This window comes from Trichomycterus rosablanca, chromosome 10 (assembly GCF_030014385.1).
Source record: "Trichomycterus rosablanca isolate fTriRos1 chromosome 10, fTriRos1.hap1, whole genome shotgun sequence".
NCBI classification, from domain to species: domain Eukaryota; kingdom Metazoa; phylum Chordata; class Actinopteri; order Siluriformes; family Trichomycteridae; genus Trichomycterus; species Trichomycterus rosablanca.
In genome coordinates, this window is record NC_085997.1 from 7903229 (window position 1) to 8047407 (window position 144179).

Genomic DNA, 144179 nt, shown 5'->3' on the forward strand with positions numbered 1-144179 from the left:
TATTTTATCACTTATGTGACGAGTTGCTTGTTCATTTCTGTTTCTGTTGTTTAGCCTGTACAGAACCATGAGAGATCTTTGGACAGACATAAGTAGTGCCAGTTCTAAACAACAGTGATGTGCTGGGGAGTTGCACAGTCTTCTATTAAAAACATGGAAGTGTTCCTGTTGATGACCACTGGACTACAGTTTATGGGATCAGTGCCTTTATGTTGTGTTTTAAACATTTGTTGTTGAAATGTCAGAACATGTCATATGTAACATGTTTTAATAAACAAAATAAGTTTTGAAAATGCTTTTTGTTACATGACATTAGACCCTCTGGTTTAAATAAAGTACTTTAGTGATTTAGTGAGTGAAGTCTGGTTTCCTGGAATGTTGCTGGGCAAAATGTGCCAACTGTAGAGGGTAATTTTGATAATTTTTTATATCCATACGTTCTCAGCTGTACAAAACTACAGCTGCAGGAAAAGGTCATTCCAAACTTGTTTAGGATTCATGTACATTTCTGCATCAATTACTCATAAAAGGTGCTCTCCTGTGTTGTGCAAGTCATAAAGTAGGTAAAGAAAATACACACGCCAGTACAAACACAGTTTTATTCAATATTTTATTGGTTTTGTTTTATCTCTCGTCTCATACACCACCACAGAGAAGGTCAAAGTGCTTTCAGGATGACAGACGTGGTCGTTGATCTGTAGGGACACAAAACAATGTACTGACCGTTAAATTACCATCGACTGGAATCAAGGCACAATACACATGTGTTACAAGTCTGCAGGATCCATTCCCAGACACCCACCATAGATTGTTGTGGTGACTCAGTCATTTCATCTTCTGTGAGGTATCAAGGTGCTTAGGCCCAAATCTGATCTGGTTGCTTCTTCCAGTAGGTTAGACTTGTTCATTGATGGGGCTTTCTATAAGACAATTACCCAGAACACACACACCCATATCAATCATTGATGTTTAAATTATGTTAAACTCCTAACTGCCTAAACCACTTTCTCCAGCACTCACCTTTCTGACCTGGCGTGGTATGTACACGGTGCTGAGGAATGGAGGTGATCTGAACCTCAGCTAAAAACCTCTGGATGTGTTCTTGTAGCAGACCTGTGCTGTGGTGATGTAAACATAATGTGAGATTGATTTCCATCATGTGTTAAGGGGATGTTAAGCTAATAATTATCTGAGGGGGGAAACAGATGAAAAGCAGCTTGAAAAACTTCAGTATTATTCAGTCGACTGACTCGTCAAGCTGATCCACAAAATTTTGCTGATCTCCAAATCACTCCTGTTGTGTTTTCTGGTGTTCATGCTCTCAGATTACTTTTACATTACATGAAAGCAAACAGTGGACGGTTTTGTTCATACACATTTAGTCATTGCTTAGTCTCTGATATGCTCACCCATGATCTGTCTGCTACAAACCCATACAGGTGCCTGTAGAGTAAAGAAAAGGAAAAAAAAAAACAGTTTGACATGAGAAATTGTTGTTATAACTATAAAAATGTATGATTTTATTTGGTTAAAAGTTCTTTACACACCAATTACTAACCTAGTGTCTTTGATGTTATTAGCAAAATGCAACGATGATTCATTGCAACGTGTGATCTGGCCTATATGCTAACACAGACTCTTAGCTATATCCATTTAGGTCTATCCTTATTTGTTCTAACTGACCTGGTGTTACGTGGGGGGGGGGAAAGGAGGACCCAAGATGCAGAGTTAAGTAACAGAAAAGTTTATTAATAAAAGTAAACAAATAATAATCAGGGATATAACGTTTTAACAAAGGAAAATGAAACCCAGTCGCGAATCCCCATCGCGGCTTGCGAGGCCGTCGTGATCGGCATTGCAGGACAGGAGCTTCTCCATAGAGGAAATTAGAGAATAACCCGAACTTGCCGTCGCGATGTCCGGGGACAGGTGGCTCTGTCACTAGTCGCACCATGCTGTCACCAGGCAGAAGCTCACCTATAGGAAACAAGAGAATGATCCGGACCCGCGTCAGCGCAGTCCGAGGAAACCAGTGGCTCTGTCACTAGTCGCACCATGCTGTCACCAGGCAGAAGCTCACCTATAGGAAACAAGAGAATGATCCGGACCCGCGTCAGCGCAGTCCGAGGAAACCGGTGGCTCTGTCACTAGTCGCACCATGCTGTCACCAGGCAGAAGCTCACCTATAGGAAACAAGAGAATAATCCAGACCCGCGTCAGCGCAGTCCGAGGAAATCGGTGGCTCTGTCACTAGTCGCACCATGCTGTCACCAGGCAGAAGCTCACCTATAGGAAACAAGAAAAACACCAAACTCGCCGTTGCGATGTTCGGGGAAACGGATGGCTTGATCGTCAGCAACAGCTGGAATGAAACCAATCCAATTAACGCAAAGAACACACCGAACTCGCCGTCGCGTCGTTCGGAGCGATGGCTGTATTCCCAAAGACCGCTTAAGCGGCGGGGGAAAAACAGCCAACCCGGAGCGCTTGCATAACGGGTTCGCAGGCTGAATTCCCAAAGACCGCTTAAGCGGCGGGGGAGAACAGCTAACCCGTATAGTGCAAGGAACACACCCGGAGCGCTTGCATAACGGGCTCATGGGCTGAATTCCCAAAGACCGCATAAGCGGCGGGGGAAAACAGCCAACCCGTATAGTGCAAGGAACACGCTGAACTCGCCGTCGCGATGTTCGGGGATACACCGAACTCACCGTCGCGAAGTTCGGAAATCGGGTGGTTTATCACCAAGCCGAAGCTGGAATGAAACCAATCCGTATTGTGCAAGGAACACGGCGAACTCGCCGTCACGAAGTTCGGGGACAGGTGGCCATGTCACCGACCGCGCCTCAGCACGATCGGGAAGCCGCACACCTGTTTAGCACACGGGACACCCCGAAATCGCCGTCGCGAAGTTCGGGGAACCCGTGTGCTAAATCACCAGCCAATCCTTGCTGTGGCTGGGAGTAAAACAAAAACGTCGACTTAAACTAAAAGAAACCAAACCAAACGAAACAGGGAAAAAGGCGTGACAACCTGTGGCTGCACGGTGCCTGCTTAAATAAGCAGGTGCAGCTGCAGGTCGTCAGCCTTAATTAGGAGACCTCTAATTTAAGGCCTTTGTTCCAGAGGATCTGTAATTCCTGCAACGCCGGGGACCAAGGTAGGTTAGTCCCAACGCCGCAGGAAACCTTACAGTACGCCCTTCTCAAAAAGGACCACTCCTGAGGTCCTAAGCCCCGCAGCCCGAGTCCCCTCGGGTGGACTCAAGCAACTGGGGAGTTAAAGAGGACCACTCCTAAGGTCAGAAGCCCCCGCAGCCTGAGTCCCCTCGGGTGGACTCAAGCAGCCGGGGAAGTAGCCAGGGAGGGCCCCCTAAAAAAATTTTTTAGAGGGAATGGGGAGTTCTCCGCGGGTCCATTTAATGGTCACGCCTTTCTGTTACGTGGGGGGGGGAAAAGAGGACCCAAGATGCAGAGTTAAGTAACAGAAAAGTTTATTAATAAAAGTAAACAAATAATAATCAGGGATATAACGTTTTAACAAAGGAAAATGAAACCGAGTCGCGAATCCCCATCGCGGCTTGCGAGGCCGTCGCGACCGGCATTGCAGGACAGGAGCTTCTCCATAGAGGAAATTAGAGAATAACCCGAACTGGCCGTCGCGATGTCCGGGGACAGGTGGCTCTGTCACTAGTCGCACCATGCTGACACCAGGCAGAAGCTCACCTATAGGAAACAAGAGAATGATCCGGACCCGCGTCGGCGCAGTCCGAGGAAACCGGTAGCTCTGTCACTAGTCGCACCATGCTGTCACCAGGCAGAAGCTCACCTATAGGAAACAAGAGAATGATCCGGACCCGCGTCGGCGCAGTCCGAGGAAACCGGTGGCTCTGTCACTAGTCGCACCATGCTGTCACCAGGCAGAAGCTCACCTATAGGAAACAAGAGAATGATCCGGACCCGCGTCAGCGCAGTCCGAGCAAACCGTTGGCTCTGTCACTAGTCGCACCATGCTGTCACCAGGCAGAAGCTCACCTATAGGAAACAAGAGAATGATCCAGACCCGCGTCAGCGCAGTCCGAGGAAACCGGTGGCTCTGTCACTAGTCGCACCATGCTGTCACCAGGCAGAAGCTCACCTATAGGAAACAAGAGAATGATCCGGACCCGCGTCAGCGCAGTCCGAGCAAACCGGTGGCTCTGTCACTAGTCGCACCATGCTGTCACCAGGCAGAAGCTCACCTATAGGAAACAAGAGAATGATCCAGACCCGCGTCGGCGCAGTCCGAGGAAACCGGTGGCTCTGTCACTAGTCGCACCATGCTGTCACCAGGCAGAAGCTCACCTATAGGAAACAAGAGAATGATCCAGACCCGCGTCGGCGCAGTCCGAGGAAACCGGTGGCTCTGTCACTAGTCGCACCATGCTGTCACCAGGCAGAAGCTCACCTATAGGAAACAAGAGAATGATCCGGACCCGCGTCAGCGCAGTCCGAGGAAACCAGTGGCTCTGTCACTAGTCGCACCATGCTGTCACCAGGCAGAAGCTCACCTATAGGAAACAAGAGAATGATCCGGACCCGCGTCGGCGCAGTCCGAGGAAACCGGTGGCTCTGTCACTAGTCGCACCATGCTGTCACCAGGCAGAAGCTCACCTATAGGAAACAAGAGAATGATCCAGACCCGCGTCAGCGCAGTCCGAGGAAACCGGTGGCTCTGTCACTAGTCGCACCATGCTGTCACCAGGCAAAAGCTCACCTATAGGAAACAAGAGAATAATCCAGACCCGCGTCAGCGCAGTCCGAGGAAATCGGTGGCTCTGTCACTAGTTGCACCATGCTGTCACCAGGCAGAAGCTCACCTATAGGAAACAAGAAACACACCAAACTCGCCGTTGCGATGTTCGGGGAAACGGATGGCTTGATCGTCAGCAACAGCTGGAATGAAACCAATCCGTTTAACGCAAAGAACACACCGAACTCGCCGTCGCGTCGTTCGGAGCGATGGCTGTATTCCCAAAGACCGCTTAAGCGCCGGGGGAAAAACAGCCAACCCGGAGCGCTTGCATAACGGGTTCGCAGGCTGAATTCCCAAAGACCGCTTAAGCGGCAGGGGAGAACAGCTAACCCGTATAGTGCAAGGAACACACCCGGAGCGCTTGCATAACGGGCTCATGGGCTGAATTCCCAAAGACCGCATAAGCGGCGGGGGAAAACAGCCAACCCGTATAGTGCAAGGAACACGCCGAACTCGCCGTCGCGATGTTCGGGGATACACCGAACTCACCGTCGCGAAGTTCGGGAATCGGGTGGTTTATCACCAAGCCGAAGCTGGAATGAAACCAACCCGTATTGTGCAAAGAACACGCTGAACTCGCCGTCACGAAGTTCGGGGACAGGTGGCCATGTCACCGACCGCGCCTCAGCACGATCGGGAAGCCGCACACCTGTTTAGCACACGGGACACCCCGAAATCGCCGTCGCGAAGTTCGGGGAACCCGTGTGCTAAATCACCAGCCAATCCTTGCTGTGGCTGGGAGTAAAACAAAAACGTCGACTTAAACTAAAAGAAACCAAACCAAACGAAACAGGGACAAAGGCGTGACAACCTGTGGCTGCATGGTGCCTGCTTAAATAAGCAGGTGCAGCTGCAGGTCGTCAGCCTTAATTAGGAGACCTCTAATTTAAGGCCTTTGTTCCAGAGGATCTGTAATTCCTGCAACGCCGGGGACCAAGGTAGGTTAGTCCCAACGCCGCAGGAAACCTTACACCTGGACTTAGTTCCTAAGGATCTCTGAAAACCAGTTGTGCTCCAGGATCATCTCGAGGCTGGGTCGCTTATTCGGATCCTTGGCCAGGCAGCGTCTGATCAGATGACGGCAGGCTGTGTGTGCAGTGATCAGGTCGTTACAACATTGTAATAGAAACTATTTAACATCACTTAAAAAAAAAAACGAAAAGAGACATGCTTCTTATGTTTCTGCATTTTCTTACCCATAGACACACCAGCTTTGAAGATCAGGTGTCCAGCAGCGATCTCCCTCTCATTCCAGAATGGCAGCTCTCCACACACTAGAACAAACAAAAGGACGCCCAGGCTCCACACCGTTGCAGCGCAACCATGATACTTACCTTCCTCGATCCATTCAGGTGGGGCGTATAGTATGGTGCCTGAATAAAAGTGAGAGAAACGGTTCACACACACGGCTTTCCTATGCGATCGCTGTCATCTGTGTTTCATAGCTACTGACCTCCGAGGTACAATTACCTGCAAAACGTCTGTAGGGTGTCGACTTGAGCAAGTCCCCACAGCCAAAGTCTATGAGCTTGACCTCTAACGTGTCGAAACTGACCAGAAGGTTCTGCTCCTTGATATCCCGATGGAGAACGCCACCATCACGGCAATGACGGGCGGCGAGAACCACCTGCCACATGATGACCTGAGCCAGATGTTCGGGAAGTGAGCCGTTCCTGCGGTATTCGAAGAGGTCCATGCAGCAGGCGGGTCGCTCCAGGATCAAGACGTAGCACTCGGGCATGTCGAACCATTCCAGGAGCTCCAGGACACGTTCGCAGCGAGGTGGCTCGGACACCATCAGCATCAACGCCACCTCTACAGGGAGACCGTTCTTCTCACCAGGCTAATATTTGAGCAGACATGGTTAGCATGGGGTTGGAATCTATAGTAAATAGGCAGAGTGGCGGTTACATTCGATGCTATTTTGCATTTTAATGCATCATGTCATTTATAAGATAAGGTTTTTTTTATATGGCTGTTGCATCTTTGCAATATTTCACAAGTGAAACAAATGTTACTTACAATGGTGATGAATCTGTCACAGCCACTCTTCAGCACAATCTTAATAGCAACCTTATAAAACATGCAAAACAAAACGATTCAAATCAGGAACGAATATTACGGGAACGTACTTTTGGCCAACAGTAACCAAAAGGGCCGTTTGCTTTTTAACTACAAGTTTGATGACATGCGTAGTCATTGTGGATCTTAAGATCAAAGCAGCTTTGTAATGATCGACAATTCTCGTGTAACTCTGAGCAGAGCCGAGTAAATATCTCACCTGTTTTCCATCGGCCTTACGAAGTCCTGCAAACACAGAACCGCAGCCTCCTTTGCCCAGAAGCTTTCCGACTCCGTACAGGCTATCGAAGCACTCTGTAAAACAGGACGTGTTGTTATTCTGATAGAAACTCCTCAGTAAAAGTAAAAAACTCAATAAAAAACTCAAGAGCAGCATGATTTAAGCTCTAGATAATATTTGTTCTATGAAAGATGTAAGGCTGGACAGACCTTTGGAAGGAGCGCTGCCTCGCTGTCACCAGGCAGAAGCTCACCTATAGGAAACAAGAAAAACACCAAACTCGCCGTTGCGATGTTCGGGGAAACGGATGGCTTGATCGTCAGCAACAGCTGGAATGAAACCAATCCAATTAACGCAAAGAACACACCGAACTGGCCGTCGCGTCGTTCGGAGCGATGGCTGTATTCCCAAAGACCGCTTAAGCGGCGGGGGAAAAACAGCCAACTGGGAGCGCTTGCATAACGGGTTCGCAGGCTGAATTCCCAAAGACCGCTTAAGCGGCGGGGGAGAACAGCTAACCCGTATAGTGCAAGGAACACACCCGGAGCGCTTGCATAACGGGCTCATGGGCTGAATTCCCAAAGACCGCATAAGCGGCGGGGGAAAACAGCCAACCCGTATAGTGCAAGGAACACGCTGAACTCGCCGTCGCGATGTTCGGGGATACACCGAACTCACCGTCGCGAAGTTCGGAAATCGGGTGGTTTATCACCAAGCCGAAGCTGGAATGAAACCAATCCGTATTGTGCAAGGAACACGGCGAACTCGCCGTCACGAAGTTCGGGGACAGGTGGCCATGTCACCGACCGCGCCTCAGCACGATCGGTGGCTCTGTCACTAGTCGCACCATGCTGTCACCAGGCAGAAGCTCACCTATAGGAAACAAGAAACACACCAAACTCGCCGTTGCGATGTTCGGGGAAACGGATGGCTTGATCGTCAGCAACAGCTGGAATGAAACCAATCCGTTTAACGCAAAGAACACACCGAACTTGCCGTCGCGTCGTTCGGAGCGATGGCTGTATTCCCAAAGACCGCTTAAGCGCCGGGGGAAAAACAGCCAACCCGGAGCGCTTGCATAACGGGTTCGCAGGCTGAATTCCCAAAGACCGCTTAAGCGGCAGGGGAGAACAGCTAACCCGTATAGTGCAAGGAACACACCCGGAGCGCTTGCATAACGGGCTCGTGGGCTGAATTCCCAAAGACCGCATAAGCGGCGGGGGAAAACAGCCAACCCGTATAGTGCAAGGAACACGCCGAACTCGCCGTCGCGATGTTCGGGGATACACCGAACTCACCGTCGCGAAGTTCGGGAATCGGGTGGTTTATCACCAAGCCGAAGCTGGAATGAAACCAACCCGTATTGTGCAAAGAACATGCTGAACTCGCCGTCACGAAGTTCGGGTACAGGTGGCCATGTCACCGACCGCGCCTCAGCACGATCGGGAAGCCGCACACCTGTTTAGCACACGGGACACCCCGAAATCGCCGTCGCGAAGTTCGGGGAACCCGTGTGCTAAATCACCAGCCAATCCTTGCTGTGGCTGGGAGTAAAACAAAAACGTCGACTTAAACTAAAAGAAACCAAACCAAACGAAACAGGGACAAAGGCGTGACAACCTGTGGCTGCATGGTGCCTGCTTAAATAAGCAGGTGCAGCTGCAGGTCGTCAGCCTTAATTAGGAGACCTCTAATTTAAGGCCTTTGTTCCAGAGGATCTGTAATTCCTGCAACGCCGGGGACCAAGGTAGGTTAGTCCCAACGCCGCAGGAAACCTTACACCTGGACTTAGTTCCTAAGGATCTCTGAAAACCAGTTGTGCTCCAGGATCATCTCGAGGCTGGGTCGCTTATTCGGATCCTTGGCCAGGCAGCGTCTGATCAGATGACGGCAGGCTGTGTGTGCAGTGATCAGGTCGTTACAACATTGTAATAGAAACTATTTAACATCACTTAAAAAAAAAAAACGAAAAGAGACATGCTTCTTATGTTTCTGCATTTTCTTACCCATAGACACACCAGCTTTGAAGATCAGGTGTCCAGCAGCGATCTCCCTCTCATTCCAGAATGGCAGCTCTCCACACACTAGAACAAACAAAAGGACGCCCAGGCTCCACACCGTTGCAGCGCAACCATGATACTTACCTTCCTCGATCCATTCAGGTGGGGCGTATAGTATGGTGCCTGAATAAAAGTGAGAGAAACGGTTCACACACACGGCTTTCCTATGCGATCGCTGTCATCTGTGTTTCATAGCTACTGACCTCCGAGGTACAATTACCTGCAAAACGTCTGTAGGGTGTCGACTTGAGCAAGTCCCCACAGCCAAAGTCTATGAGCTTGACCTCTAACGTGTCGAAACTGACCAGAAGGTTCTGCTCCTTGATATCCCGATGGAGAACGCCACGATCACGGCAATGACGGGCGGCGAGAACCACCTGCCACATGATGACCTGAGCCAGATGTTCGGGAAGTGAGCCGTTCCTGCGGTATTCGAAGAGGTCCATGCAGCAGGCGGGTCGCTCCAGGATCAAGACGTAGCACTCGGGCATGTCGAACCATTCCAGGAGCTCCAGGACACGTTCGCAGCGAGGTGGCTCGGACACCATCAGCATCAACGCCACCTCTACAGGGAGACCGTTCTTCTCACCAGGCTAATATTTGAGCAGACATGGTTAGCATGGGGTTGGAATCTATAGTAAATAGGCAGAGTGGCGGTTACATTCGATGCTATTTTGCATTTTAATGCATCATGTCATTTATAAGATAAGGTTTTTTTTATATGGCTGTTGCATCTTTGCAATATTTCACAAGTGAAACAAATGTTACTTACAATGGTGATGAATCTGTCACAGCCACTCTTCAGCACAATCTTAATAGCAACCTTATAAAACATGCAAAACAAAACGATTCAAATCAGGAACGAATATTACGGGAACGTACTTTTGGCCAACAGTAACCAAAAGGGCCATTCGCTTTTTAACTACAAGTTTGATGACATGCGTAGTCATTGTGGATCTTAAGATCAAAGCAGCTTTGTAATGATCGACAATTCTCGTGTAACTCTGAGCAGAGCCGAGTAAATATCTCACCTGTTTTCCATCGGCCTTACGAAGTCCTGCAAACACAGAACCGCAGCCTCCTTTGCCCAGAAGCTTTCCGACTCCGTACAGGCTATCGAAGCACTCTGTAAAACAGGACGTGTTGTTATTCTGATAGAAACTCCTCAGTAAAAGTAAAAAACTCAATAAAAAACTCAAGAGCAGCATGATTTAAGCTCTAGATAATATTTGTTCTATGAAAGATGTAAGGCTGGACAGACCTTTGGAAGGAGCGCTGCCTCTCTGGACCGAGTGCTTTCCTGTAGTCGTGCTCTTCTCACCAGCTGTTGTTCACACAAATGTCATTTAATCACTGTTAGTAAATGATCTCTAACACATCAGATGTACAACAAGTGTACAGAGCTTTACAGAGTCATACGTTACAAATGTTTTATCATTAAATCTTACCAGTTCACAATATCATTGAATGGTTCAGTAAAGCTCTGGCTGACCTGTGTGGATGAAGTTGCTGGAGGAAGTGCTGGTGCTCAGTTCCACCGGGCTCTCTTCGATGTGTGAGGTCCTTCCAACTGTACCGTAAATGCTCTCGACTTAAAAGACGTGTTTTGTGTTAGTATCAGCATTTTACATCAACTGGATTCTTTTCTAAATCACTGCACTCATTCACTCAAAACCTTTCACCTAGTAAATTTAGCTCTGAATAAAAAAATGGTTTTCTAGTCGACTTGCTGTAGTGTGTACTTACCACTGCTCGCTAGAGAAGCATCAGAGAGGGAATCCAACACAGCAGCTGATTCCAGCACAATTTCACCAAGACTCAGCTCAGCTGTACAGAGGCAAGGTCAGAAGTGGATGGTCAAGGGTACGAGGTTTGGAATGGAGCAGTTATCAATCAGAAAGAGTAGGAGAGTGGAAATGGAATGTGTCTGCATCCATTCAAATGTTGATTTTGGCCATTTTAAACTGGTTTGCTTTATACTTGATGGAATCGAGTGTTCTTGTTAGACTGGAGTTTCAAACCCACCTGAGGTTCCAGAAGCGGATCGTGGACGTAGTGAGTCTCTCTCTGTGTGTTGGGATCCTCGTGATTCAGAGGAGCTACTGGATCCTTCCTGTTTTGGGCTCAAATCCACCACCTCATTTGATTGGGAAGTGATGGAGTCGTCTGTTCTGTCACCACCGGTGTTAGCAACCATGTTCTGAATGGTTCTGATCCAAGCCTCTCTATTCTCCTCTGAATCGGCCTGCAATACCCAGATCCTACACACACACACACAAACACACAAACACACACACACACACCCTGAACATGGCACGAATCTATAGCACAACAAAGTGCTTATTCCACTCCGGTTTTCATGTCATTTCTATTATAAAGAGAGTAAAATGTTCCTTTTTATATTCCTCATCTTTCTTTAGCAGAACAGTTGCACAGCCACGCCCTTCAGAGTGTCATAAATAAAGAAATCAAATTAATTTTCATGCCTGATGGTACACTGGACTTACTTTGTAGGTGAAACCACCTGGAAGCAGCAACGGCGTCCAATGCTCTTGTAGTGTTTGGCCGTGCACAGGTGTAAATCAGCTATGACCACCATGATATTCTGCTGGGGGCACAAAAGGTTTCTCAAACATTTCTTTACCTCTAATATTTCAGTTTTAAATCAAAGCACAAGCAAAGCAACTCAAACTTTAGCAAACGAGTCTTTAAAAGTGATTGTTCAGGAACAGTTTCTCCTTTTTATGTTGATTTTGATGTAAGCCACTATTGCTACTGATTTTACTTTAGACAAAGGACACGTGACTAACCCCGGATTTCTTCTTGTACATAAGGTGGTTGTTTTGAATCAGGAACCAGCGCCTGAAGGAAAGAAACAGAAACAAAAGGAATCATAGAAATAAAACAACTGCATAGTACTGAAATTCTGCAGGGTTTCACTTGTAACTAATACAATGACATAAATGAGCTTCATATTAAATCATCGTGTTGAATCGTTGTGTATTCTGATTTGACAATATTTAGGAAACGATTGCTATGATGATTAGAGCTGTTTAATTAGCCATTAATTTCAACCTAAATGATTGCTCATCATGTGTTCTAGCTCTCTACAAACCTGTTCCATGTTTTAAAGACATTACTGGCCCTCTTGAACAAGTATCCCTCCATAACTGTCTGGTTCTCTGCGTCCACACTGCCCTCCGGTTCAGTCTCGCCACCACAGACGTCCTGAAAAGACGTCTGAGAACGAACTCGACCGAACGGCCAGCACAGACATAGACTACGCAAAAAGCGTCGCATTAGAGAAGGACGGTCAGTAGCACGTCTCTCCTGTTCAGCAGCCATCATGAGAAATGATGTACAAACACTGAAGGTTCAACTAAACTGAGCTCTCATAGAACACTCAGTGTCATCACAATGATGTCACAAAGGCAGAAGGTCTCAGTGCTGCAGCGCTGCAGGTGATGGTGTACATTTAAATTTCACCATTTGTTTATTTTTAATTATTTTACTCAAATGAATTTTAACAAACCCATGCTGACCCCTGTCCACCGTAAAAGCGCCAACAATGGGCACGTGAGCATCAGAACTGGACCAAGGAGCAATGGAAGAAGCTGGCCTGGCACCAGGATGCAGGAGGCAAGCCGGCGGAGGCAGTGTGATGTTTTGGGCAATGTTCTGCTGGGAAACTTTGGGTCCTGCCCATGTGGACCCCCCCCCCCCCCCCACACACACACACACACACACACTTAATTTATTAAAAATGTCCCTCTTTGATTTTACAGTGTTTATTATTTCTTTTTTTTGTGCTGTTAGTGATAATTACTGTAACCTTACACAACATGTGTATCAAATACATTTACATGAATCATTTTTAGTAAAAAAATAAATAATGAATGGTTAGAAACAGCTGCTGAAGAAACACTTTTTAACTTTTTTAAATGCCCCAATCAGTGTTATGAAAGCGGTAGAGAGGAGATGGCTCCGTCTGGCCACACTTTAACTCTCTTTGTTTCCACACGTTTGCTGAGTGGCACACACATCTGGAACAATGAAAGGTGATCAGACGGTCTACACCTAATCATCAGATACTCTAGATTGGCAGATCAATGACTTTCAGTTACAGCTGAGTCTTTAAAACTTGATTCATTTACATGAATGCACAGACCTCCTCCTCGATTCCTACCGGAGTTTACTGCCACTCTGTCTGAATCATGATGTTACACTCCGCCATCCACCCACGTGTTATGGTCCACAGTCGCAGCTCATCCATTTTGTTTGCCAGAGGTTGTACTAAAAAGTAATTAGGGGAGACGAGACCAGACACAAGTATTGGTCACTACATGGTACTAAGTAAGTAAGTGGTAGGTGAGGAAGATGACATCTTCTGATATGCAGGTAGCAGCGTAGGGTTTGTTATAGCAGCAGAGCTATAACAGGAGTAAGATGCAAAAATGCACAAACTTGTGCAAATTCATTATTGTGCGAAGATGCAAGTAATACACTCACAGTAGTACAATACAGTAGTTGTATGTAATTAAGTTGTCAGAGTCCAGCGAACAAACTGTGTTGATCGTGTGTGTGTGTGTGTGTGTGGTCGTGTTGTGCATGTGCAAGTGCGTGTGTGAGCAAGTGCCTGTGCATGTGTACAAGTGTGTGTATCCTGTGTGCATGTGGGTGTGAGTGAGTGTATGTGCATGTGAGTGCGTGTGTGTGTGTATATACTGTATATATATATATATATATATATATATATATATACAGGGGTTGGACAAAATAACTGAAACACCTGGTTTTAGACCACAATAATTTATTAGTATGGTGTAGGGCCTCCTTTTGCGGCCAATACAGCGTCAATTCGTCTTGGAAATGACATATACAAGTCCTGCACAGTGGTCAGAGGGATTTTAAGCCATTCTTCTTGCAGGATAGTGGCCAGGTCACTACGTGATGCTGGTGGAGGAAAACGTTTCCTGACTCGCTTCTCCAAAACACCCCAAAGTGGCTCAATAATATTTAGATCTGGTGACTGTGCAGGCCATGGGAGATGTTCAACTTCACTTTCATGTTCATCAAACCAATCTTTCACCAGTCTTGCTGTGTGTATTGGTGCATTGTCATCCTGATACACGGCACCACCATTGGATGCACATGGTCCTCCAGAATGGTTTGGTAGTCCTTGGCAGTGACGCGCCCATCTAGCACAAGTATTGGGCCAAGGGAATGCCATGATATGGCAGCCCAAACCATCACTGATCCACCCCCATGCTTCACTCTGGGCATGCAACAGTCTGGGTGGTACGCTTCTTTGGGGCTTCTCCACACCGTAACTCTGCCGGATGTGGGGAAAACAGTAAAGGTGGACTCAACAGAGAACAATACATGTTTCACATTGTCCACAGCCCAAGATTTGCGCTCCTTGCACCATTGAAACCGACGTTTGGCATTGGCACGAGTGACCAACTCCACTGCTCACATCCAACTGCTGTCTTTGAAAGATAGGCGCAGGAGTGCTGTCAGCATTGCTGCAGAGATTGAAAAGGTGGGGGGTCAGCCTGTCAGTGCTCAGACCATACGCCGCACACTACATCAAATTGGTCTGCATGGCTGTCACCCCAGAAGGAAGCCTCTTCTGAAGTCTCTACACAAGAAAGCCCGCAAACAGTTTGCTGAAGACATGTCAACAAAGGACATGGATTACTGGAACCATGTCCTATGGTCTGATGAGACCAAGATTAATTTGTTTGGTTCAGATGGTCTCAAGCATGTGTGGCGGCAATCAGGTGAGGAGTACAAAGATAAGTGTGTCATGCCTACAGTCAAGCATGGTGGTGGGAATGCCATGGTCTGGGGCTGCATGAGTGCAGCAGGTGTTGGGGAGTTACATTTCATTGAGGGACAAATTAACTCCAATATGTACTGTGAAATACTGAAGCAGAGCATGATCCCCTCCCTCCGGAAACTGGGTCGCAGGGCAGTGTTCCAGCATGATAATGACCCCAAACACACCTCTAAGACGACCACTGCTTTATTGAAGAGGCTGAGGGTAAAGGTGATGGACTGGCCAAGCATGTCTCCAGACCTAAACTGTTATGATTTTCCTACGGGTGGACTCAATCGCGGAGCTTCGGCCCGGGAGAGGCGGAACCGACGCAATCTAAACTCGCCGTGAACCTAAATTAAGTAGAGTGGCTGGAAAAGAGGGCGGGGCCAGCCCAAGCCAACAGAAATAACGAACTGAAGGTTCACGTGTGAAAATAAAACCCCAATAACTAAATAAACAGTTCTGGAGTTTAGTATACGCTTGGTGCGCTAATAAATAATATATTCACGCGCTGCACTTCTGCGTGCTGTGCAGCGAGTGAGTTTCGAACCGGGAACCTCGGGCACTATGACACAGTGACTTAAACCGGAGAGCCACAGCGCCACTGGTTTGGGATATAAAGGGCAAACAAAAGAATCGCCTTCTTGCGAATTCAAACAAAAGATGAGTTCGGAAAATTAGGGAAACTTAGATTATTCTCTTTCAATTAATTAATCATTCTTTTCTGAATTATTAACATTAAAAAAAAAATAAAAGAGCAGGTTCACGCCCGGGAGCTGAGAAGTTAGTGGCGTGCTTTTGAACTTTAATCTCAGTACTCCCGAGAATGGGCGTGACCACCTCAAAAGTTACAGAGCACCGAGCGTGTCCGCTCGTGCCGGAAAAGAAAGGGTAACAACTTCGATCCCCGTAGGGAACGAGTAGAGAGCCAGGAAATGGCGAGAAACTCCCCGCTTCACTTGAAGGACGGGGAGAAGAAAGGTTTTAAGGCTCTACCTCTAGCAACGAGGCGGAGTGACAGAGAAAGAGTACTGCGGATCCTCTGGTCGAGGAGGAGGCGCATTTAAATGGAAAGAAAGGAAAAGCGTTTCTCCTAGTAAAATCAGGAGAACGCAAAGAAGTCACACACTGACTAAATCTTTCCCTATAATGCTTTTATTACCTCGGCCCCTGGGCCTACCGCAAACTCTCTATGAGACCTTGCGTTACCTGTGTCCCTGACAACTAATGTGCAAGAGAGCACGAGAGAGGGTGTGACGAGGAAGCCTGGCTGAGCGCTATCTTAAATACACGCTCAGCCAGGTGTTCCTCGTGAACGCTGATTGCCCGAGGGTGTTTTGGGAGTTGTAGTTCTCCTCCCTCGGGGCATGTTACGGGCTGTATGCCCTCTGGTGGCAACTGACGGAGTTTTGCGAAGTTGGCTCCCTCTGGTGGGCGCAAAGGGAGTCGATCGGCCTCCAGCCGCGCGGGCACCAGAAGCCGCAGGTTGAGCCACGGTCTGGCTCCCTCCAGTGGCCGCGGGGTGTGCAGGCCGACTCCTAACAGTACCCTCCCGTCTTGGAACGGCTCCCGACGTTCCCATGCCAGCTGCCCTGTTTTCTCGGAATTCCCGGATTAGTGCTGGGTCTAAAATGTGGCGCGCCGGGACCCAGGTCCTTTGCTCAGGGCCATAACCCTCCCAGTCGACCAGGTACTGAGTGGAGCCCTGGACCCGTCGTGAGTCAAGTAGACGACGGACGGTGTAGGCCGGCGCTCCATCTATGACTCTGGGAGGCGGTGGAGGTTGCTGCTGTGGGAGAGTCCGGCATAAGTAGGGCTTTAATCGTGATACGTGGAACGTAGGGTGAATCTTCATCGCTGGGGGTAGTTCCAAGCGATATGTGACAGGATTCACCCTTCTGATGACTTTAAAGGGTCCCACGTATCGAGGCGCTAATTTACCTGACTCGCCTCTGAGTGGTAGGTCACGGGTGGACAACAACACGCGTTGTCCTGGCCGAAAACAGGGGGCTGCTTGACGTCTCCTGTTCGCTGTGCGCTGCATGGTTGCGGAACTGGCCTCCAGTGCGGCTTTAGCCTTACGCCATGCCTGTCTGCACTGGAGAACAAAGTGCTGAGCCGCTGGGGACCCTACCTCTCTTTCCTGGGTTGGGAAGAGTGGGGGGGGGGAACCAAACTGGCACTCGAAGGGTGACATGCCAATAGCCGAGTGCCTGAGGGTATTGTGAGCATATTCGGCCCAGGGGAGTTTGTCGGGCCATGAGCTCGGGCAGCCGGAGGTCAGGCATCTAAGGGAGCGTGTAAGATCCTGAATGACTCTCTCAGACTGTCCATTCGACTCTGGGTGGTACCCAGACGACAGGCTAACCGAGGTCCCCATGAGGCTGCAGAAGGCCCGCCAGAACCTGCTCACGAATTGGGGTCCACGATCAGACACAATATCGGTGGGTATGCCATGGGGTCTAATGACGTGCTGAAGGAGGATCTGGGCTGTTCGCTTAGCAGAGGGGAGCCCAGAAAGGGGTATGAATTTACACGCTTTAGAAAATCGATCCACCACCACCAGTATTGCTTTCAGACCCTTAGCGGAGGGCAGACCCGTGACGAAGTCCATCGCAATATGGGACCAGGGTCTAGAGGGGACCGGTAGGGGCAAGAGAAGCCCCTGGGGTCGAGCCCTAGGTCCCTTGTTTTTGGCGCAGACATCACAGGCTGCTATAAAGGAACGAACCTCCTCTTGTATGGCCGGCCACCAGAAACGGCGTCTCAAAAAATCTAGGGTGCGTGAGACTCCTGGATGGCCGGTGAGGTTGGAGGCGTGTCCCCAGAGAAGAACCTGGCGGCGCATGCTGGACGGGACAAATAGCTTGCCCTCGGGACCCCCACCCGGATCTGGTTCCCTGCGCTGGGCAGCAATGACCTTTCTCTCAATGTCCCAGGTGAGAGGAGCTACAATCTGGGCGGCCGGAAGGATGGGCTTGGCCTCTGAGTTAGGTTCAGGGGAATCCCACTGGTGGGAGAGGGCGTCCGGTTTGGCGTTTTTTGAACCTGGGCGATAGGAGAGGGTAAACTGAAACCTCCCAAAAAACAGGGACCAGCGAGCCTGCCTTGAGTTTAGCCTTTTGGCTTGCTGAATATACGCCAGGTTTTTATGATCCGTCCAGACCAGAAACGGATGAGGGGCGCCCTCAAGCCAGTGGCGCCACTCTTCTAATGCCAATTTTACTGCAAGGAGTTCCCTGTCTCCAATAGGGTAATTGCGTTCGGCTGGGGTAAGCCGATGGGAATAGTAGGCGCAGGGATGTAATTTCTGATCCTCCCCCGAGCGTTGAGAGAGGATCGCGCCTACCCCCACATCTGATGCATCCACCTCCACTATGAATGGGAGCTCCGGGTCAGGGAGCCTGAGCACAGGAGGAGAGATCAAGAGCTCCTTGAGGGTGTCAAATGCCTTCTGGGCCGAATGGGACCACTGGAAAGAGCCTTTTGACCGTTTGGTGAGCTCAATGAGAGGAGCTGCAACTGAGCTAAAATTCCGAACAAAACGACGGAAAAAATTAGCGAAACCCAGAAAACGCTGAACTGAGCGCAATGAAGTGGGAACTGGCCAATCTTTAACCGCTTGGTTTTTGGCTGGGTCCATCCTAAGCTCACCATGCGAAACTATAAAGCCCAAGAAGGAGACTGAGGAAGCGTGAAACGTTGATTTCTCCAACTTCACAAACAAATGGTTTTGGAGGAGAAGTTGGAGGATCCTTCTTACGTGGACAATGTGGTCTTTGAGCGAGGAGCTATAAATGAGGATGTCGTCCAGATAAACAAATGCATAGCGGTCCAACGCCTCCCGAAGTACCTCGTTTATGAACCGTTGGAAGACCGCCGGAGCATTGGTTAAGCCAAAGGGCATGACCCTGTACTCGTAATGCCCAGTGGGGGTAATAAAGGCGGTCTTCCACTCATCCCCCTGTCGTATGCGTATAAGATTATAGGCACTGCGAAGGTCCAGTTTCGTGAAAATCTGAGCCTTCTGCAGTGCCTCGAACGCGGTATGCATAAGGGGGAGAGGATAACGGTCCTTAACCGTGATTACATTGAGACCTCTATAATCTATGCAGGGACGCAGGGTTCCATCTTTTTTGCCCACAAAGAAGAACCCCGCGCCCGCTGGTGAGTTAGAATGCCGGATGAAGCCCAGTGCCAGAGCTTCTTTGATATACTCTTCCATGGCCTTCCTTTCCGGGGCAGCGAGAGCAAATAGGTGACCTCTGGGAGGTGACGTACCTGGAAGCAAGTCAATAGCGCAATCAAAGGTCCGGTGAGGCGGCAATTGTTGGGCTTTGGCTTTACTGAACACCTCTGCTAGGTCGTGATAAACAGAGGGGACAGTAGTGAGGTCCGGAGAAGGGGCCAACAGCTTACCCGGCAGATCACCAGGCGGCACTGACCGTATTAGGCATGACTCCTGACATCTGGGGCTCCATGAGTAGACCGTGCCCAACTTCCAGTCAATGACTGGGTTATGGAGTCTGAGCCATGGGTAACCCAAAATAACCTGCATTTTGGGAGAGCGAGTAATAAAAAAGGACAATGTTTCCGAGTGGTTTCCTAACCGCATGGTGATGGGAGGGGTCTTAAATCGAACGGAGCCCCCCCCAAGGGGATGACCGTCAATCGCTACTATGGGAAGAGGGGCGGCCAATGGTTGTGGAGTAAGCCCAAGGTGGCTAACAAGTTGAAGATCCATGAAGTTATTGGCGGCTCCAGAATCTATCCAAACTGCCATATTATTAGACGTCCCCTTATTCCAAACGAAAGTAGCCGTTAATGCAAGACCTAAGTCGGGGGCAGTGAGCCGGCCTCGACCCGAGCCCCCACTTAGGGGCGGGCCGGCGCGTTTCCCGACCTTGACCGTCCGCGTTGGCGCTCCGAAACTTCGGGGCGTGCGCGAGAGGTGCCTATTTGCATGGGTTCCTCCCCGACTGGGGATGGAACCAAGGAGGTGGGAAGTTGGGACCATGATCCCCGTGTGGTGGTGTGCCGAGCCGTTCACGGGCTCGTTGTTTTAGACGGAGGTCGAGACGACTGACCACCTCGTATAATTGCCCTAAAGAGGAAGGAAGGTCTCGGGTGGCCAACTCATCTTTGAGCTTTTCGCTGAGACCTTTAAGAAAGATGGCTCTAAGGGCAGCCTGGTCCCAACCACACTCGGCGGCTAGGGTCTTGAACTCAATTATATAATCGATGGCTGGGCGCGACCCCTGGCTCAACTCCAACAGCCGGGGTCCTGCCTCCTTGCCTCCCCGTGGGGCATAAAAGGTGTCCATGAGTGCTTTCGAAAACTCCTCAGCTGAGCTACACTCTGGTGCTTTCTGTTCCCATAGGGCCGTGGCCCAGAGCAAGGCACGGTCCGACAAGAGTGAAATCATATATGCCACTTTTGACCGTTCAGTAGGAAAACGGGAAGCCTGTAGCTCAAAAACTAAGGAGCACTGTAGGATGAAACCCCTGCATCGTTGAACCTCCCCTGAATAACGTTCTGGAGGGGCTATCGGGGGCTCGGTGGTATGGGTATGAGGCGAAGGACTGGCCGGAGGTTGAGACACCGTAAGCGAGCTAAAGCGTTCGGCCAGTTCGTTAAGCATACTTTCGTGTCTATGAATGACTGACTCCTGCAGCTTGACGGCCTGCTGCAGGGTTGTGTGACCCGCTGAGTCCATTGTTGGTCACACCCTTCTGTTATGATTTTCCTACGGGTGGACTCAATCGCGGAGCGTCGGCCCGGGAGAGGCGGAACCGACACAATCTAAACTCGCCGTGAACCTAAATTAAGTAGAGTGGCTGGAAAAGAGGGCGGGGCCAGCCCAAGCCAACAGAAATAACGAACTGAAGGTTCACGTGTGAAAATAAAACCCCAATAACTAAATAAACAGTTCTGGAGTTTAGTATACGCTTGGTGCGGTAATAAATAATATATTCACGCGCTGCACTTATGCGTGCTGTGCAGCGAGTGAGTTTCGAACCGGGAACCTCGGGCACTATGACACAGTGCCTTAAACCGGAGAGCCACAGCGCCACTGGTGTTGATGCCGACGGTTTGGGATATAAAGGGCAAACAAAAGAATCGCCTTCTTGCGAATTCAAACAAAAGATGAGTTCGGAAAATTAGGGAAACTTAGATTATTCTCTTTCAATTAATTAATCATTCTTTTCTGAATTATTAACATTCAAAAAAAAATAAAAGAGCAGGTTCACGCCCGGGAGCTGAGAAGTTAGTGGCGTGCTTTTGAACTTTAATCTCAGTACTCCCGAGAATGGGCGTGACCACCTCAAAAGTTACAGAGCACCGAGCGTGTCCGCTCGTGCCGGAAAAGAAAGGGTAACATTTTCGATCCCCGTAGGGAACGAGTAGAGAGCCAGGAAATGGCGAGAAACTCCCCGCTTCACTTGAAGGACGGGGAGAAGAAAGGTTTCAAGGCTCTACCTCTAGCAACGAGGCGGAGTGACAGAGAAAGAGTACTGCGGATCCTCTGGTCGAGGAGGAGGCGCATTTAAATGGAAAGAAAGGAAAAGCGTTTCTCCTAGTAAAATCAGGAGAACGCAAAGAAGTCACACACTGACTAAATCTTTCCCTATAATGCTTTTATTACCTCGGCCCCTGGGCCTACCGCAAACTCTCTATGAGACCTTGCGTTACCTGTGTCCCTGACAACTAATGTGCAAGAGAGCACGAGAGAGGGTGTGACGAGGAAGCCTGGCTGAGCGCTATCTTAAATACACGCTCAGCCAGGTGTTCCTCGTGAACGCTGATTGCCCGAGGGTGTTTTGGGAGTTGTAGTTCTCCTCCCTCGGGGCATGTTACGGGCTGTATGCCCTCTGGTGGCAACTGACGGAGTTTTGCGAAGTTGGCTCCCTCTGGTGGGCGCAAAGGGAGTCGATCGGCCTCCAGCCGCGCGGGCACCAGAAGCCGCAGGTTGAGCCACGGTCTGGCTCCCTCCAGTGGCCGCGGGGTGTGCAGGCCGACTCCTAACATAAACCCAATAGAACATCTTTGGGGCATCCTCAAGCGGAAGGTGGAGGAGCGCAAAGTCTCGAATATCCGCCAGCTCCGTGATGTCGTCATGGAGGAGTGGAAAAGCATTCCAGTGGCAACCTGTGAAGCTCTGGTAAACTCCATGCCCAGGAGAGTTAAGGCAGTTCTGGGAAATAATGGTGGCCACACAAAATATTGACACTTCAGGAACTTTCACTAAGGGGTGTACTCACTTTTGTTGCCGGTGGTTTAGACATTAATGGCTGTATATTGAGTTATTTTGAGGAAAGAATAAATTTACACTGTTATATAAGCTGCACACAGACTACTTTTCATTGTGTCAAAGTGTCATTTTGTCAGTGTTGTCCCATGAAAAGATATACTTAAATATCTGCAGAAATGTGAGGGGTGTACTCACTTTTGTGATACACTGTATATAAAATGTGAGTAATTTTGTGCCAGTGTAAGTATGTGTGCAGTTAAGTGTGTGAGTGTGTATGTATGTGTGTGTGAGCATGCGCCTGTGTGTGTGAGAAGCGTGATTGTGTGTCAGAATCTAAGTGTGTTGGTGTATGTATGTCCATGTGCAAGTGTTTGTGGATTTATGTGTGTGTGTGTGTGTGTGTGTGTTTGTGAGTGTGCGTATGTTAGTGTATGTGCATGTAAGTTAGTGTATAAGTGTGTGTGTGTGTATGCAAGTAGTTACGTGTCACAGTCTAAGTGTGTGTGTATGTATGCATGCATGTTAGAGTTGAGTATTAGTTTGTGTACATGTGTGACCATGCATGCAAAGGAGTTTGTGAGTGTGCGTGAATGAGTGTGCATGCGTGCGAGTGTGTGTTTATGTGTGTGGTTCTGTTGTGTGTGTGTGTAGTGTGCGTGTGATTGTGTTGGTGCGTGTGTGTATTTGTTTGTGGTGTGCATATAATTTAGTGTTAGTGTATGTGTGTGTGCATGTGTGTGTGTTTGCATGAGTGTAACTGTGTTGGTGTGTGTATGTATGTGTGTGTGTCAAAGTCAATCCTGTGTGTGTGTGTGCCAGAGTCCATCATGTGTGTGTGTGTAACACACACAGACACAATAAAGACTCAGGAACATGAGAAATCTGCAAACCCAATTAGAATAAACCAAATTGCACAAAGACTCAGAACTAAATAGCTGAATGATTGGGAAACTGAAACTAATGTCCAGAGTAAAATGCAGTGTTATTTGGCCCTTAGCAGACACTACAGTACAGCACATTATCTGAGCACAGTATCCGACCCTAAATTAAGAAACACCCTGACGAGGTACAGACTGAGTGCACACGACCTGGCCGTGGAGACGGGGCGACACACCCGGTCCTGGCTGCCCCGGGAGGAGAGGCTGTGCCAGCACTGCACTCTCAGTACAGTAGAGATGGAGCTGCACTTCCTCACCCAATGCACCAAATACCACCACATCCGGTCCCAATTCTTCCCCAAATTTAACACCGTCATCCCCTACTTCAACTCCCTCCCAGACCCCGACAAACTGCCCCACCTTCTGGGGGAGCACAGAGAGAGCTGCACTCTTTTATCCTGGATTAGGCCATCTACCAGTAAAGCAAATGAGGGAGATGTATCAGTATCAGTTGTTTGGTTATTAAAAAGCGTGCACAATATGGCCTTGTTTTTGCCTGTTTTTCATTTATTTATGCAATTTGATAATTTGAGTTATTTGATTAGATGTGTATTGATTGTGTTAACAAAAAATATATAAGTTAAATATCCTACTGTGTTTTTTTTTTTTTTTTTTTTAATAATTTTGGTAATGGGTGCCCTTTTTTTTGCTTGAGCACCTGCCCCCAAAAATGTCTGTGCACGTGCCTGCTAATCAGCCATAACATTAAAAGCACCTCCTTGTTTCTACACTCACTGTCCATTTTATCAGCTCCATTTACCATATAGAAGCACTTTATAGTTCTACAATTACTGACTGTAGACTGCTCACTCTGTTTTTCAATGGTCAGGACCCCCACAGGACCACCACAGAGCAGGTATTATTTAGATAGTGGATGATTCTCAGAACTGAGAATCAGGGCAGTGGTTCATTATTCCTGGTTCAGTCGATTAAGACTCCCATGAAGTCATCCAAATATCAAAGCATCCCCACACAATCACACTTCCACCACCTGGTGGTATGATGGATGTTCTTATTGTTTCTTATTATGGAATACATTCATTCATTCACTGCCTGATTTATCCTGGTAATGATCACTGTGAGTCTTTTTTGTTATCAAAAAAACTTCAAAAAGTAAATAAAAAAGATAACAATAATATCATTTCAGTTATATCAATAGCAGCGATCAAAATAAGAAATAAAACTCTGATGCATTTTAATATTGTAGCATTATAAGTTCATGCGTTTCTGTCAAAACAAAACAAAAAAGGTATGTAAATAAAACTGTTTAAGAGTAAATAGGGCGTTAATGACATGGTAACATTGACAGACTGGCCTAAAGATTGATGCTGCAACGAATTTCGCCTTAATTTTATCTTTTCAGATTCTGAGTTGCTCCCAAATGATCATAATGTTTCTGCACTGGAGAATGCGGGCATCGATCCCACTACCTCTCGCATGCTAAGCGAGCGCGCTACCATTTGAGCTAATTCCCCTTACGAAGACCCCACCTTTACTAATGTACTAACAGAGCGTTGATGCTGCATTATAAAGTCAGGGTGCAAGTGTTTAAGCTCAGACTCAGCTTTATAATCATTCTATTATATAATATTACAGTTTTTCTCAATTGCTTTGGTGCATTTCTCTGATCAGAATTAAAATTCTCATAACTGTTAGTTCAGCCTCCACAAGATTTAGTCATTTGTGCACATCATAGTAGCAGTTTCTCATTCCTTCCAACAAATTGCAAATGCTTTTGGACATGCATCAATTGCTTCCATACAATTCTCTGCTGTTTTATAACATTATCATTTGCTATGTCATGTCAGTCAAAATGAACTATACTTATGAATGCTGAATAGTAATTCCTTATGAAACTAATACACTCATACCAGAGAAAACACTCTCTAACACGCTAGTGACGTTACAGTGCTAAGAACGGTCCACCCAAAAAACATTATTTGGTCAGTTGGAGATCTCATATGGGGCTCCCTTTCTATTGCTATATGGTTTACAGCCTAGTGACAAAGTGTACAGTGCAACAAATGGGTTACAGATTAAGGAGGTCGTACAAATCTTAGTACGTGGTGTGGGTGAGGATGGTATTATTCCTATCGTGGCAAGTCAGGATGGCCGAGCGGTCTAAGGCGCTGCGTTCAGGTCGCAGTCTCCCCTGGAGGCGTGGGTTCGAATCCCACTTCTGACAGCACATACTTCATACAAATTTATGTCATTAACCCTCTACCATACATAATAATGTGAAAAGATATAACAGTTCGTACAAATCTTAGTCCTAGTTTGTCTTAGTTTTCTATTACAAAAACATCCTTTACTCTTTGTAAATTTTAATGGATTAACAGAGCATTGATGCTGCATTAAGTAAGAGTGCAACGTGTTTAATCTCACGTACTCTTTTCTATATTATGTGGTGCTTTTATACCATCACAAACTCAGTTTATTTAAAACGTTCATCCCAGCTTTTAGGACAAACTGAAAAAAGATCAGCAGTTCACCAGATGAAAAACCAACAAAACGTCACGTACTTAAAAAAAAAAAAAAGTCGTTTCAGATAAAACTCCGAGACATAAATTACAAGTTATTGCGTGTTTGTCAATTTCAAAATCAAAAATGATTTTTTAAAAATCTAAAAAAAAAATTAAAAAATGATTTGAGTGAAAATTGAGCGTAAATGTCGTTGTAACATTGTAAATTTTGATGCTGTGTTTCAGTGAGCAATGACGCAACAAGTTTCATATTACGTGATGCCTTAAATGATCATAATGTTTCTGCATTGGAGAATGCGGGAATCGATCCCACTACTTCTTGCATGCTAAGCGAGCGCTCTACCATTTGAGCTAATTCCCTCTACTATGAACTCACTTTACCCTTTGCAAATTGTAATGTACTGACAGAGCAGAGCGTTAATGCTGCATAACTGTCTGTACCACTGACAGATGGACTTAAGGGTTGATGCTGCTTTATATAAGGGCCAAAATAGTGCAGGATATACCAAATGTTTAGTGCAGTTCAAAAAGTCTCAGTCAGCCGACAGTGCCAACATGCAGCCATATTTGAGGATGAGGTCTTTTATGAAGTGCATTCTCTTTGATTTTGTTGGACTTGTAGGAGATTCTTCTGTTCTTGTTGCAGTGCTGCTGAAGGGTTTTCTTTTTGATGGTTGGGGGGGGGGGTGTTTGTGATTATATGTAACTGTAATAGCTTACGTGCCTTTGCATCTTTGATCCCATTTTGAAGGTATAAAGCATGAGCTGTCAGAATGGGAATTCGAACCCACGGCTCCAGGGGAGACTGCGAGCTGAACCATCCTGACTTGCTTGCACGTTACCAATGCCAATTTTCCTCAACACCCCCACATGGCCTAAGATTTGAACTGCAAGCTGCTTGAGCCACAGCAACAAGGCGCCGAGGAACTAATAGGCAAAGTTTTGCTCGAGTCCAATCATAAAGACCAATTCCCATTCCGGGAGTCAAACCCAGGCCACCTGGGTGAAAACCAGGAATCCTGACCGTTAGACCATATGGGAAACTGCAAGGCTCAGCACCGGCTGACGCCAGCATCAGCCACTTCATTCCGCTCTGCCAAGTCTTTGTCACCTTGACAAGACCTGCATTGTTGGATCTGGGATACAGAGAGCCATACACAAGGAGTTAGAGAGAAAAAAATTGAAAGAGAATAGAAACCTTCGAAGCACGGCATACAAAAAGACAGTGCCGTGATCCGGATTCGAACCGGGGTTGCTGCGGCCACGGCTTCCCAGCGGTCTGCCACTGGTGGCTCACGTCAACTGCTTCCTGATAGACTGCAGTCATAGTTCCAACAGAACAAGCTGCTTGAGCTACAGCAACAAGGCGACGAGAAACGAACAGGCAAAGTTTTGCTCGAGTCGGGAGAAAACCAGGAATTCTGACCGCTAGACCATATGGGAACTTCTGGCACCTGTGAGTCTGCGGTGGTGACTTTCCTGAAACTCCGGCCTCATTTCTGTCTCTTGACTGAAGAGAGAATAAAAACCTTCGAAGCACGGCATACAAAAAGACAGTGCCGTGACCCGGATTTGCTGCGGCCACAACGCAGAGTACTAACCACTATACGATCACGGCTTCCCTGCAGTCTGCCAGCGGTGCCTCACGTCTGCTGCCCCCTGATAGACTGCAGTCATAGTTCCAACAGAACAATGTGCTTGAGCTACAGCAACAAGGCGCCGAGGAACTAACACGCAGAGTTTTGCTCAAGTCCAATTCCCATAGCAGGAGTCGAATCAGGGCCGCCTGGGTAAAAACCAGGAATCCTGACCATATAGGAAACTACAAGGCTCAGTATCGGCTGGTGCCAGCATCAGACACTTCCTGCTCCCTGGTAGACCGCAGTCATAGTTCCAACAGAACAAGCTGCTTGAGCTACAGCAACAAGGCACCAAGGAACTATTAGGCAAAGTTTTGCTCGAGTCCAATCATAAAGACCAATTCCCACACCAGGAGGTGAACCCGGGCCGCCTGGGTGAAAACCAGGAATCCTGACTAGACCATATGGGAAACCGCAAGGCTCTACACCGGTTGACGCCAGCATCAGCCACTTCTTTCCACTCTGACAAGCCTTTGTCACCTTGACAAGACCTGCATTATTGGATCTGGGGTACAGAGAACCACACACAAGGAGTTAGAGAGACAAAAAAAAGCCATAAGGTAACCGAGCCAGCCAGGAGTGGAACCTATAATCTTCTGATCCATAGTCAGACACGTTATCCATTGCACCACTGCTTAGACCAATTCCCATACCGGGAGTCGAACATGGGCCGTCTAGGTAAAAACCAGGAATCCTGACCGCTGGACCGTATGGGAAACTGCAAGGCACAGCACTGGCAAAGACAAAGAAAGGGAAGCGCTTCAGTACGATTTAAACACTTTTGAACCAACGGTCGCTGTGTCGCGGCGCCTGGGATTAGTTCTGCTGGCAGACAAAGCTATTTCTCCATAAATCAGGGCCTGAACAGAGAAACCGACCGACGTTGAGGTGATTCGGCTCTGGACACTCCCCTGCAGTTTTCCTTCAGCGGACAGGTACACGTTTTTCAGGTGCTCACGGTGAATTGTTGGCTTCGCTACCCTGTTTAATTCGTTTCTACTAATAATTGATAGTGTAGCACCTAAGCTTGCTAATAACAGTAACAAAAAGGCACTAACATTTAACTAGGTTCGATTAGCAGTATACCTTGAAATCATGAGAGATGTTAAGGTGAAGTTAAACAGCTAACACATTTATTGCCATACAAGCAATGAAATATCACATATAGCGCTGCAAAAAAACCTTAGAAATAAAGAAATAAATAAGCTCTTACAAATAGGAATTATGTTAAGAGATCTTCAATTCAATACCACTCCTTATATTTAAAGAGGTATAGATTCAAAAATTAAGTTCTAGTCCTTGAATGTGTGTATTAAAGGTATTTTCCTATGGCTGTTTTACCCAGGTAGAGTAAATAGTGTGAGTAGGTTCTTATCTGGTCCTGGGCAAAAACTCTGATATATCCGGAGTCTTCTGTAAACAGTCTTAACGGTAGGCCACACCGCTTCTACGACCATCAACAGTTTCACAGGGCTGGGCTCGCCATCACAATTCTCCAAGTTTTTCTGTGCGTCTAAGAAAAACCAATCTACACAGATAGTGCAGAACAATGAATGCTCCTATTCTTTTATGTTCCCTAAAATGAGATCTCTAAGTTATTTTCTTCATTTCAGAACATCTTATGACATGTACAAAAACTAAGGATGCACCTTGACTACAAATGATTAATTAACATTCATACATCACAGCAACATTGACATTTAACATGTAAGGAATTACTATACATCCCTTCAGTATTGGTATTTTAGCACTGACTAATGAATTACTACTCTTTTCCAACTTTTTAGCTGTAACATGTGCAATTATCCCTTTAACATGAATTTGAATTGAACCATCACTAAACTCCATTAATATGTACATTATGATAACCAAAATATGTTCAATCATAGCACAGTTGTGCTGTAAATAATTAAGATGTATCAATCTAACCAAACTGAATGACTTAACAGAATATGTGCACTGTGCCTTTGCGGCTCCACCACGCTATTAGTAATTCTAGCTAGCGATTAGCATAGCTATACTTTTAAATCATTTCCACAAGCATTAAAGAACATTCTCATAACTCCAATTGGTTTTTTATTCCTTCCATTTCTAATGAAAAGCGTATGAACTCAAAAGAAAGGTGGACTCTCCCTTTACAGAAGCTAGCTAGGCTATCAGAACAAACTCACGGAAGTTTCAAACACTTATTACTTGACAGAAAACCACCTCCCTCACGTTCATAGCTGGAATTCTGGTAAAAAAAAAAACATCCAGTTCATTAGCTCTAATATATGCTAAAAGTCAATATTTGAAACCATTATGTAGTATTTTGTACCGAATATTGCTCAGCTGGTCTGCAGCAACCTCTCAAGATCTCTCAAGCCAAAAAGGGAAAAACTAACGAAGGTAAAGTCTTTTTCTACCACTGCGCCCTCTTTTGGGGACGACAAGTAATTACACCTCTTAAAGGACTTTTGAGGTTTTAGCAGCTCCATATTTCATATGGGTTACAATAGCATACGCTTCAATCAGGCTCTAAATCTCTGGTTTCCACCTACCATTCAATCATACGCTAATTTTATGTTATAGTTCGCCTACAGATTTATACTTCTATCATTACCACTTAGTTATGCCATTTACTTTTTAACTGTCATTGTATCAGTGGCGATTTCTCTAAGACTAAAATGTCAAAAATTAAATGGTCAAATATGTACAGTTGTGTTAACATTTCATTGACTACAAATGCGTTAGAACACGTTCATCTCGAAGACGAGTTCGTTCAGAATCAGCTACTTATCACAAATCGACTGACTTGATTTTGTTAACTCCCGTAGCGTGAATGCATTTGCCCGTAGAAGCTGAGCGTCTCTTCACTTCAATGGGGCTGCATGGAACGGTTTTTTTTCTTTGTTTTGAAACTCGCCGGTCATTGGATAAATGCCACGATTTTGTCCCGCCCCCGGATGCTGAGCGTCTCTGGGGGTGAATGGAGCTGTGGGCAGGTCTGGACGCTGAGCTTCTGCAAGATGATTGGAGGATCAGTCGAATGGCTGAATCCCGTTTTGATTGACAGCTATTTTGAGATCGACACGTCACTTAATCACTGGGAGCTTCAGTCCCATCACGGATTTTGCGAATGAAGTCGAAAGATAAACTGCAACCCATTTCTTGGTATTTGCTTGGTGAATTTACTTGACCATTTCCGTTGTTCACTGTGTAAATAATACACACTCATAGTATTTGTTTCAGGACACTGGTCAAGTCCCTGGAAAAGACGCCTACTTGGTACGATAGGATCACAGGCCATTTTCTTGAAAAGGAACGGAGGGCAGAATTTAAGTATAAATAAATTGACAAATTTTATGATGTAAGCCGACAATGAGCTTCCCCTCTTTGAAAGACCAGCAGCCGCCACTGCATTGTATGTGTTATGTTTTGTTAGTTTAAGAAACATTACAACGATTCAAAACTTAGCGCTGTGGTTTTAATTACCTCGGTGAGAAAAATAATCGGCTTTATGTACTTACCCAACAGAAAGGGACTGATATGTTATGAATTAGGTTTTTTGAAACAATTTAGCCTAACCAAACAAGTAAATGTTGGTTGTGCCTCGTGAAGTTATTAATTATAAAAAAAAATAATTACATGCAAATCTCTCTTTTACGCTACAATAAAGACCACTTCCCATACCCATAGAGAGACCAAAAAGGCATAAGGTAACCGAGTCAGCCAGTAGTCGAACCTAGACTGACCTGATTTTTGATGCTGCGTTTCAGTGAGCAATGACGCAACGAGTTCATATTTTGTTTTGCCTTCAAGTGTTTCAGCTCATGTACTCTTTTCTATATTATGTGTTGCTTTTAAACCATCACAGACTCACTTTATTTAAAACATTCATCTCAGCCTTTAGGATGCTGTGTTTCAGTGAGCAATGACGCAACGAGTTTCATATTATGTGATGCCCTTAAATAATCATAATGTTTCTGTACTGGAGAATGCGGGCATCGATCCCGCTACCTCTCGCATGCTAAGCGAGCGCTCTACCATTTGAGCTAATTCCCCTGACGAACAAACTACCTTTACCCTTTGTAATGTACTAACAGGGCAGAGCGTTGATGCTGCATTATGTAAGGGCCAAAATAGTGCAGGATATACCAACTGTTTAGTGCAGTGCAAGAACTGAAATTATTATGTATGTAATTTAACATAAAATATGTGCCTATTAATATCTAAAACTGTCCTCTATTTACTACAGTCTGTATCTAGTTGGTGTGAAGAACATGTTACACATAGAGTGTGCTATTATTTCAAGCTGATCAAGTACATGCTATTTCACTTAGAAACATCTCACAAAGTACAAATTCTTCAACCTTCTAAACAAAACCATGTAGTATGGGACATAATGCAGTAATAAACGACTCTCCCGAACAGGGACTTGAACCCTGGACCCACAGATTAAAAGTCTGATGCTCTACCGACTGAGCTATCCGGGCTCTGCAAATAGCTTTAATCCTCTCAAGCATGTGACTTGAATTACAAACTTTAACATACGTTGTCCCGTAGAACTTCAAATAATATAAAATGTTTTATACCTGTTTCGGCTCTCTTGAAGGCGATTATATAAAGTTTTAGGTGAAGGCTGTTGCTGTTTACACACACAAAGAAAAACATCTCTGGAGGAGAATTTTGCAGGTAGATTACAAACAGATTCCTTTCTTTCACCTTTTCCCTGTATCAATTGCACGATTGTTTTTCAGTTCTTAAATGTTATGCGCCATAAAAAATCCATAAAAATCAAATTGAGTTAGCAAAGAACCTTGAATTATACTAAATAGTTCTTCAAGTAGAAACAGTTCTAGCAAAAACACAAAAAACCCTAAAGAAACACTTCTTAAGACTTCTTAGTCTTAGTTTTTTTATTATTTCAAATGCCATTCATTATTTCAAATGCCATTAATCATTTATAATCACTGATTTGTGAGATATCAGCAGTAGTAGATCATGTTTAACTGGTTTAATATTGTTTAAGCGCTGTTGGGCGGTTTTCCATGCATTTTGGTGGACTTTGAAATGCGCAATCTGGCAACCCTGGCTGAAGCGTTCATTCATATTTTGGAGCGATGTATGTTTGTATGCTAGAATATAAATAACATCTTTTACAAACTGCTGTCTATTTACATTGACATTTTCCCTTCTGTCTAAACCTTGAAATTGGGTTTGTAAAAGTAAGCGATACTGTGGATAATATATTTAATGAGCTGAACTAACTGAGAGAAGCGCGTATAACCACAATTTCTAAACAAACACAGTATCCGCTGCTGCAGTCTCTACACAAACTTTTCTGCACTGAAATCGCAAGGACACATTTTATGGATATTACGGTAATGCACTGAGAACGCGTCCTACAGTCATGCAAGCACATACAACAGTGTGTGAGTTTACACTAATCAACCATAACATTAAAACCACCTCCTTGTTTCTACACTCACTGTCTATTTTATCAGCTCCACTTACCATATAGAAGCACTTTGTAGTTCTACAATTATTGACAGGTGCACCACAGAGCAGGTATTATTTGGATGGTGGATCATTCTCAGTACTGCAGTGACACTGACATGGTGGTGGTGTGTTAGTGTGTGTTGTGCTGGCATGAGTGGATCAGACACAGCAGCGCTGCTGGAGTTTTTAAATACCGTGTCCACTCTATTAGACAGTCCTACCTAGTTGGTCCACCTTGTAGATGTAAAGTCAGAAACGATTGCTCATCTATTGCTGCTGTTTGAGTTGGTCATCTTCTAGACCTTCATCAGTGGACATAGGACGCTTCCCACTGGGTGCTGATGGCTGGATGTTTTTGGTTGGTGGACTATTCTCAGTCTAGCAGCGCTGCTGTGTCTTATCCAGTCATACCAGCACAACACACACTAACACACCACCACCTGAATTTCCTGCATAAATCTGTTCCATAAAATATTTTCTGCCTTACTCAGCCCTCTGCTTCCTTGTATAGAAATAGGCTAAAAACCGTGTGTAGTAAGTCCTGCTGTCCACAACAAAGGACATTGGATAAATGTTTTGTTTAGAAAGGGTTAAAATTGCTGTACATTTCTGTAATCTTTATAAACTGAAGTTACGACTCATATTGAACAAAACTGATCTCTTACTTTGCTTATTTCCATGAAATGTGAAATTTTTTTAAAAGAAAGTTCATGAGCTGCTTGCCACACACCCACAAATGTGACATTAATAAAAAGCTCAGGATGTACTCTATAAAACACAGTAGTACTCAAATGGATTGCATAAACGGTGCTTGAGTTAGAGATCTCGGACACATGTCAAGTCAAATTTATTTATATAGCGCTTTTTCCAATGAACATTGTCTCAAAGCAACTTTACAGAATCCAGGCCGAAGGGCGACTGTGGCAGAGAAAAACTCAGGAAGAAACCTTGAGAGGAACCAGACTCAGCAGGGACCCATCCTTCTTGGGTGGCCTGGAGGATACTTTAAATAAAAAGGATTTACACAAATCATACAAACACAAAATTAAATTGAACTGAAAGTTGTAACTAGCAAAAAAATAATGTAAGTTCTTCATTGTTCAGTCCAGTCTGTGATAAAGTCTGTTGTACGTTCTGGACATTTTTGGTGCAAACACGCCAGGTGTCCGTCACATCTAGTAGGAGCAGCATTGTTGGCACTGCAGTCTTTAACCTCAAGAGGGTGAACAGGTTTCCGTCAGAACCACCTCGGGTTAAAACAACAGAAGATGTTGTTACAATGTGAAATCGTTAGGAGTAAAATATCAGAGAGTTTTACAGGTTTAGACTCCAGCACCCCTAACTATTACAGCATAACTAGGTTTGCTTGTTTAGTTTGAAAAGACCAATCAAAAGCCTGAGTAAATAAATATGTTTTCAATCTAGACTTGAACATAGAGACTGTGTCCGAGTTCTGACAGCGGATCTCCCTAAGTTTGAAGCAGATCTGTGATGGAAATGTTGTGTTTCAATAAACAATAAAAGTTATCAGGAGCAATTTCTTGGAAAGACTCCAAAAGGGGTTACCAAAAGTACAGTTGTTTTACATCAGGGGTGCCCAATACGTCGATCACGATCTTATAGTCAATCGCACAGTGCATCCCTAAGTAAAAACTGTCATTACCTCAACATGCCATTACCAACACATAACTTCTTGTGATGGTAAAGACACTTAGTGATGGTAAAAACAGGTTATTAGTTTCACCATCACTATCTTATTAACTGTTTAATAATTAAAGCTAATTAAAGCTAAATAAGCATAATGGTTTTATTATACAAGGCAGCGCATTAATTTTCACTGATTAGTCAATATGGCCCACAAGATATCAGCAGAGATCCAGTAAAATATCAGTAATTACATGAAAAACTAAAATTAAGCTTAAAGCAATATCACAACCTTCAAAATGGGAACAAAGGTGCATCATAAGGGGAATTAGCTCAAATGGCAGAGCGCTCGCTTCGCATGCGAGAGGTAGCGGGATCGATGCCCGCATTCTCCAGTGCAGATACATTATGATTATTTAAGGGTAACGTAATATGAAACTCGTTGCGGCATCGCTTAATGAAACGCAGCATCAAAAATTAGATTTAAGTGAGTCTTTAAGGCAACAAAAAATATGTGGGTATTAATGTCTAAAACTCAGCGCATTATTAGGCTACACATAAATATAGATTTAAACTGTCCTCTATTTACTACAGTCTGTTTGAAACAACTAGTTGGTGTGGAGAACATGTTACACACACAGAGTGCTATTATTTCAAGCTTATCAAGTACATGATATTTCACTTAATAACATCTCACAAAGTACAAATTCTTCAACTTTGTGAATACAGCATGTAGTACAGGACATTACCGCTTACCTAATGCAGTAATAAACAACTTTTAGATTAAAAGTCTGATGCTCTACCGACTGAGCTATCCAGGCTCTGCAAGCTGCTTTAATCCTCACAAGGATGTGACTTGAATTACAAACTTTAACATATGTTGTCCTGTAGAACAGTTCCAGCAAGAACACCAAAAAAACCCTTAAGAAACACTTCTTAGTACTACATACATTAGTTGTATTCCACACAGGTCAGCATGCGACATCTTTAACCCTCTAAGATACATAATAATGTGAAAAGATTCAGCGCTTTGTACAAATCTTTGGCCATGTGGGGGTGTTGTTGGTAATTGGCATTACGAATTTGCAAGCATGTCAGGATGGCCGAGCGGTCTAAGGCGCTGCGTTTAGGTTGCAGTCTCCCCTGGAGGCGTGGGTTCAAATCCCACTTCTGACATCTCATGCTTTATGCAAGTTTACTTCTTTAGAGGACACAGCCATCAGGGAATACAGTTTGCATGAACTTGGTGTACATGGTCTATGACAATGCTGAGGTAGGTGGTACGTGTCAAAGTAACATCCGCATGGATGCCAGGACCCTGGTTTCTGATTTCTAAAAATGTGAGAAATTTAAACATATTCATTCTGATCATGAAGTATGTTTATTCAGCGTCTATTTACATTGTTACAGCAGTATTTTACAATTGAAATGTTCACATTATTTAAATGTATGTAAAGTACATTGTATACTAGCTGTTTACTTTTTTCCTAAGTAAAAACTGTCATTACCTCAACATGTCATTACCAACACATATCTTCTTTTGAGGGTAAAGACACTTAGTGATGGTAATAACAGGTTTTTAGTTTCACCATCACTATTTTATTAACTCTTTAATAATTAAAGCTAATTAAAGCTAAATAAGCATAATGGTTTTATTATACAAGGAAACATTAATTTTCACTGATTAGTCAATATGGCCCACAAGATATCAGCAGAGATCCAGTAAAATATCAGTAATTACATGAAAAAGAAAAGTTAAGCTTAAAGTAATATCACAACCTTCAAAATGGGAACAAAGACACAAATGCACATGAGGTAGTAAAGTTACATATAATCACAACCCCCTTCCCCTAACCACCACCACCACAAGTCCAACAAAATCAAAGAGAAAATGCACTTCAAAAAAGACCTCACATTGTTCATCCTAAATGCTAAAATCAACATTTAAATAAAGTGAGTCTTAGATCGTTTAAAAGCAACGCATAATATAAACAAGAGTACGTGAGTTTAAACACGTTGCACCCTCACTTTATAATGCAGCATCAACGCTCTGTTAGTACATTATACAGTTTGGTGGGTTCTTTGAAAGGGGAATTAGCTCAAATGGTAGAATGCTTGCTTAGCACGTGAGAGGTAGCGGGATCGATGCCCACATTCTCCAGAAACGTTATGATTATTTAAGGGTAACATGTAATATGAAACTTGTTGCGGCATTGCTTAATGAAACACAGCATCAAAAATTTGGTCAGGATTTAAGTGAGTCTTTAAGGCAACATAAAATACGTGGGTATTAATATGTAAAACTCAGTGCATTATTAGGCTGCACATAAATATAGATTTAAACTGGGTGTAAGGTAAGGCAAGGCAAGGCAAGTTTATTTGTATAGCACCTTTCATACACAGTGGCAATTCAAAGTGCTTTACATAAGGAAAAATTAAAAGCATTAAAACATTCCTGAGATCTAGAACCTCAGAAAGACTTCTTGCAAACATTTAGTTACAATTAAGACAACATGAAATTCAAACAAGAGAGATAAAAATTAAGAACATGAAAAATTAAAAGAAAATATTGTAAAATATACCCTACAATTTGGGAAATACGAAATTAAAACAAGAGAGATAAGCAATTAAAACATGAAAACTAAAAGAAAATATAGTAAAATATACACTACAATTTAGAATGTACACTACTCTATAAAAAGAATTATTAAGAGCATGAAAAACTAAAAGAAATAGGGTAATAGCAAAAATTTCGAGCTCAATCATAGGCACAAGAAAAAAGAAAAGTTTTTAACCTGGATTTAAACATTTCTACATTTGCGGAACATCTAATATCTCCTGGCAGTCTGTTCCAGTTATATGCAGCCCAACAGCTAAATGCTGCTTCACCATGTTTAGTTTGGACTCTGAGCTCAACTAGCTGACCTGAGTCCATGGATCTAAGAGATCTACTAGGTTTATATTCTCTAAACATATCTGAGATGTATTCTGGGCCGAACCCATTCAGTGATTTATAGACCAGTAGCAGCACTTTAAATTCTATTCTGTAACTAACCGGAAGCCAGTGTAGAGATTTTAGAACTGGAGTGATGTGCTCAGTTCTCTTCGTCTTAGTTAAAACTCTAGCAGCAGCGTTCTGAATGAGCTGTAACTGTTTAATTGTCTTTTTGGGAAGTCCAGTTAAGTGACTATTACAATAGTCCACCCTACTGGAGATAAAAGCATGGATCAGCTTCTCTAGGTCTTGTTGGCACACTAGACCCTTGATTTTGGCTATATTTCTAAGATGGTAGAAGGCTGTTTTGGTGATGGTTTTAATATGGCTGGTGAATGTAAGATCTGAGTCTATTAGCACGCCAAGATTTCGGACTTGGTCTTTGGTTTTTAGAGCCCGGGAACTGAGGTGCTCACTGACACTAGACCTCTTTTCTTTGCTGCCAAACACAACAATCTCTGTTTTGTCCTTATTTAACTGTAAAAAATTCTGGCTCATCCAGTTATTGATGTCCTCCAGACACTGACACAGTGAATCTATTGGGCTGTAATCATCTGGTGAGAGAGCCAGATATATCTGTGTGTCATCTGCATAACTATGGTAATCAATGTTGTTAGCCTGTAGCATTTGGCCTAATGGCAGCATATAAAGATTGAACAGAAGAGGTCCGAGAACCGATCCCTGGGGGATTCCACATGTCATAGCCACCCTGTCAGATTCACAGCTGCCAATAGTGACGAAGTAACTCCGGTCTTCTAAATAAGACTTGAACCAATTAAGGACTGTTCCGGAAAGTCCAACACAGTTTTCCAACCTATCCAGCAATATTCTATGATCTACAGTGTCAAAGGCAGCACTAAGATCCAGTAAAACCAGAACTGATATTTTACCCGAGTCAGTATTCAGCCGTAAATCATTTAACACTTTTATGAGAGCCGTTTCAGTGCTGTGGTGAGCTCGAAAGCCTGACTGAAATTTGTCAAAATAACCACTGGAATTCAAAAAACTGCTGACTTGATTGTAAACAACTTTCTCAATGATCTTAGCTATGAAAGGAAGATTTGAGATCGGCCTGTAGTTGTTTAACACAGACGCATCCAGAGTTCTCTTTTTTAGGAGTGGCTTAATGGCAGCTGTTTTCAGTGACTTTGGGAAAACGCCTGATGCTAGTGAGCCATTAACTATTTGTTGCAAATCAGTTTTTACAGAGTTAAAAATAGTTTTAAAAAATTCAGATGGCAGTATGTCGAGACAACATGTCGATGATTTAAGATGCTGAACTGTTTTCTCCAGAGTTTTTTGGTCTATTGTATTAAATTGTGACATAATAGTAATGTTATTTTTAGGTGTCTGTAGGGGCGGCATGGTAAACGTATGCACGTATGCGTACAACTAGTTGGTGTGGAGAACATGTAACACATACAGTGTGCAATTATTTCAAGCTTATCAAGTACATGATATTTCACTCAATAACATCTCACAAAGTACAAATTCTTCAACTCTCTAATTAAACCACGTAGTACGGGACATTACCGCTTACCTAATGCGGAAACAACTCGCCTGATATTCAGTAATATTCAAAATATAATTAATCCCTCCTAAGCCGGCAGTTAGGTAAATAACTAACTAACTTAAAAAAAGGGTACCCAAAATTACCGTTGCAGGCCTGATCCAACCTAATAGTCCCAATCAGCACAGATCATGAAGTATATATGGTCGGTTGTGGTGGAGCTGTCCACGTTCTTTGTTTACATGGCTGGAACAGAAAAAATCCACCAGTCTTTTTCCTTTTGATCTTGGATGAAACAATCAGAGTTTATCCGATGCTTTTAATCCACTGTAATCATCACAGCTGCTGAGGAAGCGTACTGCCTTCAATGTCCATGCGCGAAACTCAAGAGACGAAGTTCACGGCTGATACAGCATAAACAATGTCACTAATTGACTGCAAGATGTTAATATAAGACTCACTGTCTGTTTGTCTTTACGCATCAACAGAGATAAATCCTAAACAGGTGTTTTACCCACTTACATGATACTTGTTTCACATCACGCTATTTTCTCCACTTTTTTCTTCTTTTTCCACCCACTTTCTCCCGCTCTTTTCCCGACCTGTGACAGTTCATGCTGATTGTCTTAAACATAAATCAAGGGAGGGCTATACATACACTTTACTTTAAACAGCATAAAACTACCAGAACATTATTTACAGAACAAATAAGAACAACTTATTTACTAGTTATAAATTAACATAAACAAAATATTAGTAATCCCCAAATTTTCATTGGGCTACACAAACACACAATAACTTATAATTCTCCAATTTTGAAATGTCTCAAACAACATTTTTTTTTAAGTAGCGGTACGTGACTTTTTAATGTTTTTTTATCTGGTGAACTGTTTTGTAAAAGATGAACAGCTGAAACTCACGACATCCCCTTTAAAATGCAGCATCAACCCTTAAGTCAGTCTATCAGTGGTACAAAGACAGTTTTGATTGGGTTTAGATCGTCCTAAAGGCTGCGATAAACAAAGTCTGTGATGGTTTAAAAGCAAGGCATAATACAGAAAAGAGTACGTGAGCTTAAACACGTTGCACCCTCACTTTATAATGCAGCATCAACGCTCTGATAGTACATTACAATTTACAAAAGGCTAAAGGGGATTAATCGTAAGGGGAATTAGCTCAAATGGCGTTCGCTTAGCATGCGAGAGGTAGCTGGATCGATGCTCGCATTCTCCAATGCAGAAGCATTGCAAACTCTTAACCCTCTATGGTACCGGGTTGCCTCCAGGCAACATAGCCTATTTTAGCTTTTTAAAATAAAAGTAGACACCCATTTAATTGATCATTGCTATCTCAGAGGAGGGGAAATCAAAGACTAACCAATGAAAATGCAAAAAAGTGGTCGCATGACCCACAGGAGTCAATTTTGCTTCATCTTTCAGCACATGTGAGCATGACAGACAGCCCTGTATTCTCTCTAATAAAAAGTGCATTTTTCACACATTTTAATCCAGATAATCACCAACAAAAAATCTGACTCACCTTCACTGGTAAGTAAAGAAGTATTTTCAAAAACATTACATTACATACCATCAAAAATATCATAGAAAATTACAAAAAACTGCATGTTGCCTTGAGGCAGCATTGTACCATAATAGAATACCATAATTGCATAAGGCCATACCAGGTCTAAAACTGTTTACATGTACAGTATGTGCCATGAATAAGATTTTGTAATGCATTTATAAAAATATGTAATTCAAATACTACATTAACACTTATTATGATTTAATACAGAAGATGAATCTGCAAGTTTTCTATGGCACTTAAAAAGGGTATAAAGAACAGGTGGTACTTCCAGTTGATGAGAGTGAGGATGAGATGTTATATAGTGATGAGGAAGATGAGGTCATAGTGACAATCCGGCAGGGAGAGAGTGAGAGTGAGGATGGAGATGAGGATAGAGATGAGGATGAAGATGATGCAAAAACCCAGGTTGATCAGGCATTGTAAAGGTGCAGTGCTCAAAATGTGCTACTTACCTGTGTTTTCCTATTGAGCGGAATTGCTTCCTTAACTTTCGTAAGCAGTGAGGGCCATTAGTGATACAGGAGATGTTGTGTATGTACATGCAGGTCCGTGTGTGTGTATGTGCATTCTTGTAAGGATGAGGTGTATATTAGGATGAGGTTATTGTGGTTTTTAATGTTTTACCATGAAAAAACATCTGATTGTAATGTTTTGATACAATAATTTGATGATATGATGATTTGGTTATATTTGTGTTCCACGATGGTACAATGTTGCCTAAGAGCAACAGATGGATGTGAAATGTGACGTTTTATTAAATACGAAATGTGTAATACATTGAAATCTAGATAAATATGTTTGTTCAAGTGTTTGGTAAAAGAAATTGATGTTTTCAATAAATAGAGGGTTAAGTACATTTTCCCGTGATTCATTAGCTTTTAACTATTCATGCAAACGAATGACTTCTTATATTTATATATTGCTCATTGTAGTACTTGTGTCTGCATGGACTTGAACATCACATGACTAAACATTAGGTAGAACTATAGAGACTTATTTACTGTCTTGCCCAAAAACAAATTGGCATAAAGTACTCGACGAGTACAACACACTGAACAATAAAATATAGATGACATACTATAGGCCAGTGAGGTGGCTGCTGCTTCTGGGTGTGTAGTTTCTAAATGATCAAGTCAGCACAGGCACAAGCGCTACAAGTATTTATAATAAAGATCATTTTATGTTCAATATTGTGTATATACTGTATCCTTTCCCTCCGCCCAGAAATTCCCCGTGAAAAAATGACCCACCCCCGTCCAAGATAAAATGTTTGATGAAAATTAAATTAAATAAAAGAATATGCTGCACTTACACGCACCTGAGATAAATCTACTTTTGGTTTAAACTAGACTGTGCTGGTGTTTTGTTGGGTTAGTCTGTAACTGAGCAACAGTGTATGCTACAATGACAACTATAACAATGGTTATCACTGCACACTAAGCTATTCAGTTTTTTGTGATTGTCATTTTAAGATAATACTGAATCAGTCATCAATAAGAGGTCAGTCAGAACACAGAAAGAACTCATTATGTAAGGGCCAAAATAGTGCAGGATTTACCAACTGTTTAGTGCAGTGCAATAACAAAATGGCTTTGTAAGGCAAGAACTTAACAAAAAAAAAAAAGCATGTAATTCAACATAAAGTATGTGGGTATTAATATGTACAACTCAGTGCATTATTAGGCTGCACATAATTATAGTTTCAAAGGGTTCCTCTTTTTACTACAGTGTGTTTGAAACGGCTGGGGGTACAATTAGTTGGTGTGGAGAACATGCTACACATTCAGTATGCGATTGTTTCAAGCTGATCAAGTACATGCTATTTCACTTAGAAATATCTCACAAAGTACAAATTCTTTAACTTTCTAAACAAACCATGTAGTACGGGACATTACCGCTTACACAACACAGTAAGAAACAACTCTTCGGAAGAGGGACTTGAACCCTGGACCCTCAGATTAAAAGTCTGATGCTCTACCGACTGAGCTATCTGGGCTGTAAAGATCCATGCTGTCTCTCTTGGAGGAGAATTTTGCAGGTAGATTACAAACAGATTTCTTTCTTTCACCTTTTTCTTTTTTTCCTGCATCAACTGCACGATTGTTTTCCAGTCATTAAAATGTTATGTGCATTTATATGTGGCAAGAGAAAAAAAAATCCATAAAAATCAAATTGAGTTAGCAAAGAACCTTGCATTATACTAAAGGGTTCTTCAAGTAGAAACAGTTCTACCAAGAACACAAAAAGAACCCTTTCAAAAAACATTATTTGGTCAGTTGGAGATCTCATATGGGGCTCCCTTTCTATTGATATATGGTTTACAGCTTAGTGACAAAGTGTACAGTGCAGCAAATGGGTTACAGTCAGTACATTTACCATACATAATAATGTGAAAAGATTAAGCAGTTCGTACAAATATTAGTCCGTGTGGGGCGAGGGTGGTGTCGATGGTACCCAAGCTAGTGTTCAGGTCACAGCGTCCCATGGAGGCGTTTGAATCCCACTTCTGACTGCTAGTGCTTCATACAAATTTATGTCTTTAACCCTCTAACATACATAATAATGTGAAAAGATTCAGCACATGTACAAATCTTTGGCCATGTGGGGGTGTTGTTGGTAATTGGCATTGTTACCTTACAGACGAGTCAGGATGGCCGAGCGGTCTAAGGCGCTGCGTTCAGGTCGCAGTCTCCCCTGGAGGCGTGGGTTCGAATCCCACTTCTGACATCTCATGCTTCATACAAAGTTACTTCTTTAGAGTCAACAGCCATCAGGGAATACAGTTTTCATCAAAGGGTGTACATGGTCTGCAACAATGCTGAGGTAGGTGTCAAAGTAACATCCACATGGATGCCAGGACTTTGGTGTCAGAAAGACGCTGCAGTATCTCCCACTGACCAACACATTTCTTCTAACTACCTGATTTTATGTAACTGTATTTAGTGCTGGGCAATTTTCACGATTAATTCTGTTAATTAGAATGAATGTTTTCACACGATGTTAGAAATGTGACAATCGCGATTGTTTACATACTTTATATTTTAATGTCACACGTTCACGGAATATAAATCAGGGAAAGTTTAAGAACAAAAAGGGCAAAAACAGGGTACAAAATCCAAAACTAGAGCATAAACAGACAGGCAGCAAACAGAAGACAGCAAGTATCATACACGGTAATGGTTAGATTCAGAAATAAGAACCGTAAACACGAGCGGCAAAACTTCACAACAAGACTCATACAGAAGATTTTAAATAAGATGCGCATGGAACTGAGCACAGCTGAACTGAATCAAAACTCCGGAGACGATGAGCGCGATCAGGATTGGCTGACCTGGGACATGTGATAGTCACGTGAGAGTACGTGGAAACATGGGAATTGTAGTCCATATTGTTAGAAGCAGAATGTGCCCCGTCTATCCACCCCCAATCACAAGAGGACAAAATCAAAGATTAGCTGACTGCTTACTTGATGTCCCCCAGTGTAGATACTGATACAGACTCTTTAAATTATTGTTAATTATTGTTATATTGTTATTGTTATCAAGTTTGAGTTCCTTGAAAGGATAATTATAGGTGGTGCTGTTACTATTTTTGCACTTCTGCAGTCTTTTAAATTAAATACAAATTTTTCAATTGCATTATACAAAAAAAAAAAAAATCACAATCGTAATCAAGAATCGATAATACATTTGATAATAATCAAGATTTTTTTTTTGTATCACCCATGTCCTAACTGTTTTACAAATTCATGTGGACAGGTCTGTAAAAATGAAATTTGTGGCCCTCTGGTTTAGGTGTTTATGTGAAATCGGCCCTTGGTAAAAAGAAGTTGTGCACCCCTGTAGTAAAATATCAGTAATTACATGAAAAAGAAAAGTTAAGCTTAAAGCAATATCACAACCTTCAAAATGGGAACAAAGACACAAATGCACATAAGGTAGTAAAGTTACATATAATCACAACCCCCTTCCCCTCACAACCACCACCACCAGAAGTCCAACAAAATCAAAGAGAAAATGCACTTCATAAAAGACCTCACATTGTTCGTTCTAAATGCTAAGATCAATGTTTAAATAAAGTGAGTCTGTGATCGTTTAAAAGCATAATATAAATTTTAAAGCATAATATAAACAAGAGTACGTATATTTGACTTTTATATATATTACTTTTGTATATATTACTTTTTTGATATTCTTTAAGAGTAAATAACTACACACTATGTGTGCAATATTTTCACTTAGTTGTATTTCTTTCAGTTTTTCCTTTTTTAAATTAGTATACTACTGCAATGGTGTGGTAATCTATGCAAACAAAAATGTATTTAGAGTTTACCTCAGATTACAGATAAGGCATCATGTTATTTCTAATTTTGTGTTTTTAGCACTGACAATCGCGGTGGTATTGAAGCGTTTTATAACCACAGGAGTTAATTTAATGTAGGCTATTTGCTTCCACATTTGCGCTCACCTTTCTTGGGAAAGAAGTTCGTTAGCAGTTGCTTTCCCACATTTTTTTTTTTCTCTTTCCTGCCTCTCTTTTCTTTTCTGAAAACTGGATTCAGATTTATTGGGCATCAACTTCCATAGCACGGATACAACGCGCACTGCCGCTTCAGCAGAATGAATAGACCACTGAAGTCGTGTCATCATTTTGTAGGCCACGCCATGTTGTTATGCCCATATTTGGTAACCTGGGTCTAAGAGAAATTTTGAATGGGAAATATGAATGGAGATTTCGCAAATTGCCTCTCTCGCATCCTGTAGTCATAAAAAATGTTTCAAAGCTGTTACGTTTTGTTTTATGGAGATTCTTCTGTCTATTATCACTGGATCCTCTGAATTATGAAGTCGTTAAAGAGTCAAAATATGAATATTGCTACATGTAAGCTAATGCTACTGCACACTGAATTGACGTCACTAGACTGGAAGCCTCTTAATGTTTTCTTTTTTCTTTTTCTTTTATAAGCCTCTTAAATGAGCGCACGAAGCAGCGTGATTCACCAGTGTAACAGTGGAGTGATATTCACAAGTTTTACTTTATATTTTTAGTAGGTAGCTACATTAAAGTAGAAAGCAAGGATGGTTGGGTGTTACGCCTTTGATTGTACTTACCAAAAGTGAGCCGCTCGTTCCGTTGATTTGATTGGTGTAGTTCAGTGACGTCTAATTAATGTGCAGTAGCATTAGCTTTCGTGTAGCATTATTAGTATTACGACCCTTTAACAACCTCGTAATTCAGAGGATCCAGTGATGTACAGGAGAGAAATGTACACAGGACAAAACGTACAGGGTTCTGAAAATGTTTATTTAGCACAGGATGCGTTAAGAGTCGATTTTTTAAAAACCCTGTTAATTTTTCCCATAGGAAATCTGAGTTAGACCCGGGTCTCCAAATATGGGCATAACAAGGACTACAGAATGACGCACGACTTCAGCGGTCTATACTAAGTTAAATGCGCCTAGCCCGGTGAAGGTGGACTAAACCATTTTGTGCAAGGGGTGAGGGTGCCTGTCCTCAGACACTATATGTAGGCTAGGACACACAATTCAATCCATCAATCAACCGATTTATTTACCCAAAACATTAAATTTACATTAGTTAGCAACATTTATTGTGATCTTTAAATTATATTAATATTTAAAGGAAAATAAAATTCCAGACTCCTCAAGGGCCCTCCCCCGACTTGGGGCCCTGGTAACTCAGTCCCACTTTTCACCCCACTACGACGCCCCTGCCCAGGACCCTCAGATTAAAAGTCTGATGCTCTACCGACTGAGCTATCCGAGCTCTGCTACTCGCTTTAATCCTCACAAGGATGTGACTTGAATTACAAACTTTAACATACGTTGTCCTGTAGAACAGTTCCAGCAAGAGCACCAAAAAAATCCTTAAGAAACACTTCTTAGTACTACATACATTAGTTGTATTCCACACAGGTCAGCATGCAACATCGTTTTACTTTCTAACTGTATTCATATTATGCCATCTAGTGATCGATTGAATAGCCTACAACCAGCACAAACAGGGTTTGAGTTCTTAACACATAATCCAGTCAGTTAAAAACCCAACAAGAAGGCTGTACCTAATACACTCATACCAGAGAAAACACACCCTAACATGCTAGTGCCGTTACAGTGCTAAGAATGATCCATCCAAAAACATTATTTGGTCAGTTGGAGATCTCATATGGGGCTCCCTTTCTATTGCTATATGATGTGGTGTCAACGTTACCCAAGCTAGTCAGGATGCGGTCTAAGGCACTGCGTTCAGGTCACAGTCTCTCATTGAGGCGTGGGTTTGAATCCCACTTCTGACAGCTCATGCTTTATACAAATTTACATCTTTAACCCTCTACCATACATAATAATGTGAAAAGATTTGTTGCAAGATTGTTTCAAAGTTATTGCATGTTTGTCAATTAAAAAAATTAATAAAGGTCTTTAGACTAAACGATGAATGAAAATAGAGCGTAAACTGACATTATTTTTGACGCAGCGTTTCAGTGAGCAATGACGTAACGAGTCTCATATTATGTGTTGCCTTTAAATGATCATAATGTTTCTGCATTGGAGAATGCGGCCATCGATCCCGCTACCTCTCGCATGCGAAGCGAGCGCTCTACCAATTGAGCTAATTCCCCTTATAAAGAACTCTCCTTTACCCTTTGTAAATTGTAACAGGGACTTGAACCCTGGACCCTCAGATTAAAAGTCTGATGCTTTACCGATTGAGATATCTGGGCTCCTACCTTCTCTTTGACTTTCATTTACAAACCAGTCTGAAGAAGAAAGTTCATCACCAACTCATGATGTTTACCAGTTTGGTGTAGCTTGTGCTCCATCACAAGTGTGGCGATTGCACTTGCGAACTTTTCAGTCTGCAACCTCTTTGACTTCTATTGGAAAATGCATGTAGAAATTGCATACGTAGTTGCTCATTTCGATCTGCTCCTTAACCAGTGGTAGCGTGGCCGAGCGGTCTAAGGCGCTGGATTAAGGCTCCAGTCTCTTCGGGGGCGTGGGTTCGAATCCCACCGCTGCCAACTCATGTTTTTCAACGCCAGCTCCATGTTTACCCACCCAATGCATCGTATACTCAATCACAATCCCAAGTGTGGCACACGCGATTGGCCCTTTTCGACCCACAACCTTTCTTAACTTTTTTTTTTATGTAACATGAAACAGTTCGACCGCACTGTGCACACAAACCTTAACTTGGTGTACCTTTGTATCGTTGCTGTTATCTCTAGCATCACTCCGACTACATGCAACTATGATATAATAAGAAGCATAATAAAAAAAAAACTTGTACTCACCCAATAACTGTGTTTATACCTAAAATGGAACGCAGACACTGTGAAAACAGCATACGTTCTAAAGCCAAGCTCAAACACACCGATGCACCACGGAGTCTTAAATTAAGCATACAGCATGATGGTTTAGCAGAAGAAATGTTGTAAGAAAGAAAGCTCTTGAACCCTGGACCATCAGATTAAAAGTCTGATGCTCTACCGACTGAGCTACCCGAGCTCTGCAACCTGCTTTAATCCCCACAAGCATGTGACTTAAATTACAAACTTTAACATATGTTGTCCTGTAGAACTTCAATTAATATAAAATGTTTTTATTTCTGTTTCGGCTCTCTTGAAGGTGATTATATAAAGTTTTAGGTGAAGTATGTTGCTGCTTACACACACAAAAAAAAAAACATCTCAGGAGGACAATTTTGCAGGTAGATTACAAACAGATTCCTTTCTTTCACCTTTTTCCTTTTTTCCTGTATCAATTGCACGATTGTTTTCCAGTCCTTAATGTTATGTGCATTTATATGTGGCAAGAGAAAAAAATCCATAAAAATCTAATTGAGTTAGCAAAGAACCTTAAATTATACTAAAGAATTCTTCAAGTAGAAACAGTTCTAGCAAAAACACAAAAAACCCTAAAGACTTCTTAGTCTTAGTTTTTTATTATTTCAAATGCCATTAATAATTTATAATCACTGATTTGTGAGATATCAGCAGTAGTAGGTCATGTTTAACTGGTTTAATATTGTTTAAGCGCTGATTATCGGCTGTTTTCCATGCATTTTGACAGACTTTAAAATGCGCAATCTGGCAACCCTGGCTGAAGCGTTCATTCATATTTTGGAGCGATGTATGTTTGTATGCTAGAATATAAATAACATCTTTTACAAACTGCTGTTTATTTACATTGACATTTTCCCTTCTGTCTAAACCTTGAAATTGGGTTTGTAAAAGTAAGCGATACTGTGGATAATATATTTAATGAGCTAAACTAACTGAGAGAAGCGCTAACGGTGGTGGAAGAGTCTAAAAGGGTTTGGAACATAGTCGTATCATCATAGCAGTACAACACAGTTTTGTCCGTAGCATCCGAAAATATCCAGAAGCTAATATACAAAAAAAACTTTTATTTTAATAAACTTACCTTGTTAATAAAGTATGACCACAAAATCTAAACAAACACAGTATCCGCTGCTGCAGTCTCTACACAAACTTTTCTGCACTGAAATCGCAAGAACACATTTTATGGATATTACGGTAATGCACTGAAAACTCGTCCTACAGTCATGCAAGCACATACAACAGTGTGTGAGTTTACACTAATCAGCCATAACATTAAAACCACCTCCTTGTTTCTACACTCACTGTCTATTTTATCAGCTCCACTTACCATATAGGAGCACTTTGTAGTTCTACAATTATTGACATGACCACCACAGAGCAGGTATTATTTGGATGGTGGATCATTCTCAGCACTGCAGTGACACTGACATGGTGGTGGTGTGTTAGTGTGTGTTGTGCTGGTATGACTGGATCATCACAGCAGCGCTGCTGGAGTTTTTAAATACCGTGTCCACTCACTGTCCACTCTATTAGACACTCCTACCTAGTTGGTCCACCTTGTAGATGTAAAGTCAGAAACGATCGCTCATCTTTTGCTGCTGTTTGAGTTGGTCATCTTCTAGACCTTCATCAGTGGTCATAGGACACTTCCCACTGGGTGCTGATGGCTGGATGTTTTTGGTTGGTGGACTATTCTCAGTCCAGCAGCACTGCTGTGTCTTATCCAGTCATACCAGCACAACACACACTAACACAGCATCACCTGACTTTCCTGCAAAAATCTGTAATAAAATATTTTCTGCCTTACTCAGCCCTCTGCTTCCTTGTATAGAAATAGGCTAAAAACAGGGGGTAGTAAGTCCTGCTGTCCACAACAAAGGACATTGGATAAATGTTTTGTTTAGAAAGGGTTAAAATTGCTGTACATTTCTGTAATCTTTATAAACTGAAGTTACGACTCATATTGAACAAAACTGATCTCTTACTTTGCTTATTTCCATGAAATGTAAAATATGATATGACAGCCATTTATAAAAGAAAGTTCATGAGCTGCTTGCCACACACCCACAAATGTGACATTAATAAAAAGCCCAGGATGTACTCTATGAAGTAGAAGTACTTAAATGGATTGCATCAATGGTGCTTGAGTTAGAGATCTCGGACACATGTCAAGTCAAATTTATTTATTTAGCGCTTTTTACAATGAGCATTGTCTCAAAGCAACTTTATCCAGGACCAACAGACCAAAAACCCCTATTGAGCAAGCCGAGGGCGACTGTGGCAAGGAAAAACTCAGGAAGAAACCTTGAGAGAAACCAGACTCAGCAGGGACCCATCCTTCTTGGGTGGCCTGGAGGATACTTTAAATAAAAAGGATTTACACAAATCATACAAACACAAAAGTAAATTGAACTGAAAGTTGTAACTAGCAGAAAAATAATGTGAGTTCTTCATTGTTCAGTCCAGTCTGTGATAAACTCCGTTGTAAGTTCTGGACATTTTTGGTGCAAACACGGCAGGTTTCCATCACATCTAGTAGGAGCAGCAATCGTTAAGAGTAAAATATCAGAGAGTTTTACAGGTTTAGACTCCAGCACCCCTAACTATTACAGCATAACTAGGTTTGCTTGTTTAGTTTGAAAAGACCAATCAAAAGCCTGAGTAAATGAATATGTTTTCAATCTAGACTTGAACATAGAGACTGTGTCCGAGTTCTGACAGCGGATCTCCCTAAGTTTAAAGCAGATCTGTGATGGAAATGTTGTGTTTCAATAAACAATAAAAGTTATCAGGAGCAATTCCTTGGAAAGACTCCAAAGGGGTTACCAAAAGTACAGTTGTTTTACATCAGAGGTGCCCAATACATCGATCATGATCTACCACAGCGATTCTCAACTGGTGGGTCGCGACCCAAAAGTGGGTCGCGGACACGTTCTGGGCGGGTCGCGGACAGCTTGTAAAAAATAAATACATTTAAAAAAATTTTTAAATAATTAATGCTCATCTGATTTTGTACTCGTCTTTTATCTGGAAAAAAAAGAGACAGAGAGAGACACGCATCAGACGCGCGCAGCATTCTCGTTGCCATGGTAACCACCATTCGTTTGCCGGTTACCCTTCTCTTTAAATTTGTGATGATGTTCGGAGGCAAGATGGCGAAACGCAAATACAACCCGGAGTATTTGAAATGTGGATTTTCGTTCATTGAGGACAAACACGGACAGAAACTCAAGTGTGTTATTTGTAATGAAGTGCTGGCACAAGAGAGCATGAAACCATCCAAACTAATGCGACATTTACAAACGAAACATCCCGCATGTAAAGACAAGCCGGTGGAGTTTTTTCAAAGACGACTTCATGAGCTGAAGGTATCAGAGAAGTGTCTGACAGCATCTTGCTCCAAACAAGAACATGCGCTCCGGGCGTCTTATCACGTAGCTCACCGTATTGCGAAGGCCAAGAAACCCCACACAATAGCCGAAGAGCTTATTTTACCCGCTGCCATGGACATGGTAAGAGAGGTGCTGGATCAATCAGTGGCAGACAAGCTTAAAACAATACCCCTGTCCAATGATACTATAGCTCGGCGTATTGAAGACATGTCTGGTAACATAAAACAACAGACCACAGCTCGCGTCCAGGCAAGCCCTTACTACGCATTACAGATGGATGAATCCACGGATATAGCTCACCATGCCATTTTACTGCTTTATGTGAGACATGTGTGGGACGGTGATTTGCAGGAACAATTTCTCTGCAGCAGAGAACTCCCTACCACTACCAAAGCAGAGGACATTTTCAACTCCGTAGACTTGTATTTGAGCTCAGTGGGCCTAAGCTGGGAATACTGTGTTGGAATCACAACTGACGGCGCTGCCTCCATGACCGGGAAACATTCAGGTGTGGTGAAACAAATTCTGATGAGGGCACCTAATGCGACTTGGAACCACTGCTTTTTGCACCGAGAGGCACTGGCGGCTAAGAATATGGTTCCTGTGCTTGATGAAGCTTTGCAAAATGTCATCAAAGTGGTGAACCACATAAAACGGAGTGCGAAGAACAGCCGCTGCTTTTCAAATCTATGTAAAGATTTGGGTTCTGAGCATATGCAGGTTTTGTATCACTCCGAAGTGCGCTGGCTGTCGAGGGGTAAGGTCTTGTCACGCTTTTATGAACTGAAAACAGAAATCGCCACCTTCCTCTCAGAGAATAACTCCTCATATGCTGAAGTGTTTGACAACGACACCTGGCTCGCACTTGTTGCATATCTTGCTGATATTTTTGAGCACCTCAACACGTTAAACGTGTCTATGCAGGGGAAAGGACACAACATTTTTGAACAGTCAGACAAAATTGTTGCGTTCAAGAAAAAGATCACACTGTGGGTAAATCATTTATTCAAAGACAGACTGGACATGTTTCCAAACGCTTGCCAGGAAGCACAGCAGCTGCACACCACGGCCAAAAATGACTTGAAAAAAACGATCAAGGTGCATCTCAATAAACTTCAAGCTCGGTTTGACGACTACTTCCCAGAGAGACACGGAGATAACATTAATGCCTGGATACGCCCTTTCAGCGTCAACATGGAAAGCGTCATGTTGCCAAGCAACGAAGAACATCAGCTGGTGGAGCTGTCATGTGACCAGACGCTGAAAAAGAGATTCGGCGACGTACGTTTTTCCCACTTCTGGTGCAGCGATGTGATGGCTGAGTATCCATCTCTCGCCACTCTTGCAGTCAAAACGATCCTACCATTCAGCACGACCTATCTTTGTGAAAGTGGCTTTTCTACCTTGGTCCAGCTCAAGTCAAAGCAGAGAAACAGGTTGAACACTGAGCATGACCTGAGAGTAACTCTGTCTACTGTCACCCCAGACTTTGAAACTCTGATCAGAAGTAAAGTACATGCCCAACTGTCTCACTGACTTCCACAAAAGACAGGTTAGGTGAAAGCATCTTGTTTTGTAGCCTTATTTATTTTATGCAGTTTTGATATTTAAATGTATTGTAGTAACTTTTATACATGCAGTTGGCATGATCCTCCTCAGTTTCTTACTAATGTACTCTGAATGCAGAGATATGCAGAGAAGTGAAATATCAAATTTTGTGGCCTTATTTATTTTGTGCAGTTTTGATATTTAATTTTATCAGTTTTGATATTTAATTTTATTGTAGTAACTTTTATACATGCAGTTGGCATAGTCCTCCTCAGTTTCTTAAAAAAAATTGCTCTTAAATTCACTTTGCATGCATATATATGTTTAAATGTGTTTTTGAAGGCTATTTTTCAAAAATAAATTTGTTTGGTTTGTATTCTATAAAAGTGGGTCGCGACTTAATGACCATGAGAAAATGTGGGTCACGGGCTGAGACCAGTTGAGAACCCCTGATCTACCAGTTGTTCGCACAGTGCATACTGGTACGTCGCCCCTCATTCTAACAGGTCAGCGTGATTGACATGAAACGTGGCCATTGTTATTGTAAATTTGCGGTTTGCCTCCACCTAGTGGACATTTTGAGAAATGCAATTTATTACAGGTTAGAACATAACATTAAAAAAACCTCTTTGTTTCTAAACTCACTGTCCATTTTATCAGCTCCACTTACCATATAGAAGCACTTTGTAGTTCTACAATTACTGACTGTAGTCCATCTGTTTCTCTACATGAATTTAAAACCTGGAGAATGCAGGCATCGGTCCCGCTACCTCTCGCATGCTAAGCTAGCTCTCTACCATTTGAGCTAATTCCCCTGATGAAGGACCCTCCTTTACCCTTTGTAAATTGTAATGTACTACAGAGCGTTGATGCTGCATTATGAAAGGGCCAAAATAGTGCAGGATATACCAGCTGTTTAATGCAGTGCAATAACAAAGCGGCTCTGTGAAGCAAGAACTAAAATTATGATGCATGTAATTCAACATAAAACGTGGGTATTAATATCTAAAACTCAGTGCATTATTAGGCTGCACATAAATATAGATTTAAACAGTCCTCTATTTACTACAGTCTGTTTGAAACAGCTGGGCGTACAACTAGTTGGTGTGGAGAACATGTTACACACACAGTGTGCTATTATTTCAAGCTGATCAAGTACATGCTATTTCACTTAGAAATATCTCACAAAGTACAAATTCTTCACCATTCTAAATAAATCAGGGGTCCTCAAACTTTTTAACCAAAGGGCCAGATTACTGTTCTTCAGTGTTTCGGGGGGCCGGACCGCAGGTGAAATAGTAAACACACCCAAAAAAGCTATTTACTATGTATACTGGATGTATTGTCTGTGCTTTGTATAATTGTAGTTCATAATGATAATGCAGAAATGTTATTTATTTTAATAATTTTCATTATCCTACCTCATACAGTGTTTCCTTAAAAAATCAGTGTGAACTGTGAGCCTGCTTTTGCCTGACGAGAGTAAGCATCAGGTTCCATATTTGTTACTGCCAGTCATAATAGCTAATAAATGTTGATCAGTGAGTCTGGATCTGACTCAGACTCAGCTTTATTGTCATTCAAAACCATGTACATGATTAGAACGAAATGCACTTACTCAGGTCTCGGTGTGTGTAAACATAATAATATATAAAATATAAATAGCAAGAAAACCAAGTTAAGTAAAAATAAAACTTAGGACTTAAAAAGACTAGAAGAAATAACTAAGATAGGAATTTTAAATATTTACATTTACATTCAAGTATTGCACAGGAACTACAGCAGCTTTATGTGGATCTAAAGTGCATGATTCGAACTATATCAGCAGAAAAAGGCAGCACCAGGTCACAGGTGTTTAAGGTAACTGGTGAATAGACAGTACATGAGGGGTGGAGCAATTTAGCAGTCTGACTGCATCCGGTTGGAGATTTAAGGTGTTTCAACTTCAAAAAAGTCTGCTCACAGATCCAGATGCTCCCGAAAACGGTAGTTACTTTGAGTGCATGTTTTATTGAGATCGGGGAGCAATGGAAAGAGAAGCATACAAATTAAACAATGTGCTTGAGTTTTGATTTTGGATGCATAAATGCGTTGATCTCCGGGAGCAGGTCGTTAAAACATTTCAAAACTCGTCCCGACTCAGCCAGCAGATCTCAGTAAAGCCCATCTTCAGCTCAGACAAGAATTCCTGAAACTGCCTGTAGTTAAGAGCATTAGCTTTAATGAAATTAACATAGGACACGAGGATTTTCAAAACGAAATCCCACTTAACTGCTTTGCAACACAGTTCAGTGGCTGCGGTCACTCATCTCTCTATTGATGCGCCAATCACTCCCCTCATGCTTGGAGCGCCACCCGTTGGATCGCTGCCGTATAATCTACTGAGGTGGCCAATTTTGGTTTCCTCTGTTATTTTTTTCCCGTTATAATACTGTGAGTTTGAAGATGAACAGCGGCCAGACAACATGTACTGCTGCTGTGGTTAAAGGGGCCGGTCAAAGCATCTACCTAAAGTAGTTTGATGACCCCTGAAATAAACCATGTAGTACAGGACATTACCGCTTACCTAATGCAGTAAGAAAAAACTCACCTGAACAGGAACTTGAACCCTGGACCCTCAGATTAAAAGTCTGATGCTCTACCGACTGAGCTATCCAGGCTCTGCAAGCTGCTTTAATCCTCACAAGGACGTGACTTGAATTACAAACTTTAACATGAGTTGTCCTGTAAAACTTCGATTCATATGAAAAGGTTTTATAACTGTCTCGGCTCTCTTGAAGTCGATTATACACTATATTGCCAAAAGAGCTCGCTGGTCGGGATGGCCGAGTGGTCTACGGCACTGTGTTCAGTTTGCAGTCTTCCCTGGAGGTGTGGGTTCAAATTCCACTTCTGACAGCACATGCTTTATACAAACCCTCCACCATACATAACAATCTAAAAAGATATAGTTTCAGTGAGCAATGACACATTGACTTTCGTATTACGTGATGCCATTAAATGATCACAATGTTTGTACAATTTTCATATTTTGGAGCGATGTATGTTTGTATGCTAGAATATAAATCTTTTACAAACTGCTGTCTATTTACATTGACATTTTCTCTTCTGTCTAAACCTTGGAATTGGGTTTCTAAAAGTAAGCGATACAGTGGATAATATATTTAATGAGCTGAACTAACAGAGAGAAGCGCTTACGGTGGTGGAAGAGTCTAAAAGGGTTTGGAACATAGTCGTATCATCATAGCAGTACAACACAGTTTTGTCCGTAGCATCAGAAAATATGTAGAAGCTAATATACAAAAAAAAAAACGTTTATTTTAATAAACTTGCCTTGTTAATAAAGTTTGACCACAATTCTATTTCTATTGTATAGAAATAGGCTAAAAACAGGGGGTAGAAAGTCCTGCTGTCCACTACAAAGGACATTGAATAAAATTGCTGTATATTTTTTAAATCTTTTGAAACTATTTGATTATTAGGAAAAGATTGACAAGAAAGATCATGAGCTGCCACACACCCACAAATGTGACATTACTAAAAAGCCCAAGGTGTACTCTATAAAGTACAGTAGTACTCAAATGGATTGCATCAATGGTGCTTGTGTTAGAGATCTCGGACACATGTTCCCACAGGGGACAAAAATGAATTGCTCTGTCTCAGGAGGATATGTTAATTAAAGCTCATAATGTCACTCATTACAGTTTAATTTAGAAATACAAGATCTGATAACTGACCTTACAAATTTTGAAACAGATCTGTGATGGAAAATTTGTGTTTCAATAAACAATAAAAGTTATCAGGAGCAATTCCTTAGAAGGACTCCAAAGGGGTTACCAAAAGTACAGTTGTAACACATCAGGGGTGCCCAATACGTCGATCGCGATCTACCAGTCGATCGCACAGTGCATACTGGTAGATCGCCCCTCATTTTAACAGGTCAATGTGATTGACATGAAATGTGGCCACTGTTTTTGTAATTTGCGGTTTGCCTCCACCTAGCCATCCCCAAACTGTTCCCACAAAGTTGGGAGCATGAAATTGTCCAAAATCTCTTGGTGTGCTGAAGCATTAAGAGTTCCATTCACTGGAACTAAGGGGCCGAGCCCAACTCCTGAGAAACAACCCCACACCATAATCCCCCCTCCACCACACTTTACACTCGGCACAATGCAGTCAGACAAGTACCGTTCTCCTGGCAACCGCCAAACCCAGACTCGTCCATCGGATCGCCAGACGGAGAAGTGTGATTCGTCACTCACGTCTGTATTAGTTTTAGTCGGTTCCTTTGCATTAAACATTCTTCCATAACATGATGGTGGACGCTGGCGCATTTGGCTGCCGCTACCGTTACCGTATTTTATCGTATTTTATTTTATCGTTTTTCGTTTTCATCTTTTTACACACCTTGTGGATCTATTTCTTTTATGTTACTTTTGATACTTTTATTTGTTCTTTTGATACTTTTTGTTCTTTCTACTGTACATCGCGTCTGCGGCCGGTGGTGAACGGTGGATGAGTTTTCCTGGGATCGGCACGAAGTTGAACTATTCCGTTGACCAGCTGAGGAAGTTCAACAATTGCACTACTCCATCGTGTATTTCAGTCATCAAACAGCTTGGACTCTTTCGCCGGCCTCGTTATATTCACAGGGGCTCCCGGAGAAAGCTTGTTTATTTTCGAAACGGTAACGCTATTCCATCCTTCTGGTCAGCCGTGCGCACTGTCGCTCCGCAAACACGTCATCAGAGCGCTGCTGCCTTGCACACCAGTAGCGGTGTAGTCTCCATGACAACGCTGTCCACGGAGTGGGATGGGAAACGCGGAGTGGACTTTGCAAATCTCCGTTCTCTTCCTCGTTCCTCACAGCCAACTACACAACAATACCACTTGAAAATGGCATTGCTTAATGTTCGTTCACTCAACACAAAAAGTACTGTACTTAGTGAATTTATATCTGACAGTGAACTAGACTTTTTCTGTCTCACTGAAACTTGGCATAAACCCTTGGATTATTTTACGTTAAATCAGACCACGCCAATGGGATACTCGTATATTGATGAACCTCGTATGGAAGGGCGAGGTGGTGGTGTTGCTGCAGTCTATAGGGATGATATTAAAATAACCACTTTGTCTTTTCCTGCTGCTCTTTCTTTTGAACACCTGGCTTTCAAGTTGTCAGGGCCTACTCCTCTGGTCACTGCTGTGGTGTATCGTCCGCCAAAGCCAAACGCTTCCTTTCTCTCTGACTTTTCAGATTTTTTAACCCAGCTTAGTGCCCTCTCATCCTCTGTACTGCTTATGGGTGATTTTAACATCCATATTGATGACAACAACTGTAAATTTGCCAGGGAATTTTTGGAATTGTTACAGTGTTTTAATTTCACACAACATATAAATTTTCCAACTCATAAAAAAGGTCATACTCTTGACCTTGTCTGCTCTACTGGTGTCCTAGTTCATCAGCCGTCCAGCCATGACCTTACTGTCTCTGATCATTTGACAATCATCATGGACATTGAGGTCACTAAGCCCATCACTACAGCTAAACGTAAAATATCCTTCAGGAATCTTCAATATATCTCTCCCTCTGCTTTCTCAGATTCTCTTGTTAAAAAGATGTCTGTCTGTCCTGTACTGTCTAGTACTTCATCTGACCTTGTCGATTACTATAATGACATACTCGCCTCATGTCTTGATGAGCTGGCTCCTTTGAGAACCAAATTTGTTTCATTTAGTCATTCTGCACCATGGTACACAATTGAGCTTCACCAAATGAAATCCCGTAAACACCAGCTTGAAAGACTTTATAAAAAAACCGGTCTAACAGTACATTATCAGATTTATTCTGATTATCTTCAACATTACAAAGACGCTCTTACGGCAGCCCGATCCACTTACTATTCCGAACTCATACATGCTGGATCAACAAATCCTAAGACTCTCTTTTCCACAATAAATAAACTTCTCAAACCAGTTGACAATACTACCAATTCCTTTACAGTTGACAAGTGTAACTCTTACCTCTCATTTTTTCAAACAAAAGTTGAGAATATCCAAAATTTTCTGACAGTTTCCCCTGTCATCTCTGTTTCTCCGCCTATCTCACCTCAATTTATTACCCAGCCTCTGTCTCAGTTCTCACCTGTGTCTCATTTGGACCTATCTGAGATCTTAACAGGGATGCGAAGCTCCACTTGTGTTTTGGATCCTGCTCCATCAAAACTGGTTAAGGGTTGTTTTCCAGTTATCTCATCACTTATCACAGAGATAATCAATTCCTCTCTTAGTTCTGGCTCAGTCCCTCAATCACTCAAATTGGCTGCTGTTACTCCCATACTTAAAAAACCTGAACTTGACTCTAACATTATGAGTAACTTTCGGCCCATTTCCAATCTTCCATTTCTGTCGAAAATACTGGAACGTGTTGTTGCCTCACAGCTCAAAGATCACCTAAATTCCAATAATCTATTTGAATCATTTCAGTCTGGTTTCCGCCCCCAGCACAGCACTGAGTCAGCCCTCCTCAAAGTCACAAATGACCTTCTTCTTTCCTCAGACTCTGGACAAATTAATATTCTTGTCCTCCTTGATCTTACTGCAGCTTTTGACACCATTAATCACTCCATTCTTCTGTCCCGCCTTGAATCCTCTGTCAACATCACTGGTACTGCCCTTTTGTGGTTAAGGTCATATCTCGTAAACAGACAACAGTTTGTTAATATCAACAATTGTAGTTCTGCCATTGCTCCACTGTCCCAAGGCGTTCCCCAAGGCTCAGTGTTAGGTCCCCTTTTGTTTATTCTTTATATGCTCCCCCTTGGTGACATCATACGTCGGCATGGTTTACATTTCCACTGCTATGCTGATGATATTCAGCTTTACATCTCCTCCAAATCCATTAATACTGAACTTCACTCCACTCTGACAAATTGCATCACTGAAATGAAATTGTGGATGAAAGCTAATTTCCTCAAATTAAACTGTGAAAAATCTGATATGATCATCGTAGGTCCTACAACCCTGGCAAAAACCACAAAAAATTTTCAAATTACCATTGATAATGACACTTTGTCTCCGTCTTCTAACATCCGAAATCTTGGTGTAATTTTTGATAGCAACCTCTCTTTTGACCGCCATGTAAATCACATCACCAAAACTGCTTTCTTTCATCTAAAAAACATAGCACGTCTACGTCCATCACTCTCCTTTTCTGCCGCCGAAACCTTGATTCATGCTTTTATTACATCCAGAATTGATTATTGCAATAGCATCCTTTATGGTACATCTAACAAAATCCTAAAAAAACTTCAGTATATCCAGAATTCAGCTGCTCGCCTCCTTACTCATACTCGCTCCCGTGATCATATTACACCTGTTCTCCAAAAACTTCATTGGCTTCCCGTTGCTCAACGCATTCAATTCAAAATTCTTCTATTCACTCACAAAGCTCTCCATAATCAGGCCCCATCCTACCTCACCGACCTGCTCCATCAGCACATTCCCTCCCGTAGCCTTCGCTCTTCTGAGGCTAACCTACTGTCCATACCCTCTAGGACCAAGCACCGGACCTGGGGTGACAGGGCCTTTTCCATAGCTGCTCCATCTTTATGGAATGCTCTCCCCAAACACCTACGAGATTGTCCTGACCTGTCCAAATTCAAGTCACTTCTCAAAACTCATCTATTCAAAATGGCATTTAACTTGTAACAACACGAAATTTTTATTTCACACGCTTTTATTTTTGCTATTCTTTTTAATAGTTTTTATACTTAGATCACGACAGAAATGTGAAGTCCTAGATCCTAAAACTTGTAAAGTTTTCAGTTTCCTGATTGCATGTGAATCTGTCCTGTTTCTGTCTAATTTTAAGAAATTGTTCTATATTTGTTGTTCTCTCTCATAATTTAGCCAATTTTTAATGAACTGTCTTATGTTGCTCTCTTTGTTTTTATCTTAATTATTCTTGATGTTGATGTACTATTTTGATTTTGTACTATGATTTGTATGGTGTATGTACGTATTTGTTTTGATTATTTGTCTTATGTAAAGCGTCTTTGAGTATCTTGAAAAGCGCTATATAAATAAAATGTATTATTATTATTATATATTAATGCAAAGTATTATAGTAAGCAAGTATTAAAGTATGCAAGTATTCAAATTTGCAAGTATTAAAATACAATAGTATTAAGTACACATGTAATGTTGTACAACACTATGTAGTTAAATACATTGAATAAAAAGTAGTATATCGCTTTTATTGTCCTACCAGAATAACAAGATGTAAATCTACCAGCACCGACGTTAATCCTGAATATTTAACCTAGCACATGCGTTATCGGATTATATTTCTTGAGTATACAACAATAACCTTGGCTGACTTAAAAACTCACAGGTAACAGGTGTATAACACTTTTAAAATCAGACAAAATCAATTCTGTCGTTTTACATAAAGCTAATCATAACGTTATTTAGGGTTGTACGCAATAATAAATTTTTTATTCTGTTTATCTTACTTACACTTGTAAACAGAGGACATCTTTCTTCTTCTTTCTTTCTCCGCTGTGAACGCCTACCCAGCTCCAGTTGCATTATGGGATACATTAGCGGACCGAAAGTGTGCATCGCTTGCATACTCAAACATGGCTGCCAAAGAAGTAGGTCATCCGGGTACTTCTCACGTACCTCTTTGTGCATACTATGTATTCGGACATACTAACCGCTCTAGCGTACTCATTTCACGTACTATTGAGTATGGAAGTATGCGATTTCGGACGCAGCCAGACTCTTTTCTATATTATGCGTTGCTTTTAAACCATCACAGACTCAGTTTATTTGAAACGTTTATCGCAGCCTTTAGGACGAACTGAACCAAACCAAAACAGACTGACTTAAGGGTTGTCAAGGGCTTCTGTCAAGAGACAGAAATGGGGCCGGAGCTTCAGGAAAGTCACGACCACAACCCAAGAGGGGCCAGAGGTGCAATGGATAACGGGTCTGACTACGGATCAGAAGATTCTAGGTTTGACTCCTGGCTGGCTCGGTTACCTTATGCCTTTTTTTGTCTCTCTAACTCCTCATGTATGGTTCTCTGTACCCCACATCCAACAATGCACGTCTTGTCAAAACGACAAAGGCTTGTAAGAGCGAAAAGAAGTGGCTGATTCTGGCATCAGCCGGTGCTAAGCCTTGCAGTTTCCCATATGGTCTAGCTGTCAGGATTCCTGGTTTTCACCCAGGCGACCCGGGTTCTACTCCCGGTATGGGAATTGTCCTTTTTGATTGGACTCGAGTAAAACTCTGCATATTAGTTCCTTGGCGCCTTGTTGCTGTAGCTCAAGCAGCTTGTTCTGTTGGAACTATGACTGCAGTCTATCAGGGAGCAGCTGACGTGAGCCACCAGTGGCTGAGCGCTGGGAAGCCGTGATTGTATAGTGGTTAGTACTCTGCGTTGTGGCCACAGCAACAGCATGAAAGGGGACTAACAAAACATGCAGAAAAACAGATGGACTACAGTCAGTAATTGTAGAGCTACAAAGTGCTTCTATATGGTAAGTGGAGCTCATAAAATGGACAGTGAGTGTAGAAACAAGGAGGTGGTTTTAATGTTATAGCTGATCAATGTACAGTATATTAGAATAATACATTACTAAATTATATTATTCTGGGTTATCTGAGTATATTTATACAATAAAAAAAAATTTAAAATACATTCTACATGCTTTGATAACAATATTTGAAGCTTCAAGATTATCACCCAGGTACCACCATGATAAAATTACATCGACTATCTTCTCCTCAGTAACAATCAAACTGTCAAACAACTATGAAACTGACAGTCACCCCAGAAATCATGGTGGGAGTATACTAACGTCATAATAACACTGCCAAAATTCTACTCCCCCAAATAAAAACCCTCTTTTTGACCCTGCCACTTTCAAATAAAATCTGGCAACACTGGTCGTTACAACATGAATGTACATTCCTCAGGGAATTTAGAAACAACTCTTATCTTCTCCAAGCATGACACCCTGGTGCATTTCAGACCCAGCAACACCTTTAGACACAACCTGCTTTATCCCAGGGACTTTACACCAATTGGTCAGCCACCTATAAAGCATGTCCCTCCTAGTCAGTTTAACCCCAATTTACACCTGGCAAGGTGGGGCAACGACTCTCAAATGAGTCACACCTTACTTTGCTTGATTTAACTTGAATTTTTTTTTCCATTATTCATTGATAAAGATTTCAGTTTATAATATTTTATCACTTATGTGACGAGTTGCTTGTTCATTTCTGTTTCTGTTGTTTAGCCTGTACAGAACCATGAGAGATCTTTGGACAGACATAAGTAGTGCCAGTTCTAAACAACAGTGATGTGCTGGGGAGTTGCACAGTCTTCTATTAAAAACATGGAAGTGTTCCTGTTGATGACCACTGGACTACAGTTTATGGGATCAGTGCCTTTATGTTGTTTTTAAACATTTGTTGTTGAAATGTCAGAACATGTCATATGTAACATGTTTTAATAAACAAAATAAGTTTTGAAAATGCTTTTTGTTACATGACATTAGACCCTCTGGTTTAAATAAAGTGCTTTAGTGATTTAGTGAGTGAAGTCTGGTTTCCTGGAATGTTGCTGGGCAAAATGTGCCAACTGTAGAGGGTAATTTTGATAATTTTTTATATCCATACGTTCTCAGCTGTACAAAACTACAGCTGCAGGAAAAGGTCATTCCAAACTTGTTTAGGATTCATCTACATTTCTGCATCAATTACTCATAAAAGGTGCTCTCCTGTGTTGTGCAAGTCATAAAGTAGGTAAAGAAAATACACACGCCAGTACAAACACAGTTTTATTCAATATTTTATTGGTTTTGTTTCCTCTCTTGTCTCATACACCATCACAGAGAAGGTCAAAGTGCTTTCAGGATGACAGACGTGGTCGTTGATCTGTAGGGACACAAAACAATGTACTGACCGTTAAATTACCATCGACTGGAATCAAGGCACAATACACATGTGTTACAAGTCTGCAGGATCCATTCCCAGACACCCACCGTAGATTGTTGTGGTGACTCAAAGTCATTTCATCTTCTGTGAGGTATCAAGGTACTTAGGCCCAAATCTGATCTGGTTGCTTCTTCCAGTAGGTTAGACTTGTTCATTGATGGGGCTTTCTATAAGACAATTACCCAGAACACACACACCCATATCAATCATTGATGTTTAAATTATGTTAAACTCCTAACTGCCTAAACCACTTTCTCCAGCACTCACCTTTCTGACCTGGCGTGGTATGTACATGGTGCTGAGGAATGGAGGTGATCTGAACCTCAGCTAAAAACCTCTGGATGTGTTCTTGTAGCAGACCTGTGCTGTGGTGGTGAAAACATAATGTGAGATTGATTTCCATCATGTGTTAAGGGGATGTTAAGCTAATAATTATCTGAGGGGGGAAACAGATGAAAAGCAGCTTGAAAAACTTCAGTATTATTCAGTCGACTGACTCGTCAAGCTGATCCACAAAATTTTGCTGATCTCCAAATCACTCCTGTTGTGTTTTCTGGTGTTCATGCTCTCAGATTACTTTTACATTACATGAAAGCAAACAGTGGACGGTTTTGTTCATACACATTTAGTCATTGCTTAGTCTCTGATATGCTCACCCATGATCTGTCTGCTACAAACCCATACAGGTGCCTGTAGAGTAAAGAAAAGGAAAAAAAAAAACAGTTTGACATGAGAAATTGTTGTTATAACTATAAAAATGTATGATTTTATTTGGTTAAAAGTTCTTTACACACCAATTACTAACCTAGTGTCTTTGATGTTATTAGCAAAATGCAACGATGATTCATTGCAACGTGTGATCTGGCCTATATGCTAACACAGACTCTTAGCTATATCCATTTAGGTCTATCCTTATTTGTTCTAACTGACCTGGTGTTACGTGGGGGGGGAAAAGGAGGACCCAAGATGCAGAGTTAAGTAACAGAAAAGTTTATTAATAAAAGTAAACAAATAATAATCAGGGATATAACGTTTTAACAAAGGGAAATGAAACCGAGTCGCGAATCCCCATCGCGGCTTGCGAGGCCGTCGCGACCGGCATTGCAGGACAGGAGCTTCTCCATAGAGGAAATTAGAGAATAACCCGAACTCGCCGTCGCGATGTCCGGGGACAGGTGGCTCTGTCACTAGTCGCACCATGCTGACACCAGGCAGAAGCTCACCTATAGGAAACAAGAGAATGATCCGGACCCGCGTCGGCGCAGTCCGAGGAAACCGGTAGCTCTGTCACTAGTCGCACCATGCTGTCACCAGGCAGAAGCTCACCTATAGGAAACAAGAGAATGATCCGGACCCGCGTCGGCGCAGTCCGAGGAAACCGGTGGCTCTGTCACTAGTCGCACCATGCTGTCACCAGGCAGAAGCTCACCTATAGGAAACAAGAGAATGATCCGGACCCGCGTCAGCGCAGTCCGAGCAAACCGGTGGCTCTGTCACTAGTCGCACCATGCTGTCACCAGGCAGAAGCTCACCTATAGGAAACAAGAGAATGATCCAGACCCGCGTCAGCGCAGTCCGAGGAAACCGGTGGCTCTGTCACTAGTCGCACCATGCTGTCACCAGGCAGAAGCTCACCTATAGGAAACAAGAGAATGATCCGGACCCGCGTCAGCGCAGTCCGAGCAAACCGGTGGCTCTGTCACTAGTCGCACCATGCTGTCACCAGGCAGAAGCTCACCTATAGGAAACAAGAGAATGATCCAGACCCGCGTCGGCGCAGTCCGAGGAAACCGGTGGCTCTGTCACTAGTCGCACCATGCTGTCACCAGGCAGAAGCTCACCTATAGGAAACAAGAGAATGATCCGGACCCGCGTCAGCGCAGTCCGAGCAAACCGGTGGCTCTGTCACTAGTCGCACCATGCTGTCACCAGGCAGAAGCTCACCTATAGGAAACAAGAGAATGATCCAGACCCGCGTCGGCGCAGTCCGAGGAAACCGGTGGCTCTGTCACTAGTCGCACCATGCTGTCACCAGGCAGAAGCTCACCTATAGGAAACAAGAGAATGATCCGGACCCGCGTCGGCGCAGTCCGAGGAAACCGGTGGCTCTGTCACTAGTCGCACCATGCTGTCACCAGGCAGAAGCTCACCTATAGGAAACAAGAGAATGATCCGGACCCGCGTCGGCGCAGTCCGAGGAAACCGGTGGCTCTGTCACTAGTCGCACCATGCTGTCACCAGGCAGAAGCTCACCTATAGGAAACAAGAGAATGATCCGGACCCGCGTCAGCGCAGTCCGAGCAAACCGGTGGCTCTGTCACTAGTCGCACCATGCTGTCACCAGGCAGAAGCTCACCTATAGGAAACAAGAGAATGATCCGGACCCGCGTCGGCGCAGTCCGAGGAAACCGGTGGCTCTGTCACTAGTCGCACCATCCTGTCACCAGGCAGAAGCTCACCTATAGGAAACAAGAGAATGATCCGGACCCGCGTCAGCGCAGTCCGAGCAAACCGGTGGCTCTGTCACTAGTCGCACCATGCTGTCACCAGGCAGAAGCTCACCTATAGGAAACAAGAGAATGATCCGGACCCGCGTCGGCGCAGTCCGAGGAAACCGGTGGCTCTGTCACTAGTCGCACCATGCTGTCACCAGGCAGAAGCTCACCTATAGGAAACAAGAGAATGATCCGGACCCGCGTCAGCGCAGTCCGAGCAAACCGGTGGCTCTGTCACTAGTCGCACCATGCTGTCACCAGGCAGAAGCTCACCTATAGGAAACAAGAGAATGATCCGGACCCGCGTCGGCGCAGTCCGAGGAAACCGGTGGCTCTGTCACTAGTCGCACCATGCTGTCACCAGGCAGAAGCTCACCTATAGGAAACAAGAGAATAATCCAGACCCGCGTCAGCGCAGTCCGAGGAAATCGGTGGCTCTGTCACTAGTCGCACCATGCTGTCACCAGGCAGAAGCTCACCTATAGGAAACAAGAAACACACCAAACTCGCCGTTGCGATGTTCGGGGAAACGGATGGCTTGATCGTCAGCCGCAGCTGGAATGCAACCAATCCGTTTAACGCAAAGAACACACCGAACTCGCCGTCGCGTCGTTCGGAGCGATGGCTGTATTCCCAAAGACCGCTTAAGCGCCGGGGGAAAAACAGCCAACCCGGAGCGCTTGCATAACGGGTTCGCAGGCTGAATTCCCAAAGACCGCTTAAGCGGCAGGGGAGAACAGCTAACCCGTATAGTGCAAGGAACACACCCGGAGCGCTTGCATAACGGGCTCGTGGGCTGAATTCCCAAAGACCGCATAAGCGGCGGGGGAAAACAGCCAACCCGTATAGTGCAAGGAACACGCCGAACTCGCCGTCGCGATGTTCGGGGATACACCGAACTCACCGTCGCGAAGTTCGGGAATCGGGTGGTTTATCACCAAGCCGAAGCTGGAATGAAACCAACCCGTATTGTGCAAAGAACACGCTGAACTCGCCGTCACGAAGTTCGGGGACAGGTGGCCATGTCACCGACCGCGCCTCAGCACGATCGGGAAGCCGCACACCTGTTTAGCACACGGGACACCCCGAAATCGCCGTCGCGAAGTTCGGGGAACCCGTGTGCTAAATCACCAGCCAATCCTTGCTGTGGCTGGGAGTAAAACAAAAACGTCGACTTAAACTAAAAGAAACCAAACCAAACGAAACAGGGACAAAGGCGTGACAACCTGTGGCTGCATGGTGCCTGCTTAAATAAGCAGGTGCAGCTGCAGGTCGTCAGCCTTAATTAGGAGACCTCTAATTTAAGGCCTTTGTTCCAGAGGATCTGTAATTCCTGCAACGCCGGGGACCAAGGTAGGTTAGTCCCAACGCCGCAGGAAACCTTACACCTGGACTTAGTTCCTAAGGATCTCTGAAAACCAGTTGTGCTCCAGGATCATCTCGAGGCTGGGTCGCTTATTCGGATCCTTGGCCAGGCAGCGTCTGATCAGATGACGGCAGGCTGTGCGTGCAGTGATCAGGTCGTTACAACATTGTAATAGAAACTATTTAACATCACTTTAAAAAAAAAACGAAAAGAGACATGCTTCTTATGTTTCTGCATTTTCTTACCCATAGACACACCAGCTTTGAAGATCAGGTGTCCAGCAGCGATCTCCCTCTCATTCCAGAATGGCAGCTCTCCACACACTAGAACAAACAAAAGGACGCCCAGGCTCCACACCGTTGCAGCGCAACCATGATACTTACCTTCCTCGATCCATTCAGGTGGGGCGTATAGTATGGTGCCTGAATAAAAGTGAGAGAAACGGTTCACACACACGGCTTTCCTATGCGATCGCTGTCATCTGTGTTTCATAGCTACTGACCTCCGAGGTACAATTACCTGCAAAACGTCTGTAGGGTGTCGACTTGAGCAAGTCCCCACAGCCAAAGTCTATGAGCTTGACCTCTAACGTGTCGAAACTGACCAGAAGGTTCTGCTCCTTGATATCCCGATGGAGAACGCCACGATCACGGCAATGACGGGCGGCGAGAACCACCTGCCACATGATGACCTGAGCCAGATGTTCGGGAAGTGAGACGTTCCTGCGGTATTCGAAGAGGTCCATGCAGCAGGCGGGTCGCTCCAGGATCAAGACGTAGCACTCGGGCATGTCGAACCATTCCAGGAGCTCCAGGACACGTTCGCAGCGAGGTGGCTCGGACACCATCAGCATCAACGCCACCTCTACAGGGAGACCGTTCTTCTCACCAGGCTAATATTTGAGCAGACATGGTTAGCATGGGGTTGGAATCTATAGTAAATAGGCAGAGTGGCGGTTACATTCGATGCTATTTTGCATTTTAATGCATCATGTCATTTATAAGATAAGGTTTTTTTTATATGGCTGTTGCATCTTTGCAATATTTCACAAGTGAAACAAATGTTACTTACAATGGTGATGAATCTGTCACAGCCACTCTTCAGCACAATCTTAATAGCAACCTATTAAAACATGCAAAACAAAACGATTAAAATCAGGAACGAATATTACGGGAACGTACTTTTGGCCAACAGTAACCAAAAGGGCCGTTCGCTTTTTAACTACAAGTTTGATGACATGCGTAGTCATTGTGGATCTTAAGATCAAAGCAGCTTTGTAATGATCGACAATTCTCGTGTAACTCTGAGCAGAGCCGAGTAAATATCTCACCTGTTTTCCATCGGCCTTACGAAGTCCTGCAAACACAGAACCGCAGCCTCCTTTGCCCAGAAGCTTTCCGACTCCGTACAGGCTATCGAAGCACTCTGTAAAACAGGACGTGTTGTTAATCTGATAGAAACTCCTCAGTAAAAGTAAAAAACTCAATAAAAAACTCAAGAGCAGCATGATTTAAGCTCTAGATAATATTTGTTCTATGAAAGATGTAAGGCTGGACAGACCTTTGGAAGGAGCGCTGCCTCTCTGGACCGAGTGCTTTCCTGTAGTCGTGCTCTTCTCACCAGCTGTTGTTCACACAAATGTCATTTAATCACTGTTAGTAAATGATCTCTAACACATCAGATGTACAACAAGTGTATAGAGCTTTACAGAGTCATACGTTACAAATGTTTCATCATTAAATCTTACCAGTTCACAATATCATTGAATGGTTCAGTAAAGCTCTGGCTGACCTGTGTGGATGAAGTTGCTGGAGGAGGTGCTGGTGCTCAGTTCCACCGGGCTCTCTTCGATGTGTGAGGTCCCTCCAACTGTACCTTCAATGCTCTCGACTTAACAGATGTGTTTTGTGTTAGTATCAGTGTTTTACATCGACTTTCAAACAATCACAGAGTGAATCTTTCCTAGAAAATTGTTCTAAATCAAACCTGAACTGGATTCTTTTCTAAATCACTGCACTCATTCACTTAAAACCTTTCACCTAGTAAATTTAGCTCTGAATAAAAAAATGGTTTTCTAGATGACTTGCTGTAGTGTGTACTTACCACTGCTCGCTAGAGAAGCATCAGAGAGGGAATCCAACACAGCAGCCGATTCCAGCACAATTTCGCCAAGACTCAGCTCAGCTGTACAGAGGCAAGGTCAGAAGTGGATGGTCAAGGGTACGAGGTTTGGGACGGAGCAGTTATCAATCAGAAAGAGTAGGAAAGTTGAAATGGAATGTGTCTGCATCCATTTAAATGTTAATTTTGGCCATTTGAAACTGGTTTGCTTTATACTTGATGGAATCGAGTGTTCTTGTTAGACTGGAGTTTCAAACACACCTGAGGTTCCAGAAGTGGATGGTGGACGTAGCGAGTCTCTCTCTGTGTGTTGGGATCCTCGTGATTCAGAGGAGCTACTGGATCCTTCCTGTTTTGGGCTCAAATCCACCACCTCATTTGATTGGGAAGTGATGGATTCGTCTGTTCTGTCACCATCGGTGTTAGCAACCATGTTCTGAATGGTTCTGATCCAAGCCTCTCTTCTCTCCTCTGAATCGGCCTGCAATACCCAGATCCTACACACACACACACACACACACACACACACACACACACACCCTGAACATGGCACGAATCTACAGCACAACAAAGTGCTTATTCCACTCCGGTTTTCATGTCATTTCTATTAGAAAGAGAGTAAAATGTTCCTTTTTTAATTCTTCATCTTTGTATAGCAGAACTGTTGCACGTCCACGCCCTTCAGAGTGTCATAAATAAAGAAATCAAATGAATTTTCATGCCTGATGATACACTGGACTTACTTTGTAGGTGAAACCACCTGGAAGCAGCAACGGCGTCCGATGCTCTTGTAGTGTTTGGCCGTGCACAGGCGTAAATCAGCTATGACCACCATGATATTCTGCTGGGGGCACAAAAGGTTTCTCAAACATTTCTTTACCTCTAATGTTCCAGCAAAAACAACTCAAACTTTAGCAAACAAGTCCTTAAAAGTGATTGTTCAGGAACAGTTGCTCCTTTTTATGTTGATTTTGCAGTAGGCCACTATTGCTACTGATTTTACTTTAGACAAAGGACACGTGACTAACCCCGGATTTCTTCTTGTACATAAGGTGGTTGTTCTGAATCAGGAACCAGCGCCTGAAGGAAAGAAACAGAAACAAAAGGAATCATAGAAATAAAACAACTGCATAGCACTGAAATTCTGCAGGGTTTCACTTGTAAATGAGCTTTATATTAAATCATGTTGAATCGTCGTGTATTCTGATTTAACATGCCGTTGATCAGTCAGAGTCAGTAAAATGTACAATATTTAGGAAACGATTGCTATGATGATTAGAGGGGTTTAATTTGCCATTCATTTCTACCTAAATTATTGCTCATCGTGTGTTCTAGCTCTCTACAAACCTGTTCCATGTTTTAAAGACATTACTGGCCCTCTTGAACAAGTATCCCTCCATAACTGTCTGGTTCTCTGCGTCCACGCTGCCCTCCGGTTCAGTCTCGCCACCACAGACATCCTGAAAAGACGTCTGAGAACGAACTCGACCGAACGGCCAGCACAGACTACGCCAAAAGCGTCGCATTAGAGAAGGATGGTCGGTAGCACGTCTCTCCTGTTCAGCAGCCATCATGAGAAATGATGTACAAACACTGAAGGTTCAACTAAACTGAGCTCTCATAGAACACTCAGTGTCATCACAATGATGTCACAAAGGCAGAAGGTCTCAGTGCTGCAGCGCTGCAGGTGATGGTGTACATTTAAATTTCACCATTTGTTTATTTTTCATTATTTTACTCAAATGATTTTAACACCCCCCCCCCCCCCCCCCCACACACACACACACCTAATTTATGAAAAATGTCTTTCTTTGATTTTACTGTGTTAATTATTTCTTTTATTTGTGCTTTTAGTGATAATTACTGTAACCTTACACAACATGTGTATCAAATACATTTACATAAATCATTTTTAGTCAAAGAATAAATAATGAATGGTAGAAAACAGCTGCTGAAGAAACACTTTTTAACTTTTTTAAATGCCCCAATCAATGTTATGAAAGCGGTAGAGAGGAGATGGATATACTGCATATAAGGTTAGGGTATTCAACACCAGCTCAGACTGAAGAAGTCATTCGGATTGAGTGACGAAACGTATCTCTACAACAAAATTGTGTCCAGATGAACTGATTCAACTTTGTGGATAATTCAAACAGGGACTTGAACCCTGGACCCTCAGATTAAAAGTCTGATGCTCTACCGACTGAGCTATCTGGGCTCTGCAACCAACTTTAAATCCTCACAAGCATGTGACTTAAATTACAAACTTTAACATACTGTAGCGTCAGTGGGAGGAGCCGTGGTATCCAGGCTTACCGTTAGCGTGTATCCCAGTGTGGGAGACTGGGTGGCTGCGGTGAGAGCTGGATAGGTAGCTTATATGTTTGTCTGTTGTATGAATGTATGTGTGAATGAATGAGTGTACGTCCTAAACCACTGAGAGAACTGCCAAGGGCAGCTCACTCGAGGTCCAGATGCTCGCCTTCCTGCTCGCCGGCGCCACAATACGTTGTCGTGTAGAATTAATATAAAACGTTTTATTTCTGTTTTGGCTCTCTTGAAGGTGATTATATAAAGTTTTAGGTGAAGTATGTTGCTGCTTACACACACAAAGAAAAACATCTCTGGAGGAAAATTTAGCAGGTAGATTACAAACAGATTCCTTTCTTTCACCTTTTTCCTGTATCAATTGCACGATTGTTTTCCAGTCCTTAAATGTTATGTGCATTTATTTGTGGCAAAATAAAAAAGTCCATAAAAATCTAATTGAGTTAGCAAAGAACCTTGAATTATACTAAATAGTTCTTCAAGTAGAAACAGTTCTAGCAAGAACACAAAAAACCTAAAGAAACACTTCTTAAGACTTCTTAGTCTTAGTTTTTTATTATTTCAAATGCCATTCATTATTTCAAATGCCATTCATAATTTATAATCAATCACTGATTTGTGAGATATCAGCAGTAGTAGATCATGTTTAACTGGTTTAATATTGTTTAAGCGCTGATTATCGGCTGTTTTTCGTGAGTATGTTGGGCGGTTTTCCATGCATTTTGGCGGAGTTTTAAATGCGCAATCTGGCAACCCTGACTGAAGCGTTCATTCATATTTTGGAGCGATGTATGTTTGTATGCTAGAATATAAATAACATCTTTTACAAACTGCTGTCTATTTACATTGACATTTTCCCTTCTGTCTAAACCTTAAAATTGGATTTGTAAAAGTAAGCGATACTGTGGATAATATATTTAATGAGCTGAACTAACTGAGAGAAGCGCTAACGGTGGTGGAAGAGTCTAAAAGGGTTTGGAACAAAGTCGTATCATCATAGCAGTACAACACAGTTTTGTCCGTAGCATCCGAAAATATCCAGAAGCTAATATACAAAAAAACGTTTATTTTAATAAACTTACCTTGTTGAAAAAAGTATGACCACAATTTCTAAACAAACACAGTATCCGCTGCTGCAGTCTCTACACAAACTTTTCTGCACTGAAATCGCAAGGACACATTTTATGGATATTACGGTAATGCACTGAAAACTCGTCCTACAGTCATGCAAGCACATACAACAGTGTGTGAGTTTACACTAATCAGCCATAACATTAAAACCACCTCCTTGTTTCTACACTCACTGTCCATTTTATCAGCTCCACTTACCATATAGAAGCACTTTGTAGTTCTACAATTACTGACTCTAGACTGCTCACTCTGTTCTTCAATGGTCAGGACCCCCACAGGACCACCACAGAGCAGGTATTATTTAGTAAGTGGATGATTCTCAGCACTGAGAATCAGGGCAGTGGTTCATTATTCCTGGTTCAATCGATTAAGACTCCCATGAAGTCACCCAAATGTCAAAGCATCCCCACACAATCACACTTGATAGATGGCGGCGCCCATGTCGGCAGCGGCTGCATCGGCTCACGATAAAAACACCGGTAAAAACACCGTTAGGGAATCTGGCATTGTCCGAAATCGCGCAGAAAGACTGATCTATGATCGTAACAGCTTGTTGTTACTGCATAAAACGATACAAACGAGTCCTGTTGATTCAAATACTTTGGATACGTTAAAAGAGCTCGGCTTGCTACGCTCACCTGGAGAGGCCTGTACAACACCGACAACTCCTACCAACGCTGCCCGTTTTCGGAGGAGACGCAGACGGTGTACGCGGAGGCGCAAGCGGGGTACCCGCGGAGGAGCTAGCGCTAGGCTAAGAGCTAACCCATGCAGAACACCGATGCCGTCTATATTGCTGGCCAACGTCCGCTCCTTGGAGAATAAACTGGACTACCTCAGACTGGATTTAACAAGAAAACGGGAGGTGAGGGACTGTTGTGCTTTAATCTTTACCGAGACCTGGCTTAACGACGCGGTTACGGATGACGCGATTAGCATGGAGGGGCTAACCATCTTCCGAGCAGACAGATCTGGAGCTCTGAGTGGTAAAACCCGTGGCGGTGGAGTGTGCATTTATATAAATAAAAGATGGTGCAGAAACGCTGACAGGATCTATTCTTATTGCTCTCCGGACATTGAACTTTTGTCAGTTAAATGCCGTCCCTTTTATCTCCCAAGGGAATTTTCCACCATAGTCATCAGCGCTGTTTACATACCCCCCGACGCAGACGTAAAGGCAGCCCTAAACACCCTCTATGTTTTAATGAATGACTGGCAAACCACCTATCCTGAGGCAGTATTTATTGTTGCTGGAGATTTTAACCAAGCAAACATGCGGAAAGTTCTCCCTCACTTTTACCAACATGTGGACTTTGGGACAAGAGGTGACAATCTATTGGACCATGTGTACACTAACATCAAGGGAGCATTCAAAGCATCCCCCCGCCCCCACCTTGGCTCTTCTGATCACATAACTGTGATGTTAACACCCGCATACAGACCCATGCTCACCAGAACTAAACCTTCCACAAGACAGGTGAGGATCTGGCCTGAGGGAGCCACAACAGCTTTGCAGGACTGCTTTGACTGCACTGACTGGTCTGTTTTTAAAGATGCTGCCACCAAGGACCAAATCACAGATGTCAGTGAGTATGCTGAAGTAGTCTCAGATTACATACAAAAATGCATGGACGACGTCAGTGTCACAAAAAACATCACTGTCCGGGCAAACGAAAAACCATGGATGACTACTGAGGTTCGGGCTTTGCTGAAAGAAAGAAACTCAGCTTTTAAATCTGGCAACACTACTGCCCTCAGGTCTACCAGGGCCAATCTGAACAAGGCTATCAGAACGGCAAAAAGAGCCCATGGGCAAAGAATTCAAGGACACTTTCAGGACCACAGAGACACAAAGAGCTTGTGGCGGGGAATCCAGTCTGTCACAGACTACAAGTCTACTCCTCAAACCTGGGATGACAGCACTGACTTTCTAAACAACCTCAATAACTTTTTCAGTAGGTTCGAAGCTCTTAACAATACACCTGCAGTAAAAGTCACACCGCATCCTGACGACCCAGTGTTAATTCTGGACCCATCGGACGTCCGTCGAACACTAAGGAATATAAATCCTCGAAAAGCTGCAGGTCCTGACAAGATACCTGGTGGTATGCTCAAGAGATGTGCGGATCAACTGACTCTTGTCCTAACAGACATATTTAACATCTCCCTGAGTCAAGCTGTTGTTCCATCATGTTTCAAAACCTCAGCTATTATCCCAGTTCCAAAAAAATCCACAGTAACTAGTCTAAATGACTTTCGACCAGTAGCACTCACCCCCATAATAATGAAGTGTTTTGAAAGACTAGTCAAGAACCATATAACATCTGTCCTACCTCCATCACTTGATCCTTTTCAGTTTGCCTACCGCCCTTGCCGGTCTACTGATGACGCAATTTCAACTGCTCTTCATCTAAGCCTGGAGCACCTGGAGAAAAGGAACTCACATGTACGGATGCTGTTTGTCGACTTCAGTTCGGCTTTTAACACAATAATCCCCCAGCATCTGGCCAGCAAACTGGTCACACTGGGACTAAACACCACACTGTGCAATTGGATTCTGGATTTTCTCACAGACAGACATCAGTTTGTGCATGTAGGCAACAACACATCAACCACGGTCTCACTGTCTACTGGATCTCCACAAGGATGTGTGCTGAGCCCTCTACTGTTTACTCTGATGACCCATGACTGTCGTGCTAAGTCCAACACAAATCACATAATAAAGTATGCAGATGACACAACAGTTGTGGGACTCATTCTGGACAACAACGAGACTGCATACAGAAAGGAGGTGAGACTCTTTGTGGAATGGTGCAGCAATAACAACCTGGTCCTGAATGTTGATAAAACCAAAGAGATGGTGATTGACTTCAGGAAAAAACAGCCCATTCACACCCCGACCTACATCAATGGCACGCCGGTTGAAATTGTCCAGAACACGAAGTTCTTAGGGGTTCACGTTACGGACAACCTGACCTGGTCCTTGCACACCTCCTCTCTGGTCAAAAAGGCTCACCAGCGATTGCATTTCTTACGCCGATTGAGGAGGGCCCATCTCAGTCCACCCATCCTCACTACTTTCTACAGAGGCACAATAGAGAGTGTTTTAACCAGCAGCATCTCTCTCTGGTATGAGAGTTGTAACATCTCAGAAAAAAAGGCCCTCAGGAGAGTGGTTAGGACAGCAGAAAAGACCATAGGGGCCAGACTTCCACCTATTGAGGATCTGGCTCAAAAGCACCTCTTGTCAAAAGCCAGGAGCATCATTAGTGACTCCACTCACCCCTGTCACAGACTGTTCACCCTTCTGCCCTCGGGTAAAAGGTACAGTAGTCTACGCTGCAACACGGACCGGTTCAGAAGAAGTTTCTACCCAACTGCCATCAGACTTCTGAACAGAACAAATTAACCCAAATCTGATAAATATTTTCATCTATGGGTATAACATGTGCAATATCCTTAAATCTTAACAAGCAGTAACAAAATGTGCAATAACAAAATGTGCAATAATTATCATTATGTATAACCACTGTGAATTTTTCTGCATGTGCAATACTTTAACTACAATGTGCAATTTTCGTAATGTCAGTATTATTATTAGTAGTATTATTTAACTTTACTATTCTATTACTATTCTATATATATTTCTTATTTTTTAAACCTGTGGTGTTTTTAACGTGAACCAATGCACGTAATCTCGTTTTTTCTGTACACTTCGGTGTACAGTAAAATGACAATAAAGTAAATCTTGAATCTTGAATCTCTTGAACAATCACACTTCCACCACCTGGTGGTATGATGGATGTTCTTATTGTTTCTTATTATGGAATACATTAATTCATTCACTGCCTGTTTTATCCTGCTAATGATCACTGTGAGTCTTTTTTTTATAAAAAAAAAACTTCAAAAAGTAAATAAATAAGATAACAATAATATCATTTCAGTTATATAAATAGCAGCGATCAAACTAAGAAATAAAACTCTGATGCATTTTAATATTGTAGCATTATAAGTTCATGCATTTCTGTCAAAACAAAACAAAAAAGTTATGTAAATAAAACAGTTTAAGAGTAAACAGGGCGTTAATGACATTGCAACACTGACAGACTGGCCTAAAGATTAATGCTGCAACGAATTTCACCATAATTTTATCATTTCAGATTCCGAGTTGCTGCCAAATGATCATAATGTTTCTGCACTGGAGAATGCGGGCATCGATCCCACTACCTCTCGCATGCTAAGCGAGCGCTCTACAATTTGAGTTAATTCCCCTTACGAAGACCCCACCTTTACTAATGTACTAACAGAGCGTTTATGCTGCATTATAAAGTCAGGGTGCAAGTGTTTAAGCTCAGACTCAGCTTTATAGTCATTCTATTACATAATACAATATTAACTGTATTCATATTATTCAATCTTGTGGACGATTGAATAGCCTACAACAAGCACAAACCGGGTTTGAGTTCGTAACAAATAATCCAGTCAGTTAAAAAGCCAACAAGAAGGCTGTACCTAATACACTCATATACCAGAGAAAACACACCCTAACACGCTAGTGCCGTTACAGTGCTAAGAATGGTCCACCCAAAAAACATTATTTGGTCAGTTGGAGATCTCATATGGGGCTTCCTTTCTATTGATATATGGTTTACAGCCTAGTGACAAAGTGTACAGTGCAGCAAATGGGTTACAGATTAAGGAGTTTGTACAAATCTTAGTCCGTGTGGGGTGAGAGTGGTATTAATCATATCCTGGCTAGACAGGATGGCCGAGCGGTCTAAGGCGCTGCGTTCAGGTCGCAGTCTCCCCTGGAGCCGTAGGTTTGAATCCCACTTCTGACAACACATACTTGATATAAATTTATGTCATTAACCCACTACCATACATAATAATGTGAAAAGATATAACAGTTCGTACAAATCTTAGTCCTAGTTAGTCTTAGTTTTCTATTACAAAAACTATCCTTTACTCTTTGTAAATTTTAATGGATTAACAGAGCGTTGATGCTGCATTAAGTAGGAGTGCAACGTGTTTAATCTCACATACTCTTTTCTATATTATGTGGTGCTTTTATATCATCACAGACTCAGTTTATTTAAAATGTTCATCCCAGCTTTTAGGACGAACTGAAAAAAATAATAACTGTCTTTGTACCACTGACAGACTGACTTAAGGGTTGATGCTGCATTTAAAGGGGATGTCGTGAGTTTCAGCTGTTCATCTTTTACAAAGCAGTTCACCAGATGAAAAACCAACAAAATGTCACGTACCGCTGCTTTAACCAAAAACATTTCAAAATTGAAAAATTACAAGTTATTGCGTTTGTCAATTTAAAAATCAAAAATTATTTGTAAAAAATCTTTTAAAAAATTAAAAAATGATTTGAGTGAAAATAGAGCATAAATGTTATTGTTACATTGTAAATTTTGATGCTGCGTTTCAGTGAGCATTGACGCAACAAGTTTCATATTACGTGATGCCTTAAATGATCATAAAGTTTCTGCACTGGAGAATGCAGGCATCGATACCGCTACCTCTCACATTCTAAGCGAGCGCTCAGCCATTTGAGCTAATTCCCCCTACTATGAACCTCCTTTACCCTTTGCAAATTGTAATGTACTGACAGAGCAGAGTGTTAATGCTGCATAACTGTCTTTGTACCACTGACAGACGGACTTAAGGGTTGATGCCAAAATAGTGCAGTTCAAAAAGTCTCAGTCAGCCGACAGTGCCAACATGCAGCCATATTCGGGGATGAGATCTTTTATGAAGTGCATTCTCTTTGATTTTGTTGGACTTGTAGGAGATAGTTCTGTTCTTGTTGCAGTGCTGCTGGAGGGTTTTCTTTTTAATGGTGGTGGTGGGGTGTTTGTGATTATATGTAACTGTAATACCTTATGTGCATTTGCATCTTTGTTCCCATTTTGAAGGTATAAAGCATGAGCTGTCAGAAGGGGAATTCGAACCCACGGCTCCAGGGGAGACTGCGAGCTGAACGACTGCTTGGCCATCCTGACTTGCTTGCACGTTACCAATGCCAATTTTGCTCAACACCCCCACATGTCCTAAAATTTGAACTGCAAGCTGCTTGAGCTACAGCAACAAGGCGCCGAGGAACTAATACACAGAGTTTTGCTCGAGTCCAATCATAAAGGCCAATTCCCATAGCAGAAGTCGAAAACCTGGGTAAAAATCAGGAATCCTGACCGCTAGACCATATGGGAAACTGCAAGGCTCAGCACCGGCTGACGCCAGAATCAGCCACTTCATTCTGCTCTGCCAAGTCTTTGTCACCTTGACAAGACCTGCATTGTTGGATCTGGGGTACAGAGAACCATACACAAGGAGTTAGAGAGACAAAAAAAGAGTGAGAATAGGAACCTTCGAAGCACGGCATACAAAAAGACAGTGCCGTGACCCAGATTCGAACCACTATACGATCACGGCTTCCCAGCAGTCTGCCACTGGTGGCTCATGTCGGCTGCTCCCTGATAGACTGCAGTCATAGTTCCAACAGCATCAGCCACTTCTTTCCGCTCTGACAAGTATTTTTCACTTAAGACCTCCATTGTTGGATGCATTGTTTGTGCTCCATACACAAAGAGTTAGAGAGACAAAAAAAAGGCATAAGGTAACCGAGCCAGCCAGGAGTCGAACCTTTAGGTCTTTAACCCTCTAACATACATAATAATGTGAAAAGATTTAGCAGTTCGTACAAATCTTTGGCCATGTGGGGGTGTTGAGGAGAATTGGCTTTGCTAAAGCACATTCAAGTCAGGATGGCCGAGCGGTCTAAGGCGCTGCGTTCAGGTCGCAGTCTCCCCTGGAGGCGTGGGTTCGAATCCCACTTCTGACAGCTCATGCTTTATACAAATTTACATCTTTAGAGGACACAGCCATCAGGGAATACAGTTTTCATCAAAGGGTGTACATGGTCTGCAACAATGCTGAGGTAGGTGGTACGTGTCAAAGTAACATCCACATGGATGCCAGGACCCAGGCTTTTGATCACTGAAAATGTGAGAAATTTAATCATGTATTTATACTGATCTAGGGCTGGACGATATGGCTAAAATTTATATCACAATATAACTCCTAATTTCGGTCGATACGATATAATTCCGATATCGATATGAATAATACAAATGTCAGAAAAACTGCTAAAAACACCAAAATTGGATGGCTGTACCTGCAAACCTCTTTTCTGGTTTCTGGCAAGAAATACAAGCTGAATACACCACTGAATTAGTCCTTCATCTCTTATCAGCTATTTCGTCTCTGCTTCTTTTTCAACTGTAGACAGTGGCAAAGCCAGACAGTTTTCATAGGGGTGGCCAAACTGAGACCATTGATCACACAGGGGCGGCACAGAAACTGTCTGATACCTTATTTTTTGTTGTGGCTAGTGGCTGTTGATCTAGTAGCGTTTTGGTCACTCACTCGTTTACCTATGGCAGTGAGTACCATGTAGAATTACATCAAGCCTAGCATAATACGCTTTTTTTATTTTTTTCTCATTTTCCCTGACAAGTGAAAAACTAAAATACAGCCTATAACCTTAACAGAATTTCAAAGATATTCCTGTGCAATACTTGATCATTTGACTGCAAACTTGTGTGTACTGATGAGACTCATTTGAACCCCAGAACAGGCCAGTGTGAATGCATGGAAAACAAACTTTAATTTTCTTTCAGGAATATGATACAGACTGACCAACAATATTAAGCCAAATCAGCATTGAAAATTGACTTTACTTTTAATAGCCTTGTACAATGTTGGGGCTTCTTAAAACTGAATATTCTATTTTCAATAGAAGTGTTATTTAAATGCTATTAAATTGTTTTTGGAAAAAAAAAAACCCGCCCAATTAGGAGGAAAACCGCCCAATCTGGCAACAGCGGAACGCTAATATTCCGTTGGTGCCTTTACTCGTAGCGCGCCACAACTAATAAGAAGTAGTAGTAATAACTGGTATTGGTACTCAGTAGTATTAGTACTCAGTAGTACTACTTCTTCTGTAATTGTCTTGGTGGGTGACATTCATGTTAAATGTGTTACTGCACTGTTTTGGTGAAGAACTACTTGCTTGAGGTGCGCTGTTGAATTGCGTCCCTGTGGGAACACCTGCGTGCAGAAATGCTTCCGCAAAAAAGTAACACTTGTGTTGATGCTGCATTATGTAAGGTCCAGAATAGTGCAGGACAGGGCTGGACTGGGAACAAAATTCAGCCCTGGACTTTTTTCTTGACCAGCCCACTACAAGCACATCGCGCCACACATATCACCCCCTAATCAAATGTTAGATGATTGATATTAATAGTTTTCATCTTACCACTAAAGTTAATAACTCACTATAATAAAAATTAAAATAATAAAAAAATAACTACAAACAAATATATATATTTCCAAAACTTTCCTTTGGGATTAATAGTTCTATCCATCTATCACACACATAAAATTTACAATTTCTTAAATGGTTCTATTGGATTTCCCCATCCTGTCTCATTAAACCGCAAGAAATAAAAATAAACCTTTCTTTCATTTAACCTTTAACACGGGTAAATATGCTTTTTTCGCACTTTTATTCACACATGATTCACGTTTGTTCCAAATTAGTGCATTGCTCCGATGAGCAAAGAAATAAATACTTTATATGTTGACAAGGGAAATTAACCATGTGAGCTCTGCACATAATCACTCTAAAAAATGTCCTGAACAACTGCATTTTCCTTTCTGTGTTATAGAGCAGGGGTTCTCAACTGGTCTCAGCCCGGGACCCACATTTTCTCATGGTCATTAAGTCGCGACCCACTTTTATAGAATACAAACCAAACAAATGTATTTTTGAAAAATAGCCTTCAAAAACACATTTAAACATACATATGCATGCAAAGTGAATTTAAGAGCAATTTTAAGAAACTGAGGAGGACCATGCCAACTGCATGTATAAAAGTTACTACAATAAAATTAAATATCAAAACTGCACAAGTGATAGCTTGGTGGTAAAGGTACTGGACTAGTAAGCAGAAGGTTGCCGGTTCAAGCCCCGCCACCACCAAGTTGCCACTGTTGGGTCCCTGAGCAAGGCCCTTAACCCTCAATTGCTCATCGTGTTCCTCTCATTGTGTAAGTCGCTTTGGATAAAAGCGTCTGCTAAATGCTGAAAATGTAAATGCACAAAATAAATAAGGCCACAAAATTTGATATGTCACTTCTCTGCATATCTCTGCATTCAGAGTACATTAGTAAGAAACTGAAGAGGACCATGCCAACTGCATGTATAAAAGTTACTACAATAAATTTAAATATCAAAACTGCATAGAATAAATAAGGCTACAAAACAAGATGCTTTCACCTAACCTGTCTTTTGTGGAAGTCAGTGAGACAGTTGGGCATGTAGGCCTACTTTACTTTTGATCAGTCTGGGGTGACAGTAGACAGAGCTATCATGCTCAGTGTTCAACCTGTTTCTCTGCTTTGACTTGAGCTGGACCAAGGTAGAAAAGCTACTTCCACAAAGATAGGTCGTGCTGAATGGTAGGATCGTTTTGACTGCAAGAGTGGCGAGAGATGGATACTCAGCCATCACATCGCCCGGAGCGCATGTTCTTGTTTGGAGCAAGATGCTGTCAGACACTTCTGTGATACCTTCAGCTCATGAAGTCGTCTTTGAAAAAACTCCACCGGCTTGTCTTTACATGCGGGATGTTTCGTTTGTAAATGTCGCATTAGTTTGGATGGTTTCATGCTCTCGTGTGCCAGCACTTCATTACAAATAACACACTGGGGTTTCTGTCAGTGTTTGTCCTCAATGAACGAAAATCCACATTTCAAATACTCCGGGTTATGAATGGTGGTTACCATGGCAACGAGAATGCTGCGCGCGTCGGATGCGTGCCTCTCTCCGTCTCTTTTTTTCCAGGTAAAAGACGAGTACAAAATCAGATGCGCATTAATTATTTGTAAAAATTTTTTTAATGTATTTATTTTTTTACAAGCTGTCCGCGACCCGCCCAGAACGTGTCCGCGACCCACTTTTGGGTCGCGACCCACCAGTTGAAAAATCGCTGTTATAGAGGACACAATAGTGTTTACTTTTTCTGAACAGCAGAGACTAATGGTACCATGTCAAATTATATCCACCTCCCTATGTAGTGCACTATGTTGGACATGACATCATAGAACTTTTACAAAAATCGTCCTCAAAACGGCTGGTTTAAAGCCCCTGATATCCACCAGTAGCTTGTAACTACTTATTAATCATTCAGCGACTGTTAAAAGAAATGTTTTGTACTGTTAGGAAGTACACTAAGTAGGGCATAGGCGACATTTGAGATGGGCCCACAGTCTCTCCTTAAACGGCGTTACTAACGAAGCAGAGCTACTGAACTCTAACTTTTCCTTTTCTGCTCTCTGGATATGCTGTAGTTCCTCACTGCAAAACAGGTTGTCCAGTTTCCTGCACTTTTCTGCATCTGCTTGCAGCTTTTTCTGTGTTTTATCACGGGCTTTTTCTGCGCCTCCTTTACGCTTTTTCGACCCTTTCTCCATCTCGCACTCATTCATAGTTTTTGTACCGGTGGTTGTGATTACGGTTTATCCTGGGGGAGGGACATTTCTGTGATTGGCCAATGGACATGCAGTGAGGATACTGTGGTGGGCCAATGCACACTTCAGGATTATTATTCAGGAATATTTAAAACAGAATTTATTTTTCACTCCCTCAGCGGCCCAAATACAGAGCGGCCCACCGGGAAAACTCCCGACCCTCCCGATGACCAGTCCATCCCTGGTGCAGGATATACCAACTGTTTAATATAGTGCAATTACTACAGTTTGTTTGAAACGGCTGAGCGTACAACTAGTTGGTGTGGAGAACATGTTACACACACAGTGTGCTATTATTTCAAGCTGATCAAGTACATGCTATTTCACTTAGAAACATCTCACAAAGTACAAATTCTTTAACTTTCTAAATAAACCATGTAGTACGGGACATTACTGCTCTACCGACTGAGCTATTCGGGCTCTGCAACCTGCTTTAATCCCACAAGGATGTGACATAAATTACAAACTTTAACATACATACGTTGTCCTGTAAAACTTTCAAGAATTTTAACAATTAATATAAAAAGGTTTTATTGCCAAAAGTATTCACTCGTCTGCCTTCACACGCATATGAGTTCACCCTAACACGCTAGTGCCGTTACAGTGCTAAGAATGGTCCACCCAAAAAACATCATTTGGTCAGTTGGAGATCTCATATGGAGCTCCCTTTCTATTGATATATGATTTACAACCTAGTGACAAAGTGTACAGTGCAGCAAATGGGTTACAGTCAGTAAATTTACCATACATAAAAATGTGAAAAGATTCAGGAGTTTGTACAAATCTCAGTCTGTGTGGGGCGAGGGTGATGTGTGTGGTGCTCCAGCTAGTCAGGATGGCCGAGCGGTCTAAGGCGCTGCGTTCAGGTCGCAGTCTCCCCTGGAGGCGTGGGTTCGAATCCCACTTCTGACAGCTCATACTTTATACAAATTTACATCTTTACCTTTCTACCATACATAATAATGTGAAAAGAAATAACAGTTAGTACAAATCTTAGTACTAGTTAGTCTTAGTTTTTTATTATTTCAAATGCCATTATTAATTTGTAATCACTGATTTGTGAGATATCAGCAGTAGTAGGTCATGTTAAACTGGTTTAATTTTGTTTAAGCGCTGATTATCGGCTGTTTTTCTGTTTTCCATGCATTTTGGCGGGCTTTTAAATGCGCAATCTGGCAACCCTGACTGAAGCGTTCGTTCATATTTTGGAGCGATGTATGTTTGTATGCTAGAATATAAATAACATCTTTTACAAACTGCTGTCTATTTACATTGACATTTTCCCTTCTGTCTAAACATTTTTGGAATTGGGTTTGCTGAATATCAATACAGGCATTTAAAAAAGCTTTAAAGCATTCTTGAAAAATGATCAGGCCAACCTTTTTTAAACAGTAGATCCTGATGACCTGTTGACTGAAATAGTAGATCCCAAGCCACAGAAGTGTGGGCACCAGTTTTACATTGGCTACGTTTTAACAAGACGTACCAAGAATGGCCTGTAGATGGCGCCCTGTAGTCGTTTTTTAAAAGCAAGCTATGGCCAATTATGCCACCGAACTTAAATATGTACAATACTTTATAATGTATCAATTGTAACAGTATCAAATAATAAAACATTATAAAAAATTATAAGTTTATGCGTTTCTGTCAAAACAAAACAAAAAAGGTATGTAAACAAAACTGTTTTAGCGTAAATAGGGCGTTACTGACATTGTAACACGGACAGACTAGCCTTATGGTTGATGCTGCAACGAATTTGACCGTAATTTCATCTTTTCAGATTGCAAAATGATCATAATGTTTGTGAACTGGAGAATGTGGGCATCGATCCCACTACCTCTCGCATGCTAAGCGAGCGCTCTACCATTTGAGCTAATTCCCCTTACACAAAACTTTCCTTTACCCTTTGTAAATTGTAATGTACTAACAGAGTGTTAATGCTGCATTATAAAGTGAGAGTGCAACATGTTTAAGCTCACGTACTCTTTTCTATATTATGCGTTGCTTTTCATTAAAATGTTATGTGCATTTATATGTGGCAAAATGAAAAAATCCATAAAAATCAAATTGAGTTAGCAAAGAACCTTAAATTATACTAAAGAGTTCTTCAGTAGAAACAGTTCTACCAAGAACACCTAAAAAAAACCTTAAGAAACACTTCTTAGTGCTACATACATCAGTTGTATTCCACACAGGTCAGCATGCGATGAAACTTTGCTCGAAACAGACATCGTTTTACTTTCTAACTGTATTCATATTATGTCATCTAGTGGACAATTGAATAGCCTACAACCAGCACAAACAGGGTTTGAGTTCTTAATGAATAATTATTAATCTTAATAAATAATCCAGTCAGTTAAAAACCCAACAAGAAGGCCTAATACGCTCAGACTAGAGAAAACACCCTAACATGCTAGTGCCGTTACAGTGCTAAGAATGGTCCACCCAAAAACATTATTTGGTCAGTTGGAGATCTCATATGGGGCTCTCTTTCTATTGATTTTTGGTTTACAGCCTAGTGACAAAGTGTACAGTGCAGCAGATGGGTTACAGTCAGTACATTTACAATACATAATAATGTGAAAAGATTAAGCAATTTATGTGTTCAAATCCCACTTCTGACAGCTCATGATTTAAACAAATCTACTTACAGCCATCAGGGAATACAGTTTTCATCAAAGGGTGTACATGGTCTGCAACAATGCTGAGGTAGGTGGTACGTGTCAAAGTAACATCCACATGGATGCCAGGACCCAGGCTTCTGATCACTGAAAATCTGAGAAACTGAATCATGTATTCATCCTGATCTTGTTCTGTTTATTGTTGCAGCTCTGCTGGAGGGTTATTTTTTTGGTGTTTGTGGTGGTGGTGGTGGTGGAGTCTTTGTTCCCATTTTGGTTTATTTAGTATATGATGTACTTTACATCCATTTAAATATGTACTTAAATACTTAAATATCCATTTAAGTATGTTTATTCAGCGTCCATTTACATTGTTACAGCAGTATTTTACGACAAAAATGGAAATGTTCACATTATTTAAATGGTTGTAAAGTACATCATATACTAAATAAACCAAAATGGGAACAAAGACCCCACCACCACCACCACCACCACACCAAGAAAATAACCCTCCAGCAGAGCTGCAACAAGAACAGGACAATCTCCTACAGGTCCAACAAAATCAAAGAAAAAATGCACTTCATAAAAGACCTGACATTGTTCGTCCTAAAGGCTAAGATCAACGTTTTAAATAAACTGAGTCTGTGATGGTTTAAAAACAACGCATAATACAGAAAAGAGTACGTGAGCTTAAACACGTTGCACTCTCACTTTATAATGCAGCATCAACACTCTGTTAGTACATTACAATTTACAAATCCTAAAGAAAGGTTCTGTGTAAGGGGAATTAGCTCAAATGGTAGAGTGCTCGCTTAGCATGCGAGAGGTAGTGGGATAGATGCCCACATTCTCCAATGCTGAAACATTATGATCACTTAAGGCAACACATAATATAAAAGTCGTTGCTCACTGAAACGCTGCATCAAACATTAGGTCAGTCTGTAAGTTCTACAGTGACAGTTATGCTCTATTTTTGCTCAAATCGTTTGGTTTAAATTGACATTTAAAATGTAGCGCCCCCTAGCACCCCTGGCTGTATTTGGAAAGCGCTCCCTGACTTCTTTTATTTGTTTAAGAAATATCTTTCTTTGTGGTAATGTAAGGATTTAAAAGGGCCACTACTTATCAGTACTGACGATTATTTTATATTTAAGCTATACTCTTATTTAAACCAAAAAAACTACTTCAATTACCCTATATATATGTGGTACTAACCTGGCACAAAAAAACCTGCGACTAACACCATTTACAGTAGCTGTACTAACATTATCCCTGACTCACATACCAAACTTGTATACGTTAATAATACTTAAACAAATTAACTATTTACTCATTTACACAATCATTAATATGCATTTCAAACCCCAATATATTTTACAAAAATGTTATAATACAGATTCACTCAAATTACCATCAGTAATATTTAAAATATTATCAATCCCTCCTAAGCCGGCAGTTGGGTACATAACTAATTAAAAAAAAGGGTACCCAAAATTACCGTTGCAGGCCTGATCCAACCTAATAGTCCCAATCAGCACAGATCATGAAGTATATTTGGTCGGTTGTGGTGGAGCTGTCCACGTTCTTTGTTTACATGGATGAAACAGAACAAATCCACCAGTCTTTTTCCTTTTGATCTTGGATGAAACAATCAGAGTTCATCCGATGCTTTTAATCCACTGTAATCGTCACAGTTGCTGAGGAAGCGTACTGCCTTCAATGTCCATGCACGAAACTCAAGAGACGAAGTTCACGGCTGATACAGCATAAAAAATGTCACTAATCAACTGCAAGATGTTAATATAAGACTCACTGTCTGTTTGTCTTTATGCATCAACAGAGATAAATCCTAAACAGGTGTTTTACCTGCTTACATGACACTTGTTTCACATCACGCTATTTTCTCCACTTTTTTCTTCTTTTCCACCCACTTTCTCCCGCTCTTTTCCCGACCTGTGACAGTTCATGCTGATTGGCTTAAAAATAAATCAAGGGAGGGCTATACATACACTTTACTTTAAACAGCATAAAACAACCAGAACATTATTTACAGAACAAATAAGAACAACTTATTTACTAGTTATAAATTAACATAACCAAAATATTAGTAATCCCCAAATTTTAATTGGGCTACACAAACACACAATAACTTATAATTCTCCAATTTTGAAATGTATCGGAGTTTTATCTGAAATGACTTTTTTGTTAAAGTAGAGGTACGTGACTTTTTAATGGTTTTTCATCTGGTGAACTGTTTTGTAAAAGATGAACAGCTGAAACTCACGACATCCCCTTTAAAATGCAGCATCAACCCTTAAGTCAGTCTATCAGTGGTACAAAGATCGTCCTAAAGTCTGCGATAAACAGAGTCTGTGATGGTTTAAAAGCAAGGCATAATACAGAAAAGAGTACGTGAGCTTAAACACGTTGCACCCTCACTTTATGATTCAGCATCAATGCTCTGTGTTAGGGTGCCCGCGACGACTAGTGATACTACCACCAGGTCACAGCGTCGCAGGCGTTACAGATCACCCAAGAGCTCAGCCTTAAATACTAGGCCAGCTCATTAGGTGCGAACGCACGGCACCTGTGATCGCCCTATATAAGGGGGCGTCACCAGGTTGCCGGCGTCGCACCTTTTTTCCTCTGTTGTTTGGTAACGGCTGCGCCTATCGCATCTTGTGCTGCACTTAGCCAGCATTTTCTTTTCATAGGGCTTAGACGGTACCTCCAGGCGCTGTACAGCGGTTGGAGGCGTAAGGTCGGAAGGCCGAGGTATATAGGGTTAGTATTTTGCTTAGATCGGTGCGATTACGTGCAGTCACCGCGCTGCTATTTATTTGTAGCGTTTGCCAGTTTGCGTAATGCTGAACAGTTAGCATAGTGGCTAAGCTAGCCCTGCTACCTTCAGCGCATGCGCGAGTTGCTGTTCGGCGAAGCGGATCCGCTATGTCAGCCTGGCTGAGTGGGTAAAGTTACGGCTTGTTTCTCCTACTCACCCCGGGTTCGAATCCGCGCTTTCGCCGTCACTCCCGTAATCCTTTCTCATTATACCGGTTACTTCCCAGCGGCTCAGTACGTTCCGCTGGTGACCGTACCGGTGAGTTCTCGTCCCGCCCACTTGGTAGGACTTCCCTTTAACGGGCTCGACTAAGTTCGAGATCTCGCTGTCATCCGCTCTTCCTTAGGAGCGGATCCTCAGCTCTTACTAGCGCTACCAAATAGCGCTGCGAGCTGCGCGAACGCCCTGCGTCTGTGGGACCCGGGTTCGCGCCTCGCTATCTTTGTTTTTTTGTTAACGTGAATTTTTTCCCTTTCAGTTGCCCGCGGCGCCAGTGGCTCACTCGGCACTTCGCCTGAGTTGTCTTTTGTTTCTTTTTGCTTTATTTTGTGCTTATTTATTGAAAATAATAAAAATCTATTATTTGAACTCTGCATCTTTGGGTCCTGCATCATTCATTATAACACTCTGATAGTACATTACAATTTACAAAAGGCTAAAGGGGATTTATCGTGAGGGGAATTAGCTTGAATCGTAGAGCACTCGCTTAGCATGCGAGAGGTAGCTGGATCGATGCTCGTATTCTCCGAGTTTGCTGGCCAATTAAGAACAGGGATACCATGGTCCTTAAACCAGGTACTGGTAGCTTTGGCACTGTGTGCAGGTGCCAAGTCCTGTTGGAAAATGAAATCTGCATTTCCATAAAGTTGGTCAGCAGCAGGAAGCATGAAGTGCTCTAAAACTTCCTGGTAGATGGCTGCGTTGACCTTGGACCTCAGAAAACACAGTGGACAAACACCAGCAGTTGACATGGCACTCCAAACCATCACTGACTGTGGAAACTTTACACTGGACCTCAAGCAATGTGGATTCTGTGCCTCTCCTCTCTTCCTCCAGACTCTAAGACATTGATTTCCAAAGGTAATGCAAAATTTACTTTCATCAGAGAACATAACCTTGGACCACTCAGCAGTCCTTTTTATCTTTAGCCCAGGCGAGACGCTTCTGACGCTGTCTCTTCTTCAAGAGTGGCTTGACACGAGGAATGCAACAGCTGAAACCCATGTCTTGCATACATCTGTGCGTGGTGGTTCTTGAAGCACTGACTCCAGCTGCAGTCCACTCTTTGTGAATCTCCCCCACATTTTTGAATGGGTTTTGTTTCACAATCCTCTCCAGGGTGCGGTTATCCCTATTGCTTGTACACTTTTTTCTACCACATCTTTTCCTTCCCTTCGCCTCTCTATTAATGTGCTTGGACACAGAGCTCTGTGAACAGCCAGCCTCTTTAGCAATGACCTTTTGTGTCTTGCCCTCCTTGTTCAAGGTGTCAATGGTTGTCTTTTGGACAACTGTCAAGTCAGCAGTCTTCCCCATGATTGTGTAGCCTACAGAACTGGACTAAGAGACCATTTAAAGGCCTTTGCAGATGTTTTGAGTTAATTAGCTGATTAGAGTGTGGCACCAGGTGTCGTCAATATTGTACCTTGTCACAATATTCTAATTTTCTGAGATACTGAATTTGGGGTTTTCATTAGTTGTCAGTTATAATCATCAACATTAAAAGAAATAAACATTTGAAATATATCAGTCTGTGTGTAATGAATGAATATAATATACAAGTTTCACTTTTTGATCGGAATTACTGAAATAAATCAACTTTTTCATGTTATTCTAATTTTATGACCAGCACCAGTAGTACGGGACATTACCGCTTACCCAACACAGTAAGAAATAACTCGCCCGAACAGGGACTTGAACCCTGGACCCTCAGATTAAAAGTCTGATGCTCTACCGACTGAGCTATCCGGGCTGTAAAGAGCCAGGCTGTCTCTCAATGTGCATTTATATGTGGCAAGAGAAAAAAAATCCATAAAAATCAAATTGAGTTAGCAAAGAACCTTAAATTATATTAAAGAGTTCTTCAAGTATAAACAGTTCTACCAAGAACACAAAAAGAACCCTTTCAAAAAACATTATTTGGTCAGTTGGAGATCTCATATGATTGGATTGATATATGGTTTACAGCCTAGTGACAAAGTGTACAGTGCAGCAAATGGGTTACAGTCAGTAAATTTACCATACATAATAATGTGAAAAGATTAAGCAGTTTGTACAATCAGTTCGCTCGTGTGGGGCGAGGGTGATGGCGATGGTACCCAAGCTAGTCAGGATGAGGTCTAAAACGCTGAGTTCAGGTCACGGTGTCCCACTGAAGCTTGGGTTAGAATCCCACTTCTGACTGCTAGTGCTTCATACAAATGGCCATGTGGGGGTGTTGTTGGTAATTGGCTTGAGGACCTTGCAAGCGTGTCAGGATGGCCGAGCGGTCTAAGGCGCTGCGTTCAGGTCGCTGTCTCCCCTGGAGGCGTGGGTTCGAATCCCACTTCTGACATCTCAAGTTTTATACAAATTTACTTCTTTAGAGGACACAGCCATCAGGGAATACAGTTTTCATCAAAGGGTGTACATGGTCTGCAACAATGCTGAGGTAGGTGGTACGTGTCAAAGTAACATCCACATGGATGCCAGGACCCAGGCTTTTGATCTCTAAAAATGTGACAAATTTTCACTGATTAGTCAATATGGCCCACAAGATATCAGCAGAGATCCAGTAAAATATCAGTAATTACATGAAAAAGAAAAGGTAAGTTTAAAGTAATATCACAATCTTCAAAATGGGAACAAAGACACAAATGCACATGAGGTAGTAAAGTTACATATAATCACAACCCCCTTCCCCTAACCACCACCACCACAAGTCCAACAAAATCAAAGAGAAAATGCACTTCATAAAAGACCTCACATTGTTCGTTCTAAATGCTAAGATCAACGTTTAAGTTAAGTGAGTCTATGATCGTTTAAAAGCAACGCATAATATAAACAAGAGTACGTGAGTTTAAACACGTTGCACCCTCACTTTATAATGCAGCATCAACACTCTGTTAGTACATTCTTTGTAGGGGTAATTAGCTCAAATGGTAGCGCGCTCGCTTAGCATGCGAGAGGTAGTGGGATTGATGCCCACATTTTCCAGTGCAGATGCATTATGATTATTTAATGGTAACACGTAATATGAAACTCGTTGCGGCATTGCTTAACGAAACGCAGCATCAAAAATTAGATCAGGATTTAAGTGAGTCTTTAAAGCATCATAAAATATGTGGGTATTAATATCTAAAACTCAGCACATTATTAGGCTACACATAAATATAGATTTAAACGGTCCTCTATTTACTACAGTCTGTTTGTTCAACTCTGTCTGTTCAACTCCACCCCTAGTTGAACAGCTGGGCGTTAACCCGTACAAATTTTTCATCATTCTAAATAAACCATGTAGTACGGGACATTACCGCTTACCTAATGCAGAAACAACTCGCCCGAACAGGGACTTGAACCCTGGACCCTCAGATTAAAAGTCTGATGCTCTACAAGAATGTGACATAAATTACAAACTTTAACATACGTTGTTCAATTAATATAAAAAGGTTTTTTGCCAAAAGTATTTACTCATCTGCCTTCACACGCATGTGAACTTGAGTGACTCCCATTCTTAATCCAAAGGGTTTAATATGATGTCGGCCCACCCTTTGCAGCTATAACAGCTATAACTCTTCTGAGAAAGCGTTCCACAAAAACCGGGTTTGAGTTCTTAGGAAATAATCCAGTAAGTTAAAAACCCAGCAAGAAGGCTGTACCTAATACACTCATACCAGAGAAAACACACCCTAACATGCTAGTGCTGTTACAATGCTAAGAATGGTTCAACCAAAAACATTATTTGATCAGTTGGAGATCTCATATGGGGCTCCCTTTCGATTGATATGTGGTTTACAGCCTAGTGACAAAGTGTACAGTGCAGCAAATGGGTTAGAGTCAGTACATTTACCATACATAATAATGTGTAAATATTCAGGAGTTCGTACAAATATTAGTTTGTGTGGGGCGGGAGTGGCGTCAACAGTGTCCAAGTTAGACAGGATGGTTTAGCAGTCTAAGGCAGGGCTCTAGACTAACGTTTTGCACTGGTTGCACTGGTGCACCTAACTTTTTTTCTTAGGTGCACCAGCACAAAAGTTAGGTGCACCCAAATTTTCGACCGCATCGCATTTAACACCGCAGTTTTACAGGTTCACTTTTTTTTTTTTTTTTTAAATCACTGTCCATACAGGCAATATTGACTTGGAAATAACTAACAATCTGGTCAACATGGCCTCGTCTGATGATCTGTTTGCTGCTGCCTGACAATGAAGGGCAGTGGGGAGAGGGGACACTTGGGCAGTGCATTTATCGCGGCATGTAATGTGTTTTATAGATGCATTGGGCTTTTTCAGCCTTTCAATTCGAAATGTATTAGAACCAGTCACAAATATACTATTGCCGGCCACTGTCTTCTTTACAGTTAATTATAGTATTACAGACTAATTATAGCACACTTATAAAAATTATAAAAATAATAGAGTAAATGTGTATGTATGTATGTATATCTATTTATATGTGTGTGTATATTTAAAATTATATGTATATGTTTGTGTGTGTGTTAGAGTGTAATCTTAAATGCAGTGCATTATATTATCGGCTTTACTGAATCTTTTACACAGATTCCCAAAATCGCTTGCGGTGCACTCACTGTGTATTTTGACTACATGTATTGTAATATATTTTGGTCTTTTAGTTATTTTTATATTTTACTTAACGAAAATATTGTCGTGTTTTTACTTTCACTATCGCGGCACTTTACCGCTAGCATTAGCCCCTTGCTACTGTAGAGGGTCGGCTCACCTAGCCGCTGTCCGGTGGGGATGCTGCGGGTCTTTTGTTGTGCGGTGGTGGAGGTGTGGGAATAAAGGCACACGGCAGGGTAGAGTCACTTTAACTGTTTAGTCAGGACTTAAGTGAGCGTTACGACACTTTACACCGCCGAGCTCCAGAACCCGAACTTCCATTCTGGGGACATCCGGCGAGTCTCATATACAAAACTAAACTTACGGCAGAACGTCCGAACGCACGTGTATAAACCTGGTGCTGCATTCTGATTGGCTGAGCTGAATGTTGCTTACATATCGCCGCTAGAATATTGTCCCGCCCTTCACTATCTCTGATTGGTTTAGACCATGTTATTGGCCTAATGTGTGTCTGTTGTTTTTTTTTTCCCTCGGACGCCTGGTCGCACCGGTGCGACCTGAGATTTTTTTTAGTCGCACCATTGAGAAATTAGGTCGCATGTGCGACCAAATTGGTCGCACTCTAGAGCCCTGTAAGGCACAGTATGCAGTCTTCCCTGTAGGGATGGGTTCAAATCCCACTTCTGATAGCTCATGCTTTATACAAATTTACATCTTTAACCCTCTACCATACATAATAATGTGAAAAGATTTAGCAGTTTGTACAAATCTTAGTTGGTGTGAGGCGAAAGTGGTATCAATGTCACCCCAGCTAATCAGGATGGCAACTGAAGATTGTATTCTTCAGTTGAGTTCTTCATTGTTCAGTCCAGTCTGTGATAAAGTCTGTTGTACGTTCTGGACATTTTTGGTGCAAACACGCCAGGTCTCTGTCACATCTAGTAGGAGCAGCATTGTTGGCACTGCAGTCTCGACTTGCAGTCTTTAACCTCAAGAGGGTGAACAGGTTTCCGTCAGAGCCTCCTCGGGTTAAAACAACAGAAGATGTTGTTACAATGTGAAATCATTAAGAATAAAATATCAGAGAGTTTTACAGGATTAGACTCCACCACCCCTAACTATTACAGCATAACTAGGTTTGCTTGTTTAGTTTAGAAAAGACCAATCAAAAGCCTGAGTAAATAAACATGTTTTCAATCTAGACTTGAACATAGAGACTGTGTCCGAGTTCTGACAGCAGATCTCCCTAAGTTTGAAGCAGATCTGTGATGGAAATGTTGTGTTTCCATAAACAATAAAAGTTATCAGGAGCAATTTCTTGGAAAGACTCCAAAAGGGGTTACCAAAAGTACAGTTGTTTTACATTAGGGGTGCCCAATACGTCGATCACGATCTACCAGTCGATCTCACAGTGCATGCTGGTACATCGCCCCTCATTTTTTCCCTAAGTAAAAACTGTCATTACCTCAACATGTCATTACCAACACATAACTTGTTGTGATGGTAAAAACACTTAGTGATGGTAATAACAGGTTATTAGTTTCACCATCACTATCTTATTAACTGTTTAATAATTAAAGCTAATTAAAGCTAAATAAGCATAATGGTTTTATTATACAAGAAAACATTAATTTTGCACATAAATATAGATTTAAACTGTCCTCTATTTACTACAGTCTGTTTGAAACAACTAGTTGGTGTGGAGAACATGTTACACATACAGTGTGCTATTATTTCAAGCTTATCAAGTACATGCTATTTCACTTAATAATATCTCACAAAGTACAAATACTTCAACTTTCTAATTAAACCATGTTGTACGGGACATTACCGCTCACCTAATGCAGTAATAAACAACTCGCCCAAATAGGAACTTGAACCCTGGACCCTCAGATTAAAAGTCTGATGCTCTACCGACTGAGCTACCCGGGCTCTGCAAATAGCTTTAACCCTCACAAGGATGTGACTTGAATTACAAACTTTAACATACGTTGTCCTGTAGAACAGTTCCAGCAAGAACACCAAAAAACCCTAAAGAAACACTTCTTAGTACTACATACATTAGTTGTATTCCACACAGGTCAGCATGCGACATCGTTTTACTTTCTATCTGTATTCATATTATGCCATCTATATTACGGTGGCCTGCTGAGTTAAAACACAATAACACAAGAGACACAAATTCTTTAAGGTGGAACGCAATTACATTAAGGGAGAACACAACGAAATTAAGGAAACACAAATACACACTACACTACATCTAGTGGTCGACTGAATAGCCTACAACCAGCACAAACAGGGTTTGAGTTATTAACAAATAATCCAGTCCACCCAAAATTAGAGATGGGACGATCGGGGTTTTTGGCATCGATTCCGATCTCCGATCTCCTTTCAGGGACATCGACCGATAGCCGATTGCGATGGGGGGGGGGGGTTTAGCAGTAAATAAAATAATAAACTTAAAAAGAGCCTCACAGTAAACCGGAGCAGCGCGCGCGCGTGTGTGTGCGCCTTTAGAAGAGACGCGTTGTTCACTGTATCGCTATAAGTGATTCATTGATTCACGAGTCATTTTTCGCGACGCGTAAGTTTCTCTTCTCAGTTATCTCTCCGTGTTTACTGTTATTAATTAAATGTCGTGGTTTTAAATAAACACCAACTACTAAAGAACATTCTGTGTGACTCTCTTACATTAAAAAGCTTCATTAAAAAGCTTAATTAAACTGTTATTACCACAGATCTGTAACCGACCGTCAGACTCGTTCCGTCTGTGGAGCTAAAAGTTCAGCAGATGATCCTGAACTAACGAATTTGGTAATGAATAAACTTTTGCCTCTGATTGGCTCTGTAACGTTTTCTGTTCTCATCTACATCACAAGTAAGAACTGCTTCCGATTTACCAAAGTGAACCAGGAGTTTATATAACGTGCTGATAGAATCGACTCAGATGTGACCGGGTTGAATTATCTTTTTAAAGTAAATATTACAATCAGCAAAATTACATCGTATGTATGATGCACAACGTTAATGATGTTATTTTAGGTCATGAAGAGCTTTCACTGTGGTTTCTGTACGATGGTGATGATGAATGGTGATGTGATGGTTGGCGTCGTAGCTCAAAGTCTGGATCAATCCACTGAGCTGTTAACTTAACGTGATCTTTATATATCACACGATCGGATCGGCTACTTTTAGGAGATATCGCCGATCGCCGATAGCATATTTTGATAAAAAATTGGTCAGTTGGAGTGCTCATATGGGGCTCCCTTTCTATTGATATATGATGTGGTGTCAACGGTACCCATGGGCGGATCTACCGGGGTGGCATAGGGTGGCACATGCCACCTGCGGCACCTGCGGCACCCCTGCTGCCACAGTCTGTTTAAAACAACTAGTTGGTGTAGAGAACATGTTACACATGCAGTGCGCAATTATTTCAAGCTTATCAAGTACATGCAATTTTACATAGAAATATCTCACAAAGTACAAATTCTTCATCATTCTAAACTAAGCATGTAGTACGGGACATTACCGCTTACCTAATGCAGTAAGAAGCAACTCGCCCGAACAGGGACTTGAACCCTGGACCCTCAGATTAAAAGTCTGATGCTCGACCGATTGAGATATCTGGGCTCCTACCGTCTCTTTGACTTTCATTTAAAAACCAGTCTGAAGAAGAAAGTTCATCACCAACTCATGATGTTTACCAGTTTGGTGTAGATTGTGCTCCATCACAAGTGTGGCGATTTGACTTCTATTGGAAAATGCAGGTAGAAATTGCATACATAGTTGCTTGTTTCAATCTACCCCTTAACCAGTGGTAGCGTGGCCGAGCGGTCTAAGGCGCTGGATTAAGGCTCCAGTCTCTTCGGGGGCGTGGGTTCGAATCCCACCGCTGCCAACTCATGCTTTTCAACGCCGGCTCCATGTTTACCCACCCAATGCAACGTATACTCAATCACAATCCCAAGTGTGGCACACGCGATTGGCCCTTTTCGACCCACAACCTTTCTTAACTTTTTTTTTTATGTAACATGAAACAGTTCGACCGCACTGTGCACACAAACCTTAACTTGGTGTACCTTTGTATCGTTGCTGTTATCTCTAGCATCACTCCGACTACATGCAACTATGATATAATAGAAAGCATAATAAAAAAAAAAACTTTTACTCACCCAATAACTGTGTTTATACCTAAAATGGAACGCAGACACTGTGAAAACAGCATACGTTCTAAAGCCAATGAGCTTTTAAACAAGCTCAAACACACCGATGCACCACGGAGTCTTAAATTAAGCATACAGCACGATGGTTTAGCAGAAGAAATGTTGTAAGAAAGGAAGCCCTTAAATACTGACCGTCTTGTTGCTCTGCTTGCAAGCTTACTGTAACAAAAGAACGGTTGTGTATCTGATGGGTTAAGATTAGTCGCTACTCCAACAGTTCTTCGCTGTGGCTGGTTAAATGCTGGAAATTACCGCTTACCTAATGTAGTAAGAAGCAACTCACCCGAACAGGGACTTGAACCCTGGACCCTCAGATTAAAAGTCTGATGCTCTACCGACTGAGCTATCCGGGCTCTACAACCTGCTTTAATCCCCACAAGCATGTGACTTAAATTACAAACTTTAACATATGTTGTCCTGTAGAACTTCAATTAATATAAAATGTTTTTATTTCTGTTTCGGCTCTCTTGAAGGTGATTATATCAAGTTTTAGGTGAAGTATGTTGCTGCTTACACACACAAAAAAAACATCTCTGGAGGAGAATTTTGAAGGTAGATTACAAACAGATTCCTTTCTTTCACCTTTTTCCCTTTTCCCTGTATCAATTGCACGATTGTTTTCCAGTCCTTAAATGTTATGTGCATTTATATGTGGCAAGAGAAACAAATCCCTAAAAATCTAATTCAGTTAGCAAAGAACCTTGAATTATACTAAAGAGTTCTTCAAGTAGAAACAGTTCTAGCAAGAACACAAAAAACCCTTAAGACTTCTTAGTCTTATTTTTTTATTATTATTTCAAATGCCATTAATAATTTATAATCACTGATTTGTGAGATATCAGCAGTAATAGATCATGTTTAACTGGTTTAATATTGTTTAAGCGCTGATTATCGGCTGTTTTTCGTGAGTATGTTGGGCGGTTTTCCATGCATTTTGGGAGGCTTTTAAATGCGCAATCTGGCAACCCTGGCTGAAGCGTTCATTCATTTTTGGAGCGATGTATGTTTGTATGCTAGAATATAAATAACATCTTTTACAAACTGCTGTCTATTTACATTGACATTTTCTCTTCTGTCTAAACATTTTTGGAATTGGGTTTGTAAAAGTAAGCGATACTGTGGATAATATATTTAATGAGCTAAACTAACTGAGAGAAGCGCTAACGGTGGTGGAAGAGTCTAAAAGGGTTTGGAACATAGTCGTATCATCATAGCAGTACAACACAGTTTTGTCCGTAGCATCCGAAAATATCCAGAAGCTAATATACAAAAAGACCCGTTTATTTTAATAAACTTACCTTAAACTTGTTGATAAAGTATGACCATAAAATCTAAACAAACACAGTATCCGCTGCTGCAGTCTCTACACAAACTTTTCTGCACTGAAATCGCAAGAACACATTTTATGGATATTACGGTAATGCACTGAGAACTCGTCCTACAGTCATGCAAGCACATACAACAGTGTGTGAGTTTACATTTGTGCACATCATAGTAGCAGTTTCTCATTCCTTCCAACAAATTGCAAATGCTTTTGGACATGCATCAATTGCTTCCATACAATTGCTTCTGCTGTTTTATAACATTATTATTTGCTATGTCATGTCAGTCAAAATGAACTATACTTATGAATGCTGAATAGTCATTCCTTATGAAACTAATAGTCCTCATTTCATTGCTTGAATCATTACATACAAAAATGTTGAACTAGTTGTCAAAATCAGTATGTTGTATGTTCCAATTGAGTTCCAATATGTACTGCAATATTGTTTACAGTTGTGCACAGCTCTACCCAAAAAGTGTTTCTTATGTTTGTTGTAAATAAGTTTGTACTTTGCTTTAGCACAATGATGTGAAGAAATTAGAATTGCAAAGAGCATATGCAGTAAAAATGTGAAACATACGTATTGTACTCATTTACCTCACTAAATACAGTAATGTATAACTTACAGTTTTTCTCAGTCGCTTTGGTGCATTTCTCACATCACTATTACAGTTTTTCTCAGTCGATTTGGTACATTTCTCACATCATGATTTACATTGGCATCACAACAAGTGCATTTCTCAAAACAGTTAGTGCAAACAGCAAAACTCAATGAAATACCTGCAAAAGCACATACCTCGCTCACAATTCTTTGTTTTAGCCTCAAAAGCAAATATTTATGTCAATCAACTTGTCAGTGCCATCAGAATGTCTAGTCTGTGTGTCATTGCCTATGAACAAGGCAGTAAAAATACTTAGTCATGTTGTCAGTGCAACAGTGTACACTGTAAGTATATTCTGATGGAAACTAGCTAAGCTTTTGATTACAAGAACGCTGCACATTCTGTGGCATATCAATTGAAACGGTACGTGTTACACACAAAATACAAACTTACACAGAACACAAAGTTACACATGACTGTATGTGGGAGACTGACAACAAGAAATTGGACTGGAATCAAATTTATACAGTAATATTATTTTACTGTATTGTTCGCACTGCAATCTGTTGACAAAAAAATCAGATAGAAATTCAGGAAAGACAGACAACTGTTTGGCAGCACTCTATAACACAGAGGAAAAACTACAAAATTAGAAACTTACTCTAAACATTCAAAACAACCTGAGACAACAACTTAAGGAATTATAGTGCTTTCTTTTCTATACATCCTGACGCTCCTCTCTGTTGGGCCACGTTTTCATCCACGTCACACTGGATATCTTCCCTTGCAATGCAGCGTGGAAAGAATCTCCTGGAGTGCCTAATCCAGCCTCTGCAGGCATCTGCTGTGATATCCTCACAAGCTGCATCCATGGCAGTCAGCAGGTTTATCTGGGTGTACGGCTGGTGATCGTACACCTTCCATCTCCAGGCTGAGAAGAACTCCTCAATTGGGTTCAGGAATGGGGAGTAGGGTGGGAGGAATACCATCAGCATTCGATAATGAATGGCAAACCATTGCCTGATGGTGTTAGAGTGGCATGGACTCTCCTACCTCTTCCTCTGTTTTGTCCCCTCAGCCTTCCACCACACAGCCTTACCCTTCTTCTTGGCTGTTCACCCTGTACACAGCCTTGTCTTTTCATTGTGAGACTTTGTGACATTGCAATGTTTTGTGTCTATATATGTTTGTCAATTGAAGGTTCATGAGATGTACCTCTGACCTATGGTTGAGAGCTGTTTGACCATTGGTTGATCTAAACCTTCACAAATTCCCCTTCTTAACTGAAAGCCAAGATTCACCTGAGAACAATTTAATCAATTTATGATAAATTACCAAAATTTACCATAAAAGTTTCATAGAAATGTACAAATTATGCCTGAGAGATTATGACAACATGTTCAGCACTTTTGCATGTAATGACCTAGGCAATGACCCAAAGCCTAAATGTTTTGGAGGGTAAGACAATTCAACAGACAATCAGTAGAACACATTTTGATAAACATGACATAAGCAATTGATAATGCAAAGGACAGCAGACAATTGCATGACCATTTGCATGAATGTACAAAATCATTTGCAAAATGTGAAACACAATGAGAAATGCTATTATGATCTGCACAAGTGACAAGGAGATGTGGAGATTGAATGAACAGTTTTGAGAATTTCAATTCTGATCTGAGAAATGAACCAAATCGACTGAGAAAAACTGTAACATTTGCACAACAGTAAGTACATTTCTCAAAACAATTAGTACAAACTGCAAAACCTAGTGTATAACCTGCAAAAGCGTGTCACTTGCTTAAAATGGAGAGTTCATTCCTCAAAAGCAAGTATTCATGTCAATGAAAGTGTCAGTGTCATCAAAATAAAAAGTCCTAACACCATTGTTTATGAACAAGTTAGTGAAGTGTCTTTTGTCTTGCTTTAGCGATGAGGTGTTTGATGAGGAAATGACGACTCCGTTGACACAGCTTATTTGTAATTAAGAAGTTTATTACAGAATAATAGCAGTGTCGCTCGGACAGCCTGGCTTTGTCCGGAGAGAGCTTGTGTTCGGATCTGCTGCTCTCTGCTTTCCTTACGCCAACCTTAGGTTTAAATACCCCAGTAATTTACATACAGCACATCTGTTTTCAATAGCATTCAAACACAAAGAAAGAGTGCTGTGGCCTCTTGTCTACCAAAAACATTAGCTCTAGATTGCCTACTGCCCCATGCGACCCCAACAGAAATCTGATCTCCTCAGGGGTCACCAGGCACCAGGATTGTATACATTAATCAACCATCTCCTATAGATGAGACACAGTCTTCATCATTACCCATGGCGCCAGCAAGGCCTCACAAATAATGCAACCCAGATGTGAGAATGCCCCAAGGGGACATACTGGCCCTTAGCAAAATATCTTCAACAGAACTACCAGTTGAAGAGAAATGGATCTCACTCACTAACTTAATATGTTCTAACAGAGGTTACTGAATACAATATTTCATATAAAACTTCCAGATACATCATATTCCCCCCTTTGAGACTAATTAGTCTCAATAATCCAAAGAATAACATAGTAAATAATGGATATAAACATAACATAATACCTGTTCCACTTATATATATATATATATCTCCAACCTAAAAGCAGCATTTAGCGACTTTTATGGAATGCGGGAGTGAAAAAACCTATCAGGCAGTATTGTCTTTCTAAAATGACCATCAATCAATCAATCAATCAATCAATCAATCAAGATAGGAAAAAACTCACTCGCGACCCCTCTGCCCCAGGCGGCCACATATTGTATTCCAGTCCAATTTTCCCCCAGAATCTAAAAGAGGAACCATTCTATTTGAAAGGATCACGTCCAATTGTACCCCAAACTAAAAGTGGAACTATTATATTTGATAAGATTATGATTTTAGCAAATACATTCGAAAACCTCAGAAAAGAAAATCAATAATGTCCCAATTCCGGCTGGTCAACCCATCGGACCGTCAATAAGGACCTGTCCCTGCCTATTAATCAATCTGTCCCTAATCCATCGAGAAACAAACAAAAAACTCTGAGGTCCCCAATGTACCTACCTCATAACTGAACATTTTTCCATTAAAGACTAATACCCCCAAAAACAACATAATATCACATTAAGTACTCATAATTACATACTACAATTATAACAGCACACATCTATTTGCATAGTATAACATAAGAAAGACATAAGAATGTATCACACTGCAGCTCCTCAGCAGCATTGACTCTCCATGTGACTCCATGCAGTCTTGATGATGTATTGAATCTTGACATTCATCACAGAGTCCTTGTTCAGAGTCCTTCAGTCCATTCTTATTGTCCTCATGTGAGCTGTATGAACCCCTTCAGCACATCAGGGTCCTCGACTAATCAATCACCCAAAAAGTGGTCTCCCCCCTTTCATACTAAAAGGAAAGAAAAAAACAAACAAACCAGTATCTTTTGCAAAAACATCAGATGCAAAATTAAAACATCATACATAAATGTAAAACTTATACTATCATACTATCATATTCCCCCTAATCACATCACTCAAACAGCAAAACTAGTAAACAAAATAACTAAAACAAATGCTGGGACCACATCCACACAATAAGACCATAATGAGATTACATATTCAAAATGGATATGTCTCCATCAGTTCACCTTCCATTACTACTTCTCCGTCATCATCCATGTCAATCCCTTGTAATAAAGGCATCTGCATCCTATCACCAGGCATCACAACACCTACCCATCTCATTATCATAGCCTTCGCAAAGGTCAATAATAACGTACAAAAACAAAACATCACACATAATGACAGAAGAACCGCTACCAAAATCTGAACTAACACTGCTCCCAATGGCCCTAATTTCTGCTGCAACCAAGCATTCGCAGACCATCCAGCTCCTTCTGACGCTCCAAACGCATCCCTTATATTCTTCAATGCATCTATAACACTAGTCATATTATCTGAACTATCAGGAATCAAAGTATAACAGGCATCTCCTGTCAAGTTCAAAGCTACACATAGGCCACCCTGTTTGGCCAAAATGTAATCAAGAGCCATATCATGTTTCAATAACGTCAATCTGTGACTTTTCTGAGTATTTGATAAGTATTCAAATCCTCTCACAGTTTCATTCGCAAAACCCTGTAGGGTGTAGGTAATATTATCAATGTGATCTGCTAAAAATGTCACACCATACCATGGAAATAAGCCTATACCCCACTTTTCTCCTATACTTATTCTCCAATGGTAGGCCTCTAGATTATGAAATTGTGCCATGTCCCTTTTCTTTCTACTTCCAGAAACAGCCTCAGATCGGCTCTCATCCGGTCTTTCACCTCTCTGAACAGTAAAAACCTCATATGGCAGCTTCAATGTTGCCATGTAACAACATCCTATCCATCCATATGGCAGAAATATATAAGCTTTATCACCACAAACCCACCAAATATCTTTAAAATTTCCTATAGTCACATTTCCAGGCAAAATCTGATTCCGCACCATCAAAGTCCTACTCCTTTTGAGGTGTGGCATATAAAAAGTCACCTTAAATAAATCACTCTTAGCCTTCTGCTTACGCTCACCCAAGTCCATTATATAATTGTCACAATCTGATATTCCCATAAACATTTTAGTTCCTTTACTAGTTTCATTTGAACAAAAACAATCTTTAGCTCCAACAGATCTTACCTCTATTTCATCAGGAACCGCTGTCAACACATTCTCATGTTGATCAAGTAAATTCACATATGGCAAATCTCTCAACCAAGAACAATTATTCTTAGGTCTAAACAAATGCACTGACAAAGCCATCAATCTATCTCCTCCTGATTGCTGCTGAAATAATAACCATGACAGCACATAGTATTGACATATAGAAAGCAACGGCTCTGGTTCCGTTTCCAAAATTGAAGGCCATGTCCCAGGCGTTGGAACTTTCACTATACATGGACCATTCAGTCGTCTAACTGATCTTACTGAATGAGTTAATTGCTGAAACCACAAATTCCTACTTGCCCATGGGTCTGAGATTTGTAACACTGAAGAATCGAATCCAAATGCCTTCCACTTAGTTTCTCTCTTCTGTAATGAACGGTACTGGTCAGCCATTTCTTCTGATGTCCAGTCAAAATCTAAGAACTGATCTTTAACATCTAAAACAGTCCTCTGAGTTGTCACAGATGAATCTACACCCTTCTCTTCCTCCATCTGCTTTCCAGATTCAGACATCTTACTACTACTATTTACACTAAGCTTTAGCTTCAACATAGGCTTCTGAGTTATATTCTCCACTTCCTTAAAGTTCAAAGTTGTCATGTCAGGTGTTTGAGTCACTCTTACAAAAGTCTTAGGCAACACCGTCGTCACCGAATTATTAACAAAGGTTGCCCTTATATCAACCTTACTTGTAGTATTTCCAGAAGTGACAAAAGTAGATGCTTTCACCATCACTGTAGTAGCTTCCATTCCCTTCAAAGTCGAAGCTACAGTAGTAATCTCCACTGATGTATTAACACTCTTAGTTGTTTCCGGAACTAAAGTAATACTCCTCATCCGTGTTCTATTTACCCCTAGAGTAGTCGCTGTAGTGGCTTGCTCCTCAATTCTCTTAGCAACCGTAAACATCTCCACAGGACTCAAATCTACTATCATAACCACCACTTTACGAGTTATATAACCTCCTCTCCAACTATTTACCAAAGGAATGAATTTAAACTCCGGCTCATAATAAGTACATGTATACTCCCCTAGGTCTTCTCTAGTAATATTTCTCACAAAAAGTGTACAATCATCACTGACTGTCAACCACCTTACATCATTCAGCAAAATATATTTCCTCTGATCAAGAGGCACAGTATCAACCTCAGGTCCTGTTAGCAACACTTCTTTACCACGACTATCGCTCCACACAGGCGAATTATTACCACCAACATTAAACCTCGAGCATTTACAGGGAAGATAAACTGCTCCCCCTAACTTGGCTCTAACTACCTTCTTCTTAAGAGTTGACACCATTGTCACCATCTGAGGCGCTACCGTAGTTAAACATAACACACTCATACTTTCAGAATCATTCAGTGCTGAAAGATTACACTTCCCTGAAGTTCCTACCACTCTAGTCGTCATAACGCTTTGGTCTAACCCTTTTCCTAGCTGGTCTTGGACTCCTTTGTCTACCTGTGTCTCTGCATTCTCCTGCATCAGAATCACTTCCCTTTGTAACCTCTGGCGCTTCACACTCCTCAGGAACAAGCTCTGCTGTTCCTGGGACATGTTGAAAATCAATGTCTCCAAATCTCCTTTCCTGCTCACTAACTGCAGAGTCATCTCTGACATCATCAGACACATGCACACTCCCATCAACATCTTCCACATTATCTTCCACATTATCTTCCACAACATTCCCTTCTAACTTTCTTGAACCTTCAACTTCCTGACTCTGTGAATCTAGTACCTCCTCACTTGGCGCTTTAACACAATGCGACAAATGGTACCACGTTGGAGACCCCTTAACCTGAACCGCAGTTCCTGTACTGCGAACAACTTCAAATGGTCCTTCACGACGTTCGTTATACCACTTTCTTCTAAATACCTTCACAAACACCTTGTCCCCAGGTTGCACTGAACACTTCCTTTGTTCGTCCAGTCTCTCCTGCACCTCCTCTTTCTTTTGCCTGTCAGAAACGTACGCGGATATTCTTTTATGCAGATTAGCCATATACGCAACATATGCTCTCATTTCATCCTCTAAAAGGGCTAAGCTTGGACCCTTTCCACTTGTACGCAAACAAGGCATCGGCATCAATCTACCTGTAATCAATTCATGAGGTGTCATATGTAACTCACGCAGCTCACTCGAGCGACACACCATTAACGCCAATGGAAGCGCTGCTATCCAATTCAACCCCGTATGCTGGCAAATTTTCACAATGCGATTTTTCAAAACACCATTCATCTTTTCACAAATCCCTTGACTCTGCGGATGATAGACCGCACCAAGACGCTGTTTAATTCCCAATTTTTGCAAAATCAATTTCACTGTTTTATCCACAAACTCTTTCCCATTATCTGAGGATATCCGATCTGGAAGTCCCCACCTGCTTATGACCTCTCTACACAAAAACTTAGCAACAGACTGGGCATCCTTTCGCTTGGTTGGACAAGCCTCAGGCCATCGTGAAAATCTATCCACAACAACCAACATATACCTCTTTCCTTCAACTGGCTTTATCATATCCACAAAGTCCACAACCAACTCACGCATAGGACCTCTCGGTGTTGGAATATAACCAGGAGGAACCATCACTCCCCTTCGAACATTATTTTTCAGACAGATAGTACATCTACCTATAACATAATCAATCTGCTCAAGCAGACATGGTGCCCAAAAACCATACTCCTTTGTAATCTTACGTTTAACTTCCCCTCTTGCAACATGAGCCAACCCATGTGCTTCCTGAATCATTAGACCTAACAGGTCTGGAGGTGCTACTATCAATCCCTCATGATTTCTCCAAAGACCTGTAGAATCCTTGGTGGCACCTCGGTCTAGCCACAACTGTTTATCCACATCAGGAACAGCTTCCTGAAGTAAAATCACATCCTTAAGTGTAATTTTCTCTTCCAAATTCACTTCATGCGTAACCAGAAACACTTCACCCACTTTGTCTGCTCCTGTAACTGCCTTTGCAGCTTCATCAGCTGCTTTATTTCCTTGTGTGACCCTTGACATATCCTTTTTATGTGCTGCACATTTAGCTATTGCTATTTCCTTGGGCTTCATCATAGCATACAACAGTTTCATTATTTGAGCATGATGCTGTATTGGGGAACCATCAGTTTTCTTAAACCCTCTGTTCTTCCACACTGATCCAAACAAATGACACACATTGTGCGCATAGGCGGAATCAGTATATATTGTCACTCGCTTACCTTCCGCCAACAAACATGCTTCAGTTAGCCCCACAAGTTCAGCAAGCTGCGCAGATGCAGGCTGCAGTATTATTTCAGCCTTCTCAATAACAAATCCAGCTCCTTGGGCTTTCACTACTGCATAACCAGCACTCAACTTATCTCCCACACGATAACAAGAACCATCAGTCCAATATTCTACATCTGCTTCATGCAGTGGGAGAGCTTGCAAATCTGACCTAAGTTTCATATACCTCTCTGCTTCCTTAACACAATCATGTGGTTCACCATCCTCAGGAGTTGGCAAAGTCTCAGCTGGGTTCACCGTAACACACCTCACTACAGTGACATCTTCCTGCTCTAAGAGTCTATGATAGTCCCTAAGCCTAGGCATAGTCAATGTATACTTGCCATAATTCAAAAGATTTCTAAGGCTATGATGGGTAAGAATTGTCACTGGATATCCCATCGTAACAGATGATGCTTTATCATACATCAAAGAAACTCCCACCATTGCTCTATAGCACAGGGGTAACCCCAATTCTACTTCTGAATACGCAGTAGAATAATAAGAAACAGGTTGAGGGCTTGTTCCTGTTCCTGTTGGCTGACAAAGAACTGCACATGCATATTTACCCCCAATAGAAGTAGACACATACAACAGAAAATTCCTAGAATAGTCTGGAAGCGCTAGCGCTGGAACCTCCTGTAACCTCCCTTTGATCGTCTCAAAAGCCAAAAGGCCATCCTGTGTCCACGAAAGATTACAATGCAATTGCGCATTCCCTGTATCTTTAATCATAGCTCTCAAAGGTCCCGTTAAACTAGCATAATCCTCTACCCATGCTGAAGAATAGCCAGCAATACCCAGAAATGTCATCATTTCTCTGACCGTTCTAGGCTTTGGAGCCTTGCGAATAGCTTCCAACTGACTATCAGCAATACTTCTATGTCCCTGCGTTATTGTTTGTCCCAAATAAACCACTCTCTCCTGACAATACTGCAGCTTTTTCAGAGAGACCTTATGCCCCTTCTCTGCCAGTATCTGTAACAACCTAACTGAGTCCTTGTGACATGTTTGCTCATCTAATGAACAAATAATAATATCATCCACATACTGAATAACCGTGCTTTCTAGCATCTGATCTATTCCTGCCAAATCATCCTTTAACACTTTATTGAATATATGAGGACTATGTTTAAATCCTTGCGGCAACCTCTTATACTCATAGAACTGACCTCTGTATGTGAATCCAAATAAACCCCTACTTTCTATACCAAGTGGAACACTAAAAAACGCACCACATAAATCTATCACTGTAAAATGTGTCGCATCTGGAGGCATTTGGGCTAACAGAGTATGCGGATCCGGCACTTCTGCTGGAAAATCTGCCACTACTTCATTCACTGCTCTTAAATCATGTACCAAGCGATAAGAATCGTCTGGCTTCTTCACAGGCAACAAAGGCGTATTACTCTGAGGATTTTGTGTTATCTTCAAAACATCTGCTTTCAAAAGTCCTTCTATTTGTGGTCCAATCCCCCTAATTGCCTCTTCTTTTAATGGATATTGGTTCTTCCAAGGAAGTTTGACTCCTGGTCGTAGTTCAACTTTCACTGGTTGAGCTGACTTCACCAGTCCAATATCAGTACTATGCTGAGACCATAAACATCCTGGAACTTGTTGCAACATCTCTTCTCTCATAGAGTTTCCATCCATCTTAGCACTGCAAATGGACTCATGCGTCATTCGCACAGTTTGTGGCTGTCCCTGCCCTTGAGCAGAAATCATAATCTTAATAAAACGCTGGTCCTCACTTCTCCAAATTGCAAGATTCTCCTTCATCGGTAGAAAAACAGCTTCCTCTGCTTGCACCATCATTTCTCCTATATGCTTCTGCTCATAATCTTCAGACACCAACAAAGTCACATGTGGGACACTCTTTTCAATATCAAACTCCTCGGACAAATAATCATCTCTATCTATCTTCATAGCTGCCCCTTGTGGTCCCAAAACTATGCAGCACGAACGAAGTTGAACTTGCTTCGGTTGACGTTTCAACCATTCCTCTGAATTCGATTGGGCAGCATCCTTGAAATACTTAAGCGTACAGTGATATGGATACTCCGGGAGCTTCGCATCAGGCATGTTTGCTACAATAAACTTCTCCCACAACTTGGCGGGCTCCAAAAATTCTGCACCAAGATTTCCAATCCAGAATACTGAAGAGACCTCAGTCTCCACTGACATCAACAATTGGTGCACCACATCATTTGGCACCTCCACCAGACAGCCGTCAGGTGTACACTTTATCGTACAGTTCAATCTACACAAAGCATCTCTTCCCAAAAGTGCAATAGGTGTATGTTCTGATACCAATATAGGTATTGTAGTCTTCAGATTTTTATAACAAAGCTCAATCGGTTTTGTAAGAGGTATCAGCTGTTTTATTCCCTCAAACCCAATTGTCCTAATCCATTGATTGGACATAGGGAGATGTATAGCATCTTCAGGTCGAATACAGGTGAAAGCCGCTCCACTATCTGCCATCATTTCCAAAGGTCTATTATTTACTTTCACCTCTATTGTCGGATCTTTCTCCGACCCTGATGCTACCAGCTGACACCCCCCTTTTGGGTCCTCTGGGCACCTCTAAAATCCTTGCTCCGGGCCCCTGTAAGGGTTCACAGGTCCCTCAAAAGACCTCGGTTGGCCCCTAAATCCTCCTCTTCGGAAATTTCTTCCTCTGAGAATTCCTCCTCTGAAATTTCCTCCTGGCCTGTTGCACTCCCTGGCAAAATGACCAAACTGTCCACAATTAAAACACACTTCCGAAGACTGTTGGAAATATGGATTAAATCTTCCTCCTCTTCCTAGGTTTCCACGACCTCTTCCTCTCCAGGTCTGCACTTGACCAAACGATGGCTGTGGGTAAGAAACAACTGGAACCACTGATGATGACTGAGATGGTTGAGGCTGAGCCTGGCTCGGCTGTACTTGTGGCAAAGGTGGATTTTGCTGAGACTGACTCTGTATAACCACAGCCTGCTTCTTCTCCTTCTTCTTATTATCCACCAATTGTATTTGGTTAAGTTTTCTAAGGGTTTCTTGGTCCTGCTCTTTTTGATCATACTCCTTCTTCCTATATAGCTCCACCTGGTGGGCTATATGATCTGCATAGACACCCTTTTCCATGCTTCCAAGACCAACCACCTCTGCTAGCTTACTCCTCACCGGCAAAGGCAGCCCCTTCTGTATTTTAGCTCGCAAAATTGATTGCTCCATTCGATTCAAGTCCGGGTCATTTCCTGTGACATTTCTCCACACTTGATGGGCTCTCGAGACATATGCCCTCGGGTTTTCTTCCCTGCCCAATGGCTCAATGAGAATATTATCTGGATGCACATTTGTCGGAAACGTATCTCTTAGCGCTCTCCACACTCGACCTCTATTCGCAGAAAACAACTCCGGGTCATTCACAGCAGTCCCCACATATCGATTAAGCCCTGCTTTCTGTAGAAGCTCCTCCATGGCTGGAACCCCAAGGAGATTAGCTAAAAGTCTCTTAATATCTCCTATAGCCGATTGTGTCCCCACCATAATCTCTTCCAGCTTTGAAATCCAAGGATGTGCTCCATCCTGAAGAGTAGGCAACTTCTCAAGTATATCTGACATATCTGTATTCTGCCAAGGCTTGTACTCCAAACTCTGTCCTCGGATGACCACTGGACACATCTTCTCCAGTGACTTCCCTTTTCTTGAACGCAACACATACTTTCTGTCCACTTGTTTGGAGTCTTCTTTCTGCAACTCTTTCTTCTGTATCTGCAATTCCCTTAATTGCTCCTCCAGCTCTTTCCGGCCTTCCGGATTAGTGGATTCCTCCAGGCATGAAAGACATTGATCTATACTTTTCCCCACCTGTCTTAAAGCCTTCTGTTTGTCCTCAATTCTGGTGCTGGATGTTGCAGGAAAAAACCCTCTTGAATACATAGGACCATCTGAATCACTATTTTCACTCTCCTTAGAGCTTTCATCTCCTGAGTCTTCTCTCCTCCTTGTTTTATCTCCTCTCTTTTCCGCTTTAGCCAATATCTTCCTGACTGCAGGGTCATATCCTCCCATGACCTCCTCCAGATCACTTCGATCTTCATCATCTTCAAATTCCATCCTCCTGGTCCTCAGCTTACCCTCAGTTTTCAAAGATGTCATCTTCTTCTTACTTTTAGAACTTGGGTACATCTTTATGGTTGTTTCCGCTTGTCCCATTTCTATTATTCGATCATCCTCATTTCTGATTTGATAATTGCCCTCCTGACTGATCACTGGGAGCTGGGGATAAACCTCCTCAAATTTCACTTTCGTCTGATAGGGAGGGGGCTTCTTTACTGAGTCCACATGTGAAAAAGGCACATTGATTTCCGCCATTCGTTTTTCTATTTCTTTTGTGCTTTTTTCTATTTCTTCTGCACCTCTGTCTCTCTTCTCTTTTGCAGCTCTCATCCGCTTCTGCCCTTCCTTCTCAAACAACTGGAGAATGCCAAGCTCCTCTTGTCTTTTTTCTTTACGTTTTTCGCCTTTTTTACCCTTCTTTTGATCAGCTTTATATGTAGACACAAGCACCTGCATTGTATTAATTACATCTGGATTAAACGTTCCCTCCAATGGCCAAGGTTGGTTAATCTCAGGCCAACGCTTATTCCACTTCTCCATCATCTTTGGGATGCCTTTAACTAAAGAGTTATTCTTCTGTATCACATCAACAGGAGTAATAACCTTCGCAATTTTAGCGTCCTTCTCCGACATTGTAATGACTTCCTTATGTACCCTTATTGCAAAAATAAGACTAATCACTATAACTACTTAAAACTATTTCAATTACCACTCCTTTATTTCATAAGCAACTGATTTGACACAGTCAATAAAACCCAAAATGAATTTGCCAACTCCAAAGGTGACAACCATCCACAACACTAAGTATCTCCTATTATAATAACCAAACACTTAAAGAATTTATCAAATTGTAAGCAAAAGCTCACTCAATTAATCCCCCAAATAAAAGAAAGTCCTATCCCTTATGAAACTCAAACTCACACACTCCCACAAGGGACCAACTATCATCAAATATATTCCTATTTGCAACAAACAATCACCTTTTCACCTTAAACCAACAAATAGTCTCAATATCAAACCCCAACACAGCTCAGATCAGAAATCATGCACAGACAGTAAAACTCACATTAGCAATCAAAGTTTAGTATATTCCTATGAACGATCAGTCTGTTGCCAAGCCTCTGCTCTCTAATCATTTGGTATAAACAAATACATATACTCTTGTATACACAAATAGATGAATAATAATCATAAAATACACTTAGAATGCAGGTATTGGATAGCAGAGTTTGTGATAATAAACAGGAACACTGGCCTGATTTAGATGAATGATGTCATCACACTTCAGTCCTTATTGTACAACTGCACCGCCACTTTGCATCAGCACACACAAGGGGAGAATCACCCCTCCTTCTCCTCTGCTCACAGAAACCCACTTTGTAGTCGTCTCATATGAACACACAGGAATCAGAAGACAGGGCAAAGTTTATAAAGTCTTTTACTAAACAGCACTCTATTAATTCACAACTTTTCTCAGGTTTTTTTCCTTCACTTCGATAAACTTTTACACACTCGAGCATTTGCATTCACAACAGCTAAGCATTGCAGTTACACACCTTCTTTAGTTTTTTCTTAAATTAACTCCTGCTTAATTAGGTCATCTTAAACTCTTTTACAATTAATTTTACTCCTTGAACTACAAGTCTCAATTACATACATTCTATTCTTCTGCTATCTTAACTTTTGCTATCTGCTCCTCATCCTTTAAACCTCTTTTCCAATGTGGTGTCAAAAACTCAACTTCAAACATACTTTATCTTAAAACCAAACCACATCCAGTGGCAGCAATAATCATATAGATTATACCATCTCTTTTCTCACACACACACAGAATAAGAAAGACAGGAATTCATAAGCTCTTATAACACATAATAATTACAATAATATTTAATTATATACCTCTACCGAACAACACCTCATCTACAATTAATGTTGTCCACATTTAAGCACTAAACCACAATTTCACACTATACTTCATCCATAAAACATCTAGTTTCCACTCTAATAATATCTCTCCATTCTTAAAAACACTATGTCTCTCTTTGGGAGTTTATGCATTTTAACTACACAATGTCCTCTTATGTCTGAGGCTCATGAGTTATTTCACTTATTTAACCTCCCAAGAAAGCTCATTAATTATCATTAACTAATTAACATTAACTGTCCTTCTTGAAGAAGCTTATTAAAATTACTTATTACTTAATAAAACAAATCTTCTTCAAGGGCTCATGTGTTTTTATTATTAAAAGACAAAATAACTGTACACATAATTACTAAACCTCCTTTCTCCACCTATATGCATATGCAATAATTACACACTAACACTTAAGACAGGCGCCACACATTACACAAATGCACACAAATCAACTTCATGCTCTTACACACCACACACACATAACACCCCTCCTTCTTCTTATCACACAAGGGGGTTCACACACACACAAACGCACACACATAGACCTAAAGCTCTTACACACAAAATCCTAATATTAAAGTCAACTAATTCATATTTTCCTTAACGCATGCTTCTTCCTTACACTCATTTATTCTCCTTTACTCATTTTAAATCCTCTTTTTTCCTAGTTCCTGTTTAACTACTTCTCCTTTGTTACCTTGAATCTCTTCACTTTCCTCTTATTTACCTCTGTGTTTACCACTTATTTTCTCTATTTCTCTTAATCCTTACCTTCAATTAACTCTCACCTTATAATTTCCTAACGACAAGAGACTAACACTCACGATTTACCGTTAATAATGCTAAACAGGCCTGTGCAATATTCCCTTACGTGGCGCAATTAGTAATCTTAATCGCTATTACTGAAGGCTATTTTTCTTCTTTTTTTTTTTTTTTTCTCTTCAACTCTTTTCTTAAACTTATTTTCCTTCTGTATCATCTCTATTCCCATGTTACCTCTTTTCCCCTCATTGCAAAGTTTACAACACAACTATATCTAGCCACTTTTCACGCAATGGTTAAAACTCATGTCTTACAGCTTATAAAGCCAATTGGGCCCTGTACTTTATAACGTGCATGGCGTATTAACACACTGTAACCGTTACTAATTAAGGCTTTCCACACACTTTTTTTTTTTCTTCTCTTACTTCTACTTAAACTTTTTCCTTGTCTATCCTTATTAATTATATTTCCCCCCATTATTGCAAAGTTGACTATGCAATAAACCTCAAATTTAGACGAAGCATCATTCCACCGTCCACACCTCATAGCTCACACCAGATCTTTCAGTGCAGCCAAACACCACAGATTACAACACACAGGCTCACGCCCTATCATCACAAAAAATAGAACGCTCACCTGATGTCGCTATGTCATCAGTGGTGAAGTATCCACATCGAGCCCCACGTTGGGCGCCATTTTGAAGTGTCTTTTGTCTTGCTTTAGCGATGAGGTGTTTGATGAGGAAATGACGACTCCGTTGACACAGCTTATTTGTAATTAAGAAGTTTATTACAGAATAATAGCAGTGTCGCTCGGACAGCCTGGCTTTGTCCGGAGAGAGCTTGTGTTCGGATCTGCTGCTCTCTGCTTTCCTTACGCCAACCTTAGGTTTAAATACCCCAGTAATTTACATACAGCACATCTGTTTTCAATAGCATTCAAACACAAAGAAAGAGTGCTGTGGCCTCTTGTCTACCAAAAACATTAGCTCTAGATTGCCTACTGCCCCATGCGACCCCAACAGAAATCTGATCTCCTCAGGGGTCACCAGGCACCAGGATTGTATACATTAATCAACCATCTCCTATAGATGAGACACAGTCTTCATCATTACCCATGGCGCCAGCAAGGCCTCACAAATAATGCAACCCAGATGTGAGAATGCCCCAAGGGGACATACTGGCCCTTAGCAAAATATCTTCAACAGAACTACCAGTTGAAGAGAAATGGATCTCACTCACTAACTTAATATGTTCTAACAGAGGTTACTGAATACAATATTTCATATAAAACTTCCAGATACATCATATGTCAAATGGCTTTGTCATGTTTTTATTATGACAGTTCACTATGTAAGTGTTTTTTTCAATGCAATGACACTACCTGAAAATGCTCAAGACAGCACTATACACTATTAGCACACCCATTTAAAATCTACAGTTAGGTTACACATTATTGTATTTAGTGAGGTAAATGGGTACAAGACACTTACACTTTTTCTCGATTGTTTACACACAAATTCTGGTACTTGAGACACAATGACCACAACATGTAACTCATGCACCAACTTCCTAAACCAGTTCTGCTAAACTACAAGCACAATTCCTGCTTTACACTTAAATTGCAGTTCTAAAACACACTTTTTCAAAACACTACACACAATTTTCATGAAGAAAATCTCTTGTTTTCACAAGGAACATTCTGTTATTCCTAACTCTAACGTTAATTGCCCTACTATGCACACTGACTCATCACATGGGCAAACACCTGTCACACAGGTTAACAATCAGAAATCAGAGCTTTAGTATAAAAGGCCAACAGGTGAGCTCTTCTGTTTTGGAGCAATGGATGCCAACATTGGAAACAGAGGCAGAGCCAGAGGAGTAAAAGTAAGAGGAGGAGGAGGACGGGGAGGACGAGGAAGGCCAGTGACAGTAATCTCTGATTAGATCCGAGCCACTTTGGTTGACCATGTGGTCAACCATGGTCTAACAAAGGCTGGGCAAAGAGTACAGCCAAATTTGAGCAGGTACACTGTAGCATCCATCATCCAGACTTTCCGAAATGAGAACAGGTAAGAAATCTACTCTCACTACAAAACTGCAGTACTGCATATCAATACAGTACTCAATGAGTACAGTAGTGCCGTATTGCATGTGGACTGTTCTGTAGGACTGTAAAAATTAAGTATGTTTCAATTATTTGGGAATAATACAGTATTTACAGTATTTTACTATTTTTATTGCAGAACTGAAAGATTACCAACACAAGGTGGACGGGAACGTCTTCTGTCTCCTGAACAGGAAACTGAAATCATGAACATGGTCCTAGAAAATAATTCCATAACATTATGGCAAATACAAAGAAAAATAATAGAAAACAATGAGATATTTCAAAAGTTTTTTTTTTTTACTGTAACTGTATACAGTAAATTCTTCTGTTCTTTTGTATGTAGACCACTGTATGTGCAACTTTGTTTTGGTTGGGATGTACACTGTGTACATTGTTTTTGTGGGAAAAATAAAATACATTTGTTACCGTGTATTTGTGTGTTCTGAGTATAAAAACAATATTCCAAAATATTTTACAACACACGTATGTATGTACTGTCAGTAGTAAGTGTAACACTAAACAAAAAAAGGCCCAAGTAATTATGATGAATGGAGAAGAAGTGTTTTCCATTCATCATAGTGTTTTATGTTGAGCACATCAGTGTTCAACTGGTTCTTATAAATGGCTATTCATATGATGGTTTGTCTGTGTCATCTGAAAACAAAATACCATTTTGAGAAGAGAAAACATTGTTTTGAATGTAAAGTTTCATTTTGCAGGAGAATTGAGGGGTTTTGCCCATTGTGTGTGTGTTTTTTGATTTGTGTGTAGAGTTTTGAGAGTATGAGACAAGCTTTCAGAAAATGTGTGTAAACAATCACATTTGTGTAAACAATCACATTTTTACTGCATATGCTCTTTGCAATTCTAATTTCTTCACAGCATTGTGCTAAAGCAGTACAAGTACAAACTTATTTACAACAAACATAAGAAACACACTTTGGGTAGAGCTGTGCACAACTGTAAACAATATTGCAGTACATATTGGAACTGAATTGGAACATACAACATACTGATTTTGACAACTAGTTCAACATTTTTGTATGTAATGATTCAAGCAATGAAATGAGGACTATTAGTTTCATAAGGAATGACTATTCAGCATTCATAAGTATAGTTCATTTTGACTGACATGACATAAGCAAATGATAATGTTATAAAACAGCAGAGAATTGTATGGAAGCAATTGATGCATGTCCAAAAGCATTTGCAGTTTGTTGGAAGGAATGAGAAACTGCTACTGTGATGTGCACAAATGACTAAATCTTGTGGAGGTTGAACTAACAGTTATGAGAATTTTAATTCTGATCAAACAAATGCACCAAAGCAATTGAGAAAAACTGTAAACTAACCATGTAGTACGGGACATTACCGCTTACCTAATGCAGTAAGAACCAACTCTCCCGAAAAGGGACCTGAACCCTGGACCTCAGATTAAAAGTCTGATGCTCTACCGACCGAGCTATTCGGACACTACAAGCTGGTTTATTCCAGTGCTAAGAATGGTCCACCCAAAAACATTATTTGGTCAGTTGGAGTGCCCATATGGGGCTCCCTTTCGATTAATATATGGTTTACAGCCTAGTGACAAAGTGTACAGTGCAGCAAATAGGTTACAGTCAGTAAATTTACCATACATAATAATGTGAAAAGATTCAGGAGTTCGTACAAATCTTAGTCCGTGTGGGGTGTGTTGATAATAACTCAGGTAGTTAGGATGGCCGAGCGGTCTAAGGCACTGCGTTCAGGTCGCAGTCTCCAATAGAGGTGTGGATTTGAATCCCACTTCTGACAGCACATGCTTTATACAAATTTACATCTTTAACCCTCTATGCCAATTTGAAAAAATCAATAATGCGTTGGACAGTTCTTAACCCGATTTTAGTAATTTCAGCAATCTCCTTAGATGTTTTCTCTGCTTGATGCATGCCAATAATTTGACCCTTCTGAAACAGATTAACATCTTTTCCACGACCACAGGATGTATCTTTCAACATGGTTGTTTAACAAATGAGAAGCTATTCACTGCATCAGTTAGGGTTAAATAACTTGTTGCCAGCTAAAACATAATCACCCATGCAGTAATTATCCAATGGGAGGCTCTTACCTATTTGCTTAGTTAAATCCAGGTGGTGACCTTTTTTTTTGGCCAGGCAGTGTATAAACAAGAGTACGTGAGTTTACAGTTTTTTTCAACTGCTTACACACTAAATATTTGCTTGTCACACAACTTTCTAAACATGTCTTTCAAACACCAGAACCCCACACCAAATCTGCAAAACCATACACTAATTCTCAGTGTCTGACTCAGTTTTCAATTTCCTAAAACACATTTTGCAAAACTCCACACACTATTTTCTACCTAATACACAAAAATCTAACAGGAATTAACATGATTTCCTTTTTCAAACACAACCTATCAAAATGCCACACTAAATCACCAGTTCTTCACTCTCACTCCTCACATGTGCAAACACTCATTACTTTATTGAACACCAGCGAATCATTGGCTTAGCATAGGTCAGATGTCAAGATGTCTGTTTTGAACAATGAATGACAACGCAGAGAGAGCCAGGAGAGTTGGAGGTAGAGGCAGACCACAAGGGGTTCGGGTTCGAGCCCGGAGGAGAGATGAAGCCTAGACACACACCCAACCCCTACCCTCCCCCCAACCAACACACACACACATTTTTTGGTAAAAAATAAAATCATTTGTTTGAAATCAGCTTTTTCATAGATTTCAAGTCGTCAAGTCAACTTTATTTATATAGCGCTTTTTACAATAGACATTGTCTCAAAGCAACTTTACAAAATCCAGGACCAACAGATACGAAAACCCCTGTTGAGCAAGCCGAGGGCGACTGTGGCAAGGAAAAACTCCCTGAAAATTACAGGAAGAAACCTTGAGAGGAACCAGACTCAGCAGGGCCCATCCTTCTTGGGTGGTCTGGAGGATACTTTAAATAAATACACGATTTACACAAAGCATACAAACACAGAATTAAATGATCTAAAAGTTATAACTGGTAATAAATAGATAAATAAATAAATAATAATAGAGTTGTTATTCGCTCTAGTCTTCAATAAAGTCTGTAGTGAGTTCTTGTCATTCTTGGTGCAATTACTCCAGACCCGTCACATCCAGCAGGAGCAGCATCGTTGTCACGGCAGTCTCGACTTTAATCCTTAACCTCGGCGGGTAAACAGGTTTCCATCAGAATGCCTTTGGAGTAAAACAACAAAGAATGTAGTTAATAATGTACAATGCTAGTTAAGTAAAACAGTTTTACAGAGAGTTTTAGACTCCGGCAGCCCTAAATATTACAGCATAACTAAAAGGGAGAGCGAGCAGGTAACAAGGTCATGAAGGCTTTCACAGGACATCAGCGCCCACCTCTCCTACCCAAACGGGAGTGATCGGACAAGAGAGGCAGAACGACAGCAACCCAACATCCCTGATCACCACAAGTTTCTATGACCAAGAACCCCCAAGCTCTGCGCCTTTGTCTATACTAATCAAAAGCCTGAGAAAATAAATATGTTTTCAGTCTAGACTTAAACATTGAGACTGTGTCCGAATCCCGAACAGAGGCAGGAAGATTATTCCAAAGTTGTGGGTAGACGTGTTTGGTTTCTCTCCAACTACATGTGGTTGGATGTTTTTTCTTCTTATGTGCTGTGCAAATATTGTATTCAGAGCAGCAAATGATTTGGAAAAAATAAATATTTTTGGTTTCTATACTGCTTATGTGTGTTGTGAGTATATTTCACCTTGTCTCTGCATGTTTGTATGGAAATAAACATAGAATCCCATGAAAGACAGAAGAGCTTTAGGTTTTAAACAACAGTGTGTACATGATGTATCCAAAATGTCATATTATGACAAAAGTGTTTGCAATGTGAGGTCAATGCTTGCTTTTGAGATGTGTTTATGACATTTTGAATGTCGTGTGTCATTTTGCTGGAGATCTGAGGCATTTTGCATTTTGTGTGAGCAATTGTGGGTTTTGTGTGTAGAGTTTTGAAAAGTAGACACAGAGTTTTGAAAATGTGTGTAAACAGTTGTTAAAAACTGTAAACACGTTGCACCCTCACTTTATAATGCAGCATCAACGCTCTGTTAGTACATTACAATTTGGTGGGTTCCTTGTGAGGGGAATTAGCTCAAATGGTAGAGCGCTCGCTTAGCATGCGGGAGGTAGCGGGATCGATGCACACATTCTCCAGTAACATTATGATTATTTAAGGGCAACACATAATATGAAACCCGTTGCGGCATCGCTTAATGAAACGCAGCATCAAAAATTAGGTCAGGATTCAAGTGAGTCTTTAAGGCAACATAAAATATGTGGGTATTAATATCTAAAACGCATTATTAGGCTACACATAAATAGATTTAAACAGTCCTCTATTTACTACAGTCTGTTTGAAACAGCTGGACGTACAACTACTTGGGGTGGAGAACATGTTACACATACAGTGTGCTATTATTTCAAGCTGATCAAGTACATGCTATTTCACTTAGAAATATCTCACAAAGTACAAATTCTTCAACTTTCTAAATAAACCATGTCGTACGGGACATTACCGCTTACCTAATGCAGTAAGAAGGAACTCGCCCGAACAGGGACTTGAACCCTGGACCCTCAGATTAAAAGTCTGATGCTCTACCAAATGAGCTATTCCTCACAAGGACATGACATAAATTACAAACTTTAACATACCTTGTCCTGTAAAACTTGAATTAATATAAAATGTTTTATACCTGTTTCGGCTCTCTTGAAGGTGATTAGATAAAATTTTAGGTGAAGTATGTTGCTGCTTACACACACACTTTTTTCCTGTATCAATTGCAAGATGGTTTTTCAGTCATTAAAATGTTATGTGCATTTATATGTGGCAAAATAAAAAAATCCATAAAAATCAAATTGAGTTAGCAAAGAACCTTAAATTATACTAAATGGTTCTTCAAGTAGAAACAGTTCTACCAAGAACACCTAAAAAAACCCTTAAGAAACACTTCTTAGTGCTACATACAGTGTATCACAAAAGTGAGTACACCCCTCACATTTCTGCAGATATTTAAGTATATCTTTTCATGGGACAACACTGACAAAATGACACTTTGACACAATGAAAAGTAGTCTGTGTGCAGCTTATATAACAGTGTAAATTTATTCTTCCCTCAAAAAAACTCAATATACAGCCATTAATGTCTAAACCACCGGCAACAAAAGTGAGTACACCCCTTAGTGAAAGTTCCTGAAGTGTCAATATTTTGTGTGGCCACCATTATTTCCCAGAACTGCCTTAACTCTCCTGGGCATGGAGTTTACCAGAGCTTCACAGGTTGCCACTGGAATGCTTTTCCACTCCTCCATGACGACATCACGGAGCTGGCGGATATTCGAGACTTTGCGCTCCTCCACCTTCCGCTTGAGGATGCCCCAAAGATGTTCTATTGGGTTTAGGTCTGGAGACATGCTTGGCCAGTCCATCACCTTTACCCTCAGCCTCTTCAATAAAGCAGTGGTCGTCTTAGAGGTGTGTTTGGGGTCATTATCATGCTGGAACACTGCCCTGCGACCCAGTTTCCGGAGGGAGGGGATCATGCTCTGCTTCAGTATTTCACAGTACATATTGGAGTTCATGTGTCTTTCAATGAAATGTAACTCCCCAACACCTGCTGCACTCATGCAGCCCCAGACCATGGCATTCCCACCACCATGCTTGACTGTAGGCATGACACACTTATCTTTGTACTCCTCACCTGATTGCCGCCACACATGCTTGAGACCATCTGAACCAAACAAATTAATCTTGGTCTCATCAGACCATAGGACATGGTTCCAGTAATCCATGTCCTTTGTTGACATGTCTTCAGCAAACTGTTTGCGGGCTTTCTTGTGTAGAGACTTCAGAAGAGGCTTCCTTCTGGGGTGACAGCCATGCAGACCAATTTGATGTAGTGTGCGGCGTATGGTCTGAGCACTGACAGGCTGACCCCCCACCTTTTCAATCTCTGCAGCAATGCTGACAGCACTCCTGCGCCTATCTTTCAAAGACAGCAGTTGGATGTGACGCTGAGCACGTGCACTCAGCTTCTTTGGACGACCAACTCGAGGTCTGTTCTGAGTGGACCCTGCTCTTTTAAAACGCTGGATAATCTTGGCCACTGTGCTGCAGCCCAGTTTCAGGGTGTTGGCAATCTTCTTGTAGCCTTGGCCATCTTCATGTAGCGCAACAATTCGTCTTTTAGGATCCTCAGAGAGTTCTTTGCCATGAGGTGCCATGTTGGAACTTTCATGACCAGTATGAGAGAGTGTGAGAGCTGTACTACTAAATTGAACACACCTGCTCCCTATGCACACCTGAGACCTAGTAACACTAACAAATCACATGACATTTTGGAGGGAAAATGACAAGCAGTGCTCAATTTGGACATTTAGGGGTGTAGTCTCTTAGGGGTGTACTCACTTTTGTTGCCGGTGGTTTAGACATTAATGGCTGTATATTGAGTTATTTTGAGGGAAGAATAAATTTACACTGTTATATAAGCTGCACACAGACTACTTTTCATTGTGTCAAAGTGTCATTTTGTCAGTGTTGTCCCATGAAAAGATATACTTAAATATCTGCAGAAATGTGAGGGGTGTACTCACTTTTGTGATACACTGTACATCAGTTGTATTCCACACAGGTCAGCATGCGATGAAACTTTGCTCGAAACAGACATCGTTTTACTTTCTAACTGTATTCATATTATGTCATCTAGTGGACAATTGAATAGCCTACAACGAGCACAAACAGGGTTTGAGTTCTTAATGAATAATTATTAATCTTAATAAATAATCCAGTCAGTTAAAAACCCAACAAGAAGGCTGTACCTAATACACTCAGACTAGAGAAAACATGCTAGTGCCGTTACAGTGCTAAGAATGGTCCACCCCAAAAATTTTTTTGGTCAGTTGGAGATTTCATATGGGGCTCCCTTTCGATTGATATATGGTTTACAGCCTAGTGACAAAGTGTACAGTGCAGCAAATGGGTTACAGTCAGTACATTTACAATACATAATAATGTGAAAAGATTAAGCAGTTTATGCAAATATTAGTCCATGTGGGGCGAGGTGGTATTGTTCATACCTTAGCTAGTCAGGATGGCTGAGCGGTCTAAGACGCTGTGTTCAGGTCACAGTCTTCCCTCGAGGTGTGTATTCAAATCCCACTTCTGACAGCTCATACTTTATACAAATTTACATCTTTAACCCTCTACCATACATAATAATGTGAAAAGATACAACAGTTAGTACAAATCTTAGTCCTAGTTAGTCTTAGTTTTTTTATTACAAAAAACATCCTTTACTCTTTGTAAATTTTAATGTACTAACAGAGCGTTGATGCTGCATAGCTTAGGGGTTGATGCTGCATTTTAAGAGGAATGTCGTGAGTTCCAGCTGTTCATCTTTTACGAAGCAGTTTAAGATATACTTTATTTGTCATATATACATATACACATATACAGTTGTACAGTACAATGAAATTCTTTCTCCGCATATCCCAGCTTGTTTGGAAGCAGGGGTCAGAGCGCAGGGTCAGCCATCGTATGTCCCTGGAGCAGAGAGGGTTAAGGGCCTTGCTCTACCCACTAGGCTACCACTGTCCCCATCAGAATGTCACGTACTGCTACTTTAACAAAAAAGTCATTTCAGATAAAACTCCGAGACATTTCAAAATTGAATAATAATAAGTTATTGTGTGTTTGCCAATTAAAAACAAATGAAAAATGTATTTAAACTAGGGCTGTCAAACGATAAAAAATTTTAATCGCGATTAATCTCAGAATTTCATATAGTTAATCGCGATTAATCGCATTAAAAAAAAATCTGTGTAACTGTTATAGAAAACAAGGATTTTTATGTGAAATGTTACAATTAAAATGGTGAACACATTTTATGCTAAATGTACTGATGTTAAAAACTGCTGGGACAAGAGAAAACTGTAAGGGAGTTTTATTCACTCACATACTAGGCAGTAAATGTCAGATTGTAGGTTAGAATTTCTCCATCAGCAAACATTGTAGATCAGCGGTGCTTTAGGTGGGATAAGGCGTAGTTATTGTATCAGACTTGTCTGTGGTTGTATCGTGACGATGGTTTGATGGACGTTTCTACACGAAGTGAGTGTGTTTTGACCCTTTGGGGCTTCCATAGTTCATGAACTAACGTGCTCGACTCAGCTTTCCGGTATTCGGTACAGAAGAAGAAGTTAATTAAGTGTAATAAAGTGTTCTGCTCCCGACAACTTGTGAATATAGCGTGTATTTATTTCTTTATTATGCAAGTGCATCACTACCACGATCGGTTACATTATGTTAACAAACCGCAAATGAAAAACGGTGGCAAGTCCGACATTAAAACGTTTGTTCTACCAGTCAAGTGTCAACATGAACTAGAATTTGCGTTAATGGCACTAATTTTTTTAATCGCGTTAAATTGAGGTCGCGTTAATGCGTTATTATCGCGTTAACTTCGACAGCCCTAATTTAAACAAAACGATTTGAGTGAATATAGAGCGTAAATGTCATTGTAACACTGAACAGACTGAACGTATTTTTGATGCTGCGTTTCACTGAGCAATGACGCATCGACTTTCGTATTACGTGTTGTCTGTGAATGATTATGTGATAATGCTTCTGCACTGGAGAATGCGGGCATCGATCCTGTTACCTCTTGCATTTTAAAGGGGATGTCGTGAGTTTTAGCTGTTGATCTTTTACAAAGCAGTTCACCAGATAAAAAACCATCAAAAAGTCACTTACCGCTACTTTAACAAAAAAGTCATTTCAGATAAAACCTCAGAGACATTTCAAAATTGGAGAATTATAAGTTATTGTGTGTTTGTGTAATGTTTTATGTTAATTCATAACTAGTAAATAAGTTGTTCTTATTTGTTTTGTATATAATGTTCTGGTTGTTTTATGCTGTTTAAAGCAAAGTGTATGTATAGCCCACGTTTGATTTATGTTTAAGCCAATCAGCATGAAGGGTCACAGGTCAGGAAAAGAGCGGGAGAAAGTGGGTGGAAAAAGAAGAAAAAAGTGGAGAAAATAGCGACGTGAAACAAGTGTCATGTAAGCGGGTAAAACACCTGTTTAGGATCTCTGTTGATGTGTAAAGACAAACGGACAGTGAGTCTTATATTAACATCTATCAGCCGTGAACTTCGTCTCTTGAGTTTTCACGCATGGACATTGAAGGCAGTACGCTTCCTCAGCAACTGTGACGATTACAGTGGATTAAAAGCATCGGATAAACTCTGATTGTTTCATCCAAGATCAAAAGGGAAAAGACTGGTGGATTTGTTTCTGTTTCATCCATGTAAACAAAGAACGTGGACAGCTCCACCACAACCGACCAAATATACACTATATTGCCAAAAGTATTCGCGCGTCTGCCTTCACATGCATATGAACTGACGTCCCATTCTTAATCCATAGGGTTTAATATGATGTCGGCCCCCCTTTGCAGCTATAAAAGCTTCAACTCTTCTGGGAAGGCTTTCCACAAGGTTTAGGAGTGTGTTTATGGGAATTTTTGACCGTTCTTCCAGAACAGCATTTGTGAAGTCAGACACTGATGTTGGACGAGAAGGTCTGGCTTACGGTCTCCGCTCTAATTCATCCCAAAGGTGTTCTATCGGGTTGAGGTCAGGACTCTGTGCAGGCCAGTCAAGTTCTTCCACACCAAACTGGCTCATCCATGTCTTTATGGAGCTTGTGCTTTGTGCACTGGTGCACAGTCATGTTAGAACAGGAAGGGGCCATCCCCAAACTGTTCCCACAAAGTTGGGAGCATAAAATTGTCCAAAATCTCTTGGTGTGCTGAAGCATTAAGAGGAACTAAGGAACTAATTTCACTGGAACTAAGGGGCCGAGCCCAACTCCTGAGAAACAACCGCACACCATAATCCACCCTCCACCACACTTTACACTCGGCACAATGCAGTCAGACAAGTACCGTTCTCCTGGCAACCACCAAACCCAGACTCGTCCATCGGATCGCCAGACGGAGAAGCGTGATTCGTCACTCACGTCTGTATTAAGGTTCAGGTGATGGAGCGCTGCAGTCACATCAGCTTATAAAACGTCTTGATTGAAAGTAGAATAATTTAGATTCATTCTGACCTCAGTTTTTAGGTCCTAGAGAAAAATAGCGACTTAAAACATAATGATTCCTATTATTCAGGATAATAATCAGGATAATAATGATCTAACAGGTGAAACGGATGAAACGCAGCGTGAAAAACGTCTGGATTATTCAGTCGACTGACTCGTCAAGCCGATCCACAAAATATTGCTGATCTCCATCAGTCCAGAGTTTCTCCAACATTACATGGAAGCAAACATCAGTCACTGATATGCTCACCTATGATCCAGCTGCTAAAATTCTACAGGTGCCTGTAGAATAAAAACACAGATTAACGATTACTCACAATACACGTGATCTGAGCTACATGCTAACACAGTCTCTCAGCTAAATCCATTGAGGTCTGTTCCTATCTGTTTGGACTGACCTGGACTTAGTTCTTGAGGCTCTCTGGAAACCAGTGGTGCTCCAGGATCTTCTCGAGGCTGGGCCGCTTCTTTGGATTCTTGCTCAGGCAGCTCCTGATCAGATGACGGCAGGCTTTGGGTACAGTAATCGGTTCAGATCAAAATCCTGATGGAAACTGTGTGTACACAAGTCTAAATGTGAACGTCCTGCATCTTCTTACCCTTAGACACACCAAGTTTGAACTTCAGGTGTCCAGCAGTGATCTCCCTCTCGTTCCAGAACGGCATCTCTCCACACACTAAAACGAACAGTAAGATCCCCAGACTCCAGACTGTTGCAGGGCAGCCATGATACTTACCTCGCTTGAACCATTCAGGTGGGGCGTATAACAAGGTGCCTGAGTAAAAGTGAGAGAGATCAGTGAGGGTCACACACAGCTTTCATCTGTGTCTCATAACTACTGACCTCTGAGGTACAATTACCTGAAAATCCCCTGTAGGGGCTCGACTTGAGCAAGTCCCCACACCCAAAATCAATGAGCTTCACTTCTAATCTGTCCAAACACACCAGCAGGTTCCCCTCCTTGATGTCTCGGTGAAGAACCCCGCGATCCTGGCAGTGACGTGCAGCGAGAACCACCTGCCGCATGATGATCTGAGCCAGACGTTCAGGAAGGGCGTCGTCTCTGCGGTACTCGAAGAGGTTCATGCAGAGGACGGGTCGCTCCAGGATTAGGAAGTAACACTCTGGAGTGTCGAACCATTCCAGAAGCTCTAGGACGTGTTCACAGCGAGGTGGCTCGGACGCCATCAGCATTAACGCCACCTCTTTTGGGAGGCTGTTCTTCTCTCCAGGCTAAAATATAAGCAGACATGGTTAGAGTGGGATTGGAACCAATAGTCAACAGGCCTAGTGGCATGATAGATAGATAGATAGATAGATAGATAGATAGATAGATAGATAGATAGATAGATAGATAGATAGATAGATAGATAGATAGATAGATAGATAGATAGATAGGCAGACAGACAGACAGACAGACAGACAGACAGACAGACAGACAGACAGACAGACAGACAGATTGATTAGATGTATTGTGGGCTGTTGTAGTCTAGTGGTTAAGGTTTTGGACTAATAATCAAAAGGTCGCTGGTTCAAGCCCCATCACTGCCACGTAGCCACTGCTGGGCCCTTGAGTAAGGCCCCTAACCCTCAATAGCTCAGACTGTATTCTGTCACTGTACTGTAAGTCACTTTGGATAAAAGCGTCCGCTAAGTGCTGTAAATGTAATCTGTATCTGGAGCCTGACTCAGTGAGGTGTGTTAGTTAATGTTAGAAAAGTTTATGGACACCTAGTTTTGGTCAACATTTGTTTTTTTATCTTTACATGCAGAACTTCATGAATAAAATCATAAAGGAATATTATGGGAACAGACTTTACAGCTCGACCAACCGTAACCGAGAGGCTGAACAGAAGCGCTCGCTTTTTAACTACAGGTTTGATGAGATGTAAAGTCGTTGTGTACGTTCAGCGATGCAGCTTGTAATGATGAACGCTTCCTGTGTGGCACTGAGCAGAGCCGAATAAATATTTCACCTCTTGTCCATCAATCTTCCGGAGTCCTGCGAAAACCGAACCACAGCCGCCTTTCCCCAGGAGCTTTCCCACTCGGTACCGTCTATCAAAGTCCTCTGTAAAACAGTTAAAGTCCTCTGTATAAAGTTTACTTTTCTCAGTTATTAATGAAGCAGTAAAGAAGATTCGTTCTATAAAAGCTGTGAGGCTGGACAGAACTTTAGAAGATCCTACGTAAACTTTAGAACGCCACGTCATTTTATGTGGCCCGCGTGAGCTTAAAAGACATCTGGCTGACCTGTGTGGATGAAGTAGCTGGAGAACGTGCTCAGTTCCTGCTCCAGGCTTTCTCTGATATGTGGCGTCCGTCGGACCCTAGCTCCGGCAATCTCGACTTAAAAGAGGTATTTTGTGTTAGTGTTATCACTTTACATCTTACACACAATCACAGAGTAAATCTTTATTAGAAATGAGTTCTAAATCAAACCTGAACTGGATCCTTCACTCAAAACTTCAATCTATTACATTTAATATTTCATTCCGAATAAAAACGCTTCTAGTCGTCGTGCTGTATCGTACTCACCACTGTGCAGTAGAGACGCATCGGAGAAGGAATCGTACTCGGCAGCAGGTTCGAGTACAACCTCACCAACAGTAGAGAAGATTCGTTCTATAAAAGCTGTGAATCTGGTCAGAACTTTAGAAGGAGAGCTGCTCCTCTGGACTGAAGTCTTGCTCTTATCACCAGCTACAGTTTACACAAACATCATTAAATCACTGTTAGTAACTGATCTCCAACACGTCAGATGTAGAACAACTGTATGGAACACGTGTGTCAAACTTAAATCTGACCGCCACGTCATTTTATGTGGCCCGTGTGAGCTTAAAAGACGTCTGATTGTCTTAAAATACTCTGTAAAATCCTACATAAACTGCATCTCCCACAATGCATGTGGATTTTGTGACCCGCAACGTGACCGCATCCCGCCACTAGATGGCGGTGTTTCTACACCAGCGTTTAACTGAGGCGGTTTTCCAACAAGTGATGCTGAGAAATATTTACACATAAGCCCAAAACTAAAGCAGAAGGAGGAAATGTACTTGCATGTCTTTGGACTGTGGGAGGAAACCGGAGCACCCGGGGGAAACCCACGTGGACACGCGGAGAACATGCAAACTCCACACAGAAAGGACCCCGGACCGCCCCACCTGGGGATCAAACCCAGGACCTTCTTGCTGTGAGGCGACAGTGCTACCCAACGAGCCACCGTGCCGACCTCTTTTGTGTTATGAGGCGTGTCTGTGGTAAAGGAGGCCAATATAAATAAAGATATACACCAAACACAGAATTTATCCTCCAAGAAAAACAACAAACTGTCCAAGAATTAAAAGGCAGAGAGCAATTGCCCATTGCCCATTGTTGTAGCCTAGTGGTTAAGGTACTGGACTAGTAATCAGAAGGTTGCTGGTTTGAGTCCCACCAATGCCAGGATGCTGCTGTTGGGCCCTTGAGCAAGACCCTTAACTCTCAATTGCTCAGACTGTATACTGTCCCAGTACTGTAAGTCGCTTTGGATAAAAGCATCTAATAAATGCTAATAATGTAAAAGTAAATGCAGTCACAGCAGGATACGTTACAATCGGCACTTTGAGGGCCACCATGATGCTGATGTGGCCCTCGGTGAAAATGAGTTTGACACCCCGGTATAGAGCTTTAAAGAGTCTTAAATACTTAAAAGGTATTTTGTGTTAGTATTATCACTTTACATCTTACACACAATCACAGAGTAAATCTTTATTAAAAACGAGTTCTAAATCAAACCTGAAATGGATCCTTCACTCAAAACTATTACTATCTATTATTATCTATTACATTTAATATTTCATTCTGAATAAAAACGCTTCTAGTGGTCACACTGTATCGTACTCACCACTGTGCAGTAGAGACGCATTGGAGAAGGAATCATACTTTGCAGCAGATTCGAGTACAATCTCGCCAGGACTCATCTCAGCTGTACAGAGGCAGGGTCAGAAGTGGATGGTCAGGGGTACGAGGTTTAGGGTGGAGCAGGAATTAATCAGAAAGAGGAAGAAAGGTGGAACAGATGATTAAACAATAAAAGTGTTCTCATTAGAGCCTGACCGGGGTCCTGAACCCACCTGAGGATCCAAAGACTGATTTTAGACGTAGCGAGTCTCTCTCGGCGTGTTTAGATCCTCGAGATTCAGAGCTACTGAATCCTTCCTGCTTTGCTTTTAAATCCACCACCTTGTTTAACTGGGATGTGATGGAAATCGACTTCAGAGTTTCACCGGACGATGATGATGACGACAGCTTCCTGTCCGGCTCCTGTCGAACACACAATACAGACGAGGTGCACTGAGATATTATTATTATTATTATTATTATTATTAATGTTTTTAAAGCTGGAAAATCCATCGATGTCACAAAATGAACAAACGAGATGAAATGACAGTGTTTAGAAGGTGAGCGCTGGATTGTGAGACATTTTCTGACATTTATTTTCCTTTTCTCTGCATTTAAATGTAAAAGAATCTTAGCAAAACAGTCATGATTGGACGTTTTGACTGTGTGCGATCTGTAAAGTGTTAGTGATGCTCTAAAGAGGTTTATGAGAGTAAAACAGAATTAAAATAGAGTCACCTCGGCCTCGGAGTCGTCTCTTCTGTTATCATCAGTTTTAACGACGATGTTCTAAATAGTTCTGATCCAGGCCTCTCTTCTCTCCTCTGAATCAGCCTGTAATACACATTTCCTACACACACACACACACACACATGTAAACATGTACACAACACGTGCTCTATCATAAATACCTCATAAATATAGAATTATAATGAATGTTCATGGCTGATGGTGAACTTGACTCACTTTGTAGGTGAAACCACCTTAAAGCAGAAACGGCGTCCGATGCTCTTATAGTGTTCAGCCGTGCACAGACGTAGATCCTCCATCACCACAGTGGGGTTCTGCTGGGGGGCAAATAGTTTATCAAACATCTTTACCTCCAAAATACCAGTTTAAATCAAAGCACAAGCAAAACGACTCAAACTTTAGCAAACGAGTCCTTTTAACGTCATGTTTTACACACTTCCATTAATGACAAAAACGATAGTTACCGTGCCGCCCCCTTTTTTATATATACAGCGGTACCTTGTAACTCAACATTTCCCTTAAACTCAACATGTATAGTTTGTTTTTTAAAAGAATTATTTATTTAATTTTAAATGAACAATAAACAGCCGCTTTGTTCAGCAGTAAAACCTCATCAGCGTGTGAATCTGAGCTGAATCTGCATTAGTGTGGAAGAAGCGTCAGATCCAGTGTTACAGCTCCACATGTATATGTTTATCTGGATTGTCCTTCCTGTTTCACTTGTAAACTTGTGTTACAGCCCGAGCTTCTGAGAAATGGTGAGAATCAGAATCAGCTTCTCCCAGAGTCTAAAACACTTTTGGTTCAAAATAAAGCTTAACGTGGTTTAATGTAGTAAAAGAAGGAGACAGGAGCACTAAACTTCTCTTCATTATTACTGCTCAAAAGTTCCTCCACTAATCAAATTCCTCACTCGCTGTTTTACTACAATAATCACGTTAAGTTTTGTGCACCGCCGTCACACTTCATAGGAAATAACGGCACAGCGGCACAAAAGCGGTTTTGTCCCTTCTCAAGTGAATGCGCCAGTGCTGAAGGGAATACGGTATTCCAACATCAAGCATCTCCAGCATAAAGAAGCGTCAGAGAACAATAAAGAATTAAAGCTAAAGTACAGCTTTTATTGTATTTTTATTGATGGTTAACTGTTTGTAATTGTATTTCAGTGTTTAATATTAGATTTGTGTTATTTTCAGTGTTTAAGTGTCAAAAACAACCTCATTATTTTACATGAGACAAAAATATCTGCAGCTCTACGGGACCATGGATGCATTAACAGGTTTCCCAAACATCCTTATGAAGAAAAATAATCTTTAAAACTCAACACCGCTCCCAGAACCAACTGACGTCAAGTTACAAGGTGCTGCTGTATATACAGTGTATCACAAAAGTGAGTACACCCCTCACATGTCTGCAGATATTTAAGTATATCTTTTCATGGGACAACACTGACAAAATGACACTTTGACACAATGAAAAGTAGTCTGTGTGCAGCTTATATAACAGTGTAAATTTATTCATCCCTCAAAATAACTCAATATAATGCCATTAATGTCTAAACCACCGGCAACAAAAGTGAGTACACCCCTAAGTGAAAGTTCCTGAAGTGTCAATATTTTGTGTGGCCACCATTATTTCCCAGAACTGCCTTGACTCTCCTGGGCATGGAGTTTACCAGAGCTTCACAGGTTGCCACTGGAATGCTTTTCCACTCCTCCATGACGACATCACGGAGCTGGCGGATATTCGAGACTTTGCGCTCCTCCACCTTCCGCTTGAGGATGCCCCAAAGATGTTCTATTGGGTTTAGGTCTGGAGACATGCTTGGCCAGTCCATCACCTTTACCCTCAGCCTCTTCAATAAAGCAGTGGTCGTCTTAGAGGTGTGTTTGGGGTCATTATCATGCTGGAACACTGCCCTGCGACCCAGTTTCCGGAGGGAGGGGATCATGCTCTGCTTCAGTATTTCACAGTACATATTGGAGTTCATGTGTCCCTCAATAAAATGTAACTCCCCAACACCTGCTGCACTCATGCAGCCCCAGACCATGGCATTCCCACCACCATGCTTGACTGTAGGCATGACACACTTATCTTTGTACTCCTCACCTGATTGCCGCCACATATGCTTGAGACCATCTGAACCAAACAAATTAATCTTGGTCTCATCAGAGGTTCCAGTAATCCATGTCCTTTGTTGACATGTCTTCAGCAAACTGTTTGCGGGCTTTCTTGTGTAGAGACTTCAGAAGAGGCTTCCTTCTGGGGTGACAGCCATGCAGACCAATTTGATGTAGTGTGCGGCGTATGGTCTGAGCACTGACAGGCTGACCCCCCCACCTTTTCAATCTCTGCAGCAATGCTGACAGCACTCCTGCGCCTATCTTTCAAAGACAGCAGTTGGATGTGACGCTGAGCACGTGCACTCAGCTTCTTTAAACAACCAACGCGAGGTCTGTTCTGAGGACCCTGCTCTTTTAAAACGCTGGATGATCTTGGCCACTATCCTGCAGCTCAGTTTCAGGGTGTTGGCAATCTTCTTGTAGCCTTGGCCATCTTCATGTAGCGCAACAATTCGTCTTTTAAGATCCTCAGAGAGTTCTTTGCCATGAGGTGCCATGTTGGAACTTTCAGTGACCAGTATGAGAGAGTGTGAGAGCTGTACTACTAAATTGAACACACCTGCTCCCTATGCACACCTGAGACCTAGTAACACTAACAAATCACATGACATTTTGGAGGGAAAATGACAAGCAGTGCTCAATTTGGACATTTAGGGGTGTAGTCTCTTAGGGGTGTACTCACTTTTGTTGCCGGTGGTTTAGACATTAATGGCTGTATATTGACTTATTTTGAGGGAAGAATAACTTTACACTATTATATAAGCTGCACACAGACTACTTTTCATTGTGTCAAAGTGTCATTTTGTCAGTGTTGTCCCATGAAAAGATATACTTAAATATCTGCAGAAATGTGAGGGGTGTACTCACTTTTGTGATACACTGTATATATTTTCATGGGTTAGAACACACAGCTTAGGTTAAATACAATCTCTAATATTTCAGCTGCCAGTGCTTCCATCATCATATTCACTCCTGCTGGATCATTTGAACTGGACCATTACTACTGAAAAGCAGCTGAAAAAGCTCGAGTTTACTGCAGATAAAGCATTTTATTTGATGTAAAGGACACGTTACAGACCTCAGACTTCTTCTGGTACATGAGCTGGTTGTTTTGGATCAGGAACCAGCGCCTGAAGAAAAGAAATAATAGAAATAAAACAACGGCGTGATGGATTTAATACATTTGAACTTGTAAATAATACAATAATTTAATAATAGATCAGATTTAAATCCTCGTGTTTTCTGATTTAACACGACATTGATCAGTCCGAGTCAGTACAGTTGTAGGAAATATGTAGGACATGATCACTATGATGATTAGAGGTGATTAATTTGTACTTCTCTCATCATCTGCTCTCACTCTCTACAGACCTGTTCCATGTTTTGAAGACGTTACTGCCCCTCTTGAACAAATATCCCTCCATAATGATCTGCTTCTTGGCCTCCACGCCGCCCTTTGATTCGGTTTCTCCAGCACAAACATCCTGAAAGGGCTGAGGATGAGCTCGATTGTGCGGCCAGCGCCGACACGGGATACCCAGAAAGCGCTGCATTCGAGCGGGACGGTGGGTAGCACATCTCTTCTGTTCAGGAGCCATGATGAGAGTGATGTGCACACACTGAAGGTTAAACTAAACTGAGCTCTCGTTCCATAAGTACTCACTGTTAGAAACCTCAGTGCCATCAGAATGATGATGTCACAATGGCACAAGGAGGCAGAGTGCAGAGGGCTGAGGTGTAACGTCACCATGGTAACGGTGTACCTCTATATTACCAAATATGGACGTGTCTGAACTTTATCATTTGTTTATTTATCATTATGTTACTAAAATGATTTTACACCCCCCCAACACAAATGTATTGTAATTAATAATTACTGTAACTTTACACTATATGCTTATTAAGTACATTTAAATGTATTCATTCTTTTCTTGAAGGAATAAATGAAAATTAATAATAAATGAAAAAAATGAAATATCACAGTAAATCATTTATTGTAAAATACAGTTCCAAATCAGAAAAAGTTGGGACACTATAGAAAATGTAAATAAAATAAAAATAGAGTTTCTTACATTGTTTGTTATAATTGTGGTTATATCAGCTATTGTTGAGTGGTGGTTCTTGATGCCGTCTGAGGGATGGAAGATCACGGGCGTTCAGATTAAACTTGCACTCTTGGCCTTTACACTGAAATTCCTCCTGATTCCTTGAAAGGTTTAATGATTATATGCACTGTAGAGGGAGAACATACAAATCCCTTCCAATCTTTCTTTGAGGTTCATTGTTTGTAAACATTTTAATCATTTTCTCACACATTTGTGGGCAAACTGGAGATCCTCTGATCATCTTTGCTCATCAGAGACTCTCAGCCTTTCCTGAATGCTGCTTTTGTACCAAACCATGATTACAATCATCTGTTTAAAATCACATCATTATTTAGTATTTTCACCTCATTACTAGCTCTAAATTGCCCCCGTCCCAACTTTTTTTGGAATGTGCGAATTTTTGCAGGCCTGAAATGCAGGAATGGATGTTTATTAATGCTTTGGGCGACGTTCTCCTGGGAAACCTTGGGTCCCGCCATCCATGTGGATGTTACTTTGACACGTAGCACCTACCTAAGCATTGTTGCATACCATGTTCACCCTTTCATGGAGACGGTTCCATGATGGTTGTGGACTCTTTCAGCAGGATGATGCACCCTGCCACAAAGCTAAAATGCTTCAGGAATGGTTTGAGGAGCACAACAACCAGTTTGAGGTGTCGACTTGGCCTCCAAATTTCCCAGATCTCAATCCAATCAAACATCTGTGGGACGTGCTGGACAAACAAGTCTGAGGCCCCACCTCACAATATACAGGAGTTAAAGGATCTGCTGCTGACATCTTGGTGCCAGATACCACAGCACACCTTCAGGGGTCTAGTGGAGTCCATGCCTCGTTAGGCTTAGGATCAGGATTTAGTGACTGGGGAGGCCACTCTGATAAACCACTCAACTCGTTTACAATGCAGCATCATGCTGGATGTAGCTGTTATAAGATGCTAAATTCTACATGTCTATAACATTTAAAACATCTAAAACTTTTACCAGGCACTTTTATCCAAAGCAGTTTATTATAGTGCAAGGATTGAGAGCTTGGACCAGTGAGTGTTTCCTATGAAATGTGATCCTGAGCTTTTGTTTGGGGTGGGGGGTGTCGCGGACAAACTTTACAGTGTACACACTTGAGTGTAATTACAATATTTCAATGTTTTATTATAAAAAGATTTAACAATCTGAACGTCAAACATTGCTTATCTTGTCTGATCTATAATAAATACGCATAAGTATAAATGCATGTGTATCAATTACACTTTAACACAAACATTAACACATAACATTTTGGCATTGTAATCTCTCTCTGCCCACACAAAACAGAATAATAGCAGGTTAAACACTTCAATATATTTCAAAAGTTAACTGCTTAGTTTATAGTTACAGATATTTCTTAAAAGTGTATGAACGTGTACGATTAGTTATGCCTGTAATCCAGAATTAAGTTCTATACCGTAACAAAAAATATGAATGTAAATGTTCATGTTGCGATGACGGTGATGTAAAATAATGTAAAAATAATTCAAAGTCCAAACATTTGAGTGGTTAACGAGAACGCTACTTTACATGTCACACAAGCTCAGTGCAAAACACGAGCACAGAAACGGTACAAATCCGATCTCTTCCCTACACACTCGCTCCCTACGCCCTATAGTGCGCTTAACTTTCTTAAAGGGCCAGACTATATATTTTATAATTCACATTACACGACAGGTGAGACGTTCTTTTTTCTTAATATAGCACTTTTATTTAGGAAAAAATAGTTCTTACATAGGCAGGAAAATCTATGGCAGACAAGAGTCAGAACAGCGTATTGGGCGTAACGTTATTATTACTGTTTGCTCCTTTTTCTCAACACTTGTGCTCGATTTACACTGAAGATATATTTAGTAAATAAGTACATGTCCGCGCATGCACGCGCTTGTGTTCATTTCCGGTTGAACTGATAAAAAATGTTGATTTTGAAAAATTTAAAGACGAGCCGTTTTTCAGTTTCTGCTTGTTAGCTCACAGCTAACGCTAGCCAGTGTGGCTCTTCACTCGTCTCTCTGTGTTATCACCAGTAAGCACCCCACAGCCAATCAGCGAGCTCCAACCGCCTACCCCTCCCACCCCTCCCTCACTGTGGATGCGCGCATGTCCTAAAGTCTCAGTTTTCAAGGTAAACCTGAAGCAGAAATTTGGCGCTTCACATTTAAAAAATACCGTCACCATTTTTGAATACCGTCACCATTTTTAAAATCCACGGTATACGGTAATATCGTCATACCGCCCAACCCTAGTGTGACGTTAATGTTTTGAGTCAAGGGGAAAAGAAGACGGGGAGAGTCTTAGATCTGGTTTATGTGAGAGCACCACCCAGAGGTCAAACAGTTCTAGCAGGTTTTATAAAACTTGATTATAGCGGCAAGTTAAATTTTATTTCTAAAATACCTCACTAGTTGTGTAAAAAAGAATAACAGGCTGCAAATGGCCCACGGGATGTACAACCCCAAATCAGAAAACGTTGGGACAGTACGGAAAATGCAAATACTGAAAACACAGAGTTCCTTACATTGACTTTAACTTATTTAATGTCAGACAGGATGAACCTGAGATATGTCATCTTTCATCTTCTCAACTTCATTTCATTTATTAATAAACATCCATTCCTGCATTTCAGGCCTGCTTAACATTCCTTTAACGCCCAGGCCCCACACTGTTGCAGTGCAACCATGATACTTACTGTGATAACGTGGTCATGAGTGGTCGATTTTATGAGGCCACCGTAAGAACTAGCCAGAGATGCGTCGTCAGGTCATAGCAAAAGTTGATATTTTATTGAAGTATCCAGTGATAATTTACAAACATTGGAAAAAGAAAAGAAAAAGCATAAAATGATGCACAGGCTACTGCAGCCTGTACCTTGCTTTACTCGGGACTAACTTTGTAGCACACAACAAACAATTATGCCCCTCCGAGCTGCGGTTCACGCACCCAGCTCCTCCACAATCAAAACTGTCCTCCATCTTGATTAGATGGGCACTTATAAACGGGATGCCCCTCTCCCTTTCCTGGAGCATACCATTTGCGGGTCACAGAAAGGATCCTGAAACAATACATTCATTCACAATACCAGTATTATCAACACTATTAGTTAGCACACATATCTAAGGTAACTTGGTATTCTAACAGACTGATGTTTCCCTAGTGAGTAAAGGTGTGCTGTTCTCTGTGATGTGTCTGGCGCCTTGACATCATCACACACCCCCCACTTTAGGCGCGTCAATCTTCAGAATGACGTAAAAAATTATCTGCCGTGACATTCTGAGAACCCTTCTTATACAGAACAGTAAACTTAAATGGTTGTAGAGACAAATACCATCAAGTAATTCTAGCATTAGTGTCTTTCATACGTGCCATCCATTGTAATGCTCTCAAGTGTGAACTCAGCCCCAACTAGATAATACTTTAGAGAATCTAAGGCCCACTTAACAGCTAGCGCCTCTTTCTCTACAGTTGAGTATAGGGCTGGGCGATATATCGAGTTTTAAAGATATATCGATATATTTTCATACGCGATATAAGATAAGACTATATCGCGTATATCGATATAGATGTTGCGTTCTATTTAGATCCGACAGTTCGTCGTTCCCTTCTCCCAGTTTGTCTCTGCACATGTTCACCTGCCCCGCCCCTCTCCCTCACTGAACACAACTCGCCCCTCCCCCACCACGTGAGTCCCCCGCAGGGCATGTTCTAAACAGCTCTAGTAACTATAGAGCTCCGTCTAAAAATGATATTTTCGTTGTTGATCTCTTTGAATCAATAACACTTGCATTGATGTAGATTTGAAAATGACAATACTGAATATAAAATTTCAAGAACAAAACTGTTTGATGTTTATATGAGCTTTGATCTGGTCTGGGTGCGGAGTTTTATATCGGGCGCAGAACGCTGAGACGAGCGAGCGAGCGCAGCTACTATGGGGAGCGAGATGCGGGTTTTCCCTCGATAAAAAAATAATGAAAAAACACAAGAAAAGCAAAAGAGAACTTAATATTTTCACAATGATTGGGAGGAAAAGGAAAAGTGTGTGTTTCATTCGCGGGACGACGACAGAGAGCGGCACAATGTGGAGAGAGGATCAGTACGTGTCACAGAAACGTCCATTTAAATCGTGGCTTTTAAAAAATCTTACGTAACTGATCATTTGTATAAACATGGGACAGAGTTCATGATTTGTTCTAAAACAAAAGTAGTGATCAGTACAAACGGGATCAGTACAAACGGGACATTATTTGAAGATGGGACTGTTAATGATTTCCTAAAAAAAATGCTACAGAGGTCATAATTTATAAAAAATAAATAAATAAATAAATAAAAATTGTGTGATTTTGGTCAAAATGCTACAAATATGCTCATTCATACAAAACTGTCAGGAACAATATTTACAAAAATATCAGAGATGTGATCACTCTGACTTTCAGAAATAAATAATGTTACATGTTTAAATATTTCTGTGTTTCCTGCCATGGTACATCATTGTTAATAATTATTGCAAGAAATAATTAACATGTGATCAGACAGTCTCTTCACATATATGAATATTTATTATTATTATTATTAATCATAATATTATCATTAAAGGTAAACCATGCAACCTTATGTTATTCAGGAAGTTTGTATCCTACAAGTAGCCCTTTGGCTTACTCAGTACCCTTAAAGTAGCCCTCTGTTTCAAAAAGGTTGGTGACCCCTGATTTAATATATGCCAATAGTTTATTTTTGAGGAATTTCTCATGTTTATCTACAGCTGAATGTTAATAAAAGTGCTTGTATAACATTTGGAACATGTAGCTTTGTCTCAGAAGTGTCTTTTTGTTATTACCGTATGGGATGAAAAAATATCGAGATATATATCGTATATCGCCATTCAGCTAAAAAATATCGAGATATTATTTTTGATCCATATCGCCCAGCCCTAGCTGAGTATCTAGTCTCTCTGGGAAACAACTTCCGACTAATGTACAAAATGGGTTTTTGTTCTTCCCCTTGCCCCTGGAGTAAAACTGCTCCTAGACCCAGACCTGAAGCGTCTGTTTGCACTATGAAAGGTTTACTAAAGTCCGAACTCCTCAATACCGGTTCTGAACACATACAGTTCTTAAGATCCTGGAAAGCTGCTTCACATTCAGGGGTCCATCGCACTCTCTGGGGCATGTCCTTTTTTGTGAGGTCTGTTAAAACGGCTGCCCGGCTGGCAAAGTCAGGAATAAAACGTCTAAACCATCCAACTAATCCCAAGAACGATCTTACCCTTTTCTTGGTTGTTGGAACTGGACTTGCTCTGATGGCCTCGACCTTATCTACCTGTGGTCTGATGACTCTGCTTCCAAGCATGTACCCTAAGTAGGAAACCTCGGACCTGGCGATGCTGCACTTGGCTGGATTGATTGTCAGACCTGCAGCCGCGAGTTTCTGGAAGACAAGATGTTTCAGGTGCTCTTCCCATGTCGCGCTGTAAACAATCACATCATCAATATATGCTGCAGCATACTCGTCAGTGCCTCTCAGTACTTTATCCATAAGTCTTTGAAAAGTTGCTGCTGCTCCATGCAGCCCAAAAGCCATCACTTTTAAATGATATAGTCCACTTGGCACCCGAAATGCAGTCAATTCTCGCACTGCTGGGTCCAATGGGACTTGCCAATATCCCTTACATAAATCAAGGGTGGTAAGGAAAGCTGCCTTACCCAACCTCTCTATCAGTTCGTCAGCTCTAGGAATGGGGTATGGGTCAAAAGTAGAGACAGCATTCAACTTGGAAAAATCCACACAAAATCACAGTCCTCCGTCCTTTTTCGGCACCAGCACTACAGGGCTACACCACTCACTGGATGATGGCTCAATAACATCCATCTCCAGCATTGCCTTCACCTCATTTTTCAGGTCAGGGACTAGACGGGCTGGCACTATGCAACACGTTTGCCGGATAGGCTCGGTCTTTGCTAGCTGGATCTTGTGCTGCGTCATGTTTGTCCTCCCTGGCTCTGCACTGAAGAGTGACGCTGGCAGAATCTTTGCTATCTTTATCCTGCTGGTCCTCACTGAGATGTGACACACCCGGTGTGCCTGGTGCTGTGCTTGAGCCCGGAAAATACTGCTCTTGGTGCTCTTCCTCTTCTCCAATTGCTCTTATCCACTAGTTGAGGGCTGCTGGGGGCTCTTTCTGGTGACATTTCCTGAGCATATTGATGTGGAAGCTCTGCACTTGTTTCTTCCGATCTGGCAGCACCAGTTCTTCTTGCGGACAGTGTATGGTCCTTGCCATTTTGCAAGTAGACCAGTGTCAGAAGTTGGTAACAGAATGAGTTCTCTATCACCTGGTTTTAGCTCCCGACATCTTGCTGCCTTGTCGTACCACCTCTTTTGCTTTGCTTGAGCTGCCGCCATGTTTTCACGTACCTTTACCGAGAGATCTGCCAATTTGTCCTGCATTTTGAGCACAAAGGAAAGAATATTCAACTTTTCAGTAGGGTTGTCACCTTCCCATGCCTCTTTAAGGACATCCAATGGCCCTCTCACTTCTCTTCCATACAGCAGTTCAAAGGGAGCGAAGCCTGAAGAAGCTTGTGGGACCTCTCTGTAAGCAAAAAATAAATAGGGGAGCCATGTGTCCCAATCCGAGCCAGTGTCATCCACAAACTCTTTCAGCATAGATTTCAGGGTTTTGTTAAAACGTTCTACCATGCCGTCAGTCTGGGGGTGGTATGGGGTAGTTGTAATGCCCTTAATGCCTAATAATGAATACACACCTTTTAGCAGTTTTGATGTGAAGTTTATAACTCGGATGCCCCTCCCCCTTTTTTGGAGCATACCATTCACGGGTCACTGAAAGGATCATTAAAACAGTGTATCCATTTACAATCCAGGCATTATCAACAACATAAGCATATGCATATTTTTATGAGCTCATACTCCTACATCTGTCTAATCATTAATGTGTGCACACATGTTTAAGATAGCTTGGGAGCAAGGACGGATTAAGGATAGTCTGGACCCTAACCCCCCCCGACCCCCGCTGAGTTCATTCTTAATACGAGCCAGTTGGAGAATGAACGCTCCCCTTCACAATTTGTGATAGGCACAGTCAAAAAAAGTCTAAGTGCTATGTAGACATTTGGAAAGGTTGACTGTAAATTCAAATTTATCATGGTTTTGAGCATTTTACTAGGACATTTTTCTTTTTCTGTTATGAATGATTTGTATTGTATCAATTCATCTGCCAGGCTCATGTTCAGATCTGAAGGATATGCTGCAGCGAGTGAGTTAGCCTTTAAAGTGAGCTCACTGTTGGACATATTGTCAGGCATGAAAAGAACATCAAATAGCTCAGTTAAGTGTGTGTATGCATTCAAACTGCTTGAAATTGCTAAATTAATTTGTGTCTCTGCGCTTAAGAGAAATTGAACATAATAATTTTGAAACAATACAAATTCAGAAACATTAAGTAAGGGCCTGAATCGCATATTTGCCACAAAACGTCTGTTATGAAATATGGTAGCTTGCCTGGCAATTTGTAGGTCCCTAGAAAGTCAAGGAGCCATGGTAAACGACTTCTATGGAAGTCAAGGGACCCATAGCAGGGCCCCTCATGATCAAGGGCCCTCTAATGGTATGCCCTGCTCTTCTCTAGGGCCCCCTGGTAGGGGCTCTCATAACCAGGGCCCTCTAAAAATATGCCCCCCTCTTTTCTAGGACCCCTAATAGCCAGAAGTCGAAGTCAGAGCAGTGCCACAACGCCTCATCCATTTTCATAAGGGCCCCAAAAGCATGGCTAGGGCCCCCAAGAGGCCCTGGGGTCAAAGTCCCTAATAGTCAGAGGATCCTTAAAATGGAGGGCCCTCGGAAATAAAAATATATTGTATCATAAATGTTGATAGGCATCGCAAAATGCCCAAAATGCCCAAGGGCCCCTGGGCGCTGGCCCCACTGGCCCGGTC

At 41.8% G+C, this 144179-nt stretch overlaps 5 protein-coding genes, 1 long non-coding RNA gene and 12 other non-coding genes across 22 annotated transcripts; 7 read left to right on the plus strand and 11 right to left on the minus strand.

Moving 5' to 3' along the window:
• Nucleotides 1-3531: 3531 nt before the first annotated feature.
• Nucleotides 3532-6845, minus strand: LOC134321753 (serine/threonine-protein kinase pim-1-like). Its single transcript, XM_063003578.1, has 4 exons — nt 6817-6845; nt 6265-6676; nt 5991-6167; nt 3532-3828 (listed from the first exon to the last, which is right to left on the minus strand). Exons 2-4 carry the CDS (start codon nt 6596-6598, stop codon nt 3722-3724), a joined length of 618 nt encoding a protein of 205 aa, XP_062859648.1. The 5' UTR covers nt 6599-6676; nt 6817-6845; the 3' UTR covers nt 3532-3721.
• Nucleotides 6846-9315: 2470 nt separating this feature from the next.
• Nucleotides 9316-9957, minus strand: LOC134321754 (serine/threonine-protein kinase pim-1-like). The gene is made up of 2 exons (XM_063003579.1): nt 9929-9957; nt 9316-9788 (listed from the first exon to the last, which is right to left on the minus strand). Exon 2 carries the CDS (start codon nt 9708-9710, stop codon nt 9321-9323), a length of 390 nt encoding a protein of 129 aa, XP_062859649.1. The 5' UTR covers nt 9711-9788; nt 9929-9957; the 3' UTR covers nt 9316-9320.
• Nucleotides 9958-25273: 15316 nt separating this feature from the next.
• Nucleotides 25274-25356, plus strand: trnal-cag (transfer RNA leucine (anticodon CAG)). Its single transcript has one exon. It is a non-coding gene; the product is annotated as a tRNA-Leu (tRNA).
• A 5909-nt stretch (nt 25357-31265) lies between these two features.
• Nucleotides 31266-31338, minus strand: trnaa-agc (transfer RNA alanine (anticodon AGC)). The gene has a single exon. It is a non-coding gene; the product is annotated as a tRNA-Ala (tRNA).
• A 4174-nt stretch (nt 31339-35512) lies between these two features.
• trnal-uag (transfer RNA leucine (anticodon UAG)) lies at nt 35513-35595 on the plus strand. The gene has a single exon. It is a non-coding gene; the product is annotated as a tRNA-Leu (tRNA).
• A 7560-nt stretch (nt 35596-43155) lies between these two features.
• Nucleotides 43156-43238, plus strand: trnal-cag (transfer RNA leucine (anticodon CAG)). The gene has a single exon. It is a non-coding gene; the product is annotated as a tRNA-Leu (tRNA).
• A 3840-nt stretch (nt 43239-47078) lies between these two features.
• On the minus strand, nt 47079-47151 carry trnaa-cgc (transfer RNA alanine (anticodon CGC)). The gene has a single exon. It is a non-coding gene; the product is annotated as a tRNA-Ala (tRNA).
• Nucleotides 47152-47471: 320 nt separating this feature from the next.
• Nucleotides 47472-47553, plus strand: trnal-aag (transfer RNA leucine (anticodon AAG)). Its single transcript has one exon. It is a non-coding gene; the product is annotated as a tRNA-Leu (tRNA).
• Nucleotides 47554-63668: 16115 nt separating this feature from the next.
• Nucleotides 63669-67951, minus strand: LOC134321208 (uncharacterized). 4 transcript variants are annotated; one of them, XR_010013806.1, is made up of 6 exons: nt 67937-67951; nt 64636-64760; nt 64487-64520; nt 64098-64195; nt 63878-63997; nt 63669-63770 (listed from the first exon to the last, which is right to left on the minus strand). It is a non-coding gene; the product is annotated as an uncharacterized LOC134321208 (long non-coding RNA). The 4 variants fall into 4 exon arrangements; XR_010013808.1 differs by lacking the exon at nt 64636-64760; XR_010013807.1 differs by lacking the exons at nt 64636-64760; nt 67937-67951 and adding an exon at nt 64975-64989.
• Nucleotides 67952-68149: 198 nt separating this feature from the next.
• LOC134321207 (serine/threonine-protein kinase pim-1-like) lies at nt 68150-68819 on the minus strand. The gene is made up of 2 exons (XM_063002814.1): nt 68763-68819; nt 68150-68622 (listed from the first exon to the last, which is right to left on the minus strand). Exon 2 carries the CDS (start codon nt 68542-68544, stop codon nt 68155-68157), a length of 390 nt encoding a protein of 129 aa, XP_062858884.1. The 5' UTR covers nt 68545-68622; nt 68763-68819; the 3' UTR covers nt 68150-68154.
• Nucleotides 68820-69140: 321 nt separating this feature from the next.
• On the minus strand, nt 69141-83833 carry LOC134321206 (arf-GAP with coiled-coil, ANK repeat and PH domain-containing protein 2-like). Of its 2 annotated transcripts, none has more exons than XM_063002813.1 (7): nt 82632-83833; nt 70841-70892; nt 70556-70653; nt 70074-70309; nt 69795-69875; nt 69483-69581; nt 69141-69314 (listed from the first exon to the last, which is right to left on the minus strand). In XM_063002813.1, exons 2-7 carry the CDS (start codon nt 70859-70861, stop codon nt 69202-69204), a joined length of 648 nt encoding a protein of 215 aa, XP_062858883.1. In that variant the 5' UTR covers nt 70862-70892; nt 82632-83833; the 3' UTR covers nt 69141-69201. The 2 variants fall into 2 exon arrangements, with proteins under 2 accessions (XP_062858883.1, XP_062858882.1); XM_063002812.1 differs by having other exon boundaries at nt 70556-70656.
• trnal-cag (transfer RNA leucine (anticodon CAG)) lies at nt 80045-80127 on the plus strand. Its single transcript has one exon. It is a non-coding gene; the product is annotated as a tRNA-Leu (tRNA).
• Nucleotides 83834-84708: 875 nt separating the features above from the next.
• Nucleotides 84709-84791, plus strand: trnal-cag (transfer RNA leucine (anticodon CAG)). The gene has a single exon. It is a non-coding gene; the product is annotated as a tRNA-Leu (tRNA).
• An 897-nt stretch (nt 84792-85688) lies between these two features.
• trnaa-agc (transfer RNA alanine (anticodon AGC)) lies at nt 85689-85761 on the minus strand. The gene has a single exon. It is a non-coding gene; the product is annotated as a tRNA-Ala (tRNA).
• Nucleotides 85762-91241: 5480 nt separating this feature from the next.
• On the minus strand, nt 91242-91314 carry trnak-uuu (transfer RNA lysine (anticodon UUU)). Its single transcript has one exon. It is a non-coding gene; the product is annotated as a tRNA-Lys (tRNA).
• A 6631-nt stretch (nt 91315-97945) lies between these two features.
• trnal-aag (transfer RNA leucine (anticodon AAG)) lies at nt 97946-98027 on the plus strand. The gene has a single exon. It is a non-coding gene; the product is annotated as a tRNA-Leu (tRNA).
• A 605-nt stretch (nt 98028-98632) lies between these two features.
• trnak-uuu (transfer RNA lysine (anticodon UUU)) lies at nt 98633-98705 on the minus strand. The gene has a single exon. It is a non-coding gene; the product is annotated as a tRNA-Lys (tRNA).
• Nucleotides 98706-119916: 21211 nt separating this feature from the next.
• On the minus strand, nt 119917-135707 carry LOC134321629 (uncharacterized). The gene is made up of 13 exons (XM_063003431.1): nt 135471-135707; nt 135178-135229; nt 132193-132290; nt 132037-132076; nt 131460-131649; nt 129883-130047; nt 129598-129693; nt 129321-129415; nt 128205-128577; nt 127943-128119; nt 127742-127854; nt 127594-127625; nt 119917-120390 (listed from the first exon to the last, which is right to left on the minus strand). The coding sequence occupies exons 1-11, from the start codon at nt 135695-135697 to the stop codon at nt 127748-127750; spliced, it is 1620 nt and encodes a 539-aa protein (XP_062859501.1). The 5' UTR covers nt 135698-135707; the 3' UTR covers nt 119917-120390; nt 127594-127625; nt 127742-127747.
• Nucleotides 135708-144179: the final 8472 nt, after the last annotated feature.

Excerpts from the sequence above, each read along its gene's own strand:
- LOC134321754 (XM_063003579.1), bottom strand. The coding sequence starts at position 9,710 with ATGCTGATGGTGTCCGAGCCACCTCGCTGCGAACGTGTCCTGGAGCTC.
- LOC134321207 (XM_063002814.1), bottom strand. The coding sequence starts at position 68,544 with ATGCTGATGGTGTCCGAGCCACCTCGCTGCGAACGTGTCCTGGAGCTC.
- LOC134321629 (XM_063003431.1), bottom strand. The coding sequence starts at position 135,697 with ATGGCTCCTGAACAGAAGAGATGTGCTACCCACCGTCCCGCTCGAATG. Across the intron at positions 132,291-135,177 it reads TGTACCAGAAGAAGTCTGAG|AACCCCACTGTGGTGATGGA; the intron begins GTCTGTAACGTG and ends GCCCCCCAGCAG. Across the intron at positions 130,048-131,459 it reads ATCAGTCTTTGGATCCTCAG|CTGGTGATAAGAGCAAGACT; the intron begins GTGGGTTCAGGA and ends TGTAAACTGTAG.
- LOC134321753 (XM_063003578.1), bottom strand. The coding sequence starts at position 6,598 with ATGCTGATGGTGTCCGAGCCACCTCGCTGCGAACGTGTCCTGGAGCTC. Across the intron at positions 6,168-6,264 it reads ACCCTACAGACGTTTTGCAG|GCACCATACTATACGCCCCA; the intron begins GTAATTGTACCT and ends ACTTTTATTCAG. Across the intron at positions 3,829-5,990 it reads CAAAGCTGGTGTGTCTATGG|GTGAGCTTCTGCCTGGTGAC; the intron begins GTAAGAAAATGC and ends TGTTTCCTATAG.
- LOC134321206 (XM_063002812.1), bottom strand. The coding sequence starts at position 70,861 with ATGTACAAGAAGAAATCCGGG. Across the intron at positions 70,310-70,555 it reads CAGGTGGTTTCACCTACAAA|GATCTGGGTATTGCAGGCCG; the intron begins GTAAGTCCAGTG and ends GTGTGTGTGTAG. Across the intron at positions 69,582-69,794 it reads TGCTTCTCTAGCGAGCAGTG|TCGAGAGCATTGAAGGTACA; the intron begins GTAAGTACACAC and ends ACATCTGTTAAG.